The sequence below is a fragment of the Tachypleus tridentatus genome, chromosome 7, assembly GCF_004210375.1.
Source record: "Tachypleus tridentatus isolate NWPU-2018 chromosome 7, ASM421037v1, whole genome shotgun sequence".
In the NCBI taxonomy this organism is placed as follows: Eukaryota; Metazoa; Arthropoda; class Merostomata; order Xiphosura; family Limulidae; genus Tachypleus; species Tachypleus tridentatus.
In genome coordinates, this window is record NC_134831.1 from 98806934 (window position 1) to 98951112 (window position 144179).

The 144179-nt window shown below is 34.3% G+C and overlaps 1 protein-coding gene and 1 pseudogene across 6 annotated transcripts in view; one reads left to right on the forward strand and one right to left on the reverse strand.

Annotated features, from left to right (window-relative positions):
* Window positions 1-22245: 22245 nt before the first annotated feature.
* On the forward strand, window positions 22246-82726 carry LOC143256267 (uncharacterized; annotated as a pseudogene). Its single transcript, XR_013031222.1, has 5 exons — window positions 22246-23320; window positions 72104-72211; window positions 75466-75559; window positions 77089-77170; window positions 78463-82726. The product of XR_013031222.1 is annotated as an uncharacterized LOC143256267 (transcript).
* A 14394-nt stretch (window positions 82727-97120) lies between these two features.
* The window catches only part of LOC143256268 (major vault protein-like), a 98937-nt gene continuing 51878 nt past the window's right edge, over window positions 97121-144179 (reverse strand). For all 5 annotated transcript variants that reach the window (XM_076513249.1, XM_076513251.1, XM_076513253.1 and 2 more), the window contains exons 3-16: window positions 135775-135970; window positions 133818-133938; window positions 130790-131016; window positions 129340-129576; window positions 126866-126997; window positions 122562-122711; window positions 117114-117373; window positions 116237-116434; window positions 115010-115151; window positions 106769-106980; window positions 102650-102893; window positions 102159-102347; window positions 98796-98906; window positions 97121-98634 (exon numbers count right to left, since the gene is read on the reverse strand). In XM_076513249.1, the coding sequence (XP_076369364.1) occupies window positions 98617-98634; window positions 98796-98906; window positions 102159-102347; window positions 102650-102893; window positions 106769-106980; window positions 115010-115151; window positions 116237-116434; window positions 117114-117373; window positions 122562-122711; window positions 126866-126997; window positions 129340-129576; window positions 130790-131016; window positions 133818-133938; window positions 135775-135970 (2437 nt within the window). In that variant the 3' untranslated portion in view covers window positions 97121-98616. The remainder of the gene's footprint in view (window positions 98635-98795; window positions 98907-102158; window positions 102348-102649; window positions 102894-106768; window positions 106981-115009; window positions 115152-116236; window positions 116435-117113; window positions 117374-122561; window positions 122712-126865; window positions 126998-129339; window positions 129577-130789; window positions 131017-133817; window positions 133939-135774; window positions 135971-144179) is intronic.

The following is a 144179-nucleotide window of genomic DNA, read 5'->3' on the forward strand; positions in this document are numbered from 1 at the left end:
TGTTTGAAACTTTTGTACTACAAACATGTAATCAGTTTTGATAAATGCTATTGGTTTACAGTGAATGTAAACTTTCCTGTAATTTATTCTCGATTGTTAAAATAATATTTACAGTTTACTTTGTGCAGTGACAAGTATAAGATTCTGCAAAGGAATAACAAAATCCACAGAAAGAAAGGTTAGACTTTATAGAACTACTGTATATTGTTAGTTTCTTTATAAATTCTGGTTGTTAACTTGGCTGATAGTCTTTATTAGTGTGAAATAGAAACCTCTTAATGTCAAAGTAAACACAGTTAGCCCTCATGTAGCTTTGTGCAAAATTAAAAAAAAAAACAACGTGAAATTATCGATAACATATGTCCAATCAATTGTGAAAACAACCCTTGTGGCACAACGGAATGTTTGTGAACTTAAACGCCTGGAAACCAAATTTTAATACCTATGATGGGCAGAGCACAGGTAGCGCCTTGTGTAGCTTTGTGCTTAACTACAGACAAACAATTACAAAACATTATTAGCTTGGAAATAATTTACACATATTTGTAAATCTAATGAAAATATTTTTGTTTGTATGGTAAATGCAAATTCTTAAATCTGCTGGTTAAGTCTATTTTAAAGTTAATTGTTTAATGTGGTTAATAAATCTGATATGTGATGATACTATTAAGTACTGTATGACCTTCAATGAAGTACAAATAGTTTAGATAATACTATACATGAGAGTAAGAAACACAATATTTCTACTGGTTCATAAAACATAATTATTTCTAAAGTCATTTTCATGGACAAAGTCGTCTTCATTCAGCATAAATTATTTTATTCAAAGACGGGGATGATCAGTGGCTAAAGTAAAGATTCAGTTTGTAACTCATTTTGTCATCGGGAACCTCTTGGTCTAATTCTTGTGTTAACCTGAGTTTATATTAATCACTTTCAGACCTGTAAAAAATACACAATATACAAATAGAAAAACATATTGAACTTGTGTTTACATGTGTTATTAACATCCTTGCTAGATTAAACAATTGCTCAAGGAATTTCAAATTTTACTGTTTCAAAGATTAATACAAAATAAGTTGATAGGAGTTGATGTTTATGAAAGAGGCAGTGCATAAGCAGATACTTTCCTTGCAATACATTTTATTGAAAAGTAAGAAACATAATATTTTGTTTCCAGGTGTATTAACTGAATGTTATAGGGTCAGTCTAATGGACCTGACCTTGTATTGGAAAAGTAACGTCAACTATAATCCTAAATTTATGAATTGTATCATAATGAAATGAGAAAAGCTTTTAGTCAACAGTACACATCTATTGTACACAATGTATCAGTTGTATTACTAAAGTTTTTATACTAAAAAACACGTATATAACAAATTATGAAGGCAATCTGACTCTGACAAGTCAAAGAGTGGAAGGTGGTTGTTCTGTAAAGAATAAAAATCCGTTTTTTCTATCTTATACTTTGCAAGTTGTATTTGCTTAACATTTATAACCTACTAAATGCGTATTTGTAGTTTGAGTATCCATGTGTATTGTACACAGTAAATTCTCAGCTTTAACATGAAGTATTACAAAAGCAGTGTTGTTGGATAACATGAGATCTTGAAACGTTTTACATCAAGTATATAATACCATGTTGAATAGCACTCTGTACAAAGTCTAGGCATCAACACTTTGACTCCCACTCGTGCACGTATAGTCAATATAATGTTCCTTAGTTCTTTGATTTTGTAGTGAAAAATTTGTGTATTTGAAGACTGCACAAAACGAAAATGAATTAATCAGTTTTTATTCAGGCTTAAAACATGAATGAAATTTGAACAGTTAAACTCATCTTTAATAAGATTATTTTAAAAATATTTCACAAAAAGAAAATGACACTTTAAGACTGTGTACAAAATGACACTTTAAGACTGTGTACAAAATGACACTTTAAGACTGTGTACAAAATGACACTTTAAGACAGTAAAATACTAGTTTGTAAATTCTGTTATTGAACGTGGGATTGCAAACAATGAAACATAGCATGGTTTAGGTTTTCATGTTTGATACTTTTCTGAAAAGTGAAACAATCCGAGTTCTAATATTACTTTAAGTCAGTAACAATCCTCTATTCCTGTCCTGCCCTTATGCTGGATATATTAATCCACTCAGAAGAAATGTTTTCACATCATACATTATAAACCTTGTTATAATATATTGTTTACATTATATTATAACAAGGTTTATAATGTACCATATGAGTGAATGAAACTTGTTTTTATTTTTAACTTTTCCATTCAAAAGGAACATGTTACTTTGTGTTGCTGTGACACATTAAATGTAAACAGTTTATCCTCGTGTTAATGAACAAAGAACTGTTGTTGTACGTCATAAGAACAAGATGGTCTAATTGGTTTAGTGGTAAGTCTAGAGGCTTATAAACTGAGTTTTGGAAGGACAGCACAGATAGTCCATTGAGATTAACAACAATCAGCCAGTTACACAACACATAGTTACCATACTCGATGGTTAATAAGTTACTTTGTGTTATGTATATCACTAGAACATTGCTGTCGTCATAACAACATACAGTTATCATATTAATTGGTTAAGGAGAAGATTAATGTTATATATCACAAGGACAGGGTACTGTCATTATAACAGTTAGTGGATAGAGTTACCTTATGTTATATATCACAAGGACAGGGTACTGTCATTATAACAGTTAGTGGATAGAGTTACCTTATGTTATATATCACAAGGACAGGGTACTGTCATTATAACAGTTAGTGGATAGAGTTACCTTATGTTATATATCACAAGGACAGGGTACTGTCATCATAACAGTTAGTGGATAGAGTTACCTTATGTTATATATCACAAGGACAGGGTACTGTCATTATAACAGTTAGTGGATAGAGTTACCTTATGTTATATATCACAAGGACAGGGTACTGTCATCATAACAGTTAGTGGATAGAGTTACCTTATGTTATATATCACAAGGACAGCGTACTGTCATTATAACAGTTAGTGGATAGAGTTACCTTATGTTATATATCACAAGGACAGGGTACTGTCATCATAACAGTTAGTGGATAGAGTTACCTTATGTTATATATCACAAGGACAGGGTACTGTCATTATAACAGTTAGTGGATAGAGTTACCTTATGTTATATATCAGAAGGACAGGGTACTGTCATCATAACAGTCAGTGGATAGAGAGTTACCTTATGTTATATATCACAAGGACAGGGTACTGTCATCATAACAGTTAGTGGATAGAGAATTACCTTATGTTATATATCAGAAGGACAGGGTACTGTCATTATAACAGTCAGTGGATAGAGTTACCTTATGTTATATATCACAAGGACAGGGTACTGTCATCATAACAGTCAGTGGATAAAGTTACCTTATGTTATATATCACAAGGACAGGGTACTGTCATCATGACAGTCAGTGGCTAGAGTTACCTTATGTTATATATCACAAGGACAGGGTACTGTCATCATAACAGTGGATAGAGTTACCTTATGTTATATATCAAAAGGACAGGGTACTGTCATCATAACAGTCAGTGGATAGAGTTACCTTATGTTATATATCACAAGGACGGTACTGTCATCGTAACAGTCAGTGGATAGAGTTACCTTATGTTATATATCACAAGGACAGGGTACTGTCATCATAACAGTCAATGGATAGAAGGTTATCTTATGTTATATACCATAAAAATGGAAAGACAGTTATGTTATATAGCGGATGTGGAGGTATTGAGTCATACCTTGTAAAAAACGTACTATTTAAGATGAATAGTGTCTTACTATACGGTATTAGAGTTTACAATTTATCAAAGCAATGTTCGTAAACTTCTTGTTTAGCTAAATAACATTATTTGATGAATATAGTTTTGGTCTCTTGACACTATATATAGAACAAGATATTCTTGTTTAGCTAAATAACATTATTTGATTAATATAGTTTTGGTCTCTTGACACTATATATAGAATAAGATGTTCTTGTTTAGCTAAATAACATTATTTGATGAATATAGTTTTGGTCTCTTGACACTATATATAGAATAAGATAAATCAGCGTTTTAAAATATACATCGGGCAATAAAGATAAGATAGTTTATACTTATGAAAATGTTTATTTCAGAAACAAAACGCGAATCGTACACAAAAATGGGTCTGCTCAGTTTGTTGTAAGCGACATCTTTTTTTTATTATTATTAAGAGCAAATACATTAAACACAAAAAGGAAGGGTTTCTCTCCCATCTGGCTGTGAACCAGACACCTTTATCAAATACTCTGACCAGGGCCAGATTTTGCTATTCTGGGGTTCTAATTTATGTCCAGTTAAAAGGCACCATACAATAAAAAATTTAAAACCAGCCGTTTTGTGTGTATATGCAGCTAAGAAGTCCTGTAAATTGAGGCTCTGAGCTGTAGCCTACACCCTTGTGCAAATTAATTGAAACAAATAGTCATTTTACAATATTTTCAGCATGGCGGCCGATGTAGGCTCGCTGGACCCGCTGATTTCCTTTAATAGTCATTTTTTTCACACAGACGGCGTCATTAGCTGTGTTTTTGCAGTACGGTCGGTCTATTTTGGGGATATATTACGTCATTCGAAATTGCGTTAGAAGGGCAAGGAGACCAGTCAAAAAACAACTTACCAACTCAATGAAGAAAAAAAGGTATCAATGGGGTCTGAAATACAAGAACTGAACGCAAGAACAATGGAGGAAGGTGTTATTCAATGACGAGACTCATTTCTTCGTACAGGGTCAAAGAAGTCTGCATGTTCGCAGATCTCCAGGTGAGAAATTTCGAGAATCTCACATCAATCAGTTCATAAAACATCCCTTGAAGAAGATGTTTTGGGGCTTTTTCAGCTACTGTGACGTCGGAGGCTTACATATCATAGAAGGTGTGATGCGAGGACCACAGTACATCGAAGTTTTGCAGAGAAGAGTCATTCCAGAATTGAAAAAGAGATTTCCAGATGTATTTGGCATTTTTCAGCAAGATCGAAACTTGTGAAGAATTTTATGACTACAACGCGAATAAATGTGCTGGACTGGCCTGGAAACTCTCTGGACTTAAATTCTATTGAAAATCTTCTGTAAAGAAAGACTTCGGGGAAAAGACTGTACTACGAAAGATAAGCTAATTGAGGCCATAATAGAGGTTTGGTACCGCGATCCAAAAATTAGTAAGGATTGCAGGCAACTCGTGGACTCGATACCAAAGCGGATTAATGATCTTCTGAAAAATAAAGGTGGTCATATCATGTATTCATTTGTGAGTAATTTTTGGATTCTCGGAAATAAAACGCAAAGAATTGAAAAAACCGTAATTTTCCGTCTTGTTTCAATTAATTTGCACAAGGGTGTAGTTAATTTAAGTCTTCATTCGGCACTATTTAAATCTCTCGTGTCGTGGGCTCGAGTCCCGCTTTATATATGTTTTCAGTTTGAAAGAGAACACTTCTGATATCACAGAATGATAGATTTTGTTTAAACAAACAAAAAATATGTCCTCTTTACAAGCTTCACAGTGATGTTGTTCTGAACGTTTTTCGTCCAAACCTTTGTCAGTAAATCGTACGCAAAGAAAATCTTTGGTGCCAGAATATGAAAACAATGTATCCACATTCTTTCTATATGGAAGCGCGAACGTTGGAGTCGAAGCCTTATGTTTTGTGGGTTTTGTTTATGGGGTGTCATGTCAGAAAAATACTCCGTAAATTTATCCAAAACTATGTTATTAGAGGTGATGAGAACACTTGGAATTTTATAATGAAGAAATATTCGAACTGTAACTATCGATTTACTCCTGCTGGTGGTGTTGATTAGCTGTCGTCTATCTGTTCAAAAGTAGGTATAACTAGCGCAGGTAGCCATCGTATTTTCAGGTAAAATAAATAATAGTTCCAACAGTTTCTTATTAATATTTCTTTTTCTTTTTTTTGTGGGGAAGAGTTGGTGAGGGTGCTCAACTTGCAGTCTAAAGATGGCGAGTTCTCACACTCCTTCAGATTACGAGTCGAGCGCCTTAACCACCTGGCCGTGCTGGGCCGAACAAAAAAAAAACAGAGAAAGCAAAAAGATGGTTTGTTGTTGTTGTTTTTTATTTCGCGCAAAGCTACACGAGGGCGACTATAGGGAAGGCAGCTAGTCATTATCACCCACCTCCAACTCTTGAGTTACTCTTTTTATTAACGAATAGTGGGAGTGACCGTCACATTATAACGCCCCCCACGGCTGAAAGGGCAAGCATGTTTGGTGGGATGGGGATTCGAACCCGCGACCCTCAGATTAGGAGTCGAGTGCCTTGACCACCTGGCCATGCCGAGCTAAAGGAGACGAACAAACTGATGGGATGAGTTGTAATGTTGTGTTATTTTAATATTTTCATTTTTATGTTTTATTTTTAGAGCAAAGCCACACTGGGTTCTATACTGTGTTATTCGCTGTGTAGAGAGCGATGATCGAAATCCGGTTTTTATTGTGTTTTTACCGCTGTCAAACCGGGAACTTGGTTTTGTGACTTGCATACTGCTGGGGTTCTTGAAACAAAGTATAGATCGTGTTTTTTAACCTGTATGTTATTGTGGATTTGGAACTAACAGGGTAATCAACTCGTTTACAGTTTGGTACATGAACAGTTTATACGTAAGCAAGCTTGATATGTCGTGGACACGAACGACATTAGGGTTAAGAAAAACAGCAACTTTTCTTAAACTTTCTTATTAATTTTTAAGGTGATAAAACTATTTGGCCTCATTTTAACAAGTTGTTTGGTTTGTTTTGAATTTCGTGTAAAACTACACGAGGGCTATCTGCGCTAGCCGTCCCTAATTTAGCAGTGTAAGACAGCTAGAGGGAAGACAGCTAGTCATCATCGCCAACTCTTGGGCTACTCTTTTGCCAACGAATAGTAGGATTGACCGTCACATTATAACGCCCCCACGACTGGGAGGGCAAACATGTTTGGTGGGACGGGAATACCTAAAGAGAGTTAATATTTTAACGATTTGCTTATCATAACACAAAAGTTTTGGTTCACAACAAACCGAAAATTAAAAAATATATTACTCTAGAAAAAAAAAACGCAAAAGGGATATTTTCGTTATTTTAAAGAGAAATATATGTAATAACGTTACAAGCTCAGAGTATGTGATTTGATTGGCAGACCAAAATGACAATAAAAGTTGTGCACTTTGAAAACGGAGGAAAACATCGGATTTTTCGCCAAAACGCATTTGTGTCCAATACATTTGTTTGAGAGACCTGCAAGTGCAACATGTGCAAAATCCCTATAAAAGTGACGGGTTCTCGGTTTCCATAGCTCAGTGTTAAGCCACCGACACGCGATACAGTTACGCCAAGACTGACTGAAGCACAACGCAACAACGCCATTGGTCGCTTGGAAGCAGGCGAACCTCGATCAGATGTTGCCAGAGCTGTAAATGTCCACCCAAGCACCATCAGAAAGCTATGGAATCGTCACCAACTACATGGATCAACTCGTGACCGTCCACGATCTGGCAGACCTCGTGTGACCATGCCCGTACAAGATCGCTACATCCGGTTACGTCACCTTCGGGATAGGACCACCACTGCGACGTCTACTGCCTCAACCATACCAGGGCTGCGTAGGAATTCCGATCAGACCGTACGCAACCGTCGACGAGATTCTTAGGCCCCATGTGCAACCCATCATGGTGAACGTCAACGACGTTTTTCAACATGACAACGCCCGTCCTCACACAGCCCGACTCACCACTGTCTTCTTGAGACACCACAACATCAACGTTCTTCCCTGGCCCTCCAGATCACCAGATTTAAACCCAATCGAACATCTTTTGGACGAGTTGAACCGACGTCTGCGACGGCGACAACCTCAACCGCAGACTCTACCTCAGCTTGCAGCAGCTTTGCAGGCTGAGTGGACAGCCATTCCACAGGATGTGATTCGTCATCTCATCGCTTCCATGGGCAGGAGATGCCAAGCAGTTATTGATGCTCACGGGGGGCATACTCGTTATTGACGTTGAGTGACGTTAAACGTCAACTAGTGAGCGTGGACTTCGCCTTTGCAGACTTTGGATGTTCAGCAGTGAATTTGCGTTTCTTTTTTTCAAGAGTATATATAATGTAGACTGACTGCTGGCAAGAAGTTTATATTACAGCACTTTCAGAGGAACGACATTTGTATAGTGAAATTATCAAACTAGTAGAACCAACAGACAAAATATAGAATAAATAATGCTTCAACGATATTCATGAGTGTAGGAAAATATCGATATTCTATAGTGTGATTAGCCCCTACCTTATAATTCGTTACATCAAATGTTTTGTTTAAGTTTGATTTTCAAAAAAATCTGGCTTTTGTAGAAAATTCTAGAATACGTTATTCTTATGAAAGCACAATGACCATAATGAATGTTGTAAACATCGAGTTAACTGTTATAGAAACTTTTTACATTATTTATATATTTGTAGAAACTCTAATTAATTAATACTCTCCCCCTGACTTGTCTAAAGGTTAATGATCCCATCTTTATTAATCTGAAGGTTAATAACATCCTAACTTACATGAAAACAAAGTATCTCCTCCTAACTTGTCTAAAGGTTAATTGTTCTCCTCGTAACCTCCTTCTAACTCCTATATAGGATAATGACCTACCTCCTTCTAGCTTGTTCAAAGATTAATGACTCCTAGTAAATATTATGTGCGTTTTGTATATTAATCTGAAGGTTAATAACATCCTAACTTACATGAAAACAAAGTATCTCCTCCTAACTTGTTTAAAGGTTAATTGTTCTCGTCGTAACCTCCTTCTAACTCCTATGTAGAAGAATGACCTACCTCCTTCTAGCTTGTCCAAAGACTAATGACTTCTTTCTAGCTTGTCCAGAGATTAATGACTCTTAATAAATATTATGTGTGTTTTGAGTTGCACAGACTTGAAGGTGGAAAAAATAAAACTTACGAACAACGACGATGGAACACACTGTATTTAACAGTTTCGATTCGGTTGAAAGAGCAGAGGATTTCCTGTACGATTAAGAAAACAACAGTTCTACTCCCCCACTCCCACCCCACTTAATCTTCTTTATTCCTATAAACTATGCGACAAAATTAGCAGAATATCTCACCTCCTTGTGCTTAAATGTTTTTATGACATCATATTTTAAATTCTCAGAATTTTTATTTTAGGGCCCACATGACACTGCACTATAGTGTAGAAACCTGGGTCTGGGAATAAATAATAACATGGAGTCATCTTGCGGATAATTACTATCTTGGAAAACATGGTGTTTTACAGTTATTCTCCAGTTTTTGTATTATAGAACTTATATTATCTTATGTTATTAATGGAACAACAATTTGTATTTGGTTTTGACATCTTGTCTGGGAACAAGGAAGTCTATTGTTTTAAAGTCCGTATAGACACCAGGTGATGTTTCATGGTCAATGTATTTTAATTCCAAGAAGAAGAAAAAAACGGAATTCCGTGAACCCTGAGAATTGTTTTAATTTTCGCTTAATTGAGTCTCAAAAAACAAGTAACGCAAATTCTATCAAAGAACGAGTAACACAAATTCTATCAAAGAACGAGTGACGCAAATTCTATCAAAAAACGAGTAACGCAAATTCTATCAAAGAACGAGTAACACAAATTCTATCAAAGAACGAGTGACGCAAATTCTATCAAAGAACGAGTAACACAAATTCTATCAAAGAACGAGTAACGCAAATTCTATCAAAGAACGAGTAACACAAATTCTATCAAAAAACGAGTGACGCAAATTCTATCAAAGAACGAGTAACACAAATTCTATCAAAGAACGAGTAACGCAAATTCTATCAAAGAACGAGTAACGCAAATTCTATCAAAGAACGAGTGACGCAAATTCTATCAAAGAACGAGTGACGCAAATTCTATCAAAGAACGAGTAACGCAAATTCTATCAAAGAACGAGTAACGCAAATTCTATCAAAGAACAAGTAACACAAATTCTAATATTATAGTTTCTTGAACCCTTTACTTTGTCACCATTTTTAAAATACTTAATAAATATATGCATGATAATAAATATTTTGTAAACGGATTATTGTTCAAGGATATTCTTGTCATGAAAGTTATGTTCGTTGCATTCTAGAACATTGGGGTTAATTTATATACATATACCTACAATGAAATATCTTACAACAACTCCAGTAGTGTACTACATATACCTACCATGAAATATCTTACAACAACTCCAGTGGTGTACTACATCTTAAACCGTTATTATATATTTTTTATTTGCTCTGAATTTCGTGGAAAACTGCTCGAGGGCTGTCTACCGTAACGTTCCTAATTTTGAAGTGATAGACCAGATGAAAAGTAGTAAGTTAACACGATTTCTCGTCAATTCTTGGCCTACTCTTTACCAACGAGTAGTGAAATTCAGTGTCACAATGTAACAATAGAAAAGGTGAACATATTTGGTAACGGGAGTCAAACCCCATGAACCACAATTTGTGGCCCGAGTGTTCCAACCACCAGACCCTGAACGTTTAAATATTATGGTAACACAAGTGATTACCATATTTTACGCCTCGTAAGATCCACCTTTTTCTTTAAAAATACCTTGAAAAATCCCCATGTTTCTTCCAAGACAAAGGTAATGGGTTAAGGCAAGAGATTAGCTGAGGGTCTGCTCAAAATAGCCTCTCATACAGATCTCATTACTTACCAATTATAAATATATTCAATAGCATAAAACATTCAATTTAACTAATATTATCGATAGACTGTGAAGGATGTGATGTATTTGACTGTATTTACTCAATAGGTTGAAAAGAAGTCGAGTTGTTGGTGGTTGAGTCAAAATTGTTTGTTTGTTTTTAGAACTGTCATTCCAAAATTAGGATGCGTCTTCCACGATGTAGTGTCTTACAACGTGTAAAATACGGTACTCATGTTTCTGAAGAAAAAAAGCTTTGAAATTCGATTACAACCGCTACCAGAATTTGATTTGGCCAACGGGACTACATTGCAGTATGCTTGGAATGCTCCAGTAAGCGTTTCTAGATGTTCAGCAATAAATGTTAACAGATGTATTAACGTATTTCCAAACAGTACGTATTATCACGTACAAAATGTATATCGCTTTTCATTATCCCCCAAAATATAGTTTAGAAAGAAAATTAAAGCTATGGTATGATGTCTTCTGGTAGCTATTTATAATTCCTAACTCCACTGCACAATACAATATCACACGCCGTATTTTAGAGTTTTTGTATCGGATTTTTTATTTTTAACTAATCTAATTTTGTGGTTGTTTCTTAGTCCTGTAGAGGGCTACTTTTAATCTGAAGCAGTACAAAGATTTTCGGAAAACAAAATTCCAAACCCCATTTATTTCAAAGGCAAAGTCTTTTTAAAATGGGAAATTACTGATATTTAAGTTTAGCTTGAGTGAGGCCTAGTGATTGAAATGACACGTTTGTAACTTTGAGTATTCATAGTTCAAATTCAGTTTCCGAAAACCACGCCCCATACTTTGATTGCATTATAAAAGTGGCAGTCAAATCCCATCATTTGTTTGGATAAGAGTAACTCGGGAGTTGACAGTGGGTACTGCTGAGTCCCTCTGCTCTAACTAATTATGACTAACAAGTTATAAACAGTTGTTGTGTAACTTTGCTCCAAACACCTACACAACAATAATAGACTTATCTTCTTAATAATATTTTACGACCCGGAATCTTTATTTCGAAACAATCGAAATTAGTCAAATGGAATTTATATAAGTGTTCATTACTCGACTATGACTTATTCTGAGTCATATCATCAGTGGGGTTATCAATAAGTGTGTTTGTTTCACATAGAGTAAATGTTAGATGTAATTAGAATTACAAAGGTTAAATAAATAAATAAATTCAAGATAGATGTAAAAAGATCCAATTGAACCTCTTTATTCGCAGTGTACGTTTACCTTCTGGTACTACCACGTTAAAAGTTTCAAGCGATGTTTTTTCAAAAACACCCTCTCAAAGTCACTTGAGAATCTTAATATTTCTCTCGATAACTTACACGTACTAACCCTCACTATAAACCTTCCCAGGAACGCATCCTATTGACACAGGAATATTAGCAACGCCTACAATTATCTATAAATAAGGTACAATGATTAGGGAGATTGATTCGTGGGTTCGAATCTCTGTCATCGGACATAATCGCCCTTTATGGTTGTTGTTAGAGTCAGTCCCTCGAATGTAAAGGTTCCTGGCTGATACAAAATTGCCCGACCCAAAATCTACACGGGATTGAAGATTGAACTAAGAAGTTGACTAGCTTCCAGTCATGGCCAGGTGGGTTAAGGCGTTCGACTCGTAATCCGAGGGTCGCAGGTTCGAATCCCGGTCGCACCAAACATGCTCGTCCTTCCAGCCGTGGGAGCGTTATAATGTGACAGTCAATCCCACTATTCCTTGGTAAAAGAGTAGCCCAAGAGTTGGGGGTGGGTGGTGATGAGTAGCTGCCTTCCCTCTAGTCTTACACTGCTAAATTAGGGACGGCTAGTGAAGATAACCCTCTAGTAGCTTTGCGCGAAATTCAAAAACAAACAAACAAAACAAATAAGCTTCCACTCTATCACTTAAGTCACTCGCTGAGACAGCGGTAAGTCTACGGATTTGCAGCGCTGGAATCGGGGGTTCGATTCCCCTTGGTAAACGCAGCAGATGGCCCAGTGTGGCTTTGCTATAGGAAAATACACACAAACTTTTAAATGGCCATGCATGGCCAGGTGGTTAAGGCACTTGACTCGTGATCTTAGAGTCGCGGGTTCGCATCAAACATGTTCGCCCTTTCAGCCGTGGGGTGTTATAATATTACGGTCAATCTCACTATTCGTTGGCAAAAGAGTAGCCCAAGAGTTGGCGGTGGGTGGTGATGACTAGTTGCCTTCCCTCAAGTCTTACACTGCTAAATTATGGACGGCTAGCGCAGATAGCCCTCGAGTAGCTTTGCGCGAAATTCAAAACACACACATGCTCGAAAATATCACTTGTGTATGGAAAAGTAAATTAACGAAACAAACGCTTGAAAATCAAAACAAACAAAACCTACCAATACCAGTTTGTTGATTTTAGAAAGGTCTTCTTAGAAAACATTTTTCATGAGAACGTAAAGGTCAGATCACGCTAGCACGAGTCAAGTTTTATTCGTTTATCGCCAGGACTCTTAGATTTACATCCTTTCCACCACACAAAAATAATAGGAATAACTCCATCTGTCTGTAAAATCAACAGCTTTATATCCTGGGTAACCGACACGCACGCGGCTTTCTACAACTACTTGGACTTGCTTTAATGTTATAGTTCATAATTTCTCTCTCACGCAAAGTACTCACGCGGACAATTGCACGCACACAACTCTCTCTCCCTTTTTTGAATAAAAAAAGTGCTTTAAAAACTCACAGAACTGTGGCTTGTTTTTTGTTGTTGTTTTTTCGATATAAAAATTCGTAATACCCAATTTATTTTTTGAAATTCCAAAAACCTCACAAAAGCTGTTAGGTTGCTATTTTAAATAGTGTCACCTCGTGTAATATACATAGCTCTTTTTGCGGAGGGAAAATTATTAATAGATTTCTTGTCGGAGAAAAAAAGGTCTGTAAACAAAAGAAACAAAAACCATCTACAACCTAAGCTATGTACTTCTATTAAGTCTCCATCAGGGTCTTCACCCGTTTCACAGTACTGATAAATGATTTTAGACACGACACTGTTTCTGTTATGAAAATACACAGGGATCATCTGAAAGTGAGTAGTCAACAGCGCCCACTGTCTGTTCTTGGGCTATTGTAACTGAATAATAGGATTTAATCACTGTTACAACACACTCGCGTTCTCAAGGCATAGAAACATAACAGTACATATTTCTATTGTAAATATCTTGTCATAACCAAACCACGTCAGTCCTCCCTGACTCTTTCCATAAGCTGTCCAGTGTACGAAGAAAATGGTTACCCATCACTTATTTCAACTCTCCTATCGCACAGAAATCCACAGATGTTGAGTCTAGCAAATTGACTAGTATATATATATATATATATTGAATAGCATAAACACATGCCATTCTCTAGATACTTGAGGTATGCAATAATTGGATGAAAGGTATGACTGAAATTCTTAATTTGATGAACCCATAGCCTATTAGTTTTGTTTTCAGGCGAATTTAATTACTGAGACAAATATCATATTTGACTCAAGTAGTCAAATAATTATGAATTAATTTGATTAAATAATATATATATTATAATTTAACGACTGTTCTAATATAAAACAGTTGTGCATGTTAACCCTAGGGAGCCGCAAAAGCGAAACATTGGTTAAAATAAAAAAAACTCGTATATCTAGAGCTTAAAGGTTGTTCTTTCTAAACTTTTTAATCAAATGTCCAAATCCCTCCCAGTATGCACAGATAGAAAACAATATAGACGAAATGAAGTAAATTTTGTTTGCAACATTTTTGTGCTACTATTAGTAGAATTTTATTAGGAGTTACAATTCAACATAGTTCAGAAAGTCAGAAATAAGTTAAGTTGTGAATCCTGATGTTCAGACACATTACGATACCCACATCATTGGTTTAATTTGAAAGTAATATAGGCTGACCATTGATCTGTAATTCTGGAAACGTTTCTAGGGTCATGTAAGCATGTTTAAATATATTTAAAAATAATTGTGTTCTTGTTACTCACGAGCCCAGATTGTGCAGTGCGTTCTTGCAACAACATGAAACGAACTGTGAGTATTTAAATTCGTGGTCTGTTAACCACTTGACCACACTCGGCCTTCAAGAAAAACGACCGAAATTCTGAGTTAATTGTAGACTGGAATATTTTGTAATCTTTCATAACTTTATTTGTATTAACTCTCTGTTTTTCTAAGAAAAATGTGTTACGTGTGCGTTTTTCTTATAGCAAAGCCACCTCGGGCTATCTGCTAAGCCCACCGAGAGGAATCGAACCCCTGATTTTAGTCTTGTAAATCCGTGGACATACCGCTGTACTAGCGGGGGTGAATGTGATACAATCGTGGATATTAAAGTCACGTAGAAAGTTGATTAGTTGATGTAATACCCGGATGGCCAGGTGGGTTAAGGCGTTCGACTGGTAATCTGACAGTCGCGGGTTCGAATCCCCATTACACCACAGATGATCGCCCACGAGTTGGTGGTGGGTGGCGATAACTACCTGCCTTCTCTCTAGTCTTACACTGCTAAATTGGGACGGCTAGCGAAGATAGCCCTTGAGTAGCTTTGAGCGAAATTTAAAAAAAATAATATCATGCAATAAATAGGTAACAACTTGAAGCAATTAAAAAAGGAATATAGATTTCTTAGATAAAAACAACGACATATTTAATTAATAAACAAAATATAAAAACTTAAATATCTTTAAAAAATAATCACTTTTTTGAATAATTACATGGTTATTAATTTTGCGGGTTTTGTAAAAAATAAAATGAAAATTAATTTGTAATCTGCATAAATAAAACAAAGTAACCAGGTAGCTTGGTAAGGCTCAGAAAAACAAATCTGATGAAAGTACGTTACTTTATCTAAGTTAGCAGTTTGTGTCTCATGTATTCATGATTTTCTTAGATTTTTTTTCTAAGCATAAAGTTGTACAATGGACTATCTTCATTGTGACCATCGTAGAAATAAAACCCCAAATTTTAGCGTTATGAGATCCCACTGGCCCACTTAGTGGCCTGTGAAATGAGTTAGCATCAAAATGTTTTCCTTATTAACAAAAAATTATTAAAACAAAACAGAAATACTGTGAGTTTTATAATAATGTTGACATACACCGTTTTTCATGTTTTTATGGTAATAATGATTATATTGTAAGGGGGCGCTTACGGTACAGAAACAAGGATGACCTTGAGAGTTCGTAATACATACAAATACGAGTGTATAAAAACGCAGTTAGAAATTATCTCTGTGACATTTGTGCGCACATTTATCTTGAATGGTTATATATATATATATACATAAACCAGTTATATTTTGGTAAACTATTCGTTTGTCTGTGTAGCTTAGAAAGAAAACTATATACACATATATATAGTACTGTACAAAAGTGTTAGAAGTAGCTTAGAAAGAAAACTATATACACATATATATATTACTGTACAAAAGTGTTAGAAGTAGCTTAGAAAGAAAACTATATACACTTATATATAGTACTGTACAAAAGTGTTAGAAGTAGCTTAGAAAGAAAACTATATACACATATATATATTACTGTACAAAAGTGTTAGAAGTAGCTTAGAAAGAAAACTATATACACATATATATTACTGTACAAAAGTGTTAGAAGTAGCTTAGAAAGAAAACTATATACACATATATATAGTACTGTACAAAAGTGTTAGAAGTAGCTTAGAAAGAAAACTATATACGTTTATATATAGTACTGTACAAAAGTGTTAGAAGTAGCTTAGAAAGAAAACTATATACACTTATATATAGTACTGTACAAAAGTGTTAGAAGTAGCTTAGAAAGAAAACTATATACGTTTATATATAGTACTGTACAAAAGTGTTAGAAGTAGCTTAGAAAGAAAACTATATACACTTATAGTACTGTACAAAAGTGTTAGAAGTAGCTTAGAAAGAAAACTATATACACATATATATATTACTGTACAAAAGTGTTAGAAGTAGCTTAGAAAGAAAACTATATACACATATATATATTACTGTACAAAAGTGTTAGAAGTAGCTTAGAAAGAAAACTATATACACATATATAGTACTGTACAAAAGTGTTAGAAGTAGCTTAGAAAGAAAACTATATACACTTATATATAGTACTGTACAAAAGTGTTAGAAGTAGCTTAGAAAGAAAACTATATACACTTATATATATATAACTGTACAAAAGTGTTAGAAGTAGCTTAGAAAGAAAACTATATACACTTATATATAGTACTGTACAAAAGTGTTAGAAGTAGCTTAGAAAGAAAACTATATACACTTATATATATTACTGTACAAAAGTGTTAGAAGTAGCTTAGAAAGAAAACTATATACACATATATATATTACTGTACAAAAAGTGTTAGAAGTAAGCTTAGAAAGAAAACTATATACACATATATATTACTGTACAAAAGTGTTAGAAGTAGCTTAGAAAGAAAACTATATACACTTATATATAGTAACTGTACAAAAGTGTTAGAAGTAGCTTTAGAAAGAAAAACTATATACGTTTATATATAGTAACTTGTACAAAAGTGTTAGAAGTAGCTTAGAAAGAAAACTATATACACTTATAGTAACTGTACAAAAGTGTTAGAAGTAGCTTAGAAAGAAAACTATATACACATATATAGTAACTGTACAAAAGTGTTAGAAGTAGCTTAGAAAGAAAACTATATACAATATATATATAGTACTGTACAAAAGTGTTAGAAGTAGCTTTAGAAAGAAAACCATATACACTTATATATAGTAACTGTACAAAAGTGTTAGAAGTAGCTTAGAAAGAAAACTATATACACTTATATATATTACTGTACAAAAGTGTTAGAAGTAGCTTAGAAAGAAAACTATATACATTATATATATATTACTGTACAAAAGTGTTAGAAGTAGCTTAGAAAGAAAACCATATATACACATATATATTACTGTACAAAAGTGTTAGAAGTAGCTTAGAAAGAAAACTATATACACTTATATATAATTACTGTACAAAAGTGTTAGAAGTAGCTTAGAAAGAAAACTATATACGTTTATATATAGTACTTGTACAAAAGTGTTAGAAGTAGCTTAGAAAGAAAACTATATACATCTTATAGTAACTGTACAAAAGTGTTAGAAGTAGCTTAGAAAGAAAACTATATACACATATATATATTACTGTACAAAAAGTGTTAGAAGTAGCTTAGAAAGAAAAACTATATACACTTATAGTATAACTGTACAAAAGTGTTAGAAGTAGCTTAGAAAGAAAACTATATACACTTATATATATACTGCACAAAGCAGTGTTAGAAGTAGCTTAGAAAAGAAAACTATATACACATATATAGTAATTGTACAAAAGTGTTAGAAGTAGCTTAGAAAGAAAACTATATACACATATATATAGTAACTGTACAAAAGTGTTAGAAGTAGCTTAGAAAGAAAACTATATACACACATATATAGTACTGTACAAAAAAAGTGTTAGAAGTAGCTTAGAAAGAAAACTATATACACTTATATATATTACTGTACAAAAGTGTTAGAAGTAGCTTAGAAAGAAAACTATATAACATATATATATTACTGTACAAAAAGTGTTAGAAGTAGCTTAGAAAGAAAACTATATACACTTATATATATTACTGTACAAAAAGTGTTAGAAGTAGCTTAGAAAGAAAACTATATACACATATATAGTACTGTACAAAAGTGTTAGAAGTAGCTTAGAAAGAAAACTATATACACTTGTATATAGTACTGTACAAAAGTGTTAGAAGTAGCTTAGAAAGAAAACTATATACACTTATATATATTACTGTACAAAAGTGTTAGAAGTAGCTTAGAAAGAAAACTATATACACATATATAGTACTGTACAAAAGTGTTAGAAGTAGCTTAGAAAGAAAACTATATACACTTATATATAGTACTGTACAAAAGTGTTAGAAGTAGTAATCCTTCCATGTCATTACAAAATGTAAATTTCAACATCGTGGTAACGCTTCACTGATCCATGTTGACATGAGCCAGGGTGAGAATACTTATCATTCGTTATAATTAACATAAACTTGTACCAAGGGAATATCATAAGGGTTCTGCTTGAATGAAAAGATCGATCATATTTAGGGTCTAAAATAACTGCCATAGTTAGCATATGGTTCCAATATATACTAAAAGAAATCAACTTAATAGCAGTGCATAAAAAACCTTGATAGAAAACAAAAAAAGCAATATTGGACACTATATATTAAGTTTGTTGTCATTCCACGTCTCAAAAAGTGTAGAGAATTATCAATGTAACAAAGGGTTCACATGATAACTTCACGTGATGCTGGTTAGACTCTTCAACAAATTACTCAAGACACCCTAGATCGTGGGACTGAGACAGATACATTTGAATACATGAAAGGAAGAGACAAAACAACTTAACTAAATAATGATACTGATGTTTATGCAGCCTTCGGGTCAGAAGGAAGACTTCTTCTGATCTCAAGCATTGTATAATCAATAATGTACCAAAAGACAGAAAAGTGTCCAAACCTACAGTATCAAGACAATTCAATTAGAATAGAATATTTAGTCATGTAGCAGTAAGAAAAACATTACTTAGATCTCCAAACATTGTCAAGAGACTGAAAATTGCTAAAAGTACAAAAACTGGACTGTTGATTTCTGGAGAAGAATGCTATGGACGAAAAAGTCCAAGCTGTATGTACGACAGAAGAAAGGTGAAAGGTATTTACCTGAACGTATAGCACCAACCATAAGTCATGGGAAAGGTATTGCGATGGTTTGGGGTGCTGAGGCACAGGAGGTATTTACAAAATAGATGGAACAATGATCCACCGCAAGTACCATAAGGGAGTGATCTATTATGGTGCACCCAGTGGTTTGCATTTTATCGGCGAAGGATTCTACTAACAAGACGATAATGATCACAAACACTCATCTAACCTGTACAGAAATTACGTATCTGAGAAGGAAGCTGCTGGAGTAATCTAAATAATGCATTGGTCCTCATAGGATCCCAATCTCAACCCAATTGAGCAGATCTGGGATGTAATGAATCAAAATAATAACAAATCAACAGTTATTTCCAAAGAAATTTTATGAAAGTGTATTAGAGACATTTGAAGTAAAACCCCAAAGGACACTTTGATTAAATATGTTGAAACAATGCCTGAAAGACTGTCCGCAGTTATTAAAGATAAATGGGGACACACAACATATTAATTATTTTCTGAACTCAAGCAGTTCCACTGAGTTTCTAGTTATGAACATTAATAAAATTTTACTATTTCACCTGTGATGTACCTTCATGTTGTTCTCTGAAAGTATCCTCAAATCTCTAATGTTTGATTCTGTCTTAACACTTTTGCACAGTACTCCATATTAGATTCGAGCTTGATATATAACGGTCTAGGTCACATCAGCTTACAGAGGCAACAACCAACTTAATTTTATAGGTCGTATCAGCCTACAGGGGCAAAAACTATTTTAATTGTGTAGGTCGCATCAGCCTACAGAAATAAAAACTGTCTTAACTACAAAGGTCACATCATCTTACAGGATCAACAGCTATCTTAACTCAATAGGCCACATCATCTTATAGGGTCAACAACTATCTTAATTAGAAAGGCAACATCATCTTATAGGGTCAACACCAATCTTAACTCAATAGATCACATCATTTCTGAAGATTTGTGAAATCTTCTATTTACCACAGAGCCAACTGAGTCAGACATGTTCATGAAATAGATAAATCAGATATACTTCAACAACTGCTGCTGGGACGTTTTGGACCAAGGTGTGAGTGATAACATTACGTTAAAGAGGCCTAGAACCCAGATAGCCATTTGTCAACTTATGTGTCGAATTAACATTTTTTTATAACTTCTTTTAGTTATTCACTCATAACGTTTAGAGAAATATATTACAATATTAAGAAGAAGCACAACAACACGATCATTTTGAAAAATAGGAATTTTAATTAATATTTGTTATGATTTGTTTACATAGAGTGGATGCCACAGGTGTTATAATGGTCGACTAGCGTGTAAAAATTTCAAATTCTGTTCAACTCGGTTTTTACTTCAATTTGTTTATCATTATATTTATCTTATAATAAGTTCATTATAATATTTAAAAACACTTTTAATATTCGAAAAAATAAGAATAGCAGTATGTTTGTGAGTTAAGCACAAAGTTATATAATGGGCTATCTGTGGTCTGCCTACCGCGGGTATCGAAACCCGATTTTAGTGTGTAAGTCCGCAGACATACCACTGTGCCACTGGGGGGCTACAAATATGTATTAACTAATGGATAATATCATATTATATAATGAACATCAGTGACTGTATGTAAAAAAACAATCAAAGCAACAAATAACGTTACCGTAGGCGGAAAGCATCATTAATAACGTACTGTGACGCCCTTTTTACTAAAAATAGTTATGGCTTCGTGAATTTGCCCCTCGCCATAAAATCCATTGCCTTTGCTGTCACAATTAATAAATCACAGGGTCAGACATTTGACGATATAGGAGTATTTTCTCGAGATCAGACTTTATTGTATGGTTCAGTCTGTAAGATTTTATGAAGAGTCAAAATTATAGTCAAGGACAACAGACATAGAAAAACACGAGGTTTTGTGAAATTCTAGAAAAAAAAAATTTACATTTTTTTCTATATGTATGACATTACTACATTATAATTACTTTCTAGAAAGCGTGTTCATGAAACATTTATTTACATGTAACTGTTAGAAAAAAAGTACATAAGCATTTGCCGTCATATGACAGGCAATCAACTAGTTGGGTATGATGTTTTATATAGACATTACGTACTTAGTAACTATCAATAAAAAACATATCTCTGTCTAAAGTACATTTGTTTTACTCACGTTAAAAAAGTCCCACTTGATTTCCACAGATTATCCTTGATTATTATGATAAGTTTAAGAGTTGAAAGTCCCAAGATTTACGACTCTTTGTTTTGATTTATCAACAGTTCCAAAAAATGACCTCTTAAGTATTTATAAAAACCTTCATCTTTGTTACAGAAACGTTAACAGGGCACTAGGTTATGCCAGTAGATCGAAGTCATATTGTTTACACTTTTTAGGTGTGATATTTATTTTGTTAAGTACTAAAGAAATTCGTGTTATTTTAAAGTAATATTATCGTTGTAATGGTTAAGATTATGCTAGCTGTAGCTCTGCGATAAGATTTTTTCAACGGAAATGTGTGGAAATCTGTGTACGATAATTCAAACTACAAAATCGTTTAATTATCTCACGTTTATTTTTAATCTATATTCTTAAGTTAATTATGCCAGAAAAAACTTCTACAGTTACTGTTACATGAAATTGTTTTTCGTTCAATGTGAAAAAACAACAAAAAATATGAGCAGTTAACATGATTTTTATTTTAACTTTTAGGCCTATTGGATTCTAATGCTTTTCCAGCTTTCAGCGTGACTTTAAAAATATTTTCATGTTTTTATCCTAGTTTTAATAATACTCAAAAGATGGCGTTCGATTAATAATCACGTGGCACGTAGCACTCTGGTATATATAATGGATAGTAGAGGATTGAAGCTTCAGAATGTAAGGTACGAATGGAGATGTTGAATGTACGTAGTAGAGTAATGTGTGCGTTGTTTTCTAAGTCTGGCATGATGATTATGAGTTTGACACATAGACTGGTTACTCTTCTGTTACTTAAAAGTTGTTGAAGAGTAGAATTGCTAAGCCTATAATTTTCAGTGCTAGACTGGGTGTGTTGGAATTTTATCGATACGTACCGAGGTATAATCGATCGTTCTGAATGTAGCAAGCAACCGAGGCCTGAGAAGTTAGATAAGAAGACCATGGCAAATGAAGAAACGATAGAAGTAAGTGGACGTGTTGAATGTCGAGAGGTAGAATTTCATGCGATGCATTTGGAACCACGATCTTTTCGACCTTTCAAGTCTAGTGAAGAGTACTTGTATGCCATGAAGGAAGACCTCGCTGACTGGTTAAACACCCTATACGGTTTGTCCATCACCGCCGAAACTTTTCTAGATAGCTTAGAAACGGGAGTTATTCTCTGTCGGCATGCAAATCACGTCGTCAGGGTAGCCAGAGATTGGCGGCACTCTTGCCAGGATAGCCTTAATATTACAATCCCGGAACGCGACATAGTGTACCGTAATGACGTCCAACCCGGCACGTTTCATGCTCGAGACAACGTCTCCAACTTTATCACATGGTGTAGGGTCTCTCGATCATGGAATGCTTGCTCTTCGAGACAGACGACTTGGTATTAAGGAAGAATGAGAAAAGCTTTGTCCTTTGTCTGCTAGAAGTGGCTCGACGGTGTTCAAAATTCGGAATGCCCGCGCCACTGTTGGTGCAGATGGAAGATGAAATTGATGCGGAGTTAGCCAAAGCTGGGTTCGAGTCTGATGGGCACGAGGCTGATGACGACTCTGATACGTCGGGGGTTGGAGAACCACCACCTCAAATAGTCACCAACGATCTTCGAAGTCTTCACGAAAGGGTAAGAAAAAAGAAAACTGTAGTTTCGGAATGGTAATAAACAATACATAAGTTAAATTATTGTAATTTGTAAAGAACGAATTTCACATATACGAAATACGATTTATCTAGAACAAGGTAAATATGAAAACTGTTTGTTGCTCAGTGTCAACAGTTTTCATTGACAGAGAAAAGCGGCCCGGCATGACCAGGTGGCTATGGCACTCGACTCGTAATCCGTGAGTCGCGGGTTCGAATCCCCGTTTTACCAAACATGCTCGCCCTTTCAGCCGTGGGGCGTTATAATGTGACGGTAAATCACACTATTAGCTGGTAAGAGTAACCCAAGAGTTGGCTGTGGGTGGTGATGACTAGCTGACTTCCCTGCAGTCTTGCACTGATAAATTAGAGACTGCTAGCGCAGATAGCCCTCGTGTAGCTTTGCGCGAAACTCAAAACAAACCACGTCTTATATCATCCTTGTAGTCTTCTGTCTTATTCTTTCGTCCATTTATAGCTGTCGAACCGCTTGATCGATTGCGAACACTTAAGAACACGACTTTCAAAGTTTTTTATGAAAACAGAAATCTCGGAAAGCGGAGTTTCAAAGTTAAAACTGTTCTGAAGCAACAACTGCGAAAGAGACCACTTCCCTACCCAAAAAAAAACACAGTAAACGCTACGATAATGTTAAACGTACCTTCTGGTACCGTTAACAAGACAATATACAATAATTTGTAAGTGACGGAAACTCAGGTTGTTAGCTACATCTGGAAATCAGCAGTTAGTCCAATAAACTAAAACACAACGATCCAGTTTGACCATATACTTTGACCACGTATGTCTTAATTTTTGGTTAAATGTAGGTGACCTCCAGTAAAAGGTCAATGGACAGTTTGTCAAGAAGTGTGGTTTAAAATAGATTTGATCGTTCGTTACAGAAGCTTGTTGAAAAATAAACTGGTGTTGGGTAATTATGGCCACCAGGTTTAGCAGCATCTGTAATGGAGTTCAAAGTGCATTTCAGTTCATTGTTCACATAAATATTGAATATCTCTGTTCATGCCTTTTCCTGGCCAATTTATTCTTATTACACACCCGGCTCTCGTTTCATACGTACTGAAACCGTTTATCTGTCTGAATACATAACTTTAAACTTTTTTTCCAAACATGTTATGGAGCAACCCATTTGGAATACGTGGGTCATTTCAAAAACAAAACTGTATATTTTTGGAAGCATAGAAAAAATAAATGTACTCTAATATTTCAGCAACAAATATTCAGATTACACGATTACAACTGCTTCTTCAACTCTGTTTAAATAGAAATTATTTCCCAGGGTAGGAATTGTAATTTTATAAACCATACATCGATTAAAATGTGCAATGAAACGTATGTTTAAGTATTCTTTACTTTCCCTATTTTTTATCGTTAAACATTGTGTGTCATATTACCACTGTGAATATATCGGTGATATGTAGAACGTGTATTATTGTAATTTTATTTTATTAACCATATAACTTCTTTCTTATACGGTGGTGTAACAAATGGACAGGCAGGAAGTAAGTGGAGAGGGAAAGAAACCATAAGATAGATTTATAATCTTTACATCGGTAGTAAATAAGTTAAATCGGTAGCTGGGTATATGTTTAAGATGTATACAAGTTCTCTGAAATTTGTTTGTTTTGAATTTCGCGCAAAGCTACTCGAGGGCTATCTGCGTTAGCCGTCCCTAATTTAGCAGTGTAAGACTAGTCATCACCACTCACCGCCAACTCTTGGGCTACTCTTTATCAACGAATGTGATTCACCGTAATATTATAACGCCCCCACAGCTCAAAGGGCGAGCATATTTGGTGCGACCGGTATTCGAACCCGCGACCCTCGGATTACGAGTCGAACGCCTTAACACGCTTGGCCATGCCGGGCCGTTCTCTGAAAGGAAAACGTACACTTCTCCGACATGCTAATTAAAGCTGCTAAGATATACTAAAGCTTAGTGTGTTAGATTTAGGTAAGAAAGAAAGATTTTATTAAAACAGCACATAATTTCCAATGAGAGGCAAGATAAGATGAGTCACGACTCGTAGTAGATGAGTCATATTCATATGAAATAACTGTTGTAATGAAAGTTTTCTATCCGTTGCGGAAAATATATTCTAACAATGAGTTGAATGTTTATAATAATTCTAATCTCAGCCATTCCTGGGAACGAATATAGATGGTATAATAGCCGCATGTGTACTAACGTAATAATTCAGGCCTTCAGGTATATCTTTTGTCTCCTACAAGTCACTGCCAAAGATGCCTTTCGTTAGATGTTAGTTAGTTTAGCATGACAATGAGACAAGTTCACCAGAGACACTGTTCTTACATACAGTGTAGTGAGTTAAATTACGACTTGAAAGATGAAAATCACAGCTAGCGAAAAGTTCAATCTTTGTTAAAAGCAGAAAGTTAGCGAAACATTGAAATCTACTTTTTGGTTAAATTACTTGTTGGAGATGTTTTCTTATTTTTGTTATGTTCCTCTTTAGGGATTTCATAACAGTTGGTGTGTAAAAACAGTATATGAATGAAAAACTACAATAATGCCCTCGGTTTCTATTGTGAGAAACAATCCATGACATTGGCCTTAGAGATTCGAACAGTAAATGTTTTCTAAACGATGACCCTATCACGCGAGAAATTTCCGTTTCGCTCGTAGTTCTGAAAATTGTTATTTGTTTTCAAATTATCTCGTGCTCTCTTCTGATTTACAAGAACTAGCACTGAAAATGTATTGAAATGCTAGATTTTCTTGGCAACACTGTTTTTATGTATTAAGTCTAACATTGTGCAAGACTTCCAAACAGAACTACGTCTAGCGAGTCTAACATTGCAACAGGACTTCTGAAGCGGGAAACCAACTTATTAAATTGAGTTTTTACTTGGTTTTCTTTTTATTTATTTACAATGAAAAATAATGGAATTAGCCATATAAAAGATGCAATTAAAACAATCATTAACATGAATATATGTAAAAACTTAATTTTTGTTGCCATGGTGACCTGTTATACGATTTTAACAAGCGAGTTTATTCATTTAATTGGAAGAATATGTAGTTTCGGTCTCAATGGCAGCTTACCGACTCGCCAGCCAAACAGCTGGAGTTCCCTAGTCCAGTGAGCAGGCGAAAGATGGCCAGTTGTCAGCCGTAAGGGCTTTATCCATTTCGCCGAACCACATAATGAGATTGTCTAATAACGAGACAACCTTGTTACTAACCAGCATGGCCAGGTGGTTACAACCTTGTTACTAACCAGCATGGCCAGGTGGTTACAACCTTGTTACTAACCAGCATGGCCAGGTGGTTACAACCTTGTTACTAACCAGCATGGCCAGGTGGTTACAACCTTGTTACTAACCAGCATGGCCAGGTGGTTACAACCTTGTTACTAACCTGTTTGGCCCAGCATGGCCAGGTGGTTAAGGCACTCGACTCGTAATCCGAGGGTCGCGGTATCGAATCCTCGTCACAAAAAACAGGCTCGCTCTTTCGGTCGTGAGGGCGTTATAATGTGACGGTCAAGACCACTGTCCGTTGGTAAAAGAATAGCCCAAGAGTTGGCGGTGGATGGTAATGACTAGCTGCCTTCCCTCTAGTCTTACAATGCTAAATTAAGGACAGCTAGCGCAGATAACTCTCGTGTAGCTTTAAGTGAAATTCAAAAAACACTTAAGGATGCTTTTGTACTTATGTGTTTTGTTTGTAGTTAAGTACAAAGGGTTTTGTGTACTGTGCCCACTACGGGTATTGGAACCCGTTTTAAGCGTATGAATGCATAGATCTTACTACTGTTCCACAGGGGCATGAGTTAGGGATAATTTCATCTTTTGAAAGTTAAGTTTTAGAATTTAATTCAATAGAAATGGCATACGCTTTTTATTTGAACAGTTTCTCTGGATAATAGAACGCAAGTGTTGGTAATTGAAATAAAAACTTTTGAAAAATTACTGTTAAGTCATAGCAACCAAACGGTACAGAAATATCATGTTTCTGTTTATTTAATAACTTTTGAAAAATCACTGTTAAGTCATAGCAACCAAACGGTAGAGAAATATCATGTTTCTGTTTATTTAATAACTTTTGAAAAATCACTGTTAAGTCATAGCAACCAAACGGTAGAGAAATATAATGTTTCTGTTTATTTAATAACTTGTGAAAAATCACTGTTAAGTCATAGCAACCAAACGGTAGAGAAATATCATGTTTCTGTTTATTTAATAACTTGTGAAAAATCACTGTTAAGTCATAGCAACCAAACGGTAGAGAAATATCATGTTTCTGTTTATTTAATAGCTTTTGAAAAATCACTGTTAAGTCATAGCAACCAAACGGTAGAGAAATATCATGTTTCTGTTTATTTACTAGCTTGTGAAAAATCACTGTTAAGTCATAGCAACCAAACGGTAGAGAAATATCATGTTTCTGTTTATTTACTAGCTTTTGAAAAATCACTGTTAAGTCATAGCAACCAAACGGTAGAGAAATATCATGTTTCTGTTTATTTACTAGCTTTTGAAAAATCACTGTTAAGTCATAGCAACCAAACGGTAGAGAAATATCATGTTTCTGTTTATTTACTAGCTTTTGAAAAATCACTGTTAAGTCATAGCAACCAAACGGTAGAGAAATATCATGTTTCTGTTTATTTACTAGCTTGTGAAAAATCACTGTTAAGTCATAGCAACCAAACGGTAGAGAAATATCATGTTTCTGTTTATTTACTAGCTTTTGAAAAATCACTGTTAAGTCATAGCAACCAAACGGTAGAGAAATATCATGTTTCTGTTTATTTACTAGCTTTTGAAAAATCACTGTTAAGTCATAGCAACCAAACGGTAGAGAAATATCATGTTTCTGTTTATTTACTAGCTTTTGAAAAATCACTGTTAAGTCATAGCAACCAAACGGTAGAGAAATATCATGTTTCTGTTTATTTACTAGCTTTTGAAAAATCACTGTTAAGTCATAGCAACCAAACGGTAGAGAAATATCATGTTTCTGTTTATTTACTAGCTTGTGAAAAATCACTGTTAAGTCATAGCAACCAAACGGTAGAGAAATATCATGTTTCTGTTTATTTACTAGCTTTTGAAAAATCACTGTTAAGTCATAGCAACCAAACGGTAGAGAAATATCATGTTTCTGTTTATTTACTAGCTTGTGAAAAATCACTGTTAAGTCATAGCAACCAAACGGTAGAGAAATATCATGTTTCTGTTTATTTACTAGCTTGTGAAAAATCACTGTTAAGTCATAGCAACCAAACGGTAGAGAAATATCATGTTTCTGTTTATTTACTAGCTTGTGAAAAATCACTGTTAAGTCATAGCAACCAAACGGTAGAGAAATATCATGTTTCTGTTTATTTACTAGCTTGTGAAAAATCACTGTTAAGTCATAGCAACCAAACGGTAGAGAAATATCATGTTTCTGTTTATTTACTAGCTTGTGAAAAATCACTGTTAAGTCATAGCAACCAAACGGTAGAGAAATATCATGTTTCTGTTTATTTACTAGCTTTTGAAAAATCACTGTTAAGTCATAGCAACCAAACGGTAGAGAAATATCATGTTTCTGTTTATTTACTAGCTTTGAAAAATCACTGTTAAGTCATAGCAACCAAACGGTAGAGAAATATCATGTTTCTGTTTATTTACTAGCTTTTGAAAAATCACTGTTAAGTCATAGCAACCAAACGGTAGAGAAATATCATGTTTCTGTTTATTTACTAGCTTTTGAAAAATCACTGTTAAGTCATAGCAACCAAACGGTAGAGAAATATCATGTTTCTGTTTATTTACTAGCTTTTGAAAAATCACTGTTAAGTCATAGCAACCAAACGGTAGAGAAATATCATGTTTCTGTTTATTTACTAGCTTTTGAAAAATCACTGTTAAGTCATAGCAACCAAACGGTAGAGAAATATCATGTTTCTGTTTATTTACTAGCTTTTGAAAAATCACTGTTAAGTCATAGCAACCAAACGGTAGAGAAATATCATGTTTCTGTTTATTTACTAGCTTGTGAAAAATCACTGTTAAGTCATAGCAACCAAACGGTAGAGAAATATCATGTTTCTGTTTATTTACTAGCTTGTGAAAAATCACTGTTAAGTCATAGCAACCAAACGGTAGAGAAATATCATGTTTCTGTTTATTTAATGCGTATTTCTTTTTCATGTTTTATTCAAATATCTTGCATAAGATGGACATGTTTTGAATGGCTTAGTTTACCACGTTTTTTAAAAACTGACGAGTTTATATCTTAACGTGTGGATGAAATCAGAGCTTAGCAACTTTATCTAATGGTTAGTATAGTTGGTTGAGGATCTCGGATTTGAGATGTATACTACCAAATATTTTCTGTTGTAGGTGTGTTATAAGAATCGCAGTCAATCCCATGCACTAATCGGTTAAGAGTAGCCACTTTACTCGGCAAGTGCTTTAACTGGTTGCCTTCCTTCTGGTCTGCAGTTCAGAGTCAGGCATAACTATGTATGAATCATATGAAGACGCAAACAAATATGGCTAATGATCGTCTAAGAATAGCAAAAGGCACAACCTTTCTTTGAATAGAACATACTCCGCAGTAGTCATGACGCTCTACTCATTCCATATGCTTTAATCTCAACGAAAATTCTCACAATTTCTTAAGAATGCAACCTGCTTGTTGACTTACCCCCACAGCTGTAACTTGAGGTATGTACACTGAAGGGAATCCTTGAACCCTCTTGTTTTTAGATACGTGCAATCTGCGCATTTTTGCATCTGAACATATTGTTATTTTAACATTTTCTCGGGACTCCTCAAAGCAAATTACAGGTTGGCGGAATGTAAAGAGATTCAACCACAATAAAAGGTCTCACGGCCGAGCTTCTGGTCGTCATGGACCAGTAAGCAAGAAATTCGCTCGTTAAGAAGGAGGGGGGGAATACATCAGTGATGCTTTAAGAGAGTCGTGAAAAATGTATCATATCAGAATATTTTTAATTGCTCAGTAACACTAAAACTTTGGTATCTAGCGGAAAGGTACAACAAACAAAAGATCAGGTTACTGTGAAGAGAGAACCAGGTTAGTGTAAACTTAAGCCTATTTTCGATTCCTTTTTTTTTTTTTTTTTATCTATAACTAATATATTGCACGCATTTAGTTCTGCTGTATTGTGTTTATGTTCGTACGTAGAAGTATCATAAACAGCAGTGATGAAGTGAGGAAATATTAATCATTATAATTATATGTACGATATCATGCACTAGTGTTAATGTCCATTTCGTATTGACCACAAATAACTTTGCAAAACGAAGATGCGTGGGTATACGTCAATGTCGAAAATATTCTGTATGTTTTTTTGTTTTTTTGAGAGTCGACTGTGTATTTATAAATGATCCGAGGTCGTTGACAGTGCACAACTGTTAACATTTTTCTTCATGTTCGTCTTTTACCCAATCTAACAAAATGAAAATAACGAAACCGTGAATTCATCAACTAAGACTATGCTTTCTACGTTCACCAAGTGGTGGCGCTTACAATAAAGTTTGCTCTCGATTCTTCAGTACTAGTCCCGGCATGGCCACGTGGTTATAACACTCAACTCTTAATCTGAGGGTCGTGGGTTCGAATCCCCATCAAACCAAACATACTCGCCCTTTCATTCGTGGGGGCGTTATATTGTTACAGTCAATCCCACTATTCGTTGGTAAAAGAGTAGCCCAAGAGTTGGCGGTGGGTGCTGATGACTAGCTGCCTTCCCTCTAGTCTTACACTGCTAAATTAGGGACGACTAACGCAGATAGCCCTCGAGTAGCTTTGCGCAAAATTCAAAACAAACAATCCCAGCCCTGGAGCGCGCCCCACAGTTTGGAAAACACTGCTCTACATTACTGCTACACGCGATGGTCACAGCTTCCTTTACCTTTGTTATCCATTTTTACTAATACTACTGTGTATATGTTATTGTTTATACACAATTAGAAACTAATCGCCTAAATACAAGTAGCTTACATAACAACTTGAATATTTTCCCTGCTTAAAAGGATACAACACTGTTTAATGAAATGATGATCGAAATACTATTTAGACATCTCCTTACAACAAGAGACATATTACGGCCGACTACACCTATCCACAAAAATTTGATTTAACGTTCCCCCTCATATTTTTTAAGGCCAAAGAAAGAATTACAAACACTGCTTTCGGCAACTTTAAACAGTTTTCTATTTTTTTCCCTCTGTAGCGACATAAGGAAAAGTGAATTTCAGTTTCTACTTTGATATGGTATAAAAGGATTAGTTAGGATGTTGTGAAAAACACAAATACTGGTGACGTTTATTTAACATACTTTAACCTTTTCCAGTGTTAAACTGAATGACCATTTCTTACTGTTTTATTCGGCACAATGTTATCATTATTATGTTAATATTTATGAAACCTGGAATTTCAGTGCTATAAACTACAGTTACAGGTTTACACATCGACTGTACAGCGGTTTGAACTAAAATCCAGATTTGAAATAAAAATAAGGTAGAGATTCATAACAATAAAACTAAACATGTATAATTTATTCGTGAATGTGCAGAAAGTAAAAATAAGGTGTAACAGACGACATTGGTTTAAGGTCACGAACAACAGCAGGTGGTGTTTGTCTTCACTCAGGCGCGGTATAAGTGGGTAATGAGGCGTGATTTCTTCACTGAAGACAAATAGTTGATGTTGCTAGTAAAAATTATTGTGGACGCGTGCACTTTTGTCATGATTCCCGAATGCCATGATTAAGACTAAACATCTTAGTTTAATAATATGTTATTTAATAAGGCAGTAGTACTGCAAACTGAGGTAACTGTTTCTCGCGGTTTTTGTTGCTTGTTCGTTGAAAATGTTTTGATTTGAATGTACTATGCTACAGGCATCACTTTAAATTAGCAAGAGCTTGTAACTGGCGAATTGGAAGCCTCCAGTTTGTAGATATGGCTTTTAAAACTTACTTTTTAGATATTGGTACAAGTGTCATTCGATCAGTTTTTTTTAATGTTGTTAAGGTAGAACACTCGTATAGAAACCTAATTTTTACAGCCAGCTAAAACGAACGCCAAAGATTTTTTGGTGGATTTTTGTGAGTGTGCGACACGCAAGTTAACCACCCATAATTTAGTGGATATTAGAAACTCAAAGTCTGTGTATTAGGGGCTTGTATTCCAATTTATTTGTGGTGGAAATAAATAAGCTTTCTTTCCTCGGCGACAACATTGCTTTATTCAAAGATGGCCTACAACAATACAATATAAATATTCCTACAACGTGAAACTATAGTTATTACCCAATAATCACAAACGTCTTGCGGTGAACTCTGTTTATATCAGTGTTGTATAAACACAAACTGTTGTAAATTATACATAAATGTTTAACATTTCTAAGTCGCAGTGTTAAGATTTAAAAGTATAGTAATGTACCGAGGTAACATAAAGTATTTAGAACTTCAAACAAAAAAACGTTAGTTATTTTTAATTATCTTCCTACTGTATTTTGTACAACTTCATATTTAGATTAACATATGAGAATTTGATAACAAATCGTAAGTAGTTTGAAAACATTATGTACATTAAAATAATTCTGAAGACATCTTGTGCAATTTGAAAGAAACAGCGGCCATTTAACTTTCACGCTGAAACAATGACTTTCTGAGTTGATTGATTGATTGATTTAGTGTTTTATGGCACAAAGCAGCGAGGCTATCTGCGCCAGGACTTTCTGAGTGATATTCTATTAGTACTTTATATTGAGGTCTTCAGGTCGAAGTAGCAGCCAATTTAGGTGCTGTAAAAGTAAACCAAGAATATACACACAGTTAACCATGATCAGAAGTAGTAGTAACTTATATTTTTGTTATATTCACCCGAATTAAATTTAAGCTTCAAGAATATTAGACAATAGGTGTATTGGCCTTCCAAAAGCGACATGATCACCCAGAGTGGTTTATAACTAATAGGGAATTTAATATACACGTTTGTACAGAGACACCTTGTAGGGTGACTTTAATAGTACCGTGTTTCTCCGATAATAAGACCTACCCATAAAATAAGACCTAGTGTGATTTTTGGGGATAGTTTTAATATAAGCCCTACCCTTAAAATAAGCCCTAGTTAAGAGTGGCAGGAAGAGGAAAGAATTTAAAAAAAAACAAATTAATTTATTAATTTGTTTAATAGTTAGTTAATTAGTTTGTTTAAGTATTAATCAGTTAGTTTAATAGTTTAATAATAGTTTATTTTAAATGGTTAGTTTAATAGTTTTACTTTGTAACTTCATTTTTTTAATATATCAAAATAAGACATCCCCCGAAAATAAGCCCTAGTGTCATATTTTGGAGTGAAAATTAATATAAGCCCTGCCTTATTTTCGGAGAAACACTGTATGTACAAGATGATGAAATACAATAATTTAAGGGAGTCACCTCCAAGGGCGGAAAATCAATTGAAATTGTCTCGGCGCGCGCGCGTCATACGTGAACGCATGAGACCGTTTGGCACTGTCGAGAACTTGATAAAAGCAGGCTCGCTGAAAGTCGTTTTATGTGAATGAGGGGCGGTCACGCGTTAGTATTGTATATAATAATAGTAAGAAAAAGATACTTGTAATAAGTTCAAGTGTTCTTACTGAACGCTGTGTAACCATTTGTGAACTGAATTTTTGAGAGGTCTTTTACAACGTGTTCTGTTTGACCGAGTATTTTGACAATAGTAGTACCATAGTTTCCATTACAAAAAGGTTCATAAGTATGCGACGACTATCGCATGCCATTTTCTCCCTACTTGCTTTCCACATTAATCTACTGAGCTAAGGTGATGATTTACCTAGTGCCTTGAGCTGACTCATACAAGTTTGTTTTTCAACATTAAGTTTAAGAGATATTCTTGCCTTAAATTCTGTATTCCTAATTTAACATATCGTTATGATGTCGGTGTATGAATATTTTGCTTCAAAAACGACATGTTGCAAAAACTTCTCAAAGGTAATAATCTATTAGTAGCATCACACTGCTTACCAGATGTCAAAATATAGTTCTGATCAATAATCTATTAGTAGCATCACACTGCTTACCAGATGTCAAAATATAGTTCTAATCAATAATCTATTAGTAACATCACACTGCTTACCAGATGTCAAAATATAGTTCTGATCAATAATCTATTAGTAGCATCACACTGCTTACCAGATGTCAAAATGTAGTTCTAATCAATAATCTATTAGTAGCATCGCACTGCTTACCAGATGTCAAAATGTAGTTCTAATCAATAATCTATTAGTAGCATCGCACTGCTTACCAGATGTCAAAATGTAGTTCTAATCAATAATCTATTGGTAGCATCGCACTGCTTACCAGATGTCAAAATGTGGTTCTGATCAATAATCTATTAGTAGCATCACACTGCTTACCAGATGTCAAAGTGTAGTTCTAATCAATAATCTATTAGTAGCATCACACTGCTTACCAGATGTCAAAATGTAGTTCTAATCAATAATCTATTAGTAGCATCACACTGCTTACCAGATGTCAAAATGTAGTTCTAATCAATAATCTATTAGTAGCATCACACTGCTTACCAGATGTCAAAATGTAGTTCTAATCAATAATCTATTAGTAGCATCACACTGCTTACCAGATGTCAAAATGTAGTTCTGATCAATAATCTATTAGTAGCATCACACTGCTTACCAGATGTCAAAATGTAGTTCTAATCAATAATCTATTAGTAGCATCGCACTGCTTACCAGATGTCAAAATGTAGTTCTAATCAATAATCTATTAGTAGCATCGCACTGCTTACCAGATGTCAAAATGTAGTTCTAATCAATAATCTATTGGTAGCATCGCACTGCTTACCAGATGTCAAAATGTGGTTCTGATCAATAATCTATTAGTAGCATCACACTGCTTACCAGATGTCAAAATGTAGTTCTGATCAATAATCTATTAGTAGCATCACACTGCTTACCAGATGTCAAAATGTAGTTCTAATCAATAATCTATTAGTAGCATCACACTGCTTACCAGATGTCAAAATGTAGTTCTGATCAATAATCTATTAGTAGCATCACACTGCTTACCAGATGTCAAAATGTAGTTCTAATCAATAATCTATTAGTAGCATCACACTGCTTACCAGATGTCAAAATGTAGTTCTGATCAATAATCTATTAGTAGCATCACACTGCTTACCAGATGTCAAAATGTAGTTCTGATCAATAATCTATTAGTAGCATCACACTGCTTACCAGATGTCAAAATGTAGTTCTGATCAATAATCTATTAGTAGCATCACACTGCTTACCAGATGTCAAAATGTAGTTCTGATCAATAATCTATTAGTAGCATCACACTGCTTACCAGATGTCAAAATGTAGTTCTGATCAATAATCTATTAGTAGCATCACACTGCTTACCAGATGTCAAAATATAGTTCTGATCAATAATCTATTAGTAGCATCACACTGCTTACCAGATGTCAAAATGTAGTTCTGATCAATAATCTATTAGTAGCATCACACTGCTTACCAGATGTCAAAATATAGTTCTAATCAATAATCTATTAGTAGCATCACACTGCTTACCAGATGTCAAAATGTAGTTCTAATCAATAATCTATTAGTAGCATCACACTGCTTACCAGATGTCAAAATATAGTTCTAATCAATAATTTATTAGTAGCATCACACTGCTTACCAGATGTCAAAATATAGTTCTAATCAATAATCTATTAGTAGCATCACACTGCTTACCAGATGTCAAAATGTAGTTCTGATCAATAATCTATTAGTAGCATCACACTGCTTACCAGATGTCAAAATGTAGTTCTCATCAATAACCTATTACTAGCATCACACTGCTTACCAGGTGTCAAAATGTAGTTCTAATCAATAATCTTAGTAGGATCACACTGCTTACCACATGTCAAAATATAGTTCTAATCAATAATCTATTAGTAGCATCACACTGCCAACCATATGTCAAAATGTAGTTCTAATCAATAATCTATTAGTAGCATCACACTGCTTACCAGATGTCAAAATGTAGTTCTAATCAATAATCTATTATTAGCATCACACTGCTTACCAGATGTCAAAATGTAGTTCTAATCAATAATTTATTGGTAGCATCACACTGCTTACCAGATGTCAAAATGTAGTTCTAATCAATAATCTTAGTAGCTTCACACTGCTTACCAGATGTCAAAATATAGTTCTAATCAATAACCTATTAGTAGCATACACTGCTTACCAGATGTCAAAATGTAGTTCTAATCAATAACCTATTAGTAGCATACACTGCTTACCAGATGTCAAAATATAGTTCTAATCAATAACCTATTAGTAGCATACACTGCTTACCAGATGTCAAAATGTGGTTCTGATCAATAATCTATTAGTAGCATCACACTGCTTACCAGATGTCAAAATGTAGTTCTAATCAATAACCTATTAGTAGCATCACACTGCTTACCAGATGTCAAAATGTAGTTCTGATCAATAACCTATTAGCAGCATCACACTGCTTACCAGATGTCAACATGTAGTTCTGATCAATAATCTATTAGCAGCATCACACTGCTTACCAAATGTCAACATGTAGTTCTGATCAATAATCTTTTTGTAGCATCACACTGCTTACCGGGTGTCAAAATATAGTTCTAATATTTGTCATTCCTCTACGATTATATTGGCTCTGGTTGTCGCGTAACTTGCTGATTTGCATATTCAAAATATTTTTCGTATAACTTATTCAACCTTCTACATATACAGTATATGGTGGTTAAGGTCTCTGTCATATATAAACACACTAATGTTTTTTACCTGCATATACTAATATAGAATTTTTCAGAATTGTTATTTTTCATACCATTTTGGTAAAAAAAAAAGTTAAATTATTTTCACTTCTTCGAGTACCCACTGTACAGTCACCTGTGCAGAGTAACACATTGTCTTCTCATTTGCAAAATGTAAGGTGTTGTTTTTCCACTGTAAAGGTAACGATTTCTCTTGTATTTCATTGTGGAAATTGGAATCACTAGTCACGTGTATAATGCTAGTTGCTCTCCTGGACTTTTGTTAATGGTGTAAATGGATATTTAGATTTTTTTTAAATCTACACATGTAGATGAACGTTTGACACGTAAGTTGTTTTACATCACATTTTCAATAAATTTTTGATATGAGTTCTCGAATTTTGAACGTTCCTGTAAAACAAAGGACAAAACGTTGTCCTACTGGCCAGTGTAGTTTTTCTCATCCTAGTGTTTCTCCAGGTATTTACTGCGCTGAATGATGGAAGGTTTTTTTCTTTTTGAATTTCGCACAAAGCTACACGCCGACTATCTGCGCTAGCCGTCTCTAATTAGCAGCGTAAGACTAGATGGAAATCAGTTAATCATCACCACCAACTCTTAGGCTACTTTTTCCAACGAATAGTGGACTTAACCGTCACATTATAATGCCCCCACGGCTGAAAGGACAAGCATATCTATGACGGGGATTCGAACCAGCGACCCTCGCATTACGAGTCTCGCGCCCTAACCACCTCACTGGCCATCCTGGGCCGATGCTGGAAGGATACGTACAATTCATTGACGTCGTCAAGTGTTCTGAAGCTGATTCCTCTGGAAGGATACGTACAATTCATTGACGTCGTCAAGTGTTCTGAAGCTGATTTCTCTGGAAGGATACGTACAATACATTGACGTCGTCAAGTGTTCTGAAGCTGATTCCTCTGGTGTTGCAGGTAATCCATGCTCGGTGTGAAGGTGAAAGACAACTAAGTTATTATCAACTCCATACTGGGAACGTGACTATTCTCTGGAAAATTGTTTTGGACCGTTGCCCAAATTGTCGTAACGTATTCTTTTTTCTTTAAGATTAACAATTGGATAATCGAGACACTATAATACAATCAAATTGATGTGATTGTTTTTACTAAGGTAGTTAAAATAAGACAGTTTGCCTTACTTTTGTGATTGAAATCTACTTTTGAAATGGTGTATAGTATATCTAGATATGGTAAATAACAACCAACGATTATTACCATTTAGTAAGTCACAGGTATTCCACAGATTAACTAGTTCCTGAGAGGTAAGATCGAGGCAAGAAACTTACCCTTTGATTCAGAGACAGTTTTTTCATGATTATTCGAACACTTCTTTTGATTTTATCAATTATGGTTAAGATTTGATATAGTATTTGTATTTTACCACATGGTATTTTCATTATGAAGTTTTAGATGGTTTTAGTTTTATGTATTGTTTATTCAGAAATTTTCAAATTAAATATTTCTTCCTGTTATCTTAGTATATACAAAATTGTTTGTTTTGGACACAATTCTTGAAGTACATATTTTTTAGCAAAATGCTCCATCTTGTCTCGCTGTATGTCATTGATCGAGATGACACCTCGTGGTGCGTTGTCTTTCAACTGTATCTGTACAGTTTACCATATCTTACACAAAAACTGTCCACAGATTCCGAGCCCCTCTTTCTGGGTCTACAAGTTTAATGAAACCATTCAGAATCCAGGTTTTTAAAACAACCAGTGTTGATAATTTTAAGAAAAGTTTTGTAACAAGAGAAGTAAGCCTCAAGAGGTCGCAGTGAAGAGTTGGTAATGTACAGTATTAATGATTGTAATAACGTGTGATGTTATGTAGTGACTTGGTTAAAAACGTGTGATGATATATCTTGATTTGTAGTTGTACTGAAAGTAGTTAGGATTACAATGTCAGACTTCCTTCGCAGCGTTAACTGTGTGCTGCGACTGATAGGTAAATAACGTGAACATGTATCTGTTTTATTGTAGTAATCCGTTAAGGTTTTAGTCGGGTAGATAATTCACAATACTTATTCATACAGTGCTTCTATCAGTAAACATTTGTACACGTGTATATTAATACCAATAATATAATTCTCCTCATGACGTAACAGTCAGTTCCTTTGTGTGTGGAGTTTTGTCTCGTACTATTAAAGTGTTGTATATGTGCATGTTTTATTTTACCGTTATCAAAGGTTTTACTTTACTTACATTCAAATGTTTGTATTTCTATTCATTGTATTTCATTTTCCTATAAATATTTTCTATAACAATTTATTTTGTAAGAATATTTTTATAGTGTTGTTTTTCATCTTGTTATGGAGATTTCTGTGTATTATCTTATGTAATACAGTATACATTATGGTTGAATAGGGGTTTCGTTTCTGTTCTCTTGCAACCACTTGTTTTTTTAACTTAGAACACTTCGCCTTTTGAAGGGTCAATTTTGACATCTCGAGCTGTGGTATCAACATTAGAATTTTTGTATGGTATTACTGTTGGTTATTCCGACTGACCATATTACATATCCACTTTTACTTAACTCGTCAGTTTTATTTTAAAGGTTATTTTTTATCTGTAATCACTGTTAACGTGTTTTCATTCGTTAAATGGCGTTTGTGAGGTTGCACTCGTGATTTTCTTAAAGGGTTTCAGCTGTAATGATTTAATGATTTTTTTTCTATCTAAAGAACTGTTCTCTGTTCTTGTAAGTGTGAAAGAAAACTAAACCACAATTTAATTAATATGGTTTTGTAAACTTTATTGAATTTAAAGTTAAAATTAACTGTTACTTGTGGACAAACCTGAAGGAAAGATGAGAGTATTGTATGAACTAACCATCTTTTTTGCTGAGTTCAGTTGGTATTACTTGAAAACTACGTGTTATCGCTAAAATGACTCACTTGTCAGTTTGCTATGTTGTGTGTGGAAAGTTTACCTCTCCACTTGATGGTTCAGCAATATGTCTGACAGCTTATGTTACAAATTTGGTTTCGGTGCTCATGGTTGGCAGAGCACATATGGTTCATTGTGTAGCTTTAATTCGCAACAAGCGAGCGCACAAAGCATTTAAAATGTATTTCATTAAAACAGTAAAATGTGCAGTAGCTTAAAACCAAATAAAGGACTTAAGGTTCCCACAATGTATTTCCAATCATCATACGTATTCATATTGCGTTTAATTATGTATGTTTTTATATGGTATAATACCAGTGCACTATCACAAAAACAAAACAAAGCTGAAATACAGTGAATCAAGGAAAGTGGTTATTGAATCATTTTGTCACTGACAAGGGTAAAAGGAAACTTGTCATTAATGCATCTTTAAAGTAAGACTAAAACGTTTGCACAGTTTTGTTTTCGTACAAAGCTACTCGAAAAGGTTTAAGTGTCAAAAACGATAGACTAGAAGAAAGGCGGACAGTCAATATCACTTGCTTTTAACTCTTGTGATACTCAAATCAGATAGTGGGATAGACTATCACATTATGACACTAACAGTTGAAAGGACAACATGCTTGAAGGTGAAATTTATACCTGTGACCCACAATTTGAGTTTCACACTAACTTCCAGGCCCTGCCAGACTCGCTTGCGCAAACCAATAGAAAGGTAATTATCATTTTTAATATGATGCCTGTGACCAGGCCAAACTACTATTAGACATTTCAATCACTTCTCAATTCATTGTAACTCAAGGTTATCCAATCAGTGATCAGGTCTAAAAAAGCAGATTGTTCACCAAGTTGGACTTTCCACACTAGCTAGACAGCAACAAGTCTATAGACTTGCAATGCTAGTGTTTCAAGTTTCGATCTCTCGTGATGAATAGAACATGTACTATGTGGCTTCATTCTCTGAAGAAAAATGTAAAGTACAGAGCTTAACTGTTTGAATCTTGTTAATGGACCACAAAAGATTTTGTACGTTTCACAATATGGAAGTTAGTCAATCACAAACTGTTGCTAATTGGATACACGTCTCTCTGAAACCAGTGGAACAGAGGACAAAACGGGCCAGCAGTGTAGGACATTAGTAAAAAAGTTTCGTAAGCCTGACTAGTATACGAAACATCAGATGTTGCAATTTTCTCGCGGAAAGGGACAAAACAGCTCGCTGGCAACAGTGCCATAAACACGTGTAGCAGATTAACACTGCAAATTAATATCTTTACGGACGAGCTGCACTTTACCCGCCCCCTAACGGATCAGTAGTAAGTCTGAGAATTTATGGCTTTGTCTTAGTGTTTACTGAACTATAATTTTATTATTGCTTATTTTGTTAAATATCGCACAAAACTACTTGAAGGTTGTCTGTCTTAGTTGTCTCTAGTAGGACTTACAGTCACATCGTAACGACACTGGTTCAAATGGAGCAGATCTGGAGTCCAGTGACTTTACCACTAAAATAACTAGATCATATGAATCAAGCTATCACACATAACAAAAATGTTTGTCTAATGTTACGAATTGCTGTGAGGAATTGGCCAAACCAATTTTGATGAAATTTGATAGAATTGGAGTGGATCTCGCAAACTTATCTGTGAAACGGATAAGTAATCTGAAAACATTTCGAGTGTGTTTAGCCGTTTCAATTTTACCTCGTTAATGTCGCGACTGGGCGCTCAAAACAATATATATATATATAGGGCTATATCCCAACAAATCGTTCATCCAGGGCATAAGCAAGTTTGTAATATTACTTTACAAACCAATTTCTTTTCTTGTTATTTTATGTATTGTACGTAAAGTAATTTTTATCACGATCTCTAACTTGTCAGGACTGGTTGGTTGGTACTTTTTTTTGTGTATGTGTACAGTTATTGTCACTTGTCACAGTATTCGTCCGCCGTGTTTTAATTTTTATTATCAACTAAGGACTTGTTGACTTGCACTGTAAAACAGTTCACCTAATTTTATCTGACATACCTATCCTACAACCCACGAATTAAGATAACTGTTTTTCATTTCTTGCTTTTCAAGTTCATGTGTTATTGTGTTATAACCTACAGTGTAATTTGCTCGTGATTCAAAACATGGGCACGTTTTAGTGACGTCACGACAGTACAAGTTATTATAACGTTAAGCATAGCTTCCAGACATTATTTTAGTATCTATTGGTTTACTGACAGACCACACACTACTGCAGAGTGGTATAAATGATTACGACATGTGACTCCCTCTAGGTGTACTTCGGCTTCCTTTTGGGGAAAAACATTTAACAAAATTCTTCAAATACTAAGAAATCTTGTCTTTATATGATTATAAACTAGAATTTGCAATTCAGTATTCGCGGCGGAAACAGCCTGTTGTACAACAAAAACAAATTATTTTAATTGTATTTTGTTAGCTCACGTTGTTTAGGTTAATCACCGTATCGTCCGTCCATTGGGTCAAACTTCCATCCCTGACATGCAGTTCCCATTAAAGCCAAAGTCCAGTTGTCATACTCTCATATTGCTTACCTATTTTATTTTATTCAAACGTTTGTAGTTAACGAGTTTCAATGATCATCTCTTATTTTTATGTAATCATACAGTCCTCCTTACCCACACTATCATACAGTCCTCCTTACCCACACTATCATACAGTTCTCCTTACCCACACTATCTCCTCAGTGTCGCTGACACGCACGATAAATTGTTTCTATAAACTATTAAATCTTGGGTTTTACAAGCTGATATACTGGTATATATACACTTTATAAAGCCCACGACCGTGGTAGAATATTATTAAATCTTGTGTTTTACAAGCTGATATACTGGTATATATACACTTTATAAAGCCCACGACCGTGGTAGAATATTATTAAATCTTGTGTTTTACAAGCTGATATACTGGTATATATACACTTTATAAAGCCCACGACCGTGGTAGAATATTATTAAATCTTGTGTTTTACAAGCTGATATACTGGTATATATACACTTTATAAAGCCCACGACCGTGGTAGAATATTATTACAATCTTGGGTTTTACAAGCTGATATACTGGTATATATACACTTTATAAAGCACACGACCGTGGTAGAATATTATTAAATCTTGTGTTTTACAAGCTGATATACTGGTATATATACACTTTATAAAGCCCACGACCGTGGTAGAATATTATTACAATCTTGGGTTTTACAAGCTGATATACTGGTATATATACACTTTATAAAGCCCACGACCGTGGTAGAATATTATTACAATCTTGGGTTTTACAAGCTGATATACTGGTATATATACACTTTATAAAGCCCACGACCGTGGTAGAATATTATTACAATCTTGGGTTTTACAAGCTGATATACTGGTATATATACACTTTATAAAGCCCACGACCGTGGTAGAATATTATTACAATCTCGGGTTTTACAAGCTGATATACTGGTATATATACACTTTATAAAGCCCACGACCGTGGTAGAATATTATTACAATCTCGGGTTTTACAAGCTGATATACTGGTATATATACACTTTATAAAGCCCACGACCGTGGTAGAATATTATTACAATCTCGGGTTTTACAAGCTGATATACTGGTATATATACACTTTATAAAGCCCACGACCGTGGTAGAATATTATTACAATCTCGGTTTTACAAGCTGATATACTGGTATATATACACTTTATAAAGCCCACGACCGTGGTAGAATATTATTACAATCTCGGGTTTTACAAGATGATATACTGGTATATATACACTTTATAAAGCCCACGACCGTGGTAGAATATTATTACAATCTCGATAAATTACGTTTCTACAAAGAATTGCTTCCAATGTACATATTTCTCTATTTTAATTAAGAATATATCAAGCAAAGCCTCACTCTTCAAGTTTATTCAGATATTTTTTATATATTATCCCAGTCGATCATTGGTCAAGATATGATGTACAATATATTCATATTTAATAGTTTTCTGACACTAAATTATAATTCGTTTAAACATAAAATATTCGCTCACTTTACCCCAGTGGCGCAGCTGTATATCTGCGGATTACATCGCTAGAAACCTGGTTTTTAAAACCCGTGGTGGGTAGAGAACACAGATAGCCCACCGTGAAGCTTTTGTTCTAAACCCGTGGTGGGTAGAACACAGATAGCCCACCGTGAAGCTTTTGTTCTAAACCCGTGGTGGGTAGAACACAGATAGCCCACCGTGGAGCTTTTGTTCTAAACCCGTGGTGGGTAGAACACAGATAGCCCACCGTGGAGCTTTTGTTCTAAACCCGTGGTGGGTAGAACACAGATAGCCCACCGTGTAGCTTTTGTTCTAAATCCGTGGTGGGTAGAACACAGATAGCCCGCCGTGTAGCTTTTGTTCTAAACCCGTGGTGGGTAGAACACAGATAGCCCGCCGTGTAGCTTTTGTTCGTAACTTCAAACATAAGATCTTCCGTAAAATTTAAGTTATGAACAGCATTCATATAGCATGCAACTTATACTGTATATCTAACTGTGGCCGGTAATAGGATCGAGTCTCTGAAACTTGCCAGAATAAGATGTTGTTTATAGAAGATTTCTAGAAACTCGCTTATTCGATGTGTTGTTGGTTAGTGGTCATCGATTAGTGGTAAAAAACCCAACAATTTCATGTTGTTCATTCTTATGGTGCTTTCCCTCATGTGACGGAATATCACTAAATCTTGAAGCTGGACATTGTTACACCGTAATTATATGAACAGTAAAATCAATAACATAGTTCATACGTTAGATTATTTTACGACCACATGTCCCCTTCAATTTTCCTTCTGCTTTTAACTTCGATCTGCAATAACATTTAACTAGAAAACCGAAGTTATATTTTATTAAACATCTTTACGTATGTAATATTGTTAGTTATTTTGGTAAAACGAAATAAGAGAATGTTGGTTGTTTTGGAGCTTTTTAAAACAAAATCGAAACTAAAGTTGTTACTGCTGTCGTGTGGGTAATTCCTGGTATCAATATGTTCATAATACTTTAAATCCTCGTGTTATAAGGTTACCAGTCGTGACCTGTAAGCTGATAACATACATACGAATCGTAAAACGAGACTATGGTATCAGTTCCCTTAAGACGTTGGTAGTAAACAACTTAAAGTCGGCCAGTCTTTGAAGTACGAATTGTCCGTTGTTTTGGATCTGATAAGCATTGTTTTCGCTAACAGCACACTGATGTACTTGTTAATGTAGAGATGCATCGTGAAACTTGCATTTGTGGAGCCATTTGAAACAATGTCTATAGATATCGTGCTGTGAATTAAAAAACAGTTTAGTCAAACAATTGCACGAGCATGCATTGCCTCCCCCTCGCGGTGGGCGGGCAACCCTTCCATTTTCATAAGACCCGCATCTGGCACATCATGGGAAACGTTTGCCTATTGTTTACCTTAAACCTGATAAACTGGTTCGAGTATGCTTAACTCGTACTTAATTTGATTATTAACTTAGTCCGTTGAAAATAGGGTTAGTTTGTATCGTGCAAAATGTACCCATCACCGAGAGTTCCGGGCTCTGAACTAAAGAACTAAAGTTTATTCTTAGAGAGGGAAAAAAAAGAACAAGAAAAACAAACGTCGTGTCTGTAGTATACTTTCAGCTATGTTTAAGTAATTGGGCCTAACGAAGGTTGAACTTTATGATCACGATTAGAGTAAGTAAATTAAATTATAGAACTAGCCAATCTTTGGCCTACTTTACGAAAGTTTTTAAATACAGAAAATGTGTTTAGTGGTCTATATAGGTCGCTATCCTTTAGTTAAAAAGTGTTCGACGTTTACTAGTTGGTATCTAAAATGATTAGAAACACGAAAGCAAGTGAACTTCTGCCTTGTTATAACAGAATAGCCCGAATCAAGGCACACAAACGTATAGAACCAGTTGATAAACTTTTAAACTGGTTGTTCAAGGAAGAAATAATTTCATGAAGAGATTTGTTGAATACAAATGTGGTATTAAATTAGGCTATTTGTTTGTTTGTTTTATTGCTAAAAATGGAGAAACTGAAGGCGATAACCTAGTATACAATAGTCTTGTATTCTATATTCAGTTGTTTGTAGCCCCTAAACAACAGTCTGTAATGGGCCCTGACTTACAATCTACAGCATGACCAATTTTCCATGTTCTAAGCAGTATGTTTATAGAGCAGTAACGAACTCTAAAATAGTCCATCCATATCCTATAGTGGCAGTGTCCTGCACGCTCGCAACTATACAATAAACCTACTGAACAGCACAGAAATAATACAATAACGAACTGCATAACAGACCACTAGTTTTGAACTAAATAGAGATCGAGGTAACGCCCTCGACTGTACAATAAACCTACTGAACAGCACAGAAATAATACAATAACGAACTGCATAACAGACCACTACGTTTTGAACTAAATAGAGATCGAGGTAACGCCCTCGACTGTACAATAAACCTACTGAACAGCACAGAAATAATACAATAACGAACTGCATAACAGACCACTACGTTTTGAACTAAATAGAGATCGAGGTAACGCCCTCGACTGTACAATAAACCTACTGAACAGCACAGAAATAATACAATAACGAACTGCATAACAGACCACTACGTTTTGAACTAAATAGAGAGCGAGGTAACCAAGTGGGCAGTAGACTCCGTTTATGATCTAATGACGAAACTACAAGGAGTTTAAACACACTCAAATTAGTTGAACGATTTACATGTGTAAGTTCAGAGAGATGTTACCACAGATATGTGGCAATACAGGCGACATAACTTGAACCTAATGTATATTTGATTCACGGCGAATTTCGAGCACTAAAGGATCTGTAGAATGGCCGTCAAGATATTTGATTTAAGACTGACCTTGCAAATAGAAATAGCGGTATTTGGAAATATGGGTACTAATCGTGACTACCAGAAGACAACCGTGAAACGCTGTTTATTATTTTATAAAATTAAACACCTAGTTAAATTGTAACATTTTTAACGAATTAATCAACGTGATAAGTGGCTGTTAATAAACAAAACGCATAACAATGTGTTAGTTGACCAAGTTGTCTTACTTGAGCTTTATGACTTGGCCTGTTTATTGCAGCTGGAATAAACAGAAATTAGTTTATAACTAACTTATCAGAATTACACATTCGAGTAATATATTCCCATCTTCATGATGAAAAATCAATTTCGGTTCAAAGGAAGACTAAAGGCAGTTCAACATAGTTTTTATTTTACTGTCGCAAGATTAGGTTACAAATATACACCGGTGAAGAGAGAAGACTATAAATGTCAAGGTATAACAATGTCCTGGATAGGATACTTGTCCGGTAAGACAACGGTATCTAATAAGCGCATGTGTATCGCGTCCATGAAGTCTCAATGCTAAACTTACAAAAGATGGAAGACGGTGGTAAAATTAAAGCAATTCTACTGTTAGACTTGTGGAGCCACGTGATTCGTGAAGCGTACATTATCGTCCGAGCGGACTTCCCAATGAGCAGATCGATGTGTAGGTTTTCACTTTTTGAAGAATGATTCGTACGTTTACTTTTTAACATCGCTACCACGCGCATAAATTTATTGGGTACGATTTGTGCCATAAAGGCAAGGTGGCGCTAGTGTTCTTGTGTCACGAAACACGCCACCATTGTATGCAGTTTGATAATGTACAAGAAACGTTACGACAATTGTCTACATTTATATATTTCGCAAAGTCTGGTAAACACGAGCCCAATGAACTTTTAGTAACTGTCCTTAACCACGTGAAAGGACTTCTCGTTCCAGAGTGATTTATATTGTTCTTTAAATCTAGGTTAAACAATTCATACTGACTTAACACTGTGTCGAATTCTGTGATTTAAGTGACAACCGACTCGGTTCTGTGGGTTTCATCGACATGATCGTCATTTTAATCCACCGTGTCAGTATCTCTGGTCAGGGGTGACCCCAGCCTTTCCCAGCGAGGGGACTGTACATCTTGTGGACACACTCACCCACACTGTAGCACTTGGGAAGTCAACCAAGTGCACGTGTAGTAACTACTGCTCATTAAGTGCGGAGACTATACGGGAGGTTAAGGCACATGTTTGGGTAGATTCAATCTTATTAACCAACTTTCCTGTCTGTGAAGTTGTCAGGTACTTGTACTGTTCCGACATGGAATAAAAGTAAATAAGGAACATGGCGGTTGACCAGTAGTCCAGTGTTGGACTTGACACCGAAGTAAACGTTTACTGTTTGTGTATCACTATTGGACTTATACTTTCTGTGCTACAGTACGTGTGTACGTGATATTCACTAATACGGTGTTGGACGTGTACTATAGTGCACTTTGTTTGACGCCGCTGCCTTCGGTTTTATCTGTCCAGATATTTGTTTACAATAAACTTAGCTTTCTTTTGTTATATTCAATCATCTTCTAACAGCTCTTAACAAAACGTAAGGTCTAAAGTCTATACATTTATACCACTGTGAACTTTGTTCTGTTCCAGTGTGATAATGGATTTGATTGGCAGGTAAAGTATGGTGGGAAACGATTACCCTAATGAAAGAACATCGTATTGAAACTGAAATACAAGTATTGTCTTAACGATATGTGCTGTTTCGTTCGGTTCTTTCTGACACCTGGAACAAATTCTAGGAACTTAAAACTTTAGAAGTTTAGAAAATTTATTACATACAGTTACGTCAGAAAGTGTTCGTACCCCTGCGTCGTGAGTAGTTTTTTTCCTCATAACTTAAAGTATCACGATTAGGATAATGTAAATATAGTGTATTATAAATATTACACTAACACACATCTACATAAATTTTTATCTAAATTGAACGTAATAAACTGTTTATAAACAAATAACCAAACATAGGAGGGGCAGAAAGTGTTCGTGCGTCTACTTTAATGGTCAGTTGTGTAGCCTTTCAGGTGAATTACTTGGCACAATCTCTCCTCATAGTCCTCCATGATCGTTTGACAGTACTCGACTGGTATTTTCTTCCATTCTTCTTTACAGAAGGCCTCCAACTCTTGCAAGTTTTTCAGATGATGCTGATGAACCTTGGTCTTCAACTCATGCCAAACGTTTTCAATTGGGTTGAAATCGGGTGACTGCGATGGCCATTCCAGAACGTTTATATGGTTCCTCTGCAACCATGATTGCACATATTTTGATGTGTGCTTAGTCATTGTCGTGCTGGAAGATCTAACGACGCCCAAGCCACAAGTTCCGAGCATCATTCTTAATATAAGTGCCTAATATATCAACTTACTCTTCTTTTTTCATGATTCTGTTGACACGGTGAAGGCTGCCTACACTAGAAGAGCTGAAGGAACCCCATAGCATGATCGAGACGCCTCCGTGTTTAGCTTTAGGGATGGTGTTCTTTGGAAGATTTCGTTCTCCCTTCTTAAGGAAAATATAGCGAACATCATTGTGGCCGAAAAGCTCGATTTTAGTTTCGTCTGACCAACAAATACTCTTCCAATAGGTAAAGGGTTTATCTACATGCTTTCTTGCATACCTCAATCGTGCTTCTAAATGAACAGGCTTTAAATATGGAGTTCTACGAGGACAGCATGTTTTGAACCCAGAAGAGCGTAACATGTTCATAACTGTAAAGGTGCTTATTTCAACCCCAGTTTCCCTTACCAGTTTCTGTGTGTCATTACGTGTTAAACGAGGGTTCTTACTAACTTCTCTGAGAACCTACCTCTCGGTTCTCTCTGGAATTTTGGTGGGGCATCCAAAACAAGGGAGGTTAGCAGTTGATCCTGTAAGCTTAAACTTGGCAATTATGCTTTAAACAGTAGATTTTGGCACATTAAGTTGGGTAGCAATACCAGAAAGAGACACACGAGACTTGTATTTTACAATTATTCGTTTTTTTTAAATCACTGGACAGTTGTTTCCTGTTCGCCATGTGACCAAGCAGATAATGACGGAGACGGCGCTAAATTGCCGGAAGTACATTTTTTGCTGGCTAAATTCCAATAATTATGAACCCAGTGTCTAGTTCTGGAATGGTATAATGTAGTTTGTTTGCCAAACTAAACAAAGTGTTTACGGGAATATCAGTGTTTTCACACGTTCTGAACTGTACGAACACTTTCTGCTTCTCCTGTTTTTTGGTTGTTTGTTTATAAACAGTTTATTTATCGTTTAATTTACATAAAATCTATGTAGATGTGTGTTAGTATAATATTTTATAATGTATTATAAGTCTATTAGCTTGATCGTGATACTTTTTAAGTTGTGAGCAAAAAACTACTCGGGACGCAGGGGTACGAACACTTTCTGTCGTAACTGTATGTCAACCCCATCGTATCTGTTAACTCTGTTATATTCAACTTTGTGAGCTCGGCATTGCCAGGTGGTTATGGGGCTCGACTCGTAATCCGAGGGTCACGGGTTCGAATCCCCGTCATACCAAACATGCTCGCCCTTTCAGCCGTGGGGACGTTATAATGTAATGGTCAACCTCACTATTCGTTGGTAAGAGTAGCCCAAGAGTTGGCGGTGGGTGGTGATGGCTATATGGGAGCTTAATGCACATGTTTGGGTAGATTCATTACAAAAGTGTGCGAAAACCCACTTGACAGGAGTAGCAGCGCTCACAATGTACGTTTTATCTCTCTTGTAAACTTGTATTTTTATAAATATTATTAATATCACGCTATCTGGTTTTAATATACACACAGTATGGTCTGGCAACATGCTTTATGAAAACTTGAGAAATAGTATTGTAAGTTTTCCTATATATTTATCGTTATCAAGACGTTTCAGATAAAACGATTAATATTTATAACATTAATATATAAATTAATATTTATTTTAATCTTGAAAGAAATAGGCTTATCTTCCAAAAATTATGAAGTTGTTTGGTAAATTGTATGACAAACCTGAAGATCTGAGTGTACCTTAGTGGGACAGCGGTAAGTCTTCTGAGTTACAAATGCTAAAACCAGCGGTTTTGTTCTCCTTAGTGGACACAGCTGATGTCACTTCGTGACATCAAAATCTAAAACAATCAATTAATTTAGCCGGTCTTCCGGTGGGACATTAGTACTTTTAAATATTTACTACTCAAGAATTCAGGGCTCGATTCCCCGCAGTGCACATACCCATAGGTCTTAAAACAAAGCAAACAAATCAGTTAGCCAATAACTTTTAATAACCAAAAGCTTGGATACTAGAATAAATTTATTTGTAATTACGAAGATGGTTCTCGTAAATAAATTAATAAATGTTTGAAATTATTAGCAAATTAAGAACAAAAATAAAAACTTGCGATAATTCTTGTATTATGTTAAAACTGCTTTTTCTCCAGTCAACAGAAAACGTTGAGCTAACTACATTACTGCTAAGAAGGCATTTAGTGATAATTTATTATCGTAACAATCAATATTAAATACTAGCGAAAATACCTGGCTTCGCTCGGGTTATTAGGTTGATTTATTATAGATTGTCATTCTGTGTATTCTAACGTATATACTTTGTCGTTTTGCACGGGATGTGACATATTTAATAAAGGTAAATTTCCTCTGGCTGTTCTCCGATTTTAAACTTATAATTTTGAAATTTTGTTAGAGGTTTTATTTATCATCATTTAAGTTTTATCGGTTTATATATTTCACTATGTTTACAGCGCACTCTTGACAGCAGTATCAGGTTTATACTTTTATTGCTAAGAAACGATAAAAAGCCATTGTTGGAACGTATTATCAAAACGCACTAGCTTTTCTATATATTAGAAGTTGTATAAATAATCACTGTGTTTTCACTAGTTTGCTTCATTAAAAAGTTGAGCACGCACGTGCGTGTATCTGCCGGTCTACCTGCTGCTCTGTAAGTAGTAGGATAATTAAGTGAATATTAGGTTCGAGACGTCATTACATGTAAAATTTACTCAACGTTAAGACTAACGAAATATGGAGATTTAAATTGAGTGTTAAAGTAAGTTTTTGTATTAAATATATATTAAACTTCTCAATTATAGTAACAATGTTTTCATGATGTCACAATTGTTTCGTATACTTTTAGTATTGCATAAGTTGAAAACTACTCCCTTCTAATTGGCAGGAAGCCAAACGACTTAAATGACGTAATAAGTTGCTATGACATCAGTGCGTGGTCGAGAGACAGATACTGTGTTTTTATACTGTTAGATTTAACTGAAAAAATCGAACGACTTGCAATTTTTGATTTCTCAGTTATAAGAGCACCGACTTTTGTTTCTTACAATTCCACTCCCCGGAGTATTTCTTTTTTCATTTAAATATTTAATATTATTTCTACAGATATATGGTTATGTAGAGTGCGTTCGTGTTGGTCTCCAAAATATTGAACAACGTTAATGATAGAAACAAGCTTTAAACGATGCAACAGAGGGAGGAATTTTAATGAAATTATGACGTTTTAAGACGTCAAATGTTATGGCTGATTACAACAAAACTAACGAATTATAATTCATCGTTATCTGAATTACATTTAATCAGAGTAAGCTTATCACAATTATAAAAGCACATCCTTCTTTATGGCCAACAACCTGATATACCAGTTCTCATTTCGAGTTATGAACTGGAGAAAGCAACATGGGGGTGGATGCTATGATAAATAACATAAAAGGCCCGGTATGGCCAGGTGGTTAAGGCGCTCAACTCGTAATATGAGGGTCGCGGGCTGGAATCACAGCCACACCAAAAATGCTCGCCTTTTCAACTGTGGAGGAATTATAATGTGACTGTCAATCCCACTATTTCTTGGTAAGAGTAGCCCAAAAGTTGGCGGTTTGTGGTGCTGACTAGCTACCTTCCCTCTAGTTTGACATTGCTGAATTAGAGAATGCCTACGAAGATAGCTCTTGTGTAGCTCTTTATGCGAAATTTAAAAACAAAACAAGACAAAAGCCCTAACTTTCATACAATTTATATTTATAACGTAACATATTACAGTATTAATTATTACTTCACCAAGAGTTGCGTAAGGTTTAAGAACTCGGTATATTTGAAACATGGTCAGGGTGACTTTGTAGGATGTGTCAGAGGACAATATAGTGACAGTAGGGGTGCTTTCTGTTACCCACTTTCAACACCCATCTTTCTCCACAGTGTTTCACGTGACTAATTCACAATTGTTAGCTGCAGAAGTGTCTTACGGGCTTAAGGTCATGGGTCAAAGTAAGAGGTGGGTAAAACAACAGAAAAGGACTTCATATCAACCCTATGATAGCTTTTGGGTAGAAACTTCTAAGTTTATGTATTACTGCAATAGTGGCGGCCATTGCTTTAACTGCATTCCTCCATATAGGGATAAACAAGGGGTCGTGTGTGCACATTGAACAGTCCACATAAGTGGTTGCAAAAATCATCCCCCCTCATCGGGTGTAATAAATCTTCGCCTCTGCGTATAAGGTATGTGCAATCAAAATTAAATGTATCAGCTGCTATGTGTTCTGCTTCTAGTATTCGTCCTTAATCGAAAGGAGAGAAACGGAAAACAAATTCAACAACCATTAAGACTTGTAAACATCTGATATTGTCGTTCATGGCTACTACGGAGACTTCAAAATTTTCAACAAACTAGCAGAAAAATAAAACGTAAATAGTTTATTATAGTGCTGAAATATTTTATGAAACTTAACGACTATTTTGGGCTGGGCGTGGGTAAGTTGTTAGCGTGCCCGGATTGTGAATCTAAGGATTTATGGTGCGTGACCCATTTCCGTTAAAACTAGTTCCACACTTTAGAGTGCTGTGGACACGTTTTAAGATGAACGGTCAAATTCCACCATTCAAACTGGCAATAGTAGAACAATAAATAATTGGTTAGTTGCTTTCGTTCTAGTCTGTCGACAGCTGTTCATGATAGCTGTATGTAGTCTTACATGGAGTTCTGAAACAGACTATAATAAACCTCTCTGAAACTGGATATATAAAGACGTTTTGTATTAATTAACCAATAAATAAATATCTTCTTGTTACTAGAGTTAAATTATCGCGGATGAAAGTTTATTTGCATGTACCAGTTGCTTTCTGCGCGTAACTACTGCGTAATTATCGACAGGAAACTGAACCATGTCACATTGAGTAAACACTGTTATTTGTGCCAGTGGAAAGTGACATCACAAAATTCCATTTCTGTTTTCCCAAAATATTTACCAGGTATTTTTTGTCTCATTATATAAAAGACTTTATTTTTACTGTAGCTTTTTCAAGAAGTCTTAAATGTACTGTATTACAAACGTAAAAAATCAAAGTAAATCATGAAAAGCAACAAAGCAGAAGAAACTTTTAATTATCTTAATTCTAGAATTGTCTGCGTGCGGTTTGATTTTTAAACATTTTATAGACCAAATTTCTTGTTGGTCTATATTTTGTTCGTTGTAAGACTTCTAGTAGCATACAAGTAAAAAAAAAAAAAAAAATAAACATTTACACTATTGCTATTAGTTCTACTAATTACTGCTAGGGTTTCCAGTTTTCTCTGTTCTCGCACAAAAGCAGGGAATTACTGAAGATGATACAGTATCTGAAACCCACCAGTATCAAAACAAATCCAATTTAAGGGTTCATTATTTGACTTTTTCTCTAAAGGAGTCCGTAAGTTTATTAATAATAAATCTACTAAATGGATAAATAATCGTAAGTCGAGATGTGATATTTTGAAGTTAATCGTAAGTTGTAAATTTAGAAAAGGTGAAATGCACTTGCTTTAACATTTCGCTAATGTGAACGTAAAGCTATGACTCATGTTGAAAATATTGAATTTCAGAGGATAAACATTATAATGTATCACATCAAGAAACCACATCCTATTTGCTGTTACTTTATAAACAGCCATGTGGTTAAAGTGCTCGACTCGCAATCTGAGGATCGCGAGTTCGAATTCCTGTCCTACCAAACATGTTTGCACTTTCAGCCGTGGTGGCGTTATAATGTCAGTCAATCCCAGTGTTCGTTGGTGAGAGTAGTTCAAGAGTTAGTGGCGGGTGGTGATGATTAGCTGCCTTCCCTCTAATTTATCAATACTAAATCAGGGCCGAGAAACGCTGACCTCTCGTGTAGCTTTGCGCAAAATTTAAACCACGTCAAACCTTCATGAGCGATAACAGAAACTAGAAATATTTTATGTCTTGAATGTCGCACATAGCTCTACTAGAGCTGTCTGCACATAGCTCTACTAGAGCTGTCTGCACAAGCCACTTAGCAGTGAATGAATAGAGGAAGTTCTTGGACTACTCTTTTACTAACAAATGGTGTGATCGGCTGCAACATTCTAACGCCATAACGGCTGAAAGGACGAGTATGTTCATTAAAGGGCATTCAAACTCGCGACTCCCAGCTTGCGAGTCGAGTGTTCTACCCACCGGATGGCTAAAATATTAGCTTTTTTTAGTGTTTTGAATTATCACTTTTTATTTGTAATTTTAATACGCTAACCGGCGCGATTTCTGTATTACAAGTCTGACTTTTGTGATATATAATGACAAGTGAAGTTGAACCTTACAATAAATATATTTTACAGGTAATAAATTTTATAGTTGTCTAAAACTTAACTAACTATAAAATTTATCTGTAAAGTTCTAGACACGTATAGCGGAAATTGAAATGATACTGAAAAAGTTATTTTTTTTGTAAAAAGCAATTTCAAGCTACAAAATTAAGAGATTATTTTACTTCATATTTATAGTTACAGGTGGCGTTGGATCAAACTTAGAGAATTTATAGTTCTACTGAAGATATACCAACTAAAACTGACACAAATTTAACGGTGCGTTCTTGAATATCCTAACTGAAATAGACATTTCGTGATATGTTCATTTGAAAAAAAGTTCCAGACAGGCACAAAAGTTCGTTTTTAGGTAGTTCTGAATTAATCATTACTTAATACAAGCTGTAATTACACGGTATTTTAGGCCTAGCATGGTCAGGTGTTTACAGCGCTCGACTCGTAATCTGAGGGCCGCGAATTCGAATCCCCGTCACATCAAATATGCTCAATGTAACAGTCAATCCTCCTTTTCGTTGGCAATAGTATCCCACGAGTTGGCGGTGGGTGTTGATGACTAGCTGCCTTCCCTCTATTTTTACTGCTAAATTAGAGACAGCTAGTGCAGATAGCTCTCGTGTAACTGCGCGAAATTAAAAAAACAAAGAAAACATGCCTTTGCTTGTGGTTAGTGATTTTTTTTTTTTTACAAATAAAGCCTGTTCATAGAAAATGACTTAATTTAAAAACAAATATGGACGGTCGACATTCGTATGCAGAACGGCCTAAAGTGAATAACATATACTTATGCTTATTTGAGTACATATGCAAATTATGTTGAGGTATATACTGTACTAGTGTTTCTATAGTATTAGTTCATTTCTCTTCGTGTTCAAGCAGATTGGAAGGAGAAAATGGAACAGTCCAGTTGTAAAAACTGCAGCATATATAAAAACTAAACCAGGAAGTCGTGTGTTCTAGAAACAAACAGTTTAATTGTAGGTTAAAAAAACCAAAACGAAACATTTGTCATGTAAATGTGGAAAATACTGATTAATATTTATATTTTAAATTGATATTCAAGAACAAATTAAAAAGCTTTTTCCATGTTTGTATTTTTCCTACCTATCACGTTTTCAGTCTTCTCGCACATCTGGCGTCAGCCACCCTGTCAACCCATCTTAAATGTAATGCCTCTTATGTTTTTCTCACTGTCCACTACAAAATAAATTTATAAACGTGACTGGCGATGAAACGACGTAGTTTCCAAACTTCCCATGATCCTCAGCGACACCAGAGTTTAGATAACAGAAGAAAAAACCGAGTAAAAATGATTAATTCGGATATTTATGCGAGAACGAACTAGATCGAAGTTTGTAACGATTACAGAAATACTGTACATTGGAATGAGGAAACCCAAATGACTTCTGTGTTTTTAATGAAAGCAGACTAACATTTGAAGTTTTATACCTGCTTAAAACATCACAGCGCTGTCCTTTTTCTCTCTCCTAGTATCTGTATCTGAAGAAATGACTGTTTACTCTAAAGCTGCGTCGTATATAACAGAGCAAACAAGTTGTACGTTCCACAAATAATTAATTTATTCCAGCCAGGGTTTCGCTGATAAGTTTCTTTGCAGTTGTCCGGTGTCCTTAATTCTGTTTTTATTTGTTGTTGTTTTTTAATTTCGCGCAAAGCTACATGAGGGCCATCTGCTCTAGCCGTTCCTAATTTAGCAGTGTAAGACCAGACGGAAGGCAGCTGGTCATCACCAACCACCGCCAACTATTGGGCTACTATTTTATCAACGAATAGTGGGATTGCCCGTGACATTATAACGCCCCTGCAGGGGCGAGCATGTTTGTAAAAAAAAAACAAAAACCGCACAAATACAGAATTACGGTCAAAGTCCTAAAGGTTTGAAGTATTAATTATTTTTACTTCGTGTGTTAATGTGTGTGTCTGTTAAACGATCACCGGAGTTTTGTTTTACACCCATCTCGATGGGCTGTTTAGCCCACCAGTATATCCTAAAACAAAATAGCAATGCTTGGGCAAACTATTTATCTTGGTTTTGATTTTCTTATTCGGTGTTAATACTGCAGAATAATAGCTTACCCTAAGAAGCTGGTGTGTTCTCACTGGATTTTGAAGCATGGATAGCACTGAAAGTTTTGTTTACCAGTTACTTAGTTTAGAAAGGCATGATGCATACAATACAACTTGTATAATTAGAAAGGCATGATGCATACAATACAACTTGTATAATTAGAAAGGCATGATGCATACAATACAACTTGTATAATTAGAAAGGCATGATGCATACAATACAACTTGTATAATTAGAAAGGCATGATGCATACAATACAACTTGTATAATTAGAAAGGCATGATGCATACAATACAACTTGTATAATTAGAAAGGCATGATGCATACAATACAACTTGTGTAATTAGAAAGGCATGATGCATACAATACAACTTGTGTAATTAGAAAGGCATGATGCATACAATACAACTTGTGTAATTAAATTATTTTTTGAAAATTTTACATGTCTTCCACATGTGGGTGTTGATAATTTTTCAGTTACAGGTAGCTTTAGTGTTTGGTTTATCCTTATCAGATAAGCTATTTTCACAAATTAAGTTGTTGTTTTTTTGTTATATTCACCCATAAGAGTTTGTCTTCCCACGCATCGTTCTTGCGCTTACCACCCCATCCGCCCATCTTAAATATAATACTTTCTATATGTCGCTCTAGAAAGCGGACCACACTAGTCGCGTCACACTTTATGGGAGGAGCTAGATAGAAATTTGTTTAAACCATTGAATTTTAAGCTGTTAGATATAACCTGACTGTAAACTTGCTGAAAAATGTAAAACAATCTTTATATAACACAAAGCCAAAAGACTAAAATTGCATGTATTAGTATGGACGTGATACTTTAGAACTGGTTCGGTAAATAGTTCGACAGCTTCGTTCTTACTGAGATACATCTCAAGTACTCATTTCTTTCTTAAAAACGGACAATCTCGGTCTTAACCAGAACCAAATGCGTTATCATGTGACTAGTCATTCTCTTACGACAGGTTGTGTGTCGTCTAGATGTGTAAACTTTATATTACAGGTTTAGTTTATCTAGATGCGGTTGTTTTGTTTAGAACTTTCTCGATATTTTTCGTGTAATATAGGATGTATAATTTACTAAGGTCAGAGGTTACAGTAAGTATGAGTCAATGTTTTGTCACGACTAAAACTTGCTTGCAAATACTTTACCTAACAGTGTAGTCTTAGCTTATATTTTAAGCTACGTGTAGTTAAAGTAGAATTAGCTTAGCTGTAATCGAGATTAGTTTAAAATAGACCATTTTCTAATCCATACGCAGGACTTTAGCAAGTTTTGGGTAAACATTACAACTTAAAGGTGTCTACAACCCGTTTTTCTCTTTGTTGCTGAGCAGTGTTTTCATCTCGGACAAGTTATGTTACAACAAACAAAAACTATCGATGTACGGGTAGTAACTAAGGTCTTACTCTCGTATTTTAGTTTAACCCATACAAGAGCTTGACATCTCACGTACAAAATACTCAAAAATAACATTGGTAATTCTCTCTCATATAAATCAGTTTAAGTTACGGTAAGATAGCATCTCACGTTCGATGTGACAGTCAACTTTTCATGTTAATTCGTGAGTTCATTGTTTGTCTTTCTTGGTTTAGCTCTATGTTGCATCGCAGAAGATCAGGTTAGCAAAGTTCTAATTTTCCTTATGTAAAACCCTCGAAGTTATTGATCATTAGCCTCGTATGTCTAGGAAAATTGTAGTGTTGCTTTCAGTATAAACGTATTGGGCTGTAAGTTTATACTAGTTCTTAAACAGTATGTTCTACACACGACCTCATTTTATGTACAATAATATATTAAATATTTTTTTTACTTTGTTTCACCTACAGTTCTGTTACGTCAGTCAAAACGTATACTGTGAACGTGCAATGACTGACGTTTGTTTCAGTCACAATAGATACAGATATCGCCCTGCATGGCCCATCGTAATCTGAGGGTCTCGAGTTCGAATCCCAGTAACAACAAATACACCCGCCCTTTGGGGGCATTATAATGTGACGGTCAATCCCATTATTCTTTGGTAAAAGAGTTGGCGGTGGGTGGTGATGACTAGCTACCTTTCCCTCTAGTTTTACACTTAAATTAGGGGCGGCTAGTAGCCATCGTGTAGCTTCGCGCGAAATTCAAAAACATACAGAAATTGCGGAATGACAAAAAAAAAAATACTGAACTTAGTTTTACCCATTTAAAGGTGTGTATAAAACAGGCGTCGCTAGGTGCTTACAAGGTTCGAGGGTCGAGACCATAGGCGCGGGAATTTCCGGCGTTTCAGTATGATATTGGTTATGGTTTCTTATTCTGATTTTCAGAGACAACTGGATATTCGAGGGCACGTGTACCATACTTAAGTTAACTCTAAAGCATAACATGTCTTTTAAATCTTGAAAAACCTAGCTTTAACGTTTTCTTGTTGTCATAATAATTCTATAGAAGTGAATGTTTTCTGTCGAATGAGGCTGGCTGTCGTAACGAATAGCCCAAGATAAAATGTTTCTCGCCGTAAATTATACTTGCTTCAAATTGAAGACGGGCAACTGAGTTTGTCACAGTTTATTGACAAAGTGTTTAACACATGTTAAGGAAACATGAGGTGACAAAGTAATACAGTGAGTTCCGAACTGACTGTAGCCAAAATGGCGCTCGGGATGCAATAAATAATTTGTCGCCCTATAAATGTTTCATCATCTTTATTTGATTTTTTTCACTTTGTTAACGTGGTATTTCAGTTTCTCAACGTTTTCACACCATTTCAACAGTACTACTGTTAAAATAGCGTGTGGGCGTGTACATGAAGTCTATCTAAAACTAGGACTTAACCACAGATACTACTGGGCTCTTTTTAGGCATGTCTTAAGGATCGCATTAATGCAACTTTTGTAATTTGTACGAGGGGCTCTTGACGCCCCCAATACAGTTGCGTCCTGTCAGTAGCCTTCTTGCTTTGTCTGTAAAATATTCTTTGTTAATCTGATGACTAAACGTAATGTGTCCAAGTGGCCTCAACTTCTGTTGTATTATAATAATACATCGGTGCTGGGTTAATTTTTCTCCTGACTGGGCAGTTCGAACGAGTGATTGACAGTGTTAGTCCATCATATGTTCCCCTTTAGAATTTAGCTATTACTGTACACAGTTTATTCAAAAGCTCTCATAAATTAAACAAAACTTACTGATTTATAGGGAGTTTAGCTGCCTGACTCTGAATTCCTTACAAAGTGGTGGCAGAATTTCTTTATATGACGCAAGAATAAAATAATTCCATCTTGGTTTTATATCTTGAGTTAAATACAACAAAAACTGTTTACAATAATATGTATGGAGTAAGATCTTGGATCTTACTGAACTGTGTCAACAGACATGTAGACAGGACCGTACAAACTAAACGGTCAGTTCGTAGGCCCTATAGTCTTGAACCACTGCTCCATCACTTGAACTTACCACTGCAAAGGCAGTAAGTTAGCAGTACCCGCCACGCAAGGGATTTGTCCATCTTTTTAAACCGGATAATTGTTCCCTATCAACAACTCAGCTATAGCTGAAAGTGTGGAATCGCCTTTCAGACTAAAGACCACGCGATCTGCAACCAAGGACATTAATCCCTAGATCAGACGTACATGTTGGGATATGTACAAAAATATACGAGTAACCAATATTAATTTCCCATTTTACTGTCACAAGTCGGTTTTCTGAAGGAGGGTGAGAGAAAGATCTATTTCCATGGTACGTTCGTCCATTTAAAAAACAATGTATGAATAGTTGGTCCACTTAAACAATTCATGAATACACACGCATGTGGTGTGTTGTGAACCTAATCGAATTTTAAGTTAACTTTTGTTAACGATCGTGGTTTAACTTCCCCCACTCTTCCACATAAACCATTAAATCCGATTAACCACGACTTTTATGGTGAGTATCCAACTGTACTCACGAACGTTAAAGGCAGTGCTGAGGTCAGAGTAACTTGTTCTCAAACTGTCGAATTAAAACTGGATTCACTGTTTGTGGCGAGAGATAAGGAGGGTACGTTACAATAAGCTGGTGAGTGTATGTTGTACGTACTTAGAATAGGTCAAAATATACAGTGTGTGTGTATTAATTTCAACTTACATACAGTGTGTGTGTGTGTGTGTGTGTGTGTGTGTGTGTGTTTTTCAACTTACCAGTAAAGGATGTAACTTCACATAAATTAACAATGTTTTTGTTGCTTATTTGGGAACTTCAGACCCACACTACGCGTCTCTGGGAAAATTCGTCTGTCCTCAAAAATATGTATGGTATCAATTTTATTTTACTTTTCTTGTAGTTAAACCAATTTATCCGACTAATGTCAGATGCTAACTATCCTGATTATTAGATTTTAAAATGTTACAAAATTTACCTTTAAAAAACTAAATAAACACAAACGAACAAAACAATAGTACCAGCATTTTGGTTAAAGTTGAAGGCACTCGTCTCGTAATCTGAGGGTCGCGGGTTCTAATCCCCGTCACACCAGACATGCTCGCCCTTTAAGCTGTAGTGGCGTTATAATGTTACGGTCAATTCCACTATTCGTTGGTAAGAGTAGCCCAAAAGTTGGGGGTGGGTGGTGATAACTAGCTGCCTTCCCTCAAGTCTTTGCTAATTTAGGGATTGCTAGCACAAATAGCCCTCATGTAGCTTTGCGCGAAATTCAAAAACAAACAAACAAACAAGAGCCCTCTATTCGACTTTTTAATAACTTTAGAACGTGGTCAACTACACCATTTAGATAAATAATTTGAAGGTAATGAAAGATAGGTTATAAATCTTGACTCATTTCAAACGAATAAAGAAAGGTATAGTTTAAAACTCGGTTAAAATATTGTTAAAATTCATATATTGTTAATGATACTAGTACCTTTTTGATACAAAAATACGTAAAACAATGTACAATATTGTACTGACATCTTCTAATGTAGTGGTTCCCAACCAGCGGTCCGCTAAGGTAACACCGTCTCATTAACCAAGTAAGTTTTAAACACTGCTGTTTACTAAATTGTACACTGAGTTATGTCTTATTTGATAGTGAAAAATTGGAAAACGAGTTAATTATTAGTTAATAAAAACAATTTGGGTATACGACATCTTTCAGAAATTAATAACAATAATGAAGTTCTTGATGGTGAAAATGGCTGAGAATCACTGCTGTGATTTCTTAAAATGTGACTATTGACTCCAAGCTTATATTAGATAGCATATGAAACGTTCACCTTTGTTTGGGAGTCCACATTTTTGTTACATTAATGACTACATAGACACTATCTTCGCGCCATCTAGTATTACAAAGATTGTTTTGGTTGTGCCTAACTTTTTACACACTGCTTCGTTCACTAATTAGGACAAATCCTTCATCTAGTGACGTATACGTAACGCTCACAAGTACTTAATTTCTAGATGGAAAAAAGAGAAAAGAACCGGCACTCTTTTGATTGGTGGGGATATTTTGGAAAGTAAAAATTTAATATTGTTGGTTACTGCCTCCAGGGGGCTCTAGGAAATAATGTAGTTGATTGATGTCAGTCAAAAATCAACTCCAGATAAAATTGAGGCATTCTTTAAGTATAGTTACAGGATTTCCATCTATTTCTATATTCAAAACAGTTTACGGATCTCCGATGAAACAAATTAAGCACTGATGGTTAGCATTTGTAACATGTTAATTAACATTACTGACACCAATAAACCTATGCTCAAACAAAACCTTAGAAGAATCAGCGTAACCACACTGATTTTGTCAAGTATTTCCGTACGTTAAACCTGACGAATTTTCTTCACAGTATTCAACATAAATCATGTTTGAAATTTAATGTCTGACTTCAACAGTAATGTGACAGTTGCGTCTATGACCTTATTTTGTTGGCCGATAATTCTTATGACTGTGTAAGTTCATTCACATGTTTGCTACTCGACGTAAATATGACGCACAATGGGAAAGTGACACCCACATTTTGCAGGTTATGAGTGACATGCACGTGCATGTAGAAAATTATTACTCATATAAACTTTAGTTTGTTTTCCCAGGGATGACTATCTGTGTCTAGTCTTTATTCATTGTAATATGTCGAACGTTTGTTATAGGAGTCATGTTATAAATACTATATTATATTCGTTCTTAGAATTGGACGAGGTTCGTCAAACGACAATATGAAAAGTTACGACAAATGATAAATTTGGTGTTTGGTGACGCACAGAGAACTTTATCCTTAAACATAAATTACGTTCCAAGTAACTGTTAATGTAGACTTAAGATTACCAGATATTCTAGTTTCAAAATCGACTAATATTTAAAAGATGTATTTTTATAAACTCTACCATCATTATATATTAAAATCTATTTTCAGTTAATCTAACTTGGTTTGTTTAATAGCTAGAATATTATTCATAATGTTTCTTTGTTATATCTAGCAAGCATACCAAAATATTCTGGTTTTACCGTCGTACTAAGTAAAAAAAACAACAACAAACAAACTCCGATATAATTTAAAAACATTGTTTGGACCATATTTGATCATGTGACTCAAACTTAACATAGTACCGTTATTTTGTTAAAACTAAAAGGTCAGATTTGAAGCAACTTTAGGTAAAATTATTTTCGAAGTAAGAGTACACAAACAAAATTTAATGACCAGTTCTACATGTAGCAGCAATATTACTTAAAATAACTTCGCTACGTACGAAGAAGGTATGAGCGTACTGACACAACTGTCTCGCATATGGAAAACTCATCTGACGTCTCACCATCCACCTCCATCTTTTGGGTTATTCTTGTCTGATCGAATAGCACCATTGGACTGATAGTCACGTAACGAGCACACTTACTGTCTGAAAATGCTAAGCGCGTTTTTCTAGAAACCAGAAGCGAACCGTTGGGATGTATCCTATTGGTTAACACAACCATACTCCATCTTATATTTTCAACTAAAAGTACGCAATAGCAAATTATAGCTATAATGTTATTATACAATGTTTATTACTGGAAACCCGTACTGGGCCGGTTTAGAATGATGTGCTTTAAGTTAGTTTGAGTTGCTTTGTTATACAGAAATATTATTATTAAACGTCGTGAGAGAACTTCCTTGTGGAACGTTTTATGAGAAGTAACGTCAAGATATAACGTTAGTTTTATAACCAATTTTGACTTTAGTTATACTGATGTGTGGAGTGCGAGAAAATTATAATTTAACACCACAAGTTTTCTTTTACACGAGGTTCATATTTCTTAAGCTTACCCTGGAAAACAAATCAGTTAACACACGAGGTTCATATTTCTTAAGCTTACCCTGGAAAACCAGTCAGTTAACAAAATACTTATCTTAATTAGCATTACGAAAAGTTGAAAGAATGCATCTTTTGAAGTTTCGTGTTACTCATGTTTATAGCTTTGGTCATCGTACTGGTCATCTTTGTTTATGTATTATTTTTTTAATCTGCCTTAAAGATAGGCTGTCTGTGCAACGTAATTGCCCGGAATCGCAAGATTTTTAGGGCATCACTTTAAATTACTGTTCACCCACGTCACTGTTTGGGTCTCACCTGTAGTAACCTTTATAATACAGGAGGGCATGATTGTTGTGTCACAAATTAGGCTTTGTTTATAAAACCAGTGCATCATTGATGACGAGAAACCCACTTGTTGAGAGATTTATATGCAAAACGGCTCGTTTGGGCTGAAAACACTTTTACATAGAAGGTCGAAACGTTGTTCGCTCTTCTATGTAAAAGTGTTTTCAACCCAAACGAGCCGTTTTGCATATAAAACCAGTGCATGTTATCTTTAGAACAATAAGCTACCGTTTATTTGAAGGACGATATTCACGTGGCACGCACAACAAAACATCTCAGTTGTTCACTCAGGACTCGTTACTGTATCTCAAGCACTTTGAATTGAGTGTTTTGGCGAATCAAAATATTTTAACTGTCTAAAACAATTCCAATCAAAATAGCCGATTCAAACAAATGTAATGATTTAATTGTATTAAGGGCGTAATGATAAATACTTAAAGCTTAGTCTTTATAACTGATTTTTCTAGCTGTTTTCGTGCTTGTTATCTTTCGTATATATAACTTGAACAAATGTTTGTTTGGACAGCCAAAATTAACTTAAAATGTCATTTTATAGTTTTAACTGGTGTTTCTACATTTATCTCGAATTAGAAATCTACGTTCCACCCTTCAGTTTTTTTTTTTACAAGGTTTTTCATTCCAAAAACATATACGTGACAGTTACTTTATAAATTGATTATTCAGTATAATCATTAAACATTTTGTGAAGATCGCTTCTCACCTTGTTCACAAAATACATGTGTTATGTGATTAGTGTCGCGAAATTCTACAAAAGTAAGATCAGTGTATTAATTTTAAGAACATTTCGAAAACGTCTACGGATTTACAACGCTAAAATCAAGGGTTCGATTTCCTTCAGCGGACTCCGCAGATAGCCCAATGTTGCTTTGCTATAAGGACGCGCGCGCTTCAAAAGGTAAAAATCCCACTGTGACTGGTTTATATAAACGTAATTTACATAGGAGGCTGGTTTGCCCAAGTGAACACCCAGTGTTACATAGGAGGCTGGTTTGCCCATTCTTAGCCTTTAATATTCCATATAGTTGATCAGAAGGTCTGTGTTGCTGATCGCCGTGCATCTATATATATTAGTTTCACAAGCCTGGCTAGTATACGAAACGTCTGTCTGTTTATCCTTTACCTAACTACTCCTAGATAGGTTGGCCAATGTGAAACAAATTTTGTGGGGTGATAGTTTGGAATAAACGGCATGCTATTGGAGGATTCACAATCACCTCTACCTCCAGTTATTGCTGTTATTCAGCCTCTATTATTGTCTACGTAAGCTGACGTTAACTACATTCATAGATGGCACCACGACTTTACAAAAACAACAAACTATTATATAACGTGGCCAGTCAAATAATTATATGAAGACAAAAGGGGTCGCTGTTAACTTCCTTTCCGCCTCGATATTAATTGTAAGTAAATAGTATGTGATTCTTATAATCAGTATTAAATAGTAATTTCAAAAACAATGAACTTTATATCGTACGCACGCACGATGTCCAAACGAAAGAAGCTGTCACGAGGTAAAGATAGGAAAGTGACAGGTGGAAGAGCACTAGAGACAGCTGATGAAACTTCTGTAAGAAGGAAGTCGTCACAGAAAGAATCAGCTGCAGAAGTTATTGTTAGAGGAGAGTAAAATAAGAGAACATCAAGCTTAAAGAAAGGTTGTTGTTACTGGATGGAAATCTAGAATGTACCTCTAAACAGCTTATGGTTCAAGCTTAAAGAAGGGTTGTTGTTGTTATTGGATGGAGATCTAGAATGTACCTCCTAAACAGCTTATGGTTCAAGCTTAAAGAAGGGTTGTTGTTGTTATTGGATGGAGATCTAGAATGTACTTCTAAACAGCTTATGGTTACGATCCATATCATAGCTGTGAATCAAAGTATGTATGTGACGTTGGAAAAAGATGTATGTAACGTACTTTTTGTAGAGCAAAACGTCAGGACTATTTTGTGATAATGGCAAAATTGAATTGTACTCTTTAAGTGAACCGCCGTATCTTAATATACTTCAAGGAAATACTGAAATATCTAAAAACATACTAATATTTGTGTGTGTGTGTGTGTGTGGCACAAAGCCTGTTTGTCCGTCTTAAATTACCCGTTGGTCCCATCTTAATTGAACTTTATGGGATGGAACAATGGCCATGTTAATGTTCACAGCCTTTCCAGCACCACTTTTGATATTGGCCATTTATTATATATTACGTTAACTACGTTTACAAATAACGAGACGTCAATACGTCATAAACACAATTTCTACAGCACAACATATACAGTGTAGGGGAGGGCACTAGCATTTTTTTTTCTAAAGGAATGTAATTTAAAAAATGGCCGCAACTATTGTAGTACTACGTAAACTCAACTGAAGTTTCTATTCTAATATCTACCATGAAGATAGTCATTCAAGTTGTATTCACTTCCTTCACTGACTCGTAACCTTTCAACTTCGGTTGGTAAGATACTTCTGCGGCCAGTGACCCTTAACTGAAACACTGTGTAGGAAGAGGTAGAGAAAAATGTAGTGACGGTAGTTGTGCTTTCTGTGGCTCTTATTGCCATTCCAAAGACATACTGACCATCGCACAGTGTATATCATTATTTAAGTTTATACATACTAAAATCTTGTGTAAACTTTTGTGAAGTAATGACGTAATAACATGTTAAGTTGTGAATACATCGTGTCAAAATTAACAGATCCTTCAAGTTGTACACATCAAAGATGCGGAACTCAATGCGAGTACTCTGGATTAGGTTCTCGAGTTTCGATACTAGAATGTACAATCGACTCGGCCACTGATGTAGCTGCTTCAGTGACCTCCTCCTGAGGCCGTCACTACTTGTACAAGTATAGTTTCCGGCTCCTAAGTTAAGTGTTTCATTGTTTCTATATATGAATGAAAGTATTCTGTGTTTATAGATACATTTGCAGTGTAACTTGTTTCAACTAAATACCTCTTAAGCAGAAAAGATTAGGCCAGTTGTGTATTGTAATTTTGTTACAATCGTGTCTTTTTAGTAGGTTTATCCCCATTACACAACACGTCAGCGAGTAATATTAAACAGGGGCGAATTATACAACCTTTTTTGCTACTGTTTATCAAAAGAAACTCTGTAGGTCTCGTACCAGTCCTGTCCCATTTCATTGAAACAACGAAATTACGTTTGTAAACCGCAAGTCTTGTGATAACAATGGACCTCGTAGATCATCAGTTTTGAAACAATTGAAATTAGATGCGTAGAAAGTAATGCGGTTATTGATACGATAAAATCTCCATCTAATGATATTTATTTATTTAGTTAGTTATATTTTTAACACTTCATAGTACACGACCTCTATGAGCCAATAATCCACTTATAAGTTCCAGACAGCAACATTGTTGTTTATGCAAGCGATCTCACATTATGTATGTCTGCGAATCACTTTAACACTGTGTGAAATTTATATGGTTTGGAGTATAATGAACCCACATTCAAATACCGTGGAGCTTGTCGCTGTTTGAAGCGCTGTTGTATGACTATCTTTTGTTTTCATAATGACGTGTAAGCTATCTTGAGAAGCCGTCAACAGCTGTCTACTGAAGATTTACTAACGTCGGGCATCAGTTGTTTCTTTTTATAAACTAATATTGTAGGTCACGAATGTATGGTGATACTAGTTGGTATTTGGTTTGGTCGAAAGGCCTTTCACTAATGATGTAATTGTTACTTCTTGGGGTTTGACTCTCTGCACGTGCTGTTTAAAAGAGCCAACAGTTGTCTTTGAAAACTAATCAGATTCCATGTATGGAAATAAAAACATGTTAAGAGGTCGAATACTTTTATTCTCAGCATATGGTATTTAAAGTACAAGTTTTACAAGTACTAGTTAAAATACATTATTAGAGATAGGAACTTAACGTGATTTCATTCGTAGCAACGTGTTAAAAAAAAAATTAATGTTGTTACTTTAATCCGAGGGTCGCGGGTTCGCGCCCGCGTCGCGCTAAACATGCTCGCCCTCCCAGCCGTGGGGGTGTATAATGTGACGGTCAATCCCACTATTCGTTGGTAAAAGAGTAGCCCAAGAGTTGGCGGTGGGTGGTGATGACTAGCTGCCTTCCCTCTAGTCTTACACTGTAAATTAGGGACGCCAGCACAGATAGCCCTAGTGCAGCTTTATGATGGTGTTATTATACTGTTCACAACTTTACTTTGTTTAGGTTTATACTTTTTCATGAAATACACATTCGAGAACACTTTGCAGAGTTTTTCCTTGCACAGGTTCGTATAATACTGGGGGGAAAAGAAAACTATTGAATATTTTGAATTAAACGACAAAATAATGACAAATATTGCTAGAATTGAATTATCACCTAAAACTGAGAGGAGCTGAGTTTTCATGACAACACTACCTTTGAAGTAGACGATGTTTCAGAAACAATCATATCGAGGGAACAACATGGTGGCAATACCTCCCGTACATCGAATGTTTTTATACGAATTTAGCCTTTTTTTTTCTTTTTTTTTTCAATATACATTTTCATTTTGTCGAACTTGAGGGCCTTTGATACACGATGTATTGATAAAATATCACATGGAATTCCAAGGTTATCCGATACGTTTCTACCTACGATGTATCAGAATACATTATCACTTATTTGTTGTGGTTTGTACTTTCACAGATAACAATACTATTAGAAGTTACCTATTGTTACTACCGTGTTTCTCCGATAATAAGACCTACCCATAAAATAAGACCTAGTGTGATTTTTGGGGATAGTTTTAATATAAGCCCTACCCTTAAAATAAGCCCTAGTTAAGAGTGGCAGGAAGAGGAAAGAAATAAAAAAAATAATTTATTAATTTGTTTAATAGTTAGTTAATTAGTTTGTTTAAGTATTAATCAGTTAGTTTAATAGTTTAATAATAGTTTATTTTAAATGGTTAGTTTAATAGTTTTACTTTGTAACTTCATTTTTTTTAATATATCAAAATAAGACATCCCCCGAAAATAAGCCCTAGTGTCATATTTTGGAGAGAAAATTAATATAAGTCCTGTCTTATTTTCGGAGAAACACGGTAGGTGATGTAAGAACCTTGCTATACTCAGTTATTTTGTTCGTGCTTTTCATTTGTCCCAAAAAATGTAACTACAATTTTTAATATATTGTACTTGATATATAAGCGCACACATTGGGGGTAAACACACGCTTGGCTCATAACATTTTTAATTGTGGTATTCGAATGCTGGAAGTTTATAAAATATTAAGTTTATTTAAAACATTTAATAGAGTTAAGTGACCTGCCGAGACTAGGCACGTATGAAATGTAGTCTCTGAACTAATCGGGTTATCCTCACATTTTCTGTTTCTTGTAATTAAACCAATGTTTATTTAGTAAGTCTGCTTCATTACACTTAGTCTTAAAGGAGTTTAGTTTTTTGTTATTTTCTCCCATTACAAAAAAAGTGTTGTCGCTTCTTTTGTTTCCAAATCCGTTTTAATATTGAGTGTTACTGGAGAACTGAATTATCATATTAGGTATAGCATTTAGTCTGTCCGCAGTTTAACATGAGAATCCAGTTCCACATACGTCTGATGTAACGAATGAAATCTCTCAAACAGCACTTTTCCCCACATTTGACATTCATGAATTAGGCTACTCTAAATATTAATTAACGGACAAAGGGAATAGGGTGGTACGAACTTTTAAACCATACGTGGTTTCTTTCTTCACACCCTCAGAAATATTTCTAACACACCATGCGAAATGCAGTTTGGAAAACGACGATATTACTAAATTTTGTCTTTTCAAATACTGTGAATATATTTTTTTAATTCAACGTCTGAACTTGACTAAATATTTTTTAAATTTTGTCTTTTGAAGTGATAACTTTTCTGTGTGATTTCCAGACGTTCCAGAATATTTTACTCCACTCGCAAAACCTAGACCTTTCAAGAGTCTATATCTTGCTTAGTCTTCATTTAAGCCTACTCACGACCACCAATATTTCATGAGTCGTCATCTTGCCTATTTATTTAAGCCTTGTATTGACTACCGACAAAGATTGAAAGTTATTTTCAATAAAATGTAAAATAAAAACATGTGAATGCAAGATATCAAGATAATAATCCTATTTCTTATTTGAATATATTTTGAACCAAAAATTAAGTAAGAATGACATCGAAAAACGTTAATTTTAATTGGTAACAACAACACTGGTACCTTAGGTTTTCTTGTAACAAGCACTTCCTGCTTCGATGTTGGATCACGCTTCGAAAAATGACCGCGTGTCGATGCGTTCAGTTACAAGGCACGTTCGTGTAGAAATAAATTAGAAAATTGATACTTGCATTGAAGAATTACTAACCATATGGTACACGCCTTTATTTTGTTTGGAACTACCATTACCTAATCATTCTAATGGCTACGTTAAATATATTATGTAGGTCATTCAGAACGACATAATTATTCGGTATAAACCCGCAGTCATATATTTGTTTAGTGAAAACTAGGTTGACAGTTTTGTTACCTACATGTATACGAAACCCGAAAAGTAAATAACATATCAGTATATTAATTTCTACTAATGCAAAGTCAGACTCGTTTGTGAATAAAGTTGATTTTTTAGCATCAATTTAAACATTACCATTACAAGTATCGTATCTTTACCAACTTATTAGATTAATAACTTTCTCTAGTGTATATCTAGGAAAGTTTAAAGGAAAACTGAAACACGAATTTTAATCCATTGTTTATTTTCCACATATCTTTCAGGTTGTGGAACTTTTGAATCGATGTACCTGCCCTTTCCAGTTCCCAATGATTAGAGTATCAGATGGGAAATATCGCATTGGAGACACAAAAACTCTCATTTTTGTTAGGGTGAGTACTACCGCCATCTAGTAGCGATAACTGTCACTACATTGTTCGTTTTAAATATTACATAACTCGTTTTCCTTTTTTTGATGTATAATTTATGGGTATATACGTTTACATAAAACATCCGCATACAATTTCACTTAAAGTGTAATGAAGCTACAGTTCAACAGTTACCACAAGTGACTGAAACAACTTATTTTATTCGAAACAAATCAGAACTAGTGTACTTTCTGTATAGCCTATTTTGTTAACATCCAAATCGGTTACCAATAAGATATATTTTTTACCTTAAAGGCATACTTGGTTCGCCCGTTTTTTGTTTCTTTACGCCCACGGACGATGTGTATGTACTATTACTAGGTTATTTAAAACCGTACCCAATGATACAAGTTTTCTAGTGCCTTTTATGTAAAACTAATTAAATATAAACATTTTGATGCGTCGTAAAATGTCCAGATTTCTTTGGCTTCTGAAAATCTAAAATGCTTGGTATGGATTTATTTACGCTATCGATTCTGGTTCATTTATTGGCTGTGTATGTAGGATTATTGTATGTTTTGAAATGATTTTAAAAAGGACAAAGTAGGACATGCCAGAAGATATGTCCCCGAGGGGATGTGGTTCCGCTTCGTATTTTAATTATTTATACAGATTTTAATGCTAATGAAATTTCAGTGGAAAGACAGTATGTATATGCTGTTGCCACATTTCTACCTTCAGTATATGGGTTGGCAATAAAAAGTATGCAAGAATGTTTGGGCGGAGCAACTTTCTTAGCGGGCTAAACGCTGTGAAGAACCCGTATGAACCCGTCACGTGATGTGCATTTTCGTTTTTATATTGTTTCACTTGTGACATGGATTGTATACCACAGTACTCAAAATTTAGTGCTATTAACTGCAATTTTGATTTTAGTACAGTTAAAAATTATTCCGAAAGCTAGTTTCTAATCAACTCAAAGGGGGGGATTCCTCAGTAGGTTAGAGGTAAGTGTACGGACTTGTAATGCCAAAATATAGGTTTCGATTCCCCGCGGTGGACAAGAGTGCAGATAATCCATTGCGTAGCTTTCCATAAGAAAACGGAAGAACATAGCGAACTATGGGAAGGAAGTCATTATAAAGTAATTTCAGTGTTAGTTCTCGAAATTTTCGAGTAAACTGACTTCAGATCTGTCTACGCACAGCCGTCTCTAATGTTGAACTGGAGAGAAGATTGAATACTGGGGATCGACCGTCATTATCGTAGCGCAACCACTGACACAAAGTGGGGAGCACGATTGGTTTTTACCATGTTAAGTAAGATCTGACCCCAAATACTTCTGAGGGTAGCCCTTTCTTCTCTCTCTATTCCTTGGTACTTAAAGGGTAGGGATAATATGTGAGTGAAAGTTTCAAACACATTATGGTAGTTAAATAGGATATTTCAGCACACAGCAGAGTTCCAGGCTGAAATTAAGGGTAGGCAATATAAGCGGATGTCTAGGGCGTCACATACATCGAGTACCCTTAGTCGATGCAATAGGCACAAATTAAGGTTGTGCTTTTTAATCACAAAGCTGTTTTCAGTCCTGCACAGTTCCTGTTGGTCAATTCGGTCCGAAGGAATCATTATATTTGTGCATTCTAAACAGAAGTTACACAATGGGTCGTGTGTTGTGTCTATCACAGAGTATCAAACCACAAATTTTGAACATAACCCACCAACCTTAATGCCGAGTCATCGAAGGGCGTATTTATAGGTATATTTGAAGGATGGAATTTGGAAGGAAATGTAAGAGGTGTTTCAGTCCGTCTTTGTGTATTTCACTTAAAAACTATAAAAATGTTCTAGTTTATGTATTGTTGGCAGCAGTGCAAAACATAAAACTATACGCGCAAAATGCAAATAAAATATTTAAATTAGAACTGTTTGCTCATAATTAAACTATTTAATATTTGTAATTTAGTGACCATTAGTTTAACTTCTGTTAGGCCAAGAAACCCTGAATATTGTGCGAAAATAAACAGAAAACCTCTGTTCAAAATTAACTTCCAAATGAATTGTAAGATATCAGGTGTATTAATTAAAACCTGCCGATTACCTGTGGTGCCAATGTTTACTTGGGGCGCCAGTCGGCGGTAGAGATGAAAGTGTATTGTGGCTATGAGAGATTTGCAGCCTTGTATAGTAATCACTTTTGAATTTTTTCCTTCTTCAAAGATACAAAAAATGTCGAATCTGCGTGTGACCTTTTCACCTTCGTTTTGCTCCACTACGCGCAGCAGATTCTGCTGTCCATTTTGTTTCTGTACATACGAATGGATGAAAGTTCTCCGTGACGGGAAACGGAGGCGAAACTGGAAAATCGTGACCCCTATAGCAAATCTACATGAAAGTCTGATAAAAAAATGTCTCGAAGTTGGGGGTTTCACGTCACGTGACTTAAAGTTTTTTCACTATCATACATGTAAAAGCAAGGGTTTCATTTTTGTATATTAAACTCTACGTTTTACTGACTATCTGTTTCCTTCTTATTGGCAAGTTAAACCAAGATGATCACCTTACAAATATCTTACTACAGTTTGGGGTCAGAATATTAAATAGCATAAATGCAATATAAATATTAACTGCAAAAACAAAGCAAAAAGTCCTTAAGTATGTTAATCTAATACCTAAAATTTCAATTAACAGTTCAACTGCACTAGACTGACACTTACAAGCACAGAATAGTCGATATTTTATCTTCCAGACAGGTATGGCATGACAAAGTCAGGGAATTCGACTCGTAATCTGAGGGGTCGTGGGTTCGAATCCCCTTCCCACCAAACATGTTCATCTTTCCAGCCCTGGTCAAGTTATATAAAGTTACGGTTAATCCTACTCTTCGTTGGTAAAAGAAACCCAAGAGTTGGCGGTGGGTTGTGATGACTATCCGCCTTTCCTCTAGTTTTTCACTGCTGAGTTCGGGACGGCTAGCGCAGATAGCCCTCGTGTAACTTTGGGCAAGATTTAGAATATACCAAACTGTCTCGGATATCTCGTGTGTCGAAACAAAGCGACACAGTGGCAGCTGGGACACGACTATGTATCAACACATCATCTGGTGATATAAACTAAATCAAGGCAGCTGTTGGCAGACAGGTTCACTTAATGGTCCTCTTGACATATTTGAACAGTTTAACGAAACACAATTTTAATGATGCTATTAGTAAAGCTTTTGGAGCAGTAGGTCAAAGGTCTAGTTAATGTTATAAGTGAGCTGTTTGTCTTCTTAGATTCTTCGGAACCACGTGATGGTACGGGTAGGAGGTGGGTGGGACACTCTGGAGCATTATTTAGATAAGCACGACCCCTGTCAATGCCGAATTGGTAAGTTTGCTTGTTTTTTCATTAATAGTAATAGTTCACCGTGTACCTCCGCTTCACCATATTCCTCCGCTTTTTGTTTTGCTATTAAATTCAGACACTGGATTTGTTTTTAATTTTGGTTCCTTAAACTTAACATAAGAAATTCTTACTTAAATGTTACAACATGGCGAGTTTCCTATTACCACTTAAATGTTACAACATGGCGAGTTTCCCATCACCAATATAGGTTTCCTTGACTATCACTTTCCCAACGTTGTGTAGAACACGAGCGTAAGTTGTTCTAGATGGCAATTAAGTGTTTGGGAATAGATTTTTGTCAACCGATTGGCCAAAACATGTGGTACTTTAGTTATGGTTGAATATAAATTTTGCCCACTACCGAACGTGCATTAGACATAACTTTTCGAAATGCATGCCTACAACAATATTGGTATGGAAGTAACACAGGTGCACAACACACTTACAATCACACTATGTGTACTATAGTTAGTGTCGACGAGGCCTTTCGCCCCCAAACCAGGGCTCTTCGGGCTGATTGGGATACCACAAACATGGTACTGGTGGAGACGTTGTTTGACAGTACTTCCTACTGGAGCGAGTAGGTTTCTGTTAATATTACGTCACAATACGTCATAATTAAGGTATCATTTGTTTATTTATTTAAACATGTTTATTACCTTTATTCAATTAACGTGTTCATCACTCGAAAGAACTGTCGAGTTCGCATGCTAGTTTTTCTTCAACTAACCAGTTAATGAACAGTAGGTAATTTGAAAGTTACGTTATCGGGTGGATATTCCGACTTCGAAAATTCCAATTGTGCGAGTTCTCGCACAAACACAACCTGCCACAAACAAAATGTTTGCATTGTGTTTTCCAAGTGTTAACGGTAAATATTTCTGCTTTAACATAGTTTGCAACGTACAATTTGAACAATCGAAACTGTACTCACTGTGGGCCTGCATAAGAATATTCTAGAAAAAAAACTTGTCGCATGCCACCGGTGAAAGAATTACACCAATGTTGATGTGTATTCTTTTCACGTGAAGAGATTTTACGTGCGTTTGCTTCTACGCTAATATAAGTTATCACTCGTTTCCACTCGCTCAGGTGCAACACAGACGTAGTACTTCATCATAAAGGTCACAAAGTTTCTACTCGTCTGCAATGTTAATGAAATGGAATATTAATTTTCACACTATGGGAACAAAACGACTGTTGAACGATGTTTGGTCAGGACATATTTAATGATTTTCACACTATGGGAACAAAACGACTGTTGAACGATGTTTGGTCAGGACATATTTAATGATTTTCACACTATGGGAACAAAACGACTGTTGAACGATGTTTGGTCAGGACATATTTAATGATTTTCACACTATGGGAACAAAACGACTGTTGAACGATGTTTGGTCAGGACATATTTAATGATTTTCACACTATGGGAACAAAACGACTGTTGAACGATGTTTGGTCAGGACATATTTAATGAAGTTTTTGCGATGTAATTTTGAAATTAATTACAGGCCACAGGTCATCGTCATCGGCTAAAGTGTCCATGACTCCAGGAAAGGACGGGTCAACTAATATGAAGGTTACGTACAACAGGTACGTGTTTGTACTGTATAACATATTAACACGTATGTTTTTTTTTTTTATTTCGAATGTTTCAAGTTGACGGTGCAAAATGCTATTCAAAACTACACACCCATCAAATACATCTTCCTCAATGTTTGGTTAAATCGGAACAGTTAGTATTTATCTCTTGATTTGATGTTTATGATTTTTAACAGTGGTAAAAGAAATGTTACAAATCGTAAATTGTTCCAACGCTATAATTTGCACAAAATAGTTATATATTTTTATTTCCACTATTATAATAAATTTATCAATCCAATAATCAACGTGTTTCAAAACTCTTGGGCCCTTTATTTACAAGGGGTGGGTTATTTAATAACTAGTATAAATTAACATGACGTCACCTATACTTTTAATTAAAGTTTGTTGTGTTTAGCGCAAAGCTACACAACGGGCTTTGTGCGCCTTGACTACCATTGGGAGTCGAACCCCGGATTTAGCATTGTAAACTTGTAAACTTACTGCTGATCTGCCAGGAGACGCAAGTTTACTAATAACGTAAAATTGTGAATGTTTTGATACAATAAAAGAGCAAATATTAATTTCCTTAACAACCAACACTTGAACACGATCCACACTGTCAGAAAATAATTTCCATTTTAAGTCGCATCAAGAAGCATCACTTAATATTTCGGTGCCTCACCCTCCCCCGCGGCATATCTGAAGATTAATAATGCCAAAAATTGGGTTTCGACACCCGTGGTGAGCAAAGCACGGATAGCTGATTGTGTAACTTAGTACTTAAATCAAACATATTTCGATGGGGGGCTGAATGTATTGTTGATCCAGCAAGACTGAATGTTCTGGAAACAGTGAAGAAACAATAGGAAGATTAATACATTAGGGTTACTACATCTGGAGAAATGTTAGTGAAGGAAGTTTGAAGTTACACGAGGCTACGTGGCTTTGCTATAAGGAACACACACACACCTTGCATTTTTCTTATTTTAAAACATGCAAGTAGACAAACCATACTTCATACATATAACTATTTTCTAATGAACAAAAAAAACCGTAAATGAAAATAAAACTCTGCACAAATCAAAAGGTTCCACAGGGTATATAGTCTGTAATATGGGGTATAGAATTACCCTGGGTTTTGGAGTTGGCTAAAGAAGTGTAACTCTCATTGCGATGGTGATACACCGTCTATTAGTCTTAACCTCTGTTCGCCAGTCTCGTATATGTACTGTTTCTAAATCACACAAGGTTTGTCTTGATGTAAATCATTTTAATGATTATATTTTTTAAATTCCTTGCAGATCTTCACCGTACAACTTCAGTCTCTCCACGTCACCACAAACACGTCGACGCATGTTGGCCATTTCTTCGGGTCAGCAAGACATTGGCCCATCTACTGACACACATGACATTCCACCACGTGAACCGTCAAGAAGTTCTCACTACAGCGACGACTCGTCGACATCTAGTGCCAGCCTATATTACTATAGTGAAAGTTCATCTCAAGAGGAAGGCAAGTTTGCAAGGTCATCGCGGCCACTACCCTGCACTGCAGATAGTTCTTCCGAATTCTCTGAAGGAGAAAGTCGAGCAGGTTCTCGAATCTCTAGTCAACCCCGAAAATCCAGTCTTCGGAAGTTGTATTGCATGTCAGAAAATGGGGACATGGTTGACAACTGTTCCCGTGTATATTTGTCAGATGGTTGTGACTCTGGCTTTGGTCCCGAATCGTCAGAAACAAGTTCAGTCCTTTCGGGAGATGACCAGCGAAAAGTTAGGGACATGGGAAAAACTAGGTTAAAGGACACAAAGCAAACTCCTGGACAAGTCTCTAAAGATGCCCCTGTGGATTCAAGTTTGTCCGACGGTAGCACACCAACTTTAAAGTCTGTAAAGAAAGTCAAACAAGTTTCAGTAAGCCCATCTGGAAGGAAAATGACACCAAACATTAGTTATAAATCTCAAAGCACGGAAAATTTATACTGGTGCAAATATAGCGAAAGAGTCCAGATGAATCGCCAGAACAGTTCCAGATCATCAGTTTATGGTCATAAAGACCGATGTTCGTTAACAGATTCTTCAAGCTGTACATCAACTATTCCTAGATGTTATTCTCAAGCTAGTGATATTGGTGGACTTGGATCATCTTTGACCAGAAACACTCCAGGACGGTTTTCATATAAACCCCCGACAGACGTTCGGCCAAAAGTGGACACAGGAAGTAAAACGTGGGCTTTCAGACAGCGTTCCACTAGATCTTCCATCAGCCCCGATTTCTGTCGTAACCCTTCTAGAGGAAGCAACATTTCTCCTATTAAGACTAAAACAAACCTCAAGTCCCGAAGTGCCGAATCAAGCCCTGCCAAATCGATTGTAACAGCTACTAAAGTGCAGAAACTTCTAGAAGACATTGATTTAGCCACAGATGACACATTTTTCAATGAAATGCAGAGATTTATAAGTAACTATCGAGAGAAAATCGAGAATAAATTACAAAATGAACAAGAAGATTCACATTTGAACGATGTTGAGAGCACTTCATCAACACCAACCATGTTATACTCTCCAGATTCTGATCGCCCACCAAGTCGTGGTTTCGGTTATAATCAACAGTCCCCCAAGTTTCGACCTAGGAGAGAAAGTCAGGGAGGATCCACAAAAATTCCACTACCAGTTTGGTATAACAAATAACACCCACGAGTTTTTGGGGTCAGTAACCATGTCTTCTTTCGCTTCGTATTTTGAGATCTTAAGCAAAACTTACAAAAAAAAAAAAAGTTTGTCGTAGAAGAATAAAAATGAGTTAAATTCTTCCAGATTTTCAACCAAAATTTACAAAAACAACTCTTTATCAGTATTATAGAAAGAAGCCGCTTTTTTGTAGATTGTCCATTAACTGAAGAATCACTCATTTCATCAGAAATGTTTAGGAAAATCAATATGGTAGGAGGTCATACGATTCAACACGTGTTTGTATCACATTTGTAGAGGGATGCTAGTCGTTCCTTTTCTTCCTATGAATGGGTAATAAACACTAAATAAACAAAACAACAATAAACTAATTGATTTCGATTAAAGCAGAGCCATTTCAGTATTTACTACTACAGTAATGACCGTGATTCATCCAGTTCGGATATTATTTTAGAGACAGAGGTCAGTAGAGTTTTTAGTGTGCTATAGACTTCAAACAAATATAATACACAAGTGATTCAATGTCAACGTTTGTTTACTTTAGGATAACCTGGAGCAATATTTTTTCTTGTGGAATTTTCGTGTTTGCCAGTAAAATTGAGGATAATATTCTTAAAATAAACTCAAACAAGCAAACTTAATGTAATGAGGGTATACTTGTGTGGTTCCTTTGAGTGTAGTTAGGTAACAGAGCAGTTCAGTGAGAGCAAAAGGGTATACCCATAGGTATTCATAGTTGTAGTTGTATAGCAGAACGAGCCAATTAATTCAGAAAGGATGTATTCAAAGATACCCTTGGCTATAACACAGAAGACTGTTGTAGAAATAGTGTACCTAGATACCTTTTGTTATTGTAAAACAAAACGGGACAACTAACACACACTCTTGACTGTAGTTAAAATAAGCCAGTTGGTACATAAACAGACTAGGATATGACACTGTCATTATATAACAGAGTAGATATAACTGAGAATTTCTGGTTTTAGTAAATGTTTGTTTTTCTCTTTTTTTGGGCGAAAGAGAGCAATGTACTGCTTGCTTGAATTTCACTTGTTTATTGAGGATCTCTTGATAAACAATCACTGATGATTTTTAACTTCTTTTTCGGATAGTTTTAAAAGCTGGATTTCTAGTGCCTCGTGTAATTTTAATGTATTTAGTTTGTGATATTAGATAATCAAAGTTTTGAATGAATAATATTGACGAATAGAACGTATAATATTTATTAAGTGGCATATTAGACTTTAAGAACCGCGATATTTTGTCTAAAGACGGTTTTATCTAATCTTTATGAAGTGATGACTGCTTTTACCAAAGTCGCTGTGGACGACGAGTTTACCTAATTTTGTATGTGCAATGATGACCGGTTGTAGTTTTAGTACAATGTAAACTAAATTGTTTTACAAACTCCTTTTATAATGGTGACTGGTTTTAAATGGTCTTTGTGTAGTGATGACTGGTTTACCTCAATTTTTCTGAAATAACTGGTTCTCCTAAATCTTTTTGGTAATTACAACTAGTTTAATAAAATTTGTGTGGTGATAACTGGTTTATCTGACTCTTTTTGTAGTAATGACTAGCTTTAGAAACTGTGTGGTGATAACTGGTTTATCTTACCCTTTTTGTAGTGATGACTGGTTTTATCAAATTATTTTTGTTTTTCTGAATGCATGACATGCGAAATCTTGAATGAATATATTTTAGTTTAACTATCCATGCTGAGCTTATGTCCATATCGACTACCCATGGGCTGGTTTGAATAATTAAATAAATCTGATTACTTAGATCTATTGCTCTAAACAAAGGGTAGTTCTAATAGTCTGTATAGCTACTGAGACTTCAGAAAGCCAGCTTGTTTTTACATGTAACATGGACGATTCCCGATGCTGTGTATTTGTATGCACAAATGTAAATTTGTTTTAAGAAAGGATTTCGTAAGATCGGTGACCTCAGTAACTGTACGGCTTAATATTTGTCAAATATTTAAACTGCCATCACACAAAGTCCGTTTCTTTGTTTACTTGTTATTGTTGATTTGTGTCGTTTATTTCCCGATACTTTATAATAATTACATAAAAGCATTATTATTTTAAGAAATATTCAGTTCAATCGAAAATCCCAAAGTTTAGAAACAAAGACGATTCCTTTGAACTATTTTTACAAGAAATACTTAATACTCACTGTACACGTGGCACGAGTTTGGTGGAAAAGCTCAGTATTGATTTTACACACGCATTTACTAACAAATAGTCATAGTTTTGTCAGTGAATGAATATAGAAAATCTATCATTGTTACTAGTTGTTACAGACATTGTTAGACTACTCGTTTCGTTTTGAAGACAACTTGTTAAAATCTTCGTATCATAATAACTTTGATTTGAAAATCTCAATTGTTATTTGCGTACATTTAAATATTCTGAAATGAAGCTTTAGATATTTCAATATGGTACTTTTTCTGCGATAAAGATAATCCGAGTTCCTTTTTCTTTATCGCTAAAGAACTTTGTTTTCGTTCGGACTTTTCGGCAATTATAAATATGCCGACCATAATGTGGTTGAAATGCTATTATTATATACTCTACTAATTCTTCAGAATCCCTAATGAACGGGAAAATAATGTAGTGTTACAAGATTTAATACTAATAATGTTTAACTCATTACAGTCATGCTACGCCATTTTGGAAATGTTCGCACCATAACGAATGATTTAAGTTGCATTTGTTTCAACTGTTAAAATTTAACATTGCTGTACTGAATTATGGAACAACCCTGTAGGTAACTTGATTCAATTACATTTGTCTAGTGACAGTGATTAATAAAATAATTTCTAAAATAAAATAGGATGGAAATCAATAAATTCATTTTCAGCAGCCATGGCTTGTACCACGTGTCTTTTTTTTTTTGCGTGTATGTTTTAGAACCGAGCTAAATCGGTCTTCTTGCTAAGTGAGGACTGACATGCCACGTGCCATTTTGTGTGCGTCTTGGAGTCGAGCTCATCTGTCTTATTACTTGAGGATTGGAATGGCCTGTGATTTGGGCGATCGACTTCCTTCATTGAACATCTTTTCTCTTTCGGGGACATAATGATGTGAGAGTGAAACCAAATTATTTAATTACAATAACCAAAGAGTTTGTATTGACTAGTTGTCTTACCTCTAGTCCATCATTTCTAGATTATAAACGGTTAGGACAGAAGTCTCGAGTAGCTTCTGTGCGAAATTCAAAACAAACGCATGAAGTGGTTTACATAGTTTTAAATAAACAATGCCCATTAATTAAAAAGTATTCGATTTTCAATGCGAATACGTGTGTTTAACAGAAATAATGAAGCTCTCAGGGGCATCACAAACATGCCTTTATTAAAAAAGCTTCCCACGTATCCCAAATTTTTAAATTAATAGTAACCGGATATTTACCATTGGGGTTTTGTTTGATAATGGTTTGGGTACTGTCGTTCTGATTGAGAAGTATGTTTTTGAATTTTGCACACAGCTACACCAGAGTTAGCAGTGTAAGACTAGGAATTCCCTCTAGGAATGCAGGTATTTATTACCACGCATCGTAAACTCTTGAGCTGTTCTTTTACCAGTTAATAGTGGGATTGACCATACCTTTATAATTCCCCCACAAATGAAAGGACGAGCACATCTAATGGGACGGGGATTGGAACCCGCGATCCTAGAATTACGAGTCAAGTGCTTTAACAACCTTGGTGTGCAATACATTCCTCTGCATTCTATATCTCGCATCTTACGGATTTAAGAATTAATGTTAAAATATAATAATAATATAATGCAACGTTAAAATATAATAATAATAATAATTTTGACTAATCATTATTCGCCACCTTCGTTATTTTTGTCGTTGTTGAATGGCATCATTTCCGAAGCCTTTATGTAACTCCAGATTAATGCATGGGCGGACCGGGCTGAAGCCCAGGGCCTTAAGCTATGACTAACTTGTATAGGCCCCCTCGAGACAAAACTTCTACGTGCAATACTATATGTATCCTAAGAATGTCCACACAATCTGTAATTACCAAGAACACGGACATGTTTCTTTACTAACATTTTATATTAATTGCTGTATCGAGAAAAACAGTGCTTGTATCAACTTTCGCACAAAGCGATATATACAAAGAAATCTGCGCATAACCGTCCCTCACTTTGAACCAATAGACTTGAAGGAAGGATTTTTTTTTTCGTTTATTTTTGAATTTCGCGCAACGCTACAAGAGATCTGCGCTAACCGTCCCTAATTAAGCGGTGTAAGATAAGTAGAGGGAAAGCACAGTCATCACCACCCACCGCCAACTCTTGGGCTACTCTTTTACCAACGAATAGTGGGATTGACCGTCACATTATAACGCCCCCACGAATGATTAAAAGGCGAGCATGTTTGGTGCGACCGGTATTCGAACCCGCGACCTTAGGATTACGAGTCAAACGCCTTAACCCACCTGGCCATGCGCACCGAAGAAGGGAGGAAGCAATCAACAGCACCCACCTGACACCGGTGTGACCCACTACCACCCACCTGACATCACTGAGATACTGTGGTGTGACCTACTACTTGAAATATAATAAGAACCCTTTCATTTTGGTGATTTTTTTTCTATTATTTTATATCTTATTCACTTAAATAGATATTGACTGAACTTATCTGAACTTCCTTTCTTTTAGCACTTAGGTTGTAAAACTATTATCGCAACCAGTGGTGGAGGAAGGAGTTATAAAGTGGGGTGCGTGGCTAGACACGCAAATTTTACAACCAGAGACAAAGTATAAGGAACTGCTAAAAGTAGCTTCCGTGTTGCCAAAGGAGGCTCTGTTTAAGGGTTCGTACCCTTCTAGAAAATTACAAAAGTGGGGGTGGTGTATACCATCTTCAGTTTCAACACCTCTCGTACAACAGAGACATTAATGTAATGCTTCTGACAAGCCAGTTGTTCAATCCATTAATGTAATGCTTCTGACAAGCCAGTTGTTTAATCCATTTGTTACGAAATAAAATCTCCAGTAAAGAAGGGGAAGGAGAAACGTGCCAGGTAGACCTGATGATTATCGCCCTTGTTTAATGTGCGACCCGATGATTGTCGCCCTTGTTTAATATATAAATTAAAAGGAAACACGACGCGAAGTAAATGTAACTAGCTCCACGACCTTCTAAACCATTATTAGAGTTAGACGCCTACATTTTTATTCTTTAGAATGACCTTGCCAGCGGCTAGTAGAATCAACCACATCCTCTTGTGGCGAATGAAACGCGCCAGAAAAAGACTTACTAGCATCTTTTCCCAGTTAGTATAAAAGTAACAAACATTAGAGTTAGGTTTGGTCAGGATATACAAAGGGAGTAGTTCTTGTACTCAAGGTTAAAAAGAGAATCAATGGAAACCAGAAACCTACGTCGTATTTTGGTGAATTCCTCACACCCATACGAGGAACGTTAGGGTAGAACACTTCACTTTCCTGGCTGACCACCCGTTAAAACCGAGTCAAGTTTGTATAGAAAATGTTTCTTGCAATTAGAAGACTTACTTTAATATCACAGTATCGCATTTCGTGTATGAAACATCAACACAAGTACACATTATTTCATTAAGTTGTTTCATTGGGTGTTCAGAACAACGCTACAAAACAATGTTCTGTGTTGCTCACCAGAGTATTGAAACCGTTTATTAAGCCTTAAGGCTTGCAATTGGGTGTAGGGGATAATACATTCAAAACAAAATCTTCATAAATATAACTTTTATTTACTTGGTAGTCGAAAAGATACAGCCTTATCAAAAAATTAATCTGTGCAATGTATATTGATAACACTATGTAACAAAATGTTTACTTTTCTTGTTCCTAGGTAGAAAGTGTTTTCCCAATTACTTATGCCTAAAGTAAATGGAAAAGACCTATTATTCTCTTCAAACTTTGCTTTTGTGACCTGTATACGTGTATTTAGGGGCTGATACGTGAAAGTGGTTTACATTAGTTGCAGATCTCTTAAAACCACTCGCTTCTAAACATTTTTGTATAACTTTAGTATAAATACATGTAAATCTTCATATGTTGTTTTATTCAGGCCTTATGTAAATGAAAATGTGTAAATTTGCCTGTTTTTACATAGAAAATAGGTTAATTTCTAAATTTCATTATCCAGGTCACAAAAGCAAAGTTTGAGGGGAATAATGACCATTTTCTGTACTTTTACAACATAAACAATTATGAAATAACACATATTGTCCAGGAACAGAATCTGTGATACATAGTGTTATTACAGTGTAACCATATGATTTACCTGATAGTTTTACACACCTGGGTCAGTCCCTTGTAATCAGGATGACACGTTTTAATACAAATTTGATTCAAAACCTTATCTTAAACTTTTCGTTGAAAATTCGGGCGACTTTCAGCATACAGCAAAAGCCTAAACTCAAACGATTCTCATCGCATATATATCAGAAGGGTCTCTGAATCTATGTATTAAAAGTATGCTGTGAAAGACGAACAAATGTATGTGGTTATATGCTCGAAGTAGTTCAAAATACGTAATGAATATATTATGAATTAATGTTTGAATCTGAATAAAATACACGACTCTTTGGAATAAAGGGTAAAATAAAACTCTGACATTTTACCTGAACTTGTATTTCAAAAAAAGGTTAATTTTTCTCTCGACTTGGAAATGCATCTTTACAAAAGTTCAGCTGCACAATAAACCGTTCAACGATAATTTCTATTTGTCGAGTGAATTTAAGTAACTCGCCTAAAAAGGTACTTTTTTAAAGTCTTAAAATTTAAAAACAATAACAACAGAACAATCCTTTTATATATAACTATACGAAATGGGTGTCAGGTGAGTAAATTTTTCGTATTTTAAAAAAAAATATTTTTAATTTATTGAGGTTTTCAAATCTAATGTTAGCAAAAAAAATCTGGCTTTTCTACGCCATTGTAACAATTTTGATAATGAAACCAGAACATCAAAAATGTTCCACTGTCATGCCTCGAAATGTTGTCTTAAATATTAGTAACACACGTGGTCAGTCGAACGGAATGTCTTAACAAACAGCACTAAGATTTCTCTGCGTGCTCATGTTTTCGACACTGTTTATTGTTTCGGTCAGCAAGAAATATTTTGCACTTTAAATTCCAACTCTAGAACAAAAGATTAGTTAAACGGAAGTTTTTGGCAGTTTTAGATTTGTGTTTTCTTGTAGCAAAGCCACGTTGGGCTATCTGTTAAGTCCACCAAGAGGAATCGAACCCCTGATTTTAGCGTTGTAAATCCGTAGACATACCGTTGTAGTAGCGGGGGGCGGTAGTTTTAGAAGGAAATATCATACATCTCCAACGTTTCGTTACACTACCCAGTAAAAACAGAAACGCAAAGTGCAGCCTACATGATGCCAAAAACGTTTTATTTCTTAAAGTTTAAGTTTTACGAGTTAGTTTCACTAATATTCACTGATAGGCTTAAGTTTACAGTCAATAACTTACTAAACATTTGCTCCCGCCCCCATGTAGTAGTTCGGTGGTATGTCTACAGGCTTACGACGCTGAAAAACTGGTTTCGATAACCGTAGTGACTAGAGAACAGATAGTCTATTTTGTAGTTATGTGATAAATAACAAGCAACGTTTACTAGTTGGTTAAACTTGCTATACAATGTGTATGACCTTATTACAAACTCTGTAATTACAGTCCTGATTAAGTAAAAGGGTCTCGATACAATCACTGCTCCAAAACATTGGGAAAAATCTAGTCGTTACCTTCCTTCTTCCCATACAACACTATGCATGTATATATAGTACAAAATACGTAAATATGTGGGGAAAGTTCTAATCTCGTTATTCCTTGAAAGGGAAAGTTTATATTGCTGCCTTATAACAAACGATGTTCAAATGAGTGACCACTAGATAAACTCCCAGATGCATCATTAGGTTAATCATCAGTCAGGATTGTTCTGAAACGAAACGTTTCACAATGAGCTCACTTAACTTAAAGCATTAATGTATAGAAGTGAGTTACATAAGCTAAAGAAATGGCTGGAATTTTTTTTTTTTAAATGACATAAGCGGAGCTGGAAACTTATTTACCTAAAAATACCAACCAGCTGTGTTGGTACGTGGCCATGCGGCCTACATCATCTACTTCCAGGCACCAGACAGATGGTTCAACGCATCACTCATCGTATTACTTAAATAACAAAACAAGAAAACCCGTCTATCTATAGACGATTCCAGTTAAGTGATCTCAACTCCAACTATAACCTCAAAACAGAATAAAAAATAGAACCAGTGCATAAAGCAACAAACAGCCATGAAATATATTGTCAGTTTTCACTGTGAACATAAAAAAATCCAAACGAGCACAACCTTAAAATGTAATGCAATACAATAACACAAAAAACTGCTTAAAATGTACTCTAATCCAATAACTATACAAGTTTAAATGTTGCCCTGCTGTCTACGAATAGTAAATAACTGAATTGAGTTGTCAAAATTTAAAACAAAAACTCGCTAATGTATTATTAAAGTCCATTCGATAGATCCTAGTATTAAAGCATCAAAAGTTCCATTTATTACCAAACCTTTGTGCATAATTTAAATATTTGATTAGGTACACAACTGCTGTTATCACATACTGTAGTGATATTATAGTAGACCAGTGCGTGTAGAAGATATCACAATTACATTTTATATTTGTTGTTGTTCTGGGCAAAGCTACACAATAGGCTAACTGTATTCTGCCCACCATGGTTATTAAAATCCCGTTTTTAACGTTCTAAATGCTTAGACTTGCAGGCGAGACATTGTTGGGAAGGGAGGTTGGACGTTGATCAACGCGTCAACCTTGACAAGCGACCGTCTGACCAGTAACTGGTATCTTTCACTCTAACTCAAAATTTATTAATGAGTATGGGTCAAATTATATACAAGGTGCCTTCAATGTCCGTATTCTATCGCGTATAAATGATATTTTTTGTTTATATTTCAGATAAATATAAATAATATATATTGGGTGATTAAACAGATTAATAGGATATGTGATATACGTACACAACTTAATAGTACGCAATTTAAACAAATGTTGAAATAAGGGTTAATCACGAATTTAGTCTACAAGTACAGACCTTTGAAACATCCTGTATTCTTTCTACTGGTGTTTCACTTCATAATCTAACCACATTTCTGAGAATAATTTTCTAGTTAAAACATAATTCATTCTTATTTATCACCGTAATTATATCACTTTAAAATACGCAGTTGTTAGCGTTACAACTGTTATTTATTTATGACTTAAGGTACCACAAACACGTAATACGGATTTTTACTGCTTCTTTAAAAAGAAGTGCACGCTGGGAAATATTTTATTCTATTAAAATTAAACTTTGGCTGAAAAGATTATTCTATTTTAAGCCTCCTTCATTTTAAGTGTTTCAAAGTGGACTTTTCCTAGATGCTTCTAAATAATAAATGGTTAATATAATTTTTAAGAACATTTTCACAAGATAACTTTGTGAAACTTTGCCGCCTTCTTTCTTTTGAAAACCTGTTTCAATTAACACACAAATCGATGAAAGTAAATCTGAAACCCAACTTACCAATTGATTTATCACTTGTCACCGAGTTATACCAGTATCGGGAAATTCCATCCTTAATCAGTAACTTTGGACACAGACAGATCGAAAAACAAGACTTCTTTCTTATAGTATAAATACAGTTTCATTCTAGTAAGTAAAAGACAAGTGAAAAAACGCCATGCATATATTAAAACCAATAAAAGCTTTAGGTCTAACTTAGTTACAAAAGGAAAGACCTTCATTCTCTATGTAAGGCGCTGGTGTACAATTGTAGTAAAACATTAAAAAAATAATTATAAGTTACCTAATAATTAAATATTTTTCAGATTATAAGTTTCTTCCTCTGACATACAATAAACTCCGGGTATTTTCTCTATATCTTCGTCGACATGTCCTGTATTTGTAAAAGGCACAAAGCAATACACAATGATTTGACCACAATTGGTATTTAAACTTGATTTGTAGCGTTGTAAGCCCCATAGATTTATTGCTGTCTTACGAGAGCGTATATCGGCTTCTTTATAAAATTTAAACATTTTTTTCCCTTTAGGTATCCGAGACTTATCTTAAAGTTAAGTTAATTAGACTGCTATTACCCATACATTTTTTGTACACTAATAACATGGTAACGTATAATACGCGCATGGCCAGGTGGTTAGGGTGTTGGACTGGTAATGAGAATGGTCGTGGGTTTAAATCCCTGTCAGACAAAACATGCTCGCCCTCCCAGCCGTGGAAGTATTATAATGGGACGGTCAAGCCCACTATTCGTTGATAAAGGATTAGGCCAAAAGTTGGTGATGACAAGCTGCCTTCCCTACAGTCTTACACTGCTAAATTATGGGCGGCTAGCACAGATAGCCATCGTGTAGTGTTGCGCAAAATTCAAAAAATAAGCCAGGCAAACCTCTCATGATTCTCAGATACCTCCATTATACCGAAATTACTTCTACAGTTACTCTAAAAAAAAAAAAAAACCTCGTGACTCTCAAGAGGAACCAGAAACATAACATCTAATGCCAAGGTTGATTTCAGCGTCCCTAAAAACTTACTATTCCTTACCATTGTTGGGTGACTTTTCAGGGGTGTTTTAGTTCCCCTTAGGAAGGGGGTTCGCCATATAGATAATGAAACTCTCCCATTAACTCTAAAAGTACGTTAGAAATTTACAAGCAAAATGAATTACGACTGTGTTATACTATATACAAATACACCCAATTTGCATATATTTTGGGTGGCTTAAAAACTGGAGCTCAGAAGTTATTCCGTTCCGGTGAATTCAGACCTTGTTCTTATATCTTTGACAAACTCTGACTCGGTTTAATGACAAATAAAGGGCTTTCTGAAGCATCAAACTATGCAGCGACATCTATTGATTAGATATGCAACATAATTGATAATAAATTCGATTACAACACGAATGTAACATCTTCATGCATTACTATAGAAACATATTTTATTAAAACAATGACTAGAAATATCACTGTAAAATATGCTTACCCTCCCAGAATTATCAAATCTTTTGAAGAAAACAAAATATAATAAATTAATTTTAACGTTCTAAACGTGCCAGTTTGTTTTTTGAATTTCACGCAAAGCTAGCCGTCCCTAATTTAGCAGTGTGAGACCAGAGGGAAGGCAGCTAGTGATCATCATCCACAGCCAACTCTTGGGCTACTCTTTTACCAACAAACAGTGAGATTGACTGTCACATTATAACACCTCCACGGCTGAAAGGGCGAGCATGTTTGGTGCGCCCTGCATTAGAACCCGCGATCCTCGAATTACGAGTCGAACGCCTTAACACGCTTGGCCATACCGGGCCCCAACGTCTTAGTGGTAGCTACTTCATATACAAGTATCCATAATATTACGTCTGCTTTGAAGGAAAACTTTATCTTTTAGAAAACACCTAACAAAAACCACCCTGTTCTCTTATTCTAATACCGGTAAACTTCATGTCCTCACAAAGAAACACGTGGGCACTTTCAATGACTTTTATTGTTCGCATATTTATTCTTCAAACTTCCAGAATTTGACCTCAACAACATTTTTTTTCCATTTTGCTAAAACTGTCAGAAAATTGGACACAACCATGTAATATCATTATTTGCACTGTCGACCGTGGGCATGTTATAAAAGTGACAGTCATTCCACTTTTCAAAATATCTTGGCAAACCCTTTACGATGACAGGTGATGTGAGCTGCCTTTTCTATTGTTAAAAGTCGGAAAGGGCCACTTAACCCACTTGTAGATGATCTGGTATCGTCGTTATACAGATTCAAATTCCATTAAAGCTGTTTCTGAGATACAAATAGCATTGTTCATAACTCAGAACAGCTACTCTACATGTAATGAAAATTAACTTAATATTATATATATATTTATATACGAGTTTTCTTTAAGATGCCTTTAACTTAATATTATATATATATTTATATACGAGTTTTCTTCAAGATACCTTTAACTTAATATTATATATATATTTATATACGAGTTTTCTTCAAGATACCTTTAACTTAATATTATATATATATTTATATACGTTTTCTTCAAGATACCTTTAACTTAATATTATATATATATTTATATACGATTTTCTTCAAGATGTCTAACTTAATATTATATATATATTTATATACTAGTTTTCTTCAAGATACCTTTAACTTAATATTATATATATATTTATATACGAGTTTTCTTCAAGATGTCTTTAACTTAATATTATATATATATTTATATACGAGTTTTCTTCAAGATACCTTTAACTTAATATTATATATATATTTATATACTAGTTTTCTTCAAGATACCTTTAACTTAATATTATATATATATTTATATACGAGTTTTCTTCAAGATGTCTTTAACTTAATATTATATATATATTTATATACGATTTTCTTCAAGATGTCTAACTTAATATTATATATATATTTATATACTAGTTTTCTTCAAGATACCTTTAACTTAATATTATATATATATATTTATATACGAGTTTTCTTCAAGATACCTTTAACTTAATATTATATATATATTTATATACGAGTTTTCTTCAAGATACCTTTAACTTAATATTATATATATATTTATATACGAGTTTTCTTCAAGATACCTTTAACTTAATATTATATATATATATTTATATACGAGTTTTCTTCAAGATGTCTTTAACTTAATATTATACATATATTTATATACGAGTTTTCTTCAAGATACCTTTAACTTAATATTATATATATATATTTATATATGAGTTTTCTTCAAGATACCTTTAACTTAATATTATATATATATATTTATATACTAGTTTTCTTCAAGATGTCTTTAACTTAATATTATATATATATTTATATACGAGTTTTCTTCAAGATACCTTTAACTTAATATTATATATATATATTTATATACGAGTTTTCTTCAAGATACCTTTAACTTAATATTATATATATATATATTTATATACGAGTTTTCTTCAAGATACCTTTAACTTAATATTATATATATATATTTATATACGAGTTTTCTTCAAGATGCCTTTAACTTAATATTATATATATATTTATATACGAGTTTTCTTCAAGATACCTTTAACTTAATATTATATATATATATTTATATACGAGTTTTCTTCAAGATACCTTTAACTTAATATTATATATATATATTTATATACGAGTTTTCTTCAAGATGCCTTTAACTTAATATTATACATATATTTATATACGAGTTTTCTTCAAGATACCTTTAACTTAATATTATATATATATATTTATATACTAGTTTTCTTCAAGATGCCTTTAACTTAATATTATATATATATTTATATACGAGTTTTCTTCAAGATACCTTTAACTTAATATTATATATATATTTATATATAGTTTTCTTCAAGATACCTTTAACTTAAAGATATATATATATTTATATACGAGTTTTCTTCAAGATGCCTTTAACTTAATATTATATATATATATTTATATACGAGTTTTCTTCAAGATGCCTTTAACTTAATATTATATATATATTTATATACGAGTTTTCTTCAAGATACCTTTAACTTAATATTATATATATATTTATATACGAGTTTTCTTCAAGATACCTTTAACTTAATATTATATATATATTTATATACGAGTTTTCTTCAAGATACCTTTAACTTAATATTATATATATATTTATATACGAGTTTTCTTCAAGATGCCTTTAACTTAATATTATATATATATTTATATACGAGTTTTCTTCAAGATGCCTTTAACTTAATATTATATATATATTTATATACGAGTTTTCTTCAAGATGCCTTTAACTTAATATTATATATATATTTATATACGAGTTTTCTTCAAGATGCCTTTAACTTAATATTATATATATATTTATATACGAGTTTTCTTCAAGATACCTTTAACTTAATATTATATATATATTTATATACGAGTTTTCTTCAAGATACCTTTAACTTAATATTATATATATATTTATATACGAGTTTTCTTCAAGATGCCTTTAACTTAATATTATATATATATTTATATACGAGTTTTCTTCAAGATGCCTTTAACTTAATATTATATATATATTTATATACGAGTTTTCTTCAAGATGCCTTTAACTTAATATTATATATATATTTATATACGAGTTTTCTTCAAGATGCCTTTGGGGAAAATTGAACCATTGCATGAGATAAATAGAGGATTATGAGCAAAATTAAGGAAATACGATAAGTAAGTGATAATAAGGAAGCCAGATTTACAAGAATTTACAGTATTAAAAAATAAAGTTATAATGTATAAGTGTCATCGTCTCTTTTTACAAGTTCCATTGTGTTAAGTGGGCAACCAACTGGTTCAGAAAATTTTCCCTTACTCTAAAAATCTCTAGTTGGGAACATCTGAATGAGCCGAGTTTTCCCCTGTTGTTTATTACTAAAACAACCATACATTAACAAATTATATTTTAGTAGACAGATGAAGGTGAAGTCTAGGAACTCTTGATGTCTCCTGCAGCCAACTTTCAGTTTAAATTCTTGGCAGAGTTTAGCGGCAGTTGTCACTCATCCAATCTCATGTTGGACATGATAAAACGAACATTATACACATGCTTATTATATGTACGTAGATTCTCTGTTGTAATTTAAAACTCTACGTGGTGTCTGGAAAGTCTGGAAGCACAGGCACTACGGTGAATTTTACGGAATATTTCCCTTGTAATTCAAAATAAGCTTGGATTAACTTGACCTTTTCATGCTTTGACAACACCATAATCAGTCAGGTGACAAATATTAAGGAAAGCTGCAACAAACTGTTATACCAGGTGTCTGGAAAGTCTGGAAGCACAGGTAAAGTATTTGGTGTTTGTAGGGGAAGGGGGGATAAAAAAAAACAGAATACTTCTAGGAGCTTTGTTTACTAAATACAGACATGAACAACTGTTATTGCTGCAAGTCTTTACTACTATTATGTCCTTTTAAGTGATTGTAATATTCTGTTAAATGTGTTTATCACTCATCAATATCTTGGCCATTTCTTTACAGTAGAAATGAATGTGGTTACCTCCACGATTTCAGAAGTTTCTAACATGGTGTGCAAGTAAGACTGAATGTGTATGACTTTCATGACTAGAAACTGATTGAAATTGGTTCTTAATAGTTAAATCTTTAAGGTTGGATGTTAGCCTTGGAGTCAAATTTTACTAGTGTCCTCGCTGTCATTATTCTGGTTAGGAATATTTTTGGAGCTTTTTTTACTTATTTCTAGATGGAGAATGTCGTTTACATAGCTCTCTTTTTATGGATTCTTATTGGAATGTTCTCAATAGTAAAATCTATTTAACTCTTAGCTCATTAGCAGTAGATTCTCAGAATTCTTTTCTCTTTCTCCTCTAAACTTTCATCTTCCACAATAAAAGGGCACACCATCATTTCTCTCTTTTCCAACTAAAGAACATCAGTTGTTGAAGATTCACTCTGTCATATTTTTCATATAACTCTTCCTCATGCACTTGACTCTTTTGGTGGTAACGGGGCATTTCACAACCTAATTAAATGATTCTGGACAAGCATAAAAACTAATTCTAAAACATCATCAGTCACAGGTGAATTTGTCCAAAAAACTTTACAGGCAAGGCATTTAGACATACCATGCGATTTCTATCCCTTTATTCAATATAAAGTTTGAGAACTTTTGTGCGTACCGTGTATGCACACTTGACACAGAATGTCAGTTAGGGAAGCTAATAAATTTCTCTTGCTATAGTTACCCAGCTAACTTATTAAAATACTCAAATTATCAGTGTATTTAAGTACACATTAATAATAATAATTACACAAATATCTAGAATTTTAACTTTTAACCTACAAAACTAGGTCAGTCAGCTAAGGAGGTGTCACATGCACTTTCTTGTGATAAAAACTGTTGTATGTCCAAAATTCACTAATTAATTATAAGCAGAAGACAACTTAGATTTGATTTCATCCTTTCTCACAACTCTGCATGAAAATCTCTCAGTAAAAATAAAAACCACAACATTAAAAAACTTACATAGAAAAAAAAAACAAGATGGTAACATGTAAATCGACAGATTTTCCATATTCAGACACTATGTTATTTTGATGTCCCAGAAGCTTTTGACATGGTGTGGCATGAGGTTTCAGATATAAACTACACAATATTAGCATTCTGACCCCATGTTTAACATGTTCTCACTTTTTATCACTAATGGCTGGAGTCCCTCAAGGATCCATACTAAGCCCCATATTTTACAATGTATTTGTTAACAACATACCCCCCCACACACACACTTCTTTAATGTATAGATTAACCTTCCAATATGGAGATGACATAGCTATGTGGAGTGCATCAAGTAACACTCATAATGTCACTTACAGAGTTCAAGCCTCACTTAATACAACATCAGAATGGTGTAATAAATAATGTGTTACCTTTACCAAAACATAAGCAGAATAAATAGGTCCAGGAGAAAACTTAGGAATTTAAAACTACAATTAAGTAGTACAACAGCCAATATATTAAGTTCATAGGTCTAGCCTTTCCATCCAACATATCCTGATATTAATGACATTAACAGCAGAACTTGTGCCAGAATTAATTATCTTAAGACATATTGGTGACTTCAACAAAGGTTGCTCCATCAAAACCATTATCACAATTTATAAAGCTTACTTTTGACTCCTTTTCAAGTAATGGTAACGTAGTAACAAGACAAACAACCAATATAACAAAATACAGAATCTACAGAATTAAATACCCCCCCTAAAAAAAAAAAATCTTAAGTCCTGTCAACAATCAAATAAACACAATATCTCCTAATTTATAAAAATACTTTATGATGATGTCAGCAAATTAATAAGAAAACAAAAACTATAGAAGTCAAAACTCAAACAAATTCCATGTAATGAAAGTTCTAAGTACTAAAAGGTTTTAAAGGTATCCATAAAAATGGGCCCCCTCATGGGAAGAAAGAGAAGCTTTGTGCAAGTCTTAAACATATTGCTTATCTTGACCTTGGCATTTCTGTTAGTGATTTTAAAATTTGCTACTATCAAATACTATAATACAGAGAAAACATTATAAGCTATAAAACCAGTGTCTATTACTAAAAACTAAGAGAACCTGACGTGTCCTACTCTCAGATAGCAAAGACAAACATTATGGTAATGAAATACCTGTTCTTTATTGTTTTTGTATATTTATTAACACAATCACAGACATGAAACATTTAAAATGGTAATTGTGGATGCACAGTAACAACTTGTTTTGGACTTGTAGTTGCACAATTTTTAACCATAATAACAAGCTACTAACCTTGAAGTAATTTTAATTTGTTTGAAACTTAGTAAAAGTTTAAACACCTTAGACAATAGATTGGCTTGTTTCAAAGTTACATAATAAGTATCTATGTCCATAATTTTAAACCATTTGCTTCTTTTGAAATTAAGCATTAAAAGTTATTTGTGGTCTGTCCACTATCAGTATTAATCCTTTCGGCGAGATTGGCGACTGCAGTTGAACTGAAGTCTCAGTACGGCAGGCAACCTTCCTTTATTCCTGTTCTTCTTATGTATTTAATTTAACATATATAGTATTGGGTACAATCACTGAACATTTCAGGGACTTTTGTTGAGTTATTGCCAAGATATCATGTTTTTAGTACTGATACCGTAATTAGTTGAAGTATCAAACATATATATTCAGCACCATACCAAACATTCAAAGTTGTTATTTAGTGCTGAAAGGGGTAAAACCCATTTTCTGGCAGTGTGAGTCTACAGAGGTACTGTTGTTCCACTGGAGGGCAGTTTTGAACTGAAAAAATTACTTGGGTTATTCTAAGATTTGAAGTACCCATGACCTCAATGTGGAGTGTAATTTTTTCTTTGTTTTTGGTAACAGGATACAAACCATTGACCTTGTTTCCACAGTCCAACACACTAACTATAAGGCCAAGCTCAACCCTTTAACGTTAGGAAACGTTAGTCTGTAATTTCTGGAGTTCAAGAAAAGCTGTGTATGATAAATATACTATCTGAATTTTGAGAAAACTAATTTAAAAACTGCAAGATTAGTAGCAACCACCATTTACAAATACTATCTTAAACATATTTCTATGGAAAATACAACCACTGTTACTGCACGTCCTCCAAACATAATTTGAATAAAAAGTTCTTTGAGATAACAATTTCAATCAATGGTAACAACAAAAAAGGCTTCCTTTGATTTAGCCTAATCTAAGAAGTAACAAACATGTTATTATTTGTTTAATGTTGCTAGAGAAATAGTGAGTAAAGAAAACAATCTACACATTTCAGAAAAAACAACACAAATATCAATATGGTGTCGAAGTTACAACTGCATCAAAACATTGCAGTAAATTACTAACTAACCATAAATGGTTTTATTATCTTAATTTCTATTAACTGTTACCAAGACTAATAATAGAAATATTTATTGTGTAACCCATTGGATGATGATATAACAAAATTACATAATTAACAACACAACGGAGTGCTTGAAATTAACGACACAACGGAGTGCTTGAAATTAACAACACAATGGAGTGCTTGAATTTCTGACTGTGAATGTGTGATGATGCTAGTCTGTCAATCAGTGTAATTTCTCAGAATGTGATATCCATTTGATAAACTAGTCTACACTTCTTCTCTGTGCTGAAATAAAGAAATGTTACAAATAAGCAAGTGCTCTGTGTTATACACTTCATATTTTTATAAATGCACACTAATATAATATACTTAAAATACTTAAATGTTACTACGTTTATCACACTCTAAAGATTACAAACTATCTTAGTTTACTAGAAACATTATACCTGAGATGATTTGACTCCAATAAGTCCTTTTGCTGTACTGAAGAGGTTAAGAGGAGTGGCGCCATCTGTAATTAATGCTGATTGGATGCCAAGCCCTTGTAAGAGCTTCACCTGGAAATAAATCATTTATAAAAAAAAAGCACACTTCTATAGAGTTTAAAATTAATTCTATATGTGACCTTCAATCTATAATACAATTATTGATAGTAATTAATATATTTCTATTTCATCAAACATTTAAATTAAACTCGAAACAACTATGCTGGAGGTGAACATGTAGTTAACTTTAACAGGAAATGATACATTACATTTCTTTTAAAATTAAAAAACAAACATCAACAAATATTAAAATTAATAGAAAACTATAATGAAAAATTTGTAGTTTTCTAGTTTTAACACACATTTATTTCTTGCTTTTTATTTATTTTTACTCATAAAATTATATATTTATTTAAAGGTTTCTCATGTTTCTTTTACTTTTATGAGTTACTCCAAATTAATCGCATAGAAGTTTCAAACATACAGTTTCATATAAAAATGCCTCATCACTCAAATCTTTAAGTTTTCAATGCATTCTGTGATTAAGACAGACATAACATACATTTATAAAAACTAAGTAAAGTTTCATGTTCTCAAAAGGGCATCTTATAAATGTGATCTGCAAAAAACATTATAATGGATTTGAGCAAAAATAACAGATACACAAAATGAATACTTTATCAAAATCAAAGCTATTAGTGGTGTTCTACTTACAAGTTGAGAGAACACAATGTAGAGAACACAAGAGAAATATAAATCATTGATTTATTCTTTTTCACTTTATGTCTCTTTAAACATAGACTCGGACATGGAACTGACCTCATAACCAGTTTGTGCTTATTATGGTTTTTATGCTGTTACTTTGAAATCAGTAAGCATATGTTCACAAAATTTGATAGATTACACTATGTAACACAAATTTTGTTCCTGGATAGTGTGTGTTATTTCTTAACTGCTTATGTTGTAAAAGTACAGAAAATGGCCATTATTCCCTTCAAACTTTGCTTTTGTGACCTGGATAATGAAATTTAGAAATTAACCTATTTTCTAGGTAAAAACAGGCAATAAAACAACATATGAACCAAGATTTACATGTATTTATACTAAAGTTATACAAAAATGTTTAGAAGTGAGTAGTTTTTCGAGATTTGCGACTGTAATGTAAATCACTTTCACGTATCAGCCTCCAAATACAGTCTCCCATCATGTTTTCGTTATACACTCCCAGGTCACAAAAGCAAAGTTTGAACAGAAAAATAGGTTTTTTCCATTTACTTTAGGCATAAGCAATTGGGAAATAACATTTTGTGCCCAGGAACAAGAAAAAGTAAAAATGTTGTTACTTAGTGTTATCAATAAATATTACAATGCATTAGTACACAAAATTTGATTTGTTTTACTGAGTCTTAAGATTTGCCAACTAATGTTTTTCTTATGCCTTTTTTCTTCTTGCATATTTCTCATCCAAGAAGCAAAATTATTTTATTTTTAAGATTATAAATACTTTTATGCATCAGAAAAGTTTCATATTTCACATACATTTCTTATAATGTCTAGATAGTTATCAAATACTTCTTATAATGTCTAGATAGTTATCAAACATTTCTTATAATGTCTAGATAGTTATCAAACATTTCTTATAATGTCTAGATAGTTATCAAACATTTCTTATAATGTCTAGATAGTTATCAAACATTTCTTATAATGTCTAGATAGTTATCAAGCATTTCTTATAATGTCTAGATAGTTATCAAGCATTTCTTATAATGTCTAGATAGTTATCAAACATTTCTTATAATGTCTAGATAGTTATCAAACATTTCTTATAATGTCTAGATAGTTATCAAGCATTTCTTATAATGTCTAGATAGTTATCAAACATTTCTTATAATGTCTAGATAGTTATCAAACATTTCTTATAATGTCTAGATAGTTATCAAACATTTCTTATAATGTCTAGATAGTTATCAAACATTTCTTATAATGTCTAGATAGTTATCAAACATTTCTTAAGAAACATCTTTATATTTTATCTGTTATTTTCACTAACAAATCTCCATTCAGATTCATTCAATTTGACTGGTTATTGTAACCATTATAAAAAATTACAAAACCAATATAAATTATGCCTGTTTCATTCTAGAATGACTAGAGATAACATGTTTAGACTAAGTAGTTTAAATTTTATAACATTAAACATTTATGAATATTTATTACTTTTTATTATATCGACCTTTCAGCCATTCCTGGCTAACAACACAAAAGTTACAATCACACAGCTCATGTCCATTCCTGTTACCAATCCAATAATACAAAACTGACCAGTCTTGATAATGTTTTGTGGACTAGTAATTTGTATAATACAGTCAAATTTCATTTATTATACATTATTACTATTTACAAATAGATTCTCAAACTTATAAAGAAGTAAAACAAACAGTTATTTCTTCTAGTTACAACCTTTGTATTCGGTTACTGCTCGTTGTAGCTTGCTAAACCTTAATAAACTGTGCATGTGGAAGACTTGAAAAGTAATAATATTTCTTCAGTTTTATATATACTTTTGAATAATAATAAAAAACTCTGCTACATCACAGAATTCCTTTATAATTTATCAAGTTTAGTTACTAAACTCTGTTTGGGTTTAAGAGAAAAGGAATTTTGAACAGGCTAAAGACTCAACTTACCAGCACAAAGGTTTCTCTCAAAAGAAAGTGATGCCCCAGTTATATTTGAAAATGGCTGATGAAACCACTAAAGAGGTATTCTGAGTTTTCAATTGGTTATAACATATCATATATATATATATATAATAAGTGTATATAAAACACAGTTTCAAAAAATAAAAAGTGATAAGAGGACCATTGTCTTTGATTGAATACAAGAATGATATCTAAGCAAATAGAAAAGAGAGAAGTTTCTTATTTCATATTCTAGCTTGTCAATATTGGTAATTTGAGTTCCTAATTCATACAAAACTACAGACTTTGAATCTTGACATCACAAACATTCAATTTAAACCAGTGTACTGGATTCAGAATACGACACAACACAAAAATCTGTGTTTAGGTGCATTTTTTAATATTTATTTTTAAATTAAGAGGCCAAATAATGTATAATACAAAGTTCTACACTGTAATCTACAGTTGGATACCAAACTTAATGATACAAATTCAAGAAATAATAGTTCAGTAAAGTTTTGAATGCAAATCAACAAACATGACAAGATGACCTTTGACCCATGACCTATTTGGAAAGGGTTATACGAACACAAAATGCTACTTCCCATAACACTGGATTTAAAATTACGTCCTACACACTCACCTGTAATTCAGGACCTGCTCGAGCAATGAAACTAATTGTTTCTCGACCCAAAGAACCCACTATACTTTTGAACTTCTGAATATCAATATCAGCTAGTTCTTTAACTTTTTCCACTTCCAAATTAATCTGTTGCTGAAGATACTGGACCTCAGCTTGTCTTGCACAAGACAGTCGTTTCAATTCAGTTTCCTAAAGGAAAAATAAACACAGGGAAAGTAAGAAAAAACACGTGTATTTATACACACCATGATTTTTTAGAGAATTAGAAAACTACTTTCTGTTTGATAATATTATAGTTCATTACACTTGATCATATAAAACACACAAATTATTTTAGATTCTTCTTACATCTAACCTACAGCTTACTCTGGCTCATAATAAAACAATATTCATCCCTCCAAAGAATTTTTTATTTGTCTTCAAAAACTGTGGCATGTTACTAAACTGCACAGCATTTTAATATCATGTAAGAAATAAGTTCCAAGACGTACTGCTTCAATTCTCAAAGCCTCTCCTTTTAATTTGGCTTTTTCCACTTCCGATCTACCCTCTATCAGTTGTGACTCGACACGGCTCTGGGCCTCTGCTTTGGCTTGCCCACAGCTCTCCACCACCATGCTGGAAGCTTGTAACTCAAGTAGTTCTTTCCTAGCACGTTCAACTTCCACTTCGTCCGCGATCTTCTGTCTTTCGAGATGCCCTTTGGCTTCTTGTTCACGCCTTTCTGCCTCGTGCCTGCCAACAATGTTTGAAGTTAGTATTTGTTCATTTCGATTTTCATGCAAAGCTACCTATCTGTGCTAGCTAGCCCTAACTTAGCAGTGTAAGACTAAAGGGAAGGCAGTTAGTCATTACCACCAACTGTCAAGTCTTAGGCTACTCTTTTACCAACACATAGTGGAGTTGGCCATCACATTATAATGGAAAATAGATGATACATCAACACAATCAGTTCTCTCTACAATCTCAAACACTTCAATCAAACTGCCCCTAAATCTTCTTTTATTAAGAAAACAGAATTTGAAAGACATGACAACCCCTCCATCCCAGTTACCCTTCTCTGAACCTTTCCCAACAATTCAATGTCTTTCCTAAGGTAAGGAGCCCAAGGCTGAACACAGTATTCCAAATGTGGACTAACCAGTGACTTAAACAATGAAATTATGACCTCTTTAGAATTTCTGGAAATACAACTAAAATCCTATTTACTTTACCACTAACAACAGCACACTGCTTGGATAGCTTTAGAAACCATCTGTTGCATCCTTTCCTTCATGACACTGTTACGGTAATTCCAATTCAAGTTACCCACATACAATATCTTGCATTTATAATAATTAAAATCCATCTGCCATTTATTCACCCAACTCACTGAATGATCTAAATCATTTTGTAAAGCAGCAGCTACCAACATCCAAGACCTTAATATCATCAACAAATGTAAGTAATTTATTGACCATTCCTTTATCTACGTCACTGATGTAAATCAAAAAGAATAAAGGTCCAAATACTGACCCCTGAGATACCACACTTGTGACATTAATCCAGTTTGAGTGAACTCCATTTGTAACAACCCTTTGCTTCCATCCATCCATCCACTCTTCTATCCAACATGCTAACTTATCACCCACACCAAGAGACTTTTTTTTTACAAGCCTTTTATGTAGCACCTTGCCAAATACTTTCTGAAAATCCAGATACACCAAATCCACACCCTTATGCTCATCTACATAAGCAGTAACCTTTTCAAAGAATGTTGAAAGATTTGTAAGGCATGATTGTCCCTTAAAGAAAACATGTTGACCATCCAATAATATTCTAAATTTTGTTAAATGACTTTGGAAAGCATCCTTTAACAGACTTTCCAACCCCCCCCCCCCCATCTGATTAGTGTCTTCACATAACTCAACTGTCAAACCAACCCCCCCATCTGATCAGTGTCTTCACAAAACTCAACTGTCAAACCAACCCCCCCATCTGATTAGTGTCTTCACATAACTCAACTGTCCAATTCGCAACAGATAGTTCTTGTTGCACTCTTTTAAACCTAGTTCTTTTGAAATCTGAAACCAATATATCATTCTTTATTATCTTCATATGCAACAAAACATTGACCCTAGTAGAGCAATGATTACTTGTACCCAGACGTTCCCCATTATCCACCCACTCAATCATTTGTATAATAGAAGTTAACAATAAATCCAAAATATTATTGAATCTAGAAGGTTCATTGACTAATTGGTTAAGAAAGCCACCCTGAACAGTTTACAAACAAAACAAACTTTCCTCCCTCATGGTTTGACTCTTGCATTTCCCACTCTACATGTCTGAATTTAAAATCAGCCATAATAATGACCAGCTGAAATATTAACCGTATTGTAAAGTTTCTCACTAATTTCATCAATATCATTTGGTGGTCTGTAACATACTCCCACTTCTCCCTTTATACTCATTAATATCATTTGGTGGTCTGTAACATACTCCCACTTCTCCCTTTATACTCATTAATATCATTTGGTGGTCTGTAACATACTCCTACTTCTCCCTTTATACTCATTAATATCATTTGGTGGTCTGTAACATACTCCCACTTCTCCCTTTATACTCATTAATATCATTTGGTGGTCTGTAACATACTCCTACTTCTCCCTTTATACTCATTAATATCATTTGGTGGTCTGTAACATACTCCCACTTCTCCCTTTATACTCATCAATATCATTTGGTGGTCTGTAACATACTCCTACTTCTCCCTTTATACTCATTAATATCATTTGGTGGTCTGTAACATACTCCCACTTCTCCCTTTATACTCATCAATATCATTTGGTGGTCTGTAACATACTCCCACTTCTCCCTTTATACTCATTAATATCATTTGGTGGTCTGTAACATACTCCTACTTCTCCCTTTATACTCATTAATATCATTTGGTGGTCTGTAACATACTCCTACTTCTCCCTTTATACTCATTAATATCATTTGGTGGTCTGTAACATACTCCCACTTCTCCCTTTATACTCATTAATATCATTTGGTGGTCTGTAACATACTCCCACTTCTCCTTTATACTCATTAATATCATTTGGTGGTCTGTAACATACTCCTACTTCTCCCTTTATACTCATTAATATCATTTGGTGGTCTGTAACATACTCCTACTTCTCCCTTTATACTCATTAATATCATTTGGTGGTCTGTAACATACTCCCACTTCTCCCTTTATACTCATTAATATCATTTGGTGGTCTGTAACATACTCCTACTTCTCCCTTTATACTCATTAATATCATTTGGTGGTCTGTAACATACTCCTACTTCTCCCTTTATACTCATTAATATCATTTGGTGGTCTGTAACATACTCCCACTTCTCCCTTTATACTCATTAATATCATTTGGTGGTCTGTAACATACTCCCACTTCTCCCTTTATACTCATTAATATCATTTGGTGGTCTGTAACATACTCCCACTTCTCCCTTTATACTCATTAATATCATTTGGTGGTCTGTAACATACTCCTACTTCTCCCTTTATACTCATTAATAAAAACCCAAATGGATTGAATCTTCTTGCTGTTATCTTTAACAGGATGTAACTCACATTTAACATACAAAGTCACTCCCCTTCTATCCACTTTAATAGCCTGTAACCTTGTATTTCAAAGAAACCTCCATAATAAAAATGATCTGTGTTTAACCATGTTTCAGTTATTTCCATTACATTAAAATCACCCATTCCTACCAGTGCTCTAAAGTCATTATATTATTTATTACAATAGTAGTAGTTAAGCCTATCCTTATAACTACTTCTATACTTATTTCCTATGCTAAACTTTTCACTACCCCTTATTCTTTTCACATTTAGTTTTTCCTGGCCTTCACTGCTGTCTAGTTATTGTTTAAAACTTTCCTTACAGCTGAGTTAATAAGTCTTAGCAAACAAGCCAGCCCCTACCTTATTTAAATGTAAATTCTCCAGTCCAAAAAAAAAAAAAACTCTGTTCTTCATTCTTCCACTGAACTAATCCCACAAGTCCAACCAGCCAATCTGCTCATCTTTACATACTAACCTAAGCCTAACATTTAGCTCTAGTGTCCTACTTCATCCACACAATTAATTCTGGGGAGCATCCGTGACAAAATTAAGTTATGGCCCTCATCTTTAAATGTCTTTATTAACCCTTTGTACTTATTATTTCTTCTTACCTACCTATCCCTACATTATTAGGCCCTACCTGCAGTGCAAAAACTGCATTTCTGCTAGCCCCCTTCATTATATCTCCTGCTTTGTCAGTTACATCCTTCACTTGTGCCCCTGGGTAGCATAAACCGATTCATAATTCCCTATTTACCCTAATTTATGGTATGTTAAAAACTTTTACAACTCTACATAAAACAACACTGTATTCATTGATATTACATTTTCAACTCTCAATAAAACACCCTTTTTACTGAGAACCACACAGTTACCAGTCATAACAAAGTAAGAACCCTTTATCTTGTAACAATGAAAGAGGAAAGACACACGATTGTATACACATTCCAAATATGACCCTAGCAAAACATGTTTCCAGTTGCAGGTTAATTAGAAAACAGAAAATGCTTACCTTGCAGTAGCCTCTAGACTCTGTGTAGTTATTTCAATAGCCAGCTGTACAGATCTCAGTAACGAGTCTCTTGTTCTCTGATCCACAGGTTCTACACTTTGGATGTCTACACTAGTGATTACTAGGTTGTTCTGAGGAAACATGAACTGTTTTCTCATCCTAAGATTCTCGTCGTATCCAAACACAGCCGTGCAGATTATTTTTGCAGAGTTCTGTATGCAAGTCAGAAAGTTGTTGAGATAAAAGATAATAAAAACAATATTATTATTTGCAAAATTGCTTTAACTCAATTGAAACTTACTTCAAGACTGAGAGAGTTAAGCTTTAGTGTTTACTAATTCACAACATTAACTTATAGATAACATGAAACAATGAGGACAAATTTAGAAGAAAGGTTTAAAAAGTTATATAAATAACATGAAACAGTGCAGACAAATTTAGAAGAAAGGTTTAAAAAGTTATATAGATAACATGAACAAGTGTGGACAAATTTAGAAGAAAGGTTTAAAAAGTTATATAGATAACATGAACAAGTGTGGACAAATTTAGAAGAAAGGTTTAAAAAGTTATATAGATAACATGAACAAGTGTGGACAAATTTAGAAGAAAGGTTTAAAAAGTTATATAGATAACATAGTGCAGACAAATTTAGAAGAAAGGTTTAAAAAGTTATATAGATAACATAGTGCAGACAAATTTAGAAGAAAGGTTTAAAAAGTTATATAGATAACATAGTGCAGACAAATTTAGAAGAAAGGTTTAAAAAGTTATATAGATAATATGAAACAGTGCAGACAAATTTAGAAGAAAGGTTTAAAAAGTTATATAGATAACATGAAACATTGCAGACAAATTTAGAAGAAAGGTTCAAAAAGTTATATAGATAACATGAAACATTGCAGACAAATTTAGAAGAAAGGTTCAAAAAGTTATATAGATAACATGAAACAGTGCGGACACATTTAGAAGAAAGGTTTAAAAAGTTATATAGATAACATGAAACAGTGCAGACAAATTTAGAATAAAGGTTTAAAAAGTTATATAGATAACATGAAACATTGCAGACAAATTTAGAAGAAAGGTTTAAAAAGTTAAGATTTCATCAGTTTTTATAACATTGAAAATATCGTTGATAAACTGCATCTAAGATACAAATAAATAACCAAACCTAACAATACCTCCTGTTAAAAAATCCCTATATAATATATACATAACAACAACATAATAAAGGCTACAATTTAAGTTGTATGATATATTTTATTGAACTGGAACAAGTCATTAGATAAACCATTACTTTTAAACCATGACTCTCAGAATGAGTTAAAGGTGAAAGAAAAGCCCTTCAGTGAGCACCCTATTATTATTTATTACTAAAAGTCTGGTTCACGGATCTCCACAGAAGCAGAGAGACATCCTATTATTATTTATTACTAAAAGTCTGGTTCACGGATCTCCACAGAAGCAGAGAGATATCCTATTATTATTTATTACTAAAAGTCTGGTTCACGGATCTCCACAGAAGCAGAGAGATATCCTATTATTATTTATTACTAAAAGTCTGGTTCACGGATCTCCACAGAAGCAGAGAGATATCCTATTATTATTTATTACTAAAAGTCTGGTTCACGGATCTCCACAGAAGCAGAGAGATACCCTATTATTATTTATTACTAAAAGTCTGGTTCACGGATCTCCACAGAAGCAGAGAGATACCCTATTATTATTTATTACTAAAAGTCTGGTTCACGGATCTCCACAGAAGCAGAGATACCCTATTATTATTTATTACTAAAAGTCTGGTTCACGGATCTCCACAGAAGCAGAGAGATATCCTATTATTATTTATTACTAAAAGTCTGGTTCACGGATCTCCACAGAAGCAGAGAGATACCCTATTATTATTTATTACTAAAAGTCTGGTTCACGGATCTCCACAGAAGCAGAGAGATACCCTATTATTATTTATTACTAAAAGTCTGGTTCACGGATCTCCACAGAAGCAGAGAGATATCCTATTATTATTTATTACTAAAAGTCTGGTTCACGGATCTCCACAGAAGCAGAGAGATACCTATTATTATTTATTACTAAAAGTCTGGTTCACGGATCTCCACAGAAGCAGAGAGATATCCTATTATTATTTATTACTAAAAGTCTGGTTCATGGATCTCCACAGAAGCAGAGAGATATCCTATTATTATTTATTACTAAAAGTCTGGTTCACGGATCTCCACAGAAGCAGAGAGATATCCTATTATTATTTATTACTAAAAGTCTGGTTCACGGATCTCCACAGAAGCAGAGAGATATCCTATTATTATTTATTACTAAAAGTCTGGTTCACGGATCTCCACAGAAGCAGAGAGATATCCTATTATTATTTATTACTAAAAGTCTGGTTCACGGATCTCCACAGAAGCAGAGAGATATCCTATTATTATTTATTACTAAAAGTCTGGTTCATGGATCTCCACAGAAGCAGAGAGATATCCTATTATTATTTATTACTAAAGAGTCTGGTTCACGGATCTCCACAGAAGCAGAGAGATATCCTATTATTATTTATTACTAAAAGTCTGGTTCACGGATCTCCACAGAAGCAGAGAGATATCCTATTATTATTTATTACTAAAAGTCTGGTTCACGGATCTCCACAGAAGCAGAGAGATATCCTATTATTATTTATTACTAAAAGTCTGGTTCACGGATCTCCACAGAAGCAGAGAGATATCCTATTATTATTTATTACTAAAAGTCTGGTTCACGGATCTCCACAGAAGCAGAGAGATATCCTATTATTATTTATTACTAAAAGTCTGGTTCACGGATCTCCACAGAAGCAGAGATATCCTATTATTATTTATTACTAAAAGTCTGGTTCACGGATCTCCACAGAAGCAGAGAGATACCCTATTATTATTTATTACTAAAAGTCTGGTTCACGGATCTCCACAGAAGCAGAGAGATACCTATTATTATTTATTACTAAAAGTCTGGTTCACAGATCTCCACAGAAGCAGAGAGATATCCTATTATTATTTATTACTAAAAGTCTGGTTCACGGATCTCCACAGAAGCAGAGAGATATCCTATTATTATTTATTACTAAAAGTCTGGTTCACGGATCTCCACAGAAGCAGAGAGATACCCTATTATTATTTATTACTAAAAGTCTGGTTCACGGATCTCCACAGAAGCAGAGAGATATCCTATTATTATTTATTACTAAAATTTGGTTCACGGATCTCCACAGAAGCAGAGAGATACCCTATTATTATTTATTACTAAAAGTCTGGTTCACGGATCTCCACAGAAGCAGAGAGATACCCTATTATTATTTATTACTAAAGTCTGGTTCACGGATCTCCACAGAAGCAGAGAGATATCCTATTATTATTTATTACTAAAAGTCTGGTTCACGGATCTCCACAGAAGCAGAGAGATATCCTATTATTATTTATTACTAAAAGTCTGGTTCACGGATCTCCACAGAAGCAGAGAGATATCCTATTATTATTTATTACTAAAAGTCTGGTTCACGGATCTCCACAGAAGCAGAGAGATATCCTATTATTATTTATTACTAAAAGTCTGGTTCACGGATCTCCACAGAAGCAGAGAGATACCCTATTATTATTTATTACTAAAAGTCTGGTTCACGGATCTCCACAGAAGCAGAGAGATACCCTATTATTATTTATTACTAAAGTCTGGTTCACGGATCTCCACAGAAGCAGAGATATCCTATTATTATTTATTACTAAAAGTCTGGTTCACGGATCTCCACAGAAGCAGAGAGATATCCTATTATTATTTATTACTAAAAGTCTGGTTCACGGATCTCCACAGAAGCAGAGAGATATCCTATTATTATTTATTACTAAAAGTCTGGTTCACGGATCTCCACAGAAGCAGAGAGATATCCTATTATTATTTATTACTAAAAGTCTGGTTCACGGATCTCCACAGAAGCAGAGAGATATCCTATTATTATTTATTACTAAAAGTCTGGTTCACGGATCTCCACAGAAGCAGAGAGATATCCTATTATTATTTATTACTAAAAGTCTGGTTCACGGATCTCCACAGAAGCAGAGATATCCTATTATTATTTATTACTAAAGTCTGGTTCACGGATCTCCACAGAAGCAGAGAGATATCCTATTATTATTTATTACTAAAAGTCTGGTTCACGGATCTCCACAGAAGCAGAGAGATATCCTATTATTATTTATTACTAAAAGTCTGGTTCACGGATCTCCACAGAAGCAGAGAGATATCCTATTATTATTTATTACTAAAATTTGGTTCACGGATCTCCACAGAAGCAGAGAGATAAAAACTATAATTTACTTACTAATAAAATAAGCTAGTGTTAGAAAAAGGCCATAAAAAGTCTCTTGAAACATAAATGAGATTGCTGTGCATGTTAAAAAACAATACTAAATAGATTGTACAAAATAAGAAAATTATATCAACTACATTTTTTTTCATTATATGTAACAAATGTTTTAAATTTGCATTGAATAAGAACCGAAAAGAAAATAGTACTGTTGATAAAGCAAAGATTATTCATGTATATTTATTGTAGCTGGTATTTCACAGTTATGTTAATGTTCATATTTTCTTACACTAAAAGTGTACTTCTATTAGGTACTCACCAAAAGACTATCTCAATCCTGGACTGCCCTCTACGCTTTGTTAAAATTTTTTTGCTAAGAGTACACCAGTTTTTTTATATTCCATCAGTTTTGTGCCATTTCATAATGTATGATGATCAAGTGACTTCTCTCCACCAATCACACTGTACCATGTATAATAGTCCACCAATCACACTGTACCATGTATAATAGTACAACTAGTTCCCTCTACTATTCTAGAATAACCCTCACTCTCAAGAACTGGTAGGTTATGAACCAAAAACAACAGCATATCAGTGAGAAAGAAAGATAGGAAGAGGTAAGTACTTATCAAACATACAATTTTAATGCAAGAACATGTTAACTTCAAAATGGTTTCACCTCTCCTAAAAACCCACATTGCAAAGAACAGATGTGCAAGAATATGAAAAGAATGCCAATCAAGAAAGTGAACACTGGTCTAAAATAGTAGAGGGAGCTAGCACAGATGGTACAGTATTACTGGTGGAGAGTAGAGGGAGCTAGAACAGATGGTACAGTATTACTGGTGGAGAGTAGAGGGAGCTAGCACAGATGGTACAGTATTACTGGTGGAGAGTAGAGGGAGCTAGCACAGATGGTACAGTATTACTGGTGGAGAGTAGAGGAGCTAGCACAGATGGTACAGTATTACTGGTGGAGAGTAGAGGGAGCAAGCACAGATGGTACAGTATTACTGGTGGAGAGTAGAGGAGATAGCACAGATGGTACAGTATTACTGGTGGAGAGTAGAGGAGATAGCACAGATGGTACAGTATTACTGGTGGAGAGTAGAGGAGCTAGCACAGATGGTACAGTATTACTGGTGGAGAGTAGAGGAGCTAGCACAGATGGTACAGTATTACTGGTGGAGAGTAGAGGAGCTAACACAGATGGTACAGCATTACTGGTGGAGAGTAGAGGAGCTAGCACAGATGGTACAGTATTACTGGTGGAGAGTAGAGGAGCTAGCACAGATGGCACAGTATTACTGGTGGAGAGTAGAGGAGATACACAGATGGTACAGTATTACTGGTGGAGAGTAGAGGAGCTAGCACAGATGGTACAGTATTACTGGTGGAGAGTAGAGGAGCTAGCACAGATGGTACAGTATTACTGGTGGAGAGTAGAGGAGCTAGCACAGATGGTACAGTATTACTGGTGGAGAGTAGAGGAGCTAGCACAGATGGTACAGCATTACTGGTGGAGAGTAGAGGAGCTAGCACAGATGGTACAGCATTACTGGTGGAGAGTAGAGGGAGCTAGCACAGATGGTACAGTATTACTGGTGGAGAGTAGAGGGAGCTAGCACAGATGGTACAGTATTACTGGTGGAGAGTAGAGGGAGCTAGCACAGATGGTACAGTATTACTGGTGGAGAGTAGAGGGAGCTAGCACAGATGGTACAGCATTACTGGTGGAGAGTAGAGGGAGCTAGCACAGATGGTACAGTATTACTGGTGGGGAGTAGAGGGAGCTAGCACAGATGGTACAGTATTACTGGTGGAGAGTAGAGGGAGCTAGCACAGATGGTACAGTATTACTGGTGGAGAGTAGAGGGAGCTAGCACAGATGGTACAGTATTACTGGTGGAGAGTAGTTTAACAACATTTAGAGGACAGTCCAGTAATGAGATAGATATGGGTTAGAGGAGGTAAGAACATAACAGTGTAAATATTACAACACAGTAATCCTACATATGCAATAAATCTAAAAGTTAAAGCATTACAAACATTCTCCCCTCATTTCTTCTTGTGGTTTTATGTACTAATAACCACTGTTTTATTATTTTATATAAAATCAGTATGACAAATTACAGTTTACTACAACAAAGCTTTACAGTAGAAAAGTGTTTGATAAAGTTTACAATTTTGTAGATTCTTCTGAGAAACGAAATTATTTGAACGTGAAAGGCAGCTTAATATTTTTATTTATAAGTTGTTAAAAGCCGAACAAAAAGAGGAGACAAAAAGTTACATAATGAGAAGTCATTTGTGAACACAAAAAATAGTGTTGAAAGGAAAGAACCAACTGAGCTTATGTCTGTAATTAGCCTCTTCTCTCAGTTACAATACAATTCTGTATTCTTTTATATGAACTTTAAAATAAAATAAACCAAAAAATGATTACACAAAAACAGTTAAGCCTATGAGAATATAAGACAGTCAAAATAGAATGGGTTGTTTGTTTGTTTTGGCACAAAGATATATAACAGGTTATCCACACTCGAATTACCAAAGGGACTAACTGAATCCAGGTTTAAGCATTCTAAGTATAAAAACACTACCACTGACTCACTGAAGTACCAACAAAGATGAAGAGAAACACAAGTTACCTGAGAAGGAAGCTGACATAAAGACATGTAAAGTTTACAACAATTAGTATCAATTAATTAACATTTTTATTTTTAAAACAATTTCTGGTTTGTTTAAACAAAAAGTTTCACTGTGCCAAAAACAACTAAAACCCTGTATCTTATCATTATATGTTGTTAAGCTTTTCACTAAGGCCCTGTCGGGACAATATTATGGAAGTCCTGTCAAGTAGTGATATTCAGAACTTTTACAACATCAATATTTGTGAAAGTTTTCAAAATTGAAGACAGGAAAACAGTGGACAAAAATAAGTTGTAAAGGGAGGAAACACTTAAAGTCCTGAGAAACAGCACCAACAAACAATACAGTTGATTATTTTGTTAAAGTCCTGAGAAACAGCACAAACAAACAATACAGTTGACCATTTTGTTAAAGTCCTGAGAAACAGCACAAACAAACAATACAGTTGACTATTTTGTTAAAGTCCTGAGAAACAGCACAAACAAACAATACAGTTGATTATTTTGTTAAAGTCCTGAGAAACAGCACAAACAAACAATACAGTTGATTATTTTGTTAAAGTCCTGAGAAACAGCACAAACAAACAATACGGTTGATTATTTTGTTAAAGTCCTGAGAAACAGCACAAACAAACAATACGGTTGATTATTTTGTTAAAGTCCTGAGAAACAGCACAAACAAACAATACAGTTGATTATTTTGTTAAAGTCCTGAGAAACAGCACAAACAAACAATACAGTTGATTATTTTGTTTTCTTAGGCTTATTTTGCAGCATTCAGTTAATTTAAAAACTTTCCTAAATCTACATCAACTAAGATGATTTCTATAGGTTACATTGTCCAGTGTGTTAAGCTTTATAATAATGAACTTAATCCCAACTGTTCATACTACTGGCATTCAAAATATTCAGTTAGTACATAAACAATTTAATTATTATAACGCTGTTTGAGGCTTTTACCAGTAAGTCCATGAGAATTTCACAAAAGATGTTTTTAACAAAACACTGTACTAAAAATTAGTAAAACACATTAGTGGTTATTTTTATGACAGTACAGTTGCTTTAGTACATTATATACTACAAATAGCGTAAAATGGGTCTATCTTTACTTATTTAATTAAAGTATTTAGAATAATTACAAAATGGATAAAATAATGTTTATATTTTAACTCAAACCTATGAAATTTCTTTCTTAATTCACTGATACACCAAAGATCTACTCAGAACACTGTTAATTAATGAGTTCACCTTGTGAAAGTTATCAAAAGTTACACTAGCCACAGCACTCCTAATCCGTGAAGCTATAGCCTTACACAAGTCACCCACGAAATCTGGAACACTGAAGAGACTTGCAGCTGTTTCTGGGCTTTTGTTGTAAGTCTCAAAATGCCTGAAAAATGGGGAGAATAATCATGTATTTTACATTAACCAAGTTTCACTTGTTTCTCAGAATGGCTGGTATGGGTATTTGCTTCAAATGTGTGGCACTGAATGTTAACAATTATTTTCAAGTTGCTACACACCTTGTTCTGCTACAACAACCTCATTATATTTTTTTTGCACATACTTTAACTACATGCATCAAAGAAGGTTTTCCAAAATTATCTTTCCTGTTTTAAAATACAATAACTTACTAAGTAAGGAGATACAACCATCCAGTTTTCAACATCTTGTAGCCCAACTCCCAAGATTTTTATAGAAATGTCAGCAGATTAATACACATGCACTCTTAGTGGCTCTCAGTCCACTTAACCGATATTCAGTATTAGTCCACATTCACTGCTACATGCCCACAGTTACAGTGGTAATGTTAACTATTATCTTGATATTTAGCTCCACGATGCTAAAGTATCCTTAACATACCCCCATACTTCTTTCTTGTACTAGCATCTGTAATTACACAACACGATGCTACAGTATCCTTAACATACCCCCATACTTCTTTCTTGTATTAGCATCTGTAATTACACAGCATGATGCTACAGTATCCTTAACATAACCCCATATTTCTTTCTTGTACTAGCATCTGTAATTACACAGCACGATGCTACAGTATCCTTAACATATCTCCATACTTCTTTCTTGTATTAGCATCTGTAATTACACAGCACCATGTGGTCTCTGCAAACCAAACGATGGATGCACTAAGCCTTTTCTTGTACGATTACAATTTACAAGTGACAGTACTCACTGGAGTGAAAAAAACACATGACAATAAAAACTGTTTTAGTTCAGTTACAGGATGTTGAAACCAGTATGATTGTATTTCTTTAGTCATTTAATTATTAAATTTTAAAATAGGAAAATACAGTAAACACTTACATGTAGGTAAAAGTAATATTTTCATCACGCAATCTCATAAAACAGACTTCCTGTTTTATTCCAAAAATCAATTAAATCGATTACTAGTCATGTATAATAATTTTAATATAGCATGATATAATAATTAGAATTAGAATTGTTTAAGGAACTTACCAATTATAAGCCAACTGCAGCTGAAGACGAGCATGGTCAGCTGTTTCAACAGAAATAATATCGGTGCAGAAATCTGGCCCAAGCAGCAGACAAAGAGAGTGGATAACATTTGGCCGTTTAGGCTTTCCCCCAGATAAGCTAAGCTGAGTGAACTGTTCATCAGGCCCTAACATTACCAAGTCTGGCCCAAATATAACCCTAAAGATAAGTCCATTCAAAATAATTTAGAATATTAAACTGCATAAATATTCATTTAAATACAAAGTGGATGATAAAGTAAACTGTTGTGTATAAAAGTTGGTACAGTGGCAGTAAAAGCTGACCCTGTAGTTCTAGATTTTACAAGCTTTTGACTAATTTGTAAAACTTTTCATCAGCAAAAATATTCTGTGAATAAAACTATCACAGTCATTACAGAAGTTTAATGTAGTTTACCAACTTTGATGAAATATACAAAACCAGCATCAGAAATTATTAATTAAACTATACATATCATTAATATCTTAAAGTTAAACTACATTTACTTAGTTTGATTTAGAGAATAATGGTCAGAAAATAATATTTAAATGAAATATCAGTTATATTTTCTACCTTTTCAGTTTTATAAATTTTTATTTTATATTTAATGTTCTATTTGCTAGCAAAGATGTGTTCAATGCAACTAATTATTTTTTTCTAAATGTTTCTTCAGTAGTACAGTATATTTGTTTCTGAATGTTCCTTACAGCTCTTAGATATAGTTGTGATATTCATGTAAGAGCTAAATTACCAATGATATATAAATGCCATTTAAGATATTTAGCCCCTGCTTGTAGTAAGAAGTTACCCCTGACATATAATTTGTTTTTATACTACACTGTCATTCAGACATTCTCACCTGGCCTTCTTTTCCTTGTAATCAAACACTTGAACTGCAGCATTGTGGGGCACTCTTAATGTGACAACTTTGGTCTTGTCACGGACTTCAGGAGCACTTCTGGTTTTAGCCACAGCATTTGCTTGTTTGTTCCAATCACCTCTGTCAGCTAACAGATCACGATATCCACTTAAGAGTTCATCTACTACAGTCGGTAGTTCCTTGTTCCACAACTCTTCATCCTGGTTTAACATATAGGCCTCTCCACATACTAATCTCACCTGTGGAGGGAAATTATAAACATGTAATATGTAAGCTTAGCAGAATTCATGCCATTTACTCTTTCATAGTCTCAGTATTGACAGGTCTCAACAACTGCCACTAGAGACAGCTGACAATCATTCCTGTATAGTAACTGCCACTAGAGGCAGATGACAATCATTCCTGTATAGTAACTGCCACTTGAGGCAGATGACAATCATTCCTATATAGTAACTGCCACTAGAGGCAGATGACAATCATTCCTATATAGTAACTGCCACTAGAGGCAGATGACAATCATTCCTATATAGTAACTGCCACTTGAGAAAGATGACAATCATTCCTGTATAGTAACTGCCACTTGAGGCAGATGACAATCATTCCTATATAGTAACTGCCACTAGAGGCAGATGACAATCATTCCTATATAGTAACTGCCACTTGAGAAAGATGACAATCATTCCTATATAGTAACTGCCACTAGAGGCAGATGACAATCATTCCTATATAGTAACTGCCACTTGAGAAAGATGACAATCATTCCTATATAGTAACTGCCACTTGAGAAAGATGACAATCATTCCTGTACAAAGATTGCACTAGGAACAATAGATAATCATTCCTGTACAAAGATTGCACTAGGAACAATAGATAATCATTCCTGTACAAAGATTGCACTAGGAACAATAGATAATCATTCCTGTACAAAGATTGCACTAGGAACAATAGATAATCATTCCTGTATAGTAATTGTTATTATGGGCCATCATCAAACACTGCTAGTAATGATCCACAGTGATTCTTGTGGTTAGTGTCAACACTAAGATATTTGTACATACCAGATGGGGAATCCTATCCCCAGTAGAGTAATATTCCCCAAGTGTCTTCGATAAAGAGAAACAAAAATCCCTACATTTATTTTCTTATGTTGATCACGATGTCTGCTGCAGACAAATATTAGAAATATACAGTTAGCCAATTATTAACACCTTAGTGACAGCAATGCCATGGGTAAATCCTGGTATAATTGCCATGGCTATGGATCATGAATATGTCATGGAATTCATTGGCTCAAAATACCCTTATGTTTCACTACTTGTATTTATTGATATGTCCATAGTAGAAAGACACTGGAAGTAAATATTTATCCAGTTATTACTGATTTTATAAGGTTAGGCACATCATTATTGTACAAAGGCACAGACACAGTTACCATAGCTGTAACCTTGAGTACGTTACAGGATATGTTTTCCTACATGTTTTTTACTCAAAACAACAAATGTACTTTTCAAAGAAATGTAACAGTCACTATTACAAATGGCTGCTTCAGTACTGCTTCAGAATTAAAGTGATGGTGATAAAAAGATTTATATCATCTTGAGTTACAAAACATGGCATCTCAGTAAACACACCTATTTCCTTCTTTTAAAAGTAAAGATTTATGTGGTGACTTACAAAACATGGCATCTCAGTAAACACACCTATTTCCTTCTTTTAAAAGTAGAGATTTATGTGGTGACTTACAAAACATGGCATCTCAGTAAACACACCTATTTCCTTCTTTTAAAAGTAAAGATTTATGTGGTGACTTACAAAACATGGCATCTCAGTAAACACACCTATTTCCTTCTTTTAAATGTAAAGATTTATGTGGTGACTTACAAAACATGGCATCTCAGTAAACACACCTATCTCCTTCTTTTAAAAGTAGAGATTTACGTGGTGACTTACAAAACATGGCATCTCAGTAAACACACCTATCTCCTTCTTTTAAAAGTAGAGATTTACGTGGTGACTTACAAAACATGGCATCTCAGTAAACACACCTATCTCCTTCTTTTAAAAGTAGAGATTTACGTGGTGACTTACAAAACATGGCATCTCAGTAAACACACCTATCTCCTTCTTTTAAAGTAGAGATTTATGTGGTGACTTACAAAACATGGCATCTCAGTAAACACACCTATCTCCTTCTTTTAAAAGTAGAGATTTACGTGGTGACTTACAAAACATGGCATCTCAGTAAACACACCTATCTCCTTCTTTTTTAAAAGTAGAGATTTACGTGGTGACTTACAAAACATGGCATCTCAGTAAACACACCTATCTCCTTCTTTTAAAAGTAGAGATTTACGTGGTGACTTACAAAACATGGCATCTCAGTAAACACACCTATCTCCTTCTTTTAAAAGTAGAGATTTATGTGGTGACTTACAAAACATGGCATCTCAGTAAACACACCTATCTCCTTCTTTTAAAAGTAGAGATTTACGTGGTGACTTACAAAACATGGCATCTCAGTAAACACACCTATCTCCTTCTTTTAAAAGTAGAGATTTACGTGGTGACTTACAAAACATGGCATCTCAGTAAACACACCTATCTCCTTTTAAAAGTAGAGATTTATGTGGTGACTTACAAAACATGGCATCTCAGTAAACACACCTATCTCCTTCTTTTAAAAGTAGAGATTTACGGTGACTTACAAAACATGGCATCTCAGTAAACACACCTATCTCCTTCTTTTAAAAGTAGAGATTTACGTGGTGACTTACAAAACATGGCATCTCAGTAAACACACCTATCTCCTTCTTTTAAAGTAGAGATTTATGTGGTGACTTACAAAACATGGCATCTCAGTAAACACACCTATCTCCTTCTTTTAAAAGTAGAGATTTACGTGGTGACTTACAAAACATGGCATCTCAGTAAACACACCTATCTCCTTTTAAAAGTAGAGATTTACGTGGTGACTTACAAAACATGGCATCTCAGTAAACACACCTATCTCCTTCTTTTAAAAGTAGAGATTTATGTGGTGACTTACAAAACATGGCATCTCAGTAAACACACCTATCTCCTTCTTTTAAAAGTAGAGATTTATGTGGTGACTTACAAAACATGGCATCTCAGTAAACACACCTATCTCCTTCTTTTAAAAGTAGAGATTTACGTGGTGACTTACAAAACATGGCATCTCAGTAAACACACCTATCTCCTTCTTTTAAAAGTAGAGATTTACGTGGTTGCTCATATTCATATACAATTAGAAACATTATGTTTTAATATACACACAAACGTTTCCTCTGCATTTTTAACAAAAACTTACTTATTTAAGTGACAGAAATAGAATACAAAAATTAAAATGTTATACATTAAATTAAACTTCTGCTTAGTAACCATGAGTAAACAGTATAAATATCAACTGGAGTTAGATCCTTCATATTCACAAAACTATAAATAATAACAGTCGTGATTTATAATGATACTTGTAGCATTATCCTAATCTATATAATTAACACTAGAATATTCACACTATAGCAAATTTAACATAAAAAACTTTCAACACTCAATGCTTGTTTCTTATCTCAAACAAACAGAATGTAATAATTTACCAACATTATTAAATAAATCCTAAAAAACTCAGAAATATTTACATGTTTAAAGTATTAATGTTATTAATGGCTGGTTTAGTGTTTTATAGCACAAAGCAACTAGGCTATCTGCACCAAACATCCAGTAAAAAGTTAAAATTAAAATTATTAAAATTCATAAGAAGGAATCAAGGTAAAACAAAACAAAGTTTAATTTTGAATTAAAAACATAAATAACATTAACTCCAATTTTTACATCTAGCCTACAGCAATAAGAGAAAAACTACAGTAATAACAAGTTGTAAAGGACTTTCTGTAGCATAAATGTAACTATCATAACTTGCCAGGATGACTAACAAGTAGCTCAAACAGCAGAGTTAGTCACCTGAAGTTGGCCTTTCTTTCCAGTCCTGGTTTTGAGTTATTTGACATTACGGCCATTTTCTAATTTCAAATTGAACTAGTGATACTTTAATTCTTAAAAAGGAATCACATTAAAAAGGTCTAATTTATAAATTAACAACTAAATTTAAAAGATTAATGGTCTTTAAAAAACTAAAAACATTTGTAAGGTGGACAGTGTCACCATCATCAATGACACTATCTAACATCATGGAAAAACCTTGGGTAAAAACATATTTAAAATGGTGGTTATTAATGGACCTTCCATGTTCTGACGAACATTGATATATAAAAACCTAATTATCAGCTGTTTGTATTCAATTTTGCACAAAGTTACTTAAAGAATATTTGCACTAGCCTTCCCTAATTTAGAACAGAAGAGGGAAGGCAACTAGTAAACACCACCTACTCTTGGACTACTATTTTACCAATGAACAGTGGGATTGACCATAACATTACAAGGTCCCCACAGCTGAAATGACGAGCATTTGTGTGATAGAAATTCTAACCCACAAACTACAGAATGTGAGTCAAGTGCCCTAACCACCAAGCCAAGTAACATTTTAAGTATTATAAACTTCAGACTTTTTGCTGAATTACTGGAGAGTATGTTAAAAATAAGATAACCCATAATGATTTTGTGAATAGTAATATACATATTCAAAAATATGTTGTGGCCAACTGATAAATTAGCAAGTTCTGATGTGCTGAATAGGTTACTGAATTAAAGCAGAATACAAGAAATAGTTCCAGGTGTTACAAACTTCCCTAATGAGTGCTCAAGTGTAACACACTTTCCCAAGACGAGTCTAACTGACTCAGAATAAAAGTTGAAAAAGTAAACAAGTATATTTCTGTAAAAAACCTCCAGCGTTACTACATGCAATATTGTCCAGAGTTACAAATACAAAGTTGTCCAGGGTTACTACATACAATGTTGTCCAGGGTTACTACATACAATGTTGTCCAGGGTTACTACATACAATATTGTCCAGGGTTACTACATACAATATTGCTTAACTGATTCTTTAAAAAGAAAAAGAGAAAAATACTATTTATAAAAACTCTTGTACAGCTACAAGAGCCATTAAGTTTATATCAGATACATCCAAAAAACAGTAAGTATTTTTAGATATAATCTTGTTTAACTCTAGAATTCAATTTAGTGATATTTGGCTAAAAAGTTAAGTGAAGAAAAATACAGGGAACAAAACATGTCTATAGTCTCCTGAAGTAACACTAATAACATGGAACAAAACATGTCTATAGTCTCCTGAAGTAACACTAATAACATGGAACAAAACACGTCTATAGTCTCCTGAAGTAACACTAATAACATGGAACAAAACACGTCTATAGTCTCCTGAAGTAACACGAATAACATGGAACAAAACATGTCTATAGTCTCCTGAAGTAACACTAATAACCATACCCTTCCGGTTTTGATGTTCCTGACATATATGCCTTCATTTTCATCTAATGGAATAGTGTATCGCTTGGCGATGACTTCAACTTCTACTGGAGGAATATACTCCTCAGGACCACGGATCATCCATTTATCACCTGGATTTCTCTTAACAGCCTATGATAATAAAAAAAACATGCTGCACAAAATTTTACACTAAAAATATTCAAACAAAATATTTCAATTACAAATGTTTTGATACTTTTACAATAAAATAATGTAACTAGGAAATTTACCACATACATATATGTAAACTATTTCTGTAATTTATGTGGAAGGAATGAAAATTATATTAACTTGTTCAATATGCATGATGTACATGCTGTAACGTATTTACTCTTATGCATTTATTTTAAAGTTTGCTTCAGTTATAAATATATATTCAGAAATGCATGTAACTTATATTGTTAAATGTGTATTGTGAAAGTCCTGCCTGTTCTCTAAATTTGTAGAAGATTGTAGTGCATAAAAATCAACAGCGTACTAGGTGTTTATGTAATACTAGTTATTGACAGTATTGTTACCAAGTGAACTTCAGAAAATGTCTTTTACAATATTTATAAATCAATGTGGCAAGAGACAAAATAATATTGTTGGTCTGCCACAATCAGTACACTATAAGCCTTGGGAGCTATAACTGTGATAAACACTTATCAATCAGAAAACTACAGATACTTAACCAGGAACGTTTATAGAGTTTGAATGTTACAAAACAAAATACAGATCTAAATAATCTGAGGACAAACTATAAAACTAATATTATTTTATTTACAAAAAACAAACATAAAACAGTGTATTATTGGGCATAAGATATGAAGTGATACATGGATCCTAAATTTGAAACATTTTAAAGACCTAAATTATAAATAAATCATAAAGAAATAATTATGTAACTCAAGAATTAACTTTGAATGTTAATATTTCTTTAAAAATATCACATACTTTCAATGGAAAAACTTGTGTGAGGAGCAAGAGATACCTTAGTTGTACTGATATCAACATTAAGTTATTCATTCATCGTGAATCGTGCATAAAATATTCAGTTCCAGACCAGATAATGTTGTTTGTAAAACTCTTGTATATAAGCCATTATTTGTAATAACTGTTATTATAAATTGTATTGTTGCTTGTATATTAAAATATATTTATGTTAAGAAAGAAAACAGCGTGTATCAATCTTACTGGCAAGCATCATAAATTTGATAAATATTAACATTCAATTAACTTCTAAATTAAAATTAAAATTTCCAGCTATTGGAAATTGTAAAAATGTACATAACATAATAAATCAGAGACTTGTCCTACGTAAATTATAATACATAACAACATACACACTTCAATCAATATTCTTGGTATGTTGTTTTTTAATTGCTACAGCACGTATTGATAAATTACCATTATAAAGCTAATTCACATACCAAGAATATTGATTGAAGTGAGTACGTTGTTACAGCAATTAAAAAAAAATATATTTTTCAAACTTAAATAAACAAACAATAAATTACAGAAATGGAATGTCACATAATTTTACAGGACATTAGATAAAACAAATGAATCACATCATAGAAGGATAATGTCAGATTAAACTATTGTTTCTTCATCATTACATAGTACAGTTAACAAATTAAGAAAAGATTATACTATCACTTAGCGAAGTAGCTAATTCCCTACTCATATATGCTGTATTTCATACACCCTATTTTATTTCTGTAATATAAGAAACACTGTGTGCAGTTCACTCAAACTGGATTAATGTCACAAGTGGGCCCAGTTTCAGTCTCAATGATTAAACACAAAATAACCTGAGAACAAACAATAAAACTTGTATTTTATTTACAAAAAAACAAACATAAAACAGTATATTACTGAGCATAACATATAAAGTGATACACTTATTCTAAATTTGAAAAATTTTAAAGTCCTAAATTATAAATAAATCATAAAGAAATATTTATGTAACTCATGTCTGTAACTTAGCACCATGTATATTCCTTTAGAGATCAAACCATATAATCAAACATATACTTAAAATTTTGTGATATTTAAAACCTCACATTTAGAAATATTACAATCCACAAATTTATTTATAAAACATTAATAATTTGCACAACAAAATTGTGTTTTATTCATGATGAAAGCATAAAATTTGCCAAAAAAAGTACACAAAGAGATCACTTTGTGGTAGATGTTGGTACCAAGCAGTATTATCTTACTCAGATCACTTTGTGGTATATGTTGGTACCAAGCAGTATTATCTTACTCAGATCACTTTGTGGTAGATGTTGGTACCAAGCAGTATTATCTTACTCAGATCACTTTGTGGTAGATGTTGGTACCAAGCAGTATTATCTTACTCAGATCACTTTGTGGTATATGTTGGTACCAAGCAGTATTATCTTACTCAGATCACTTTGTGGTAGATGTTGGTACCAAGCAGTATTATCTTACTCAGATCACTTTGTGGTAGATGTTGGTACCATGCAGTATTATCTTACTCTGTATTTGAAACACCCTCTTTCATCTCTGTAATAAATGAAAAACTGTCAAAATAAATATTCAAGCAAAAACTGTCAATAGACTTGAGCTGATTGATGCCATTTAAGTGATCAAATTAAGATTGATTGGCTATGATTTCAAAAATGTCAAAATTTGCTTTTTGTGTGGTTAAGAATTACCTATTAAATTCTTTTTCTATATTTTTTGTCTAATACTGTGTTGTTTTTTTGTATAGCTATAGTTTAGATTATAAGTTACTATTCCATTTGCACTTATTTCATAAAATGCCAAATGCATATGTACAAACCAAACTAGTAATTATAACAGTGATGTTGAAAAAACCCACTTGTAGAGAAAAATATATATGTAAAAACGGCTCGTTTAGGTTGAGAAAATTTTTTACGTAGAGGAGCTAACAACGTTTCGACCTTCCATGTAAAAACTTTTCTCAACCCAAACGAGCTGTTTTTACATATATATTTAAACTGGTAATTAATCACATAAAACCGAGTGATCAGAATTGAAGTTATAAACAAAAGATATAAAATTATCTATACAAGTGTGAGGGATAAGTTATCAAATTCGATAGAAGAGTGGCTGGACTGATGGAAGCAAAATGTTGTCACAAACTGAGTTCATTCAAACTGGATTAATGTCACAAGTGGTGTACCTGAGGTCCCAGTCTCAGAACCTTTTTTATTTTCATCAGTGACACAAATGAAGGAATGATCAATAAGTTATTTAACTTTACAGATGATATTAAGGACTTGGATGTTGCTAGCTGTGAAGAGGATGCTTCTGATCTATAAAAATATTTAGATCATTTAGTAAATAAATGTCAGATGGGTTTTAATTATACTAAATGCAAGATACATGTGGGTAATCACAATTCAAATTATAAGCATAATTTGGATAGAAATAAACTAAACAGTGTTATGAAGGAAAGTGTTCTTGGTGTAATAACCACGATTAATCAGTATCTGAAACCATCCAAGCAATGTCCTGTTGCTTGTGGTGGAGCAAATAGTATTTTGGGTTGTATGTACAGAAATACTGAATACAAGTCTAAATATGTTATAATTTCATTGTTTAGATCACTGGTTAGCCCATATTTGAAATACTGAGTTCAGTTTTGGGCTCCTTACCTAAGGAAAAACATTGAATTGTTGGAAAGGGTTCAGAGAAAGGTAACTAGGATGGTGTCTGGGAGGGAGTGTTGTTATGACTTTCAAATTATTTTCTCTTAATTAAAGAAGAGTTTGGACAGTTTGATTGAAATGTTTGAAATTATAGAGAGAACTGATAGTGTTGATGTATTATCTATTTTTATATTTAACAATGAAAATAGTAGTTAAAGGGGACACAAATATAACTTTTGGCAGGGTAAGAATCATTATCAGCTAGACAGTTTCATTTTTCTAACAGGTTGGGTGCCCTTTGGAATGAATTGTCTTCATACATTATAGAGGTAATAAATTTAAGTAAGCTTAAATTAAGTATATGAATGATAAGGGTTGGCTTTAAGATTTTTAAAAAAATATTTTAGCTTAATTTAGAAGATGGAATAGTTGAGATGGAACAACAGGTCCCTATTGTCCTAAAATGTTATATTATAAGCTATCAAGATTCTCAGGTACACTGAGATTCAAGAATACTGCTATAATATAAGCAAAAACCATTATTCAGATAACAGTATATAAATGCTACAAATGACTACTTTTCACAGTTATAGTACCCATATTGGCTAACCCGAATTGTGCCACAAAGTTTGTTACCGGCAGGACAGTATCATCTGTAAAAGTTTCTTTGGCTCGTAGGATCAATCCTTCATTTTCTCCCAGAACACAGATGTCTTGAATACCATTTTCTAGTCTTTCTCCAGGCATAAGAAAGAAAGATATTTCACCCTATTGATAAAAAAAACAGCTACAAACATGTGCTTATAAAACATAATTCTTTACAAAATCAACAACGGTACGTGTGTAAGGAAAGATTCAGATATTTTACTCATTTCATGACAAATTTATGATACAAAGAAAAATATATATTATTAAAACTCCACAGAGATTGTTGTTTGTGATGTTAAAAACTGTGTTTTACCATCAGTTAAAGGAAACAACTGTAACAGTTCCATAAATTCTCATCAGTATTTCAATTTCTTATACAGTGGGCTTATGAAATAAGAGAGGCAGTTATAATTAAAACATTCAACATACTTTAACCAATTTCTTATGCATACAGTGGGCTTATGAACTAAGAGACACAGTTATAATTAAAACATTCAACATACTTAACCAATTTCTTATGCATACAGTGGGCTTATGAACTAAGAGACACAGTTATAATTAAAACATTCAACATACTTTAACCAATTTCTTATGCATACAGTGGGCTTATGAACTAAGAGACAGTTATATTAAAACATTCAACATACTTTAACCAATTTCTTATGCATACAGTGGGCTTATGAACTAAGAGACACAGTTATAATTAAAACATTCAACATACTTAACCAGTTTCTTATGCATACAGTGGGCTTATGAAATAAGAGACACAGTTATAATTAAAACATTAAACATACTTTAACCAATTTCTTATGCATACAGTGGGCTTATGAACTAAGAGACAGTTATATTAAAACATTCAACGTACTTTAACCAATTTCTTATGCATACAGTGGGCTTATGAACTAAGAGACAGTTATAATTAAAACATTCAACATACTTTAACCAATTTCTTATACATACAGTGGGCTTATGAAATAAGAGACACAGTTATAATTAAAACATTCAACATACTTAACCAATTTCTTATACATACAGTGGGCTTATGAAATAAGAGACACAGTTATAATTAAAACATTCAACATACTTAACCAATTTCTTATTCATACAGTGGGCTTATGAACTAAGAGACAGTTATATTAAAACATTCAACATACTTTAACCAATTTCTTATGCATACAGTGGGCTTATGAACTAAGAGACACAGTTATAATTAAAACATTCAACATACTTAACCAGTTTCTTATGCATACAGTGGGCTTATGAACCAAGAGACACAGTTATAATTAAAACATTAAACATACTTTAACCAATTTCTTATGCATACAGTGGGCTTATGAACTAAGAGACAGTTATATTAAAACATTCAACGTACTTTAACCAATTTCTTATGCATACAGTGGGCTTATGAACTAAGAGACAGTTATAATTAAAACATTCAACATACTTTAACCAATTTCTTATACATACAGTGGGCTTATGAAATAAGAGACACAGTTATAATTAAAACATTCAACATACTTAACCAATTTCTTATACATACAGTGGGCTTATGAAATAAGAGACACAGTTATAATTAAAACATTCAACATACTTAACCAATTTCTTATTCATACAGTGGGCTTATGAACTAAGAGACAGTTATATTAAAACATTCAACATACTTTAACCAATTTCTTATGCATACAGTGGGCTTATGAACTAAGAGACACAGTTATAATTAAAACATTCAACATACTTAACCAGTTTCTTATGCATACAGTGGGCTTATGAACCAAGAGACACAGTTATAATTAAAACATTAAACATACTTAACCAATTTCTTATACATACAGTGGGCTTATGAAATAAGAGACACAGTTATAATTAAAACATTAAACATACTTTAACCAATTTCTTATGCATACAGTGGGCTTATGAACTAAGAGACAGTTATATTAAAACATTCAACATACTTTAACCAATTTCTTATGCATACAGTGGGCTTATGAACTAAGAGACACAGTTATAATTAAAACATTCAACATACTTAACCAATTTCTTATACATACAGTGGGCTTATGAAATAAGAGACACAGTTATAATTAAAACATTCAACATACTTAACCAATTTCTTATGCATACAGTGGGCTTATGAAATAAGAGACACAGTTATAATTAAAACATTCAACATACTTTAACCAATTTCTTATTCATACAGTGGGCTTATGAACTAAGAGACAGTTATATTAAAACATTCAACATACTTTAACCAATTTCTTATACATACAGTGGGCTTATGAAATAAGAGACACAGTTATAATTAAAACATTCAACATACTTTAACCAATTTCTTATACATACAGTTGGCTTATGAACTAAGAGACACAGTTATAATTAAAACATTCAACATACTTTAACCAATTTCTTATACATACAGTGGGCTTATGAAATAAGAGACAGTTATATTAAAACATTCAACATACTTTAACCAATTTCTTTTGGCCTAGCTGAGGGGTCCCATCTTCATTAAGAGGATCAAGAATAACACAGTACTGACGCTTAGATAATGTTGTAATAGATACCACACCGACCACCTGTTCATACACACCCGGTATGTAAGTTTCTGTGTCAGTCATTTTGATCAACCACTCCTGTCCATTTCTTCTTTCGACTCCCAGCTCATCACAAAATGTACAAGTCGCCCTTACGTGTACTGCTTCCTGAAACAGACCCAAGTTTACTAATATAAGTTTGATATGTCAGCATGTGAAATGAATAAGCAACAACAACAACAAAAAACAGAAGTGAAAATGTTATACTTTGAAAGTCACGAAAAACAAATTTACACTTGTTATAAAAACAACAGTGTATGAAGTGAAAAATAATTCTCAGATGAATTTTGATGAATGGTAACAAGACCACCTGTGAGGTCAACAAAAGTACACACGTTTGTGTATAAAGTGCTTCATATAATCCAATGTTCAAATAGCTAAGGTTACTGGGAGTTCCACATCTCTTAATATTTGTTTTCAAAAACACTTAATAGGTTTACTCTGCTGACATATTATTTTTCAGAATTTTCAGATTTTAAACTTTCAAATACTGACACAGCTTTTACTTTATGATCAATGTGCATTATCTGTGTGCAGCAGGAAACAACTAAATAGTTTAAAAAGAAACATGTTATTTATGTGTTGGTTCCATGTTGAGTCTTACATGGTGATGACCGTAACTAACCTGCTTTTCTCATAATCATGCATCGTAAAGTAAAATATAATTGGTGGGGAAAAAAAGAAAAAAGGTCAAACATTGTAAAAACAGCAAAATAAGCTAAAAACAAACATTAGTTTATATCAAAGGTCAAACACTGTGAAAACAGCAAAATAAGCTAAAAACAAACATGAGTTTATATCAAAGGTCAAACACTGTGAAAACAGCAAAATAAGCTAAAAACAAACATTAGTTTATATCAAAGGTCAAACACTATGAAAACAGCAAAATAAGCTAAAAACAAACATGAGTTTATATCAAAGGTCAAACACTATGAAAACAGCAAAATAAGCTAAAAACAAACATGAGTTTATATCAAAGGTCAAACACTGTGAAAACAGCACAATAAGCTAAAAACAAACATTAGTTTATATCAAAGGTCAAACACTGTGAAAACAGCACAATAAGCTAAAAACAAACATTAGTTTATATCAAAGGTCAAACACTGTGAAAACAGCAAAATAAGCTAAAAACAAACATTAGTTTATATCAAGGTTTAATAAATATTTATGTCAGTTAACAGTCTTTTCATTATGTGACATGATGGATCATAAAATTGCGGAATTATTATATATGCAGAAGTTTTCATATTGGTACTTAAAATACAGGAATGGAAATACATTTAGTGCTGCATGTCTTTTCCTTCCAAATCACAGTAGTTACCTTTTCTGTCAAAACATATGCATTAACAATATCCACAATTTCTTCATAAGCTCCAGGTAGATAAGCACCTATCTTTCTGACAAGCCACTCCTCTCCACACACCCTTATCTTTCCACCTCTGTCTCTTGTCTCTGTACAAGCTCGAAGTTTTAAAGCCTGATTCGGTTTGATTACAAAAGCTCTCACTGTTTCCACAACTTCAACCTCCTTACAAGGAATGTATGTCCCTATGTTAAAAAATAAATATCAAACATCCATTGGTGATGTATGTTCCTATATAACAGAATAAATATCAAACATCCATTGGTTGCTGTATAACACTATGTTACAGAATAAATATCAAACATCCATTGGTTGATGTATAACACTATGTTACAGAATAAATATAAACATCCATTGGTTGATGTATAATACTATGTTACAGAATAAATATCAAACCTCCATTGGTTAATTATGTTCCTATGTTACAGAATAAATATCAAACGTTCATTGGTTGCTGTATAACACTATGTTAGAAAATAAATATCAAACATTCATTGGTTGCTATATAACACTACGTTACAAAATAAATATCAAACCTCCATTGGTTGATTATGTTCTTATGTTACAGAATAAATATCAAACATTCATTGGTTGCTGTATAACACTATGTTACAAAATAAATATCAAACATCCATTGGTTGATGTATAACACTATGTTAGAAAATAAATATCAAACCTCCATTGGTCACTGTATAACACTATGTTACAGAATAAATATCAAACCTCCATTGGTTGCTGTATAACACTATGTTACAAAATAAATATCAAACATCCATTGGTTGCTGTATAACACTATGTTACAAAATAAATATCAAACATTCATTGGTTGCTGTATAACACTATGTTACAGAATAAATATCAAATATTCATTGGTTGCTGTATAACACTATGTTACAAAATAAATATCAAACCTCCATTGGTTGCTGTATAACACTATGTTAGAAAATAAATATAAAACCTCCACTGGTTGCTGTATAATACTATGTTACAGAATAAATATCAAACATTCATTGGTTGCTGTATAACACTATGTTACAAAATAAATATCAAACCTCCATTGGTTGATGTATAACACTATGTTACAGAATAAATATCAAACCTCCACTGGTTGCTGTATAACACTATGTTACAAAATAAACATCAAACATCCATTGATTGCTGTATAACACTATGTTACAGAATAAATATCAAACCTCCACTAGTTGCTGAAACAGTTCTCAATGACAATATGATTACCTTTCAAATAAGATAATAAACAGCCAGAGATTCTTAAGTTGTAAGTTGCAATTTCAAGATGGAAAGAGTGAATTTTTTTAGATAACATTTAAATACAGTGGAACCCCTCTAAGCGGCCACCCCTCAGATTCGGTCACCCCTTGAAAGTGGTCATTCAATCACAGTCCCTTTTTTTGTTTACATAATCCCTAATTATGTACAGTGGAACCTCTCTAAGCGGCCACCCCTCAGATTCGGTCACCCCTTGAAAGTGGTCATTCAATCACAGTCCCTTTTTTTGTTTACATAATCCCTAATTATGTACAGTGGAACCCCTCTAATCAGGCCAGTTTGTCTCAGTCCCGAAGGTGGCTACTTTAGAGGGGTTCCACTGTAATAGCAAATTTCTGCTGTATCAGATACATTAAATTTGAAAAGATAAAGATGAAAATAAAAAGAATTTTTTTCATACATGGCTATCTTATAGTAACATATTCTTGTCATTTGTTTCTTTCATAGAGGGAGCTGGTGGTATAAGTGATGATAAAACTTATATTTAATAATTTGGGCCTTGAACACCTAAAAAGTTCCAAAAAATTTGACATCATTTATGTGGAATACTAGACTCATATGTGCAAACTAATAAACATTTCTTGTGTAAACCTAACAGTGAGTGGTTAATAAAGCTAAAACAAGTTTACTTTTAAATTAAGGATTTTAAACCAGAAAAGAGATAAAACTTTTAACTACACTTTGACAATCCTAGTGACTGATGATAATATCCATACAGTATTATCTACCATAAAACCTGGATAACTTGAGTCATATTAATATAGATATATGCAAAAGTAATAAACTGTGTAATTAAAACAAATGACAACTTTAAATTTTTTTACAAAATATTTTAGCAGCATGAACTGAACATTTATTATACCTGGAAACCCTGTCTTAGACAAGTTATAATACAAAGGAATATATTTTGTAATTCTTTAGTTTTGCTTTGGCCAGACCTTATCTAAAAATAAAATCTAATTTTCAATATATTTTCTATTATACAGAAGAGTTCTTATTTTAAAAAAAAGGCATTTAATACATTATAACACTGATTCAAAATTTTTTTACCCCATGAACTGGTAAAATATTTGTCAAAAACTCGGGGCCATTGAAAGAATCCTTTTAATTTTGCTTCCTAATTTATTTTCTTCTGAGAAGTTTTGAAGTATAAGTTATCATGATCAACAATGTTATGATAAACTACAAAGGGCAAACACAAATTATAAAGTTAACCCTAAATTAATTTTTTTATAAACATTTTTATTAATTTTCTCCTGTCTTTTTCACCCTGAACATTTCTACAGAACAGAACAACACATACACAGGTCAGTGGTAAGGAACCACTACAATAACAGACTTTTATTTAAAAAGTATATTTATTAATTACCAATTTATCCAAAATGGACCTGCATTAAAAATATAAAAAAATTAGTTTATAAAATACATTAAATATTTCACGCATTTTAGAGCAAATTTTATTGGAATATATTTAAATAACAGCTGCATCTTAAACAAGAAATTCCACAATGTATACCTCTAATAAGTACTCCTGCACCACCTTATCAATATTCAATGTTAATCTACAACAGATTAGTTATTCTTTACAGTTAATCTTGTAATTAACAAAAACAAAACCACTACACCTTTGATACATCTAATGAGTAATTTGTTCTATCAGTCAGTTGATATAAAAAAATAAAATTAAAACTATTACAACCTGGGCCTTCAAACAGCCACTCATCACCAGCAACTTTCTTCTCGTATCTATCCTTGAAATCCCTGAGAGCTCGAAGCCTAAGTGCTGTGTTTGAAGGTACAACTTTTAAAGGTGTAATATCCTAAAAAAATGTTTGAAATGTTCATAAAATATGCACAGATTATATATTTAAATTTTTTTATGCTTGAACACTCAGATAAAACCACTAACATCTCAGTCTTGATTAGTATTAGTCTAATACAAGGATACAGTGATAAATTATTTAGAGTGCTATAACACTCATATTATACATCTTCAATAGACTGCTTTTAAATAAATTATGAGCAGTGTTTTTAGGTTCATTCACCAAGTTTGACCACTCTTCACAAACTTAAAAAATAATTATTTTTCTGCCTATTAATGTGGAGTTTTGTCAATTTAAAAAATGCAATATTTTTCCTTTTTTTAAGTCATACTTTTTTTAAAAAACATTGTAAACAAATTATCATTGAAGATTAAAATCATAAATATAGATTACCTATTTTATTCAAAAACAAAAGCAAACTCCAAACACCATTAGAGTTTTTTGTCAAAACATGAACAATAACACTGCACAACAATTGTTTTGAAAAGTTTTGCTTCCTGAAAAGTGTTTGCTGATTGTAACAGGTACCTGGTGGGTATGCACAAATATAGTTTTGGTTTTACTTCATCACATAGCAACTCTGAGTAACAGACAATTAACTGTTTATCGGCAATAACGTATTTAATTGCATTTATGTTTCTAATATGCTATTAAGTTTAACATAATTAAAAGTGTTTTGCTCCTGATTTTCATTTGTATTCAATGTCCGGTGCATCACGTTGCAGTGTCCAACAGTAGTCAGCAAGCATTGACGGATTCCAGTTGCCCTGATATCGTTTCTCCATTGTAGCAATGTCCTTGTAAAACTGAAGTTTTTGATGAAATGGTACATGATGGGCAAATTTGTTCAAGAAGCAAAAACTTTGTTGTGCAGTGTAACCATTGTTTCTATAATATCTCCTGGCTAATCAACTTAAAAAAAATTCTGAAAGAACACAATGAATCTAGAAATATTAATTAGCATAAGACACAAGAAGCAAACTAAATAAATTAAAATTCCATCAAAAAACTATTAAACACCAATAAAGAATCTTGGAATTATGGTGCTTTCTTTTGACAGAAGAGTAAGAAATACAAAGCCAACCTCAAGCTAGGTTTAAAATAAAATAATACTATGTTTTTGAGATTTCACCATTTGCACTTTAAATGAGAGAGATAAAATATCTATATCATGTTACAAAAAATACATTTTTTAAACTATATCATTTAACAATGACTAGATTTTTGGCAAAACACTATATCTGTTGCATCATTGAAATACCAATACAAAATGAAGAAAAGGAGGTAGGACATCAATCTTTTCTTGTCCCAATCATTGCTACATCTTTCTAATATATTGTGGTCCTGTTGATGTGACTAGTGGTCCTATTTGTTAATATTCATTTCAACAAAAAATATTGAGATAAATGAAACACTTTTTTCATTTGAAATAAAAATCATATAATGTCAGCTTGCTCTGAATCGTACTGGGGACCTAAATAGTTGTGTGATAAAATTTCCTTACATTAGGTACTAATAAAGAAACTATTACAGCTGGTATGAACTGCTAACATGTGCATCACAGAATTAACCATGCTTAACTGAGAATCGCAAATAAGAGCAACTATAACTACTGCATAAATATTTCTGCATAATGAAGTCATAATTCTTACAACTTTTCTTTTTACTTGGATATACAATAAGAATATTTACATTAAAGAATTTTTTATGTTTGAAAAATACTTATATTTTTAATTCAATTCTTTGTAGTTTGGTTTGACACCAGAATTTCAAAATCCCAATTTTCTTGATCACATCCAAACAGAGTTTTATATCAATACATTAAATGCTTACCACATGTAGACGCTCTCCAGGATAAATGGGAAATGGTTCTTGCTCCAATCTAATTTCTAAATCTGCATGCTGTAACTTGACCTGACCAGCAGCATCATACTGGATTGAATTATCACGATCATGTACCACAGGGTTCTGGATGACACAGTAATGATGAGGAGGAACAATCACCATTCTCTCAGGACCAAAAATGACCCTTTCCATAGAGGTATTAGAGTACATTCAGTTAAACACATATCTTCTTTTGTTTAAAATAAAATAAACGAGTAGCTTACACATGCAGTAATAAACTTGAAAGTATACAGACAGACACCACAGTTGATGTAATACTTATGTTGCATAATACTCTTAAAGTTTGGATAGTTCACCTATCCTTGAACTGTGATTGCTGATCTCATGAATAAACACTGATAAGCTGGAAACCAAGTTAGATACGTGAATTTGTTCCAATTGTTATTACTTTAACAACAAATAATAACCATGAAAGACAAAGAAGAAAATGGTAAACTTAATAATTAACTCAGGATATCTCAACCAACAAGTAATGTTTTTATGGTAGTAGGCCAAGGAATGAGCAGTTTGGGTGATTACTTCTTGGAGGTATCACACTGTTGGAAAATCTGGAATTTGCTGTATCCAAATATGCAATACATGTGATATTAACATGTTTCAGTTGTGAGTCAAAGATACACAGTTTGTCAGAGTGGTTGTACCACCTTACCAGCCATAGTTCCACACTATAAAATGTCTTTTTTTTTCAGTCTCATATCAAAGTAAGTGACCTGCCTTCACTGTCTCTTTGAGGTTGGAAATCTTGTCCTTCAGATCTGATTAAAGGCTATTACTGTCCTTGTCAGTACCAAACCAATTTTTGAGTAACACTCTAGCATCTTTGGGTTTAATGAATGGATTTACCTCAACAAGGGCTGTCAAAAGGTCCATGCTTCAACTTAAATGTATCAAAACCTTGCATATGCAAGTAACCAAGGGAATAATGGCTATTGATGATTACGAGGTCTGTTCAAAAAATATGTGGACTGTTTGAATTGCACTGCTCCAGTTGGTTCCAGGGGAATCCACTTGGTGTTGCTAGGTTCACACAGATCAGCTGATTACGACGCCATTTCCTGATTGCAGATATCTTCATTTGTGTATTAGCTACGCGGTTTTAAGTGAAGTGCGATTTTTTCGTTTGGCGGATTTCAGAATGAATGACCTGAAGGAGCAACGACTTGCTGTGAAATTTTGTGTTAAACTTGGAAAAGCTGCGACTGAAACTTTTGCTCTGCTTAACACGGCTTACGGTGATGTTGCCATGAAGCGTACGGCATGTTTCAAGTGGCATGAACGTTTTAAGGATGGTCGACAGTCCATTGAAGATGATGAGCATCCTGGACGTCCTTCCACGTCAACTGACGACCCACACGTCGACAAAATCAACACACTGGTGCAGGCAAATCGACGTCTGACTGTCAGGGAACTTGCTGAAGAGTGTGGGATATCAGTTGGATCTTGTTACGAGATTGTGACCAAGAAATTGAAGATGCACCGCGGTGCTGCGAAATTTGTGCCTCAGAACTCGTGAGTTTTTGGCCAAACAATCACTGTTCTTCCCCACCCACCCCTACTCACCTGACCTTGCTCCTTGCGATTTTTTTCTTGTTCCCCAAACTCAAACGACCCTTGAAAGAAAGAAGACTTGAGACGATTCCCAAGATTAAGGCAAATGCGATGAAAGAGCTGGAGGACATTACAAAAGAAGCGTACCAGGACTGTTTCAACAAGTGGAAACACCGTTGGGATAAGTGTGTGCGTTGGGGAGGAGAGTACTTTGAAGGGGTCCCAGACCTGTAACTTCTAAATAAAGTACATTTTGTTTTATGACGTCAGTCCGCGTATTTTTTTAACAGCCCTCATACATGCCAAAAAGTAGCAAGGTTTGAATCACAGTCAGCAAGGTTTGGAGGTGTTTGATTTTTTTTTTAATTTTTACAATTTGGCAAAGAATAAACTATGCTAGGAGTCTAACTGGTAAAAACTACAGAACAACACCAGAAAACATCATTAAAATATACAAGACATAAATTAGACCAATAATAGACTATGCAGCTCCTACATGGATCAATATCAGTGTAAAACAATTACAAACCAAACTCCAAACATTACAGAATACAATAATTACATCAGCATACAGAGTACCTAAAACCACTTCCTCAAACTTCATGTACAATTACTCAAATACACAAACAATACCAGATAGACTTCTACATAATACAATATAGTATTCTGATAAAAATTAGCAAAAAAATGATTTGCTATATGCAAACTAGACAGATATTGCATCTATGATGAACAGAGACCTAAACACCATTAAACTTGTACATCAGATATTTAAGATAAAATCAAATTTAAAACAATAATAATAATAAAATAGTGCTAAAATACAACAGGCCACCTATGTTCTAGACTTATTAAAAAAATAAAATAAAATAAATAAATAAAAAACTTATGAAAGAACAATATAAATGGACATTGCCCTGAAAAGGGCCACATTTAAAGTTGTGCTATTACTTCAGCCATTTTGTGTTTACTCTAAATGTATTAATCAGGCCATTCCAACTAAGAAATGGAAGGAGGAAGAGATCTATTGTACTTAACCCTCCTTGGTATACAAATATATATACCAAATACATAGAGAGAGAGGTCTAGTGTACCTAACCCTCCTGGGTATACAAATGTATATACCAAATACAGAGAGAGAGAGGTCTAGTGTACCTGAGCCTCCTGGGTATACAAATATATATACCAAATATCTAGAGAGAGAGAGAGAGGTCTAGTGTACCTGATCCTCCTGGGTATACAAATATATATACTAAATACCTAGAGAGAGAGAGGTCTAGTGTACCTAACCCTCCTGGGTATACAAATATATATACCAAATACATAAAGAGAGAGAGAGGTCTAGTTTACCTGACCCTCCTGGGTATACAAACATATATACCCAAATACCTAGAGAGAGAGAGAGGTCTAGTGTACCTCACCCTCCTGGGTATACAAATATATATACCAAAATACCTAGAGAGAGAGAGGTCTAGTGTACCTGACACTCCTGGGTATACAAATATATATACCAGATACATAGAGAGAGAGGGGTCCAGTGTACCTGACCCTCCTGGGTATACAAATATATATACCAGATACATAGAGAGTGAAGTCCAATGTACCTGACCCTCCTGGGTATACAAATATATATACCCAAATACCTACAGAGAGAGAGACATCTAGTGTACCTGACCCTCATGGGTATACAAATATATATACCAAAATACCTAGAGAGAGAGAGGTCTAGGATACCTGACCCTTCTGGGTATACAAATATATATACCAAAACACCTAGAGAGAGAGGGGTCTAGTGTACCTGACCCTCCTGGGTACACAAATATATATACCAAATACCTAGAGAAAGAGAGAGGGTCTAGTGTACTGACCCTCCTGGGTATACAAATATATATACCAAATACCTAGAGAGAGAGTCTAGTGTACCTGACCCTCCTGGGTATACAAATATATATACCAAATACCTAGAGAGAGAGAGTCTAGTGTACCTGACCCTCCTGGGTATACAAATATATATACCAAAATACCTAGAGAGAGAGAGAAGTCTAGTGTACCTGACCCTCCTGGGTATACAAATATATATACCAAAATACCTAGAGAGAGAGGTCTAGTGTACCTGACCCTCCTGGGTACACAAATATATATACCAAATACCTAGAGAGAGAGGAGGTCTAGTGTACCTGACCCCCTCCTGGGTATACAAATATATATACCAAAACACCTAGAGAGAGAGAGAGAGGTCTAGTGTACCTGACCCTCCTGGGTATACAAATATATATACCAAATACCTAGAGAGAGAGGTCTAGTGTACCTGACCCTCCTGGGTATACAAATATATATACCAAATACCTAAGAGAGAGAGAGGTCTAGTGTACCTGACCCTCCTGGGTATACAAATATATATACCAAATACCTAGAGAGAGAGAGGTCTAGTGTACCTGACCCTCCTGGGTATACAAATATATATACCAAATACCTAGAGAGAGAGGTCTAGTGTACCTGACCCTCCTGGGTATACAAATATATATACCAAATACCTAGAGAGAGAGAGAGGTCTAGTGTACCTGACCCTCCTGGGTATACAAATATATATACCCAAATACCTAGAGAGAGAGAGAGTCTAGTGTACCTGACCCTCCTGGGTATACAAATATATATACCAAATACCTAGAGAGAGAGAGGTCTAGTGTACCTGACCCTCCTGGGTATACAAATATATATACCAAATACCTAGAGAGAGAGAGAGGTCTAGTGTACCTGACCCTCCTGGGTATACAAATATATATACCAAATACCTAGAGAGAGAGAGGTCTAGTGTACCTGACCCTCCTGGGTATACAAATATATATACCAAATACCTAGAGAGAGAGAGGTCTAGTGTACCTGACCCTCCTGGGTATACAAATATATATACCAAATACCTAGAGAGAGAGAGAGAGAGTCTAGTGTACCTGACCCTCCTGGGTATACAAATATATATACCAAATACCTAGAGAGAGAGAGGTCTAGTGTACCTGACCCTCCTGGGTATACAAATATATATACCAAATACCTAGAGAGAGAGAGGTCTAGTGTACCTGACCCTCCTGGGTATACAAATATATATACCAAATACCTAGAGAGAGAGAGTCTAGTGTACCTGACCCTCCTGGGTATACAAATATATATACCAAATACCTAGAGAGAGAGAGAGGTCTAGTGTACCTGACCCTCCTGGGTATACAAATATATATACCAAATACCTAGAGAGAGAGAGAGTCTAGTGTACCTGACCCTCCTGGGTATACAAATATATATACCAAATACCTAGAGAGAGAGAGAGTCTAGTGTACCTGACCCTCCTGGGTATACAAATATATATACCAAATACCTAGAGAGAGAGAGAGGTCTAGTGTACCTGACCCTCCTGGGTATACAAATATATATACCAAATACCTAGAGAGAGAGAGAGTCTAGTGTACCTGACCCTCCTGGGTATACAAATATATATACCAAAATACCTAGAGAGAGAGAGGTCTAGTGTACCTGACCCTCCTGGGTATACAAATATATATACCAAATACCTAGAGAGAGAGGGTCTAGTGTACCTGACCCTCCTGGGTATACAAATATATATACCAAATACCTAGAGAGAGAGAGGTCTAGTGTACCTGACCCTCCTGGGTATACAAATATATATACCAAATACCTAGAGAGAGAGAGGTCTAGTGTACCTGACCCTCCTGGGTATACAAATATATATACCAAATACCTAGAGAGAGAGAGAGGTCTAGTGTACCTGACCCTCCTGGGTATACAAATATATATACCAAATACCTAGAGAGAGAGAGGTCTAGTGTACCTGACCCTCCTGGGTATACAAATATATATACCATAAAACCTAGAGAGAGAGAGAGAGTCTAGTGTACCTGACCCTCCTGGGTATACAAATATATATACCAAAATACCTAGAGAGAGAGAGAGGTCTAGTGTACCTGACCCTCCTGGGTATACAAATATATATACCAAAATACCGAGAGAGAGAGAGAGGTCTAGTGTACCTGACCCTCCTGGGTATACAAATATATATACCAAAATACCTAGAGAGAGAGAGAGTCTAGTGTACCTGACCCTCCTGGGTATACAAATATATATACCAAATACCTAGAGAGAGAGAGGTCTAGTGTACCTGACCCTCCTGGGTATACAAATATATATACCAAATACCTAGAGAGTGAGAGGTCTAGTGTACCTGAGCCTCCTGGGTATACAAATATATATACCCAAATACCTAGAGAGAGAGAGGTCTAGTGTACCTGACCCTCCTGGGTATACAAATATATATACCAAATACCTAGAGAGAGAGAGAGGTCTAGTGTACCTGACCCTCCTGGGTATACAAATATATATACCAAATACCTAGAGAGAGAGAGAGGTCTAGTGTACCTGACCCTCCTGGGTATACAAATATATATACCAAATACCTAGAGAGAGAGAGAGGTCTAGTGTACCTGACTCTCCTGAGTATACAAATATATATACCAAATACCTAGAGAGAGAGAGAGGTCTAGTGTACCTGACCCTCATGGGTATACAAATATATATACCAAATACATAGAGAGAGAGAAGTCTAGTGTACCTGACCCTCCTGGGTATACAAATATATATACCAAAAACCTAGAGAGAGAGAGTCTAGTGTACCCAACCCTCCTGGGTATACAAATATATATACCAAAATACCTAGAGAGAGAGGTCTAGTGTACCTGACCCTCCTGGGTATACAAATATATATACCAAATACCTAGAGAGAGAGAGGTCAAGTGTAGCTGACCCTCCTGGGTATACAAATATATATACCAAATACCTAGAGAGAGAGAGTCTAGTGTACCTGACCCTCCTGGGTATACAAATATATATACCAAATACCTAGAGAGAGAGGTCAAGTGTACCTGACCCTCCTGGGTATACAAATATATATACCAAATACCTAGAGAGAGAGAGAGGTCTAGTGTACCTGACCCTCCTGGGTATACAAATATATATACCAAATACCTAGAGAGAGAGAGAGAGAGGTCTAGTGTACCTGACTCTCCTGAGTATACAAATATATATACCAAATACCTAGAGAGAGAGAGAGAGTCTAGTGTACCTGACCCTCCTGGGTATACAAATATATATACCAAATACCTAGAGAGAGAGAGGTCTAGTGTACCTGACCCTCCTGGGTATACAAATATATATACCAAAAACCTAGAGAGAGAGAGAGGTCTAGTGTACCTGACCCTCCTGGGTATACAAATATATATACCAAATACCTAGAGAGAGAGAGAGGTCTAGTGTACCTGACCCTCCTGGGTATACAAATATATATACCAAAATACCTAGAGAGAGAGAGGTCTAGTGTACCCGACCCTCCTGGGTATACAAATATATATACCAAATACCTAGAGAGAGAGAGGTCTAGTGTACCTGACCCTCCTGGGTATACAAATATATATACCAAATACCTAGAGAGAGAGAGAGTCTAGTGTACCTGACCCTCCTGGGTATACAAATAAATATACCAAAATACCTAGAGAGAGAGAGGTCTAGTGTACCTGACCCTCCTGGGTATACAAATATATATATCCAAATACCTAGAGAGAGAGAGAGGTCTAGTGTACCTAACCCTCCTGGGTAGACAAATATATATACCAAAATACCTAGAGAGAGAGAGAGAGGTCTGGTGTACCTGACCCTCCTGGGTATACAAATATATATACCAAATACCTAGAGAGAGAGGTCTAGTGTACCTGACCCTCCTGGGTATACAAATATATATACCAAATACCTAGACAGAGAGAGGTCTAGTGTACCTGACCCTCCTGGGTATACAAATATATATACCAAATACCTAGAGAGAGAGAGGTCTAGTGTACCTGACCCTCCTGGGTATACAAATATATATACCAAATACCTAGAGAGAGAGATCAAGTGTACCTGACCCTCCTGGGTATACAAATATATATACCAAATACCTAGAGAGAGAGAGAGGTCTAGTGTACCTGACCCTCCTGGGTATACAAATATATATACCAAAAACCTAGAGAGAGAGAGAGTCTAGTGTACCCACCCTCCTGGGTATACAAATATATATACCAAAATACCGATAGAGAGAGAGAGGTCTAGTGTACCCGACCCTCCTGGGTATACAAATATATATACCAAAATACCGATAGAGAGAGAGAGGTCTAGTGTACCCGACCCTCCTGGGTATACAAATATATATACCAAATACCTAGAGAGAGAGGCCAAGTGTAGCTGACCCTCCTGGGTATACAAATATATATACCCAAATACCTAGAGAGAGAGAGAGGTCTAGTGTACCTGACCCTCCTGGGTATACAAATATATATACCAAATACCTAGAGAGAGAGGTCTAGTGTACCTGACCCTCCTGGGTATACAAATATATATACCAAATACCTAGAGAGAGAGAGAGGTCTAGTGTACCTGACCCTCCTGGGTATACAAATATATATACCAAATACCTAGAGAGAGAGAGAGGTCTAGTGTACCTGACCCTCCTGGGTATACAAATATATATACCAAATACCTAGAGAGAGAGAGAGGTCTAGTGTACCTGACCCTCCTGGGTATACAAATATATATACCAAATACCTAGAGAGAGAGAGGTCTAGTGTACCTGACCCTCCTGGGTATACAAATATATATACCAAATACCTAGAGAGAGAGAGAGGTCTAGTGTACCTGACCCTCCTGGGTATACAAATATATATACCAAATACCTAGAGAGAGAGAGAGTCTAG